Raw genomic sequence first — 143510 nt, 5'->3', positions numbered from 1 at the left:
ACCGCACAAACAAAAAAGAACCCAGTCACTGTAGTGTGATGATGTAGTGTGCATTCTCAATGCCAGAAAATCATTTCCTTTTCCTTTTGTGGATTCTGAAGAAATACATCAGGACATGTGAGCTGATATCCTAATGTTCTTTAATCCAATTACTCTCTCTCGCCCTCTCTCTCTCTCTCTCTATCTATCTATCTCACTCTCTCTCTCTATCTATCTATCTCTCTCACTCTCTCTCTATCTATCTCACTCTCTCTCTATCTATCTCTCTCTCTCTCTCTCTCCCTCACTCTCGCCCTCTCTCTCTCTCTCTCTATCTATCTATCTCACTCTCTCTCTCTCTATCTCACTCTCGTCTCTATCTATCTCACTCTCTCTCTCCCTCACTCTCGCCCTCTCTCTCTCTCTCTCTCTCTCTCTCTCTATCTCACTCTCTCTATCTATCTATCTATCTCTCTCACTCTTTCTCTATCTCTTTCTCTCTCTCTCTCTATCTCTCCCTCTCTCTCTCTATCTCTCTCTCTCTCCCTGTCTTTCTCTCTATCTATCTCTCTCTCTTTATCTCTCTTACTCTCTCTCTTTCTCTCTCTCTATCTCTCTCTCTTACTCTCTCTCTCTCTATCTATCTCTCTTACTCTCTCTCTATATATATCTCACTCTCTCTCTATCTCACTCTCTCTCTCACTCTCTCTCTCTATCTATCTATCTCTCTATCTCTCTCTCTCTCTATTTCTCTCTCTCCCTCACTCTATCTCTCTCTCTATCTATCTATCTCTCTCTCCCTCACTCTCTCTATCTCTCTCTCTATCGATCTATCTCACTCACTCTCTCTCTATCTATCTCTCACTCTCTATCTCTCACGCTCTCTCTCCCTCTATCTCTATCTCTCTGACAGTCTCTCTCTCCCTCTCTCTCTCTCCCTCTCTTTCTCTCTCTCACTGTCTCTCTCTCTCTCTCTCTCCCTCTCGATCTCACTCTCTCTCTATCTATCTCTCTCCCTCTATCTCTCTCCCTCTCTCTCCCCTCTCTATCTCTCTGGCTGGTAGTCACCATACGATCGGTGAGAACAAGCAAGGCTGGAGGAACAGGTACTGACTGTTTTGGGAGATTTATGCGTTATAAAAAGATGCTACATTGCGGTTATTTACTTACTTCGTGTAGAACGCCACAAATTTCAGCTCGTCCAAGTCTCCCTGGATGATGACATCATCAAAACCATCCCCGTATCCTTCACCAAGAAAACGACGAATGTGTAAGATCGTTTAAAACAAGAGGCAGCATGTTGGGAACGAGTATAATGAAGTGGAATCTTCACCTGCATAGCGTATGCTTTTTCCAAACATCGCCGTCCAGAAGTAAGGCACCGTTCGAATATCTGAGGCTTTTCCCATCATGCCCAGAGCAGCAACCCTCCCTGCACAGAACAAAGTGCTGCTGTTAGACTGAATTAATTATACACATCATTATAATCGAAATAAATAAATCTGTCCACTGAAGATATTTCATGGTAAAATCAGTACGCTGTACCGAACAATTGTTGCATGTTGCTTACCGTGGACATGAGCCATCTGCCAGTGAGGGATGTTCACCTTCTTATTGCCACGGAGAGCCAGCGGGAACGTCACTACATCCCCGCCAGCAAACACTCCATCCACGTTCGTCTGCATCATCTGAGAAAAATACAGAGATACTGAGATCACGTTTACTGTGGAATCCAGATGTGAAGGAACATTACAGCTGTAACACACAACATACATATGCTACTGTTCGAAAGCTCGCATTTCATCCATCACTCTTCCACTCTATCCATCATACTTACTACAGGGGTGTAACGCAGTGCCATTATCTGTATCTGTATCTATTTACTGCCTAAAGTATTTATATCGGTCTCTCTGTTTGGAATTGACCTGGAAGTGGGAATGGTCTGGACCAGATTATTTTGAATTAAAAGTCGGGGCCAGTTTGTACAGAGATACCTGTATGGTAGTAATATGGTTTGGTCTTGGAATGATTCCCATATTTTGGAGCAAACCACGGACGTAGACCTAAAAAAAGGACTTGTGTGCCTCTTATTCGTAAATGAATGCTGTTCTTGTCCCACAAGCCTCACACTCATGCCCTTACTCATGCACTCATGCCCTTATTCTCTTACGTGATTTATATACTGTATTTATACATATATTAGATTCCAGTCCTAATGCACTGTGGACCTTTATAAAAAACAACAAACCCCAAATACTGCAGCTACTACTCGTGTCTGCGTTCGTATTTGCTTGGAACGAAGTATCCCTTCAGTCCAAATAATGTATTCATATTCAGTTACATCCTTAATTTACTAAAAATCTAGATGGTGTGATTATATAAACCTGACAACGAACGTCATTTTGGACATTATAACCAGAATCCAAATACTTCCAAAAGAAAAGGGGGGGAAAAAAACAGCAATAAAGTATTACTTGCAAACCATTAATAACCATTTATACCACACTTACATCACGGCAACTGTCTATTAACTGAAGTTAATATATATATATATATATATATATATATATATATATATATATATATATATATATATATATATACACACACACACACACATATATGTATGTATGTATGTATGTGTGTATATATATATATATATATATATATATATATATATATATATATATGTATATTTAAACTTACAGCTTGTTGCTAAGAAACTGCAAAACAGTTACATCTGACCCTCTGACTGTTACAAAGTGCTAACACTGGAGACTCCTTCCAACAATGATAAATACAGTTCTCCTTACGAAAAAACTTCTCTTTATGAATGGTTACATGTCATATGATTGCTGCGGCCAAAAATGCATGATTTTGCTGCGGATTTTCGTTTAAAATTGCAACTTGCAGAGTTTTTCTCTTTTTTTTCCCGAAAAACGACTTCAGTCGCACGAAATTGTTCTGCGCGGTCTTTCGCGGTGATGTTTGTTGGTAAATCAGACCTTTTAGCTGTACTCGTGTTCGACGCACGTGAATCGAAGAGCGCTTTGGCTGAATGCGTGTTGTGATGACGTCACATGATGCGTCTCGGCCCAAATTGCGAGCTCCTCCGAATATTGTTGAGTCTGCTCGATTTTGCCTTCAAATCGCGAGCACCTGGAGGGACTCGTATGTTCTTCTTTGTCAAATAACGCCATATTTTTAATCTGTTCGTTATTAGAAGTCGTGAAGTAACCATTACGATAGACACGGTAACGTATCACGAGCGCATCAGTATAAACCTGTGACATGGCTTGCAGCTGGAATTACTGTCAGAGCTGCTGTTATAGAAAATAAATCAACACCTCCTGACCAATCGGAATTGAGAATTCAAGACCATTTTAGTGTATAATAATAAATAACGAATGGAAATTGTGCATGAATTTATTCGTGTTTTATTTATCGTTATCACATAACCTACTTATTAAATCATATTTTACACACTGTAGTCTAAAATAAAGTGCTCCTACCGACATATAAGTGATAGTTGTACCTTGTTCACAGTTATGAATCCCTTGGAGTCCATGTGCAAGCCACTTTGTTTGAGAAATGCAGTAGCAGGAGTTGCACCTGAGGATTCACATCACAGCAGTTCTTACTTTTTATTGATTTAAAGCAGATTTAGCATTAAATTAAAAAAAAAAAAAAAGAAACTCAGTGTAGTGTCAGTGTAGTAATGTGTACTGTATGCATGTCCGAGTGAGACTCACCTGTCCCGATAACACACACGTCCGCTCTTAAGACCTTGCCGCTTTTCAGCACTACTTCTTTTAACTGATGAAAAACAAGAGAGAGAGAGAGAGAGAGAGAGAGAGAGAGAGAGATCTTTTCTAGCCATTGCAAAAAAATTGACTATATAAAAGAAAAATCTATATAAGGTCGGATCAATCCATCCAATATTTAAAAAGAAAATAACGTATTAGCACGTTACATTGCTATTCTGTTTATACTGTGGTTTTGCTTCAGGATTATATCAGTCGCACTCTCCATCAGAGACAAGCGTTAGACAGTAATCACATTCCTACTGCTTATTTACACGAGTCCAGGCGAAAAGACAGACACAGGCAGAAAGAATGAAGGAACAAAAGCTGAAGAGACAATTAGAAAATGAGTAAGGTGCGGAAACAGAGAGAGGTTGAAATGAGAGTCCATCCTTCAGAGCCCTTCTCCAGCAGAGTTTCTCTCACTTTCTGGATACCTGTCCATGAAGGCCTCTCATCTCGGACACCTCGTTCAGCATGTAGAACTTCACCCTGTTCATCTCGAACAGCTACGAGAGGACGACGCATACAGGAAAGATTACTCAAGAGAAAAGCCCAAATAATACATGTCTAAACATAGTGGGGGAAACTTTAGGGCATGCTTAAGATGTTTTGTTAGCTAACGAGTAACGAACGCTCGTATACGGTACCACAGCGCTGTTGAATTCTCAAATCTGATTGGTTACGAGGTGTTTATTGAATTGCCTATGACAGTTTATACACAGCTTGCAGACTTTTCCGCAACATTAAATTGACACGTTGACTCGTTGTCGTTTATTTAATAACAAACTGCCATAGTACAAGACGAATAAGACGTCTTGGAACTTCAGGATAGTAACAGTAACTCCGCTTCACGTCTAGACGCATCATGGCGTCGTACGAACTTCATGTGTGAATCTGTTAATGTTTACAAGATTCAAAACACGAATTCATTCGTCCTGAAGACTTTCCTGTGTTGGGAAATGCCAAATTAGAACGTTACACTACCTCTGACTGACTGGTACAAAGCGCTGACACTGGAGACTCCTTCCAAAAAGAATCGTCTCCTTACAGAAAGCTTCGTTTCAACGATTACACGCGTTTTTTTGATTCAATTCAATTCCATTCCATTTTATTAGTACAGCGCTTTTAACAACGGACATTGTCACAAAGCAGCTTTACAGAAATATATCGATTCAGGATATACATTTTAAATTGATCAATATGTTACCCGGATGAGGACGGGTTCCCTTCTGAGTCAAGTTCCTCTCAAGGTTATAATATATGTATATATAAAATATCATCTTGTCCTTGTTCTGCTTGCTGTTCTGTCGAGAATGGTTCATCTTCTGTATGTGTGCTTTAAGTGGTAGTGAGAAAGCTCCGTTTTCTTAACGCTCAAAACATTCCATCTGGGATGGAATCTTAAAACAGATCTTATTACGTGTGTTTTCTGTAGCTGTCCTGCATATGGTAAGATCACTGTTTGTGTTAGTTCTCTAATTATGTACTGGAGCTACGAGGCTAACGTAGCTAACAAGTGATGGACGAACAGTTTCTTGACGTTAGTAAATAAAGGTAGTGACGGTGCTCTCACCTTCATCAGAGCTTTTCCTACTTTCTCCCCCAGAGCTTTACGGAAAGGCACCGCATCGATGCCGATCACAGAGACCGAGTGAGCTTTATCTGTAAGAGCAGCTGCGACCTCCATACCTGGACACAGGTATGCGCTTATTAGAGCGAAAACTCTGGACAAAATAAGATATTTTCCCATATCGTAGCCAATAAATACAAGACATGTTTGGTATCGGACGTTAGCTTGTTTAGTTTTGTACTGGAGCTGTAATATTGTTGTAGTCAATAATGAAAGCTTGCCGACCAAACAACTAAACATACACCCTAGTGTGAGAATATTCCACACATCTGTAGCTAGCCACCATGGTGCAGCGGTGGCTTAGTGGTTAAGGCTCTGGGTTACTGATCCGAAGGGCAAGGGTTCAAGCCCCAGCACTGCCAAGCTGCCACTGTTGGGCCCTTGAGCAAGGCCCTTAACCCTCTCTGCTTCAGGTGTGCTGTATCATGTCTGACCCTGCACTCTGACCCTAACATGCTGAGGTAGGTGAAGAAAAGAATTTCACTATGCTGTAATGTATATGTGACCAATAAAGACTCGTTATTATTATCTGAGCCATAAATAAAATGACCTACTTCAGCACTTTTGAGAATATTACATAATGAAGGAAACATTACACTCCAGCATGACCCGGTGAGATAATGTCTAATGGAAATACTGCAACGTTTGTCATGACTTCTCACCTATAAACGAGGTCCCGACGATGACGGCGTTCTTGCTGCTGGCCAGTCTGGCTATGCTGTTCGCGTCCTCAGGAGTTCTCAGATGAAACACGTTGCTCACGTCTTTACCTTTGAAGTTTATGGACTTGGGCCTCGAGTATGAGAGAGAGAGAGAGAGAGAGAGAGAGAGAAATGAGGTTATCAGTCACCGTCAGGTCACTTTTTTGGCTTCCTGACATGGTACCCAAAATACTGTCTGATATAATATATAGAACCATATTTATGTCATACTTCTCTTTCTATTTTATGGTCATACTTCTCTTTCTATTTTATGGTACCATCTGATAGTCTGTGGTTGTATTGGATAAGGAGTGAAACACTCGGGGGTGTGGCGTTATAGAAAAATAATCAGCGATTCAATAATCAGTGATCAGAAGGTAGTGGGTTGTAGACTGACACAATATTAGACATATTAGATGGTATATTGTGTAAGTATCACTGTTGTAGGAAAGTTACAGATGATTTCCTCTTGATTGATGGTTTTGGACCTCAATTCCACATGGACGTTCTCGCTGTGGTCGTTGGGACTACGGTTGCAGCGATGGCCTCGGGACTGCAATTCCCACATACAGTTTTACACTCAGGTCTCCTTTAGTGAACAGTGGACTAGTTCAACAAACAGATTTCATGTTCAAACCATAATGAACTTTCCTTTACTTTCACTCTATCCGAACATTGAAGTGTTGTGAATTTTCTAAGAATGGTGAGTTAGAGTACGGTCCTGCAATGGCTCTGGCTAGTGTTTCTGTTTACATTTGTTCTGGCCTGGAAATAAGCTCCGCCCCTAGATACAACAGACTTGCCCAGCCCTGTAACTCAAGGCATACCCTGTATGGAGGGAAAGAGGAAGGATTAGCAATGTTTCCAGGTCTAAAAATTACAAACTGCCCCTTTAAATGCAGCTGCATGCCTTTCATGGGCCACCTTTTTCCCCATGGTACATTTGCAATTACAATAACCTGAATAACTTCTGGCCCAGAATGATCTGCTTTTCTAATATTTTGATACTGTGCGTCGTACAGAAATAATTATACATGTTTCTGCTTGTACTCAAATAACGCCTGAATGACATAATGATCCTATTCTCAAGATGAAGCACATAAAAGTGCTGACATAAGACAGAATATTTCCTCATCCATGGGAATCGTGTAACAGGACACTGTTGCTAAATATGTACTGTTTTGAGGTGTTTTCCTATATGTACGAATAGCTAATAAATGCAGTAAAGACGGGAATAACGCAGCAATCCTCGCACAACCTTCACAGCCTGTTCAGCAGGGGAGAATGAGAGCTGACTGAGCAACGACTTCCTCATGAATCAGAGAATTTTCTGTTCATGTCAACACTTCAGAATGCCAAGATTCCCCTCTATAATCTCAGATCGTTCATTTATTCAGGACTCGGCCGAGCTCTGATTAGGACAGAATGATTAATGGCGACCCTGCACTAGTTATGAATCATAAGTGAAGAAATTGTAATAAATGAATGGCACATTTTCTCATACAATGTTTTGCTATAAAAAAAAAAAACATGCTTTTTTTTTATATTTTCTATAAACGAAAATATAGATGTTTCAATGTAATGTTGATGCTAGTTATATTTCTTATTATATTCATCCTTATTTTTCCTTCATCACATATATTATGGGCCAGTAACATGGATGATATTCGTCTGTTAGTTGTTTATTGATGTTTATATCACACCACTGCTGAATTCTTGATTCTGATTGATCAGAATTTGTCGATTAATTGTCTATAACAGCTTGTGTAATTGTTGACATGGTGACATTTTCTGTGAACTGATTTAACAATTTTTGGAAGGAGTCTCCAGTGTGGGCGCTTCGTAACAGTCAGAAGTAAAGCTGTAAATTTTTAATGTTTTTTTTTTTTTTTATAACATGATAAGCTTCAAGAGAGAGAGAAAAAGAGAGGCTGGTGAGGGAATGATGGCTCATGCAGCATGTTTCAAAAATGTTTGGACAGGGGCGATTTAGGACTAATAGCGATGTGAGAAGTTGGAATAAGAAGGTGATGTGAAACAGGTGAGGCAATTGTCTAATCATAGTATATTAAGGAGCCTCCAAAAAAGGCCTAGTCCTTCACACAAGGACGGGTGGAGGCTCGGCAATCTGCCAACAGATGAGTCAGCGAATAATCCAACACTTTGAGAACAACATTCCCCAAAGACAAATCGGTAGGATTTCGGGGAATTTCACCTTCTACAGTGCACAATATAATTAAAAGATTCAAGGAATCCAGTCAAATCTCTATGCGTAAAGGGCGAGGCCGAAAACCACTTCTGAATGCGCGTGATCTCCGATCCCTCAGACGTCACTGTCTTAAAACCCATCATGAGTCTGTAATGGATCTCCTGCCATGGGCTCGGGAATACTTTGGTAAACCGTTGTCAGTCAACACCATTCGCCGCTGCATCCACAGATGCAAGTTAAGGCCGACTTCTCTGCAATACATCAGGTCTTGCCCATTGCGTTACGAAGAGAAATTATTTTTTTACCTGCTTCCTGTTGCAATGAAGAGCTTCTTGTACTCCATCTTATAGCCATCCTGAAACATTACGGTCTTTGTTTTTACATCGACTGACACAACCTGAGGAGGGAAAATCATAGATAGTTGAGATCAGGAAGACCAGGAAAATAAAAATAGAGCTACTAGAAACTGCTTGAATACTGTACATTACAATTAGACTAATTTGAGGTCACTTTTCAGGATTTAAATCAAACAGTTTTTTCGTTTTCAAAACTTGATGTAAAACATGTTATAGTCCAGTACAAGAGATGGGCCACTGCTGGTTTTTTTGTTGTTGTTGTTTTCTCAAATAAAGCATATTTGTACTGTATTTAGTACAATATACATATATGTATATGTACTATATTTACATATATGTACTATATATACACATTATTTACATATTTACATATATGTACTATATACACATTATTTACATATTTATATATATGTACTATATATACATAGATGTACTATATATACACATTATTTACATATTTACATATATGTACTATATTTAGTTTTACTTTATCTATTTATTTAGTAGACCAACTGGGTGGATGGGTGTAATATAGTATATCTATATATATCTATATCTATCTATCTATCTATCTATCTATATATATATATATATATATATATATATATATATATATATATATATATATATATATATATATATAACTTCAGGATGGTAACACACGATGGCCTCATTGATTATTTTCCTATATTAGCATGACTCCAAGTGTTTATTCTTTTATTATACAGCAATTCTTCCATGGTCCACTAATTTGACTGGACAAGCGGCGTTCCAAGAGTGCTGATATTTCCTTTAACCAGACTGGGACGTTTCACTGTGTGTATCTCGCCACTCGTCTGTGTTCACTGCATAAACGTCCACTTTCCAGTTTGAAACAGTTACTACAGTAGTGCTAGTAGCGCTTGGAAAATTTAACATGAAACCACAAAAGCTTGTGAGATGAAAAGGAAGACGGGACACCAAATTTGACCAGGAGCAACTTTAACGGGAACGAACGATTTGCTATAAAGTGAGTGACGCTTCTTCGGGATCTTTTTCTGCTAACGGAGCAAAAATAAACAGAACGTTTGGCCATATTGTGTCTGACACGTCACTTAGTCAGTATTCGTTTCCTGTTTATAGAACTGTTGTATGAAAGCAATATGAAAAAGAAAGGGATCATGCTTAATCATTGAGCAACATACAAGATCAAGTGTACCTCTTTCTCCAGCAGCAGTTCGATGTCGTGGCTCTGGAAGAACTCGGTCGGGCGCAGTTGTAGCTGCTCAGCTGTGCTGTCTAATGACTATAAAGACAAAGAAGCACAAACACACTCTGTGGTTAACAACTAGGCTGGAGAAAATCTAATGTGGAATCAAATTAAACATATGAACTCTGCACGCTGCCCATGACATATTTGGTGTCTGAAGTGGATATTACTAGGGACCAGAAACCCAAACTTTGGCCATCAAACATGTCTTGTTTGATCAACTACAAATTGGGGAAAAAAGAGGAAATGGTACACATTAAATCCAAGTCCACTCAAGAAACTACCTTGGCTGGGAACTGTATGGTAGAGAAAACAGTCAGATCTAAAAGCAGGTTATAGAGTAAGGACTTGGAGTAAGAAGGTTTGAAACACACGCTTGGGTTGGTCAGGTTAATCAGACCCCGAGGGGAACACGGCTCTCCTGCACTGCGCGGTGTGTTGCAGTGACTCTGTACAAACCTTACTCAGTTTAGGCCTGTCATACGGAGGGTGTTTGTCCATGCTGCACATCACAATGCGGTCAGTGAAGCCTTCCTGTCTCAGCGTCTCTGCACACACCAACGCAGCAGGACCTGAGAGAAAATGTTCAATAGTAGTGAGTGTGGGAAATGTGAAATAACGAGTGAGTGTCACTGAGGTCCAGACAAGAACTAATACTGGCCAAGGGAGAAATCTAACAGGAAAAAAAATCAGGTTTTTTTGGATTCTCATATGTGAAATTATGTGTGATGATGTTGGACAGAAGCCTCCTGCTGGGCAAATCATTTAACTGGACAGAAGCATCCTCCTTGGTAAAGCTCCATGTTGGACTCCAATTTCCTGCTAGGCAAAGCCTTATTTTTGGCAGAAGCCCCTGGCTGGACAGAAGACCTCTGCTGGCAAATCATGCCACTATTTGGGCAGAAGTCCCTGGGTGGGCAGAGGTCTCCTGCTGGACCGCATGCTGGGGAGAAGCTTGCTGCTTTCTCTTGAGCAGAAGCTCCTGGTTAGGCAGATGCCTTATGCATCTTATGCAAAGCCTGTTTTTGGGCAGAAGCCCCTGTTTGGGTAGAAGCCCCCAGCTGGGTGAAGAAACATAGTTAGAGTCAGCAGAAGCGCCTGGTCAGGCCGAAATCTCCAGTGGGGCAAAACCTCATGTTGGGGAGAGGCCCTGACTGAATGGAAGCCCCTGTTTTGGCAGAAGCCTCCTGCTGGGCAAAGCCCCATGTTGGGCAGAAGCCCCTTGTCAGGCAGAAATCTCCAGTGGGGCAAAGCCTCATGTTAAGCAGAAGCCCCTGGTTAGGCAGAACTCTCCAGTGGGGCAAAGCCTCATGTTTGGGCAGAAGCCCCTGTTTAGGCAGAACTCTCCAGTGGGGCAAAGCCTCATGTTAAGCAGAAGCCCTGGTTAGGCAGAACTCTCCAGTGGGGCAAAGTCTCATGTTTGGGCAGAAGCCTCCTGCTGGGCAAAGCCCCATGTTGTACAGAAGCCTCTGGTTGGGCAGAAGCCTCCTGCTGGTCAAAGCCCCATGTAGGACAGAGGCCTTCTACAAATGCTTCCAGCTGGCCAAGGCCCCAGTGTTGGGCAGAAGTCTCCTCCTGGCTGATGTCCCATGTTGGGCAGAAGCCCCTAAGCGGGCAAAGCCAACACTGAGCAGACATCTATGATAAGCAGAGACATATTTTTCTTGTCTTTTAAACTTTTGAAGTTCAGTGTTAGGTAGAAAAGGTGTTTTTTCAACACTTTAAAACAGTGTTCTCTACTTGAACCATTTGATCCATTTTGACACGTTCGTCATACACAGACGTTATGCGCTCCAAATCAGTTTGATAGTTGACGTTGACGTGTCGCAGCTAAAGTATTGCTTTTGTTCGAGCAGGTGTGTAGGGTTCTAACCTGAGCCAATGATGAGAACGTGGCTAAAGCTTGTACTGGAGTTGATGACGGCTGAGCACTTGGCCATGGCCTTTGTCCTCCTCTGTGTCTGTAGAGCCTGTCACACCACACATTTATAACAATAACTGATGCTTGTTATACCTCGGCTTCACACACTTACTGTACACCTCACACATCAGACGAAAAGAGTGCTTCACCTGTTTGTTTGCCCGTATGATCACCTTCTCCTTTTCAACTCTGACCTGTGGCAAAAAGAGGTTAAATGTGAGTGACCTGTCTGTGCCTTACATTTCTCTCTTCTTTCAAATGAAACGTGCGGCCTCAGGTCTACACGCGAGTAACACTTGAGACTTATAGCTATAAATCTTCACACACTCGACACCAACAGCCAGCCAGTTAATGAGTTCTGGCTCATTTAGGGTAAAGGTAAAAATTGTGTACATTGATTTGTTGTTGTTGTTTTGTTTCTTTAGACAAAGTAAGTATCCCTTTAAGTGGAAATCAGTATTGCATGAGAATGGTATATGAGCAGAAGCCTGGGACTAAACTTGAAGTATCACCTGAAAAGTGGGAAGGCTGTCCAGACCCGGGAAGTCCTCGATGTCTCCGGTTGCAATGTTGAAACAGGCTCCGTGCCACGGACACCGAACATGTCCTTTAGATAAAACTCCTGCCGCAGGGTACAGTAAACGTTCAAACACGTATTAACACGTGTTAAAGACTTTTACTATAATCCAATGATTTCTAACCCAATTCGTAAATCAGCGATCTCTTTATAGTCAATTTCCTGTTTGGAGCTCGTTCTGCACCATTGCTAAGCAAAAAAAAAAGCCCATGGAAGACCTTCCTCACCTTTAACCAGTGGTGCCCCGTAGTGTGGGCATTTGTGTGCCATGGCAGAGAATTCCCCATGTTCTTTAATGAGCAGAGCTCTGCCTGGCCCCAAGTCCACCTCACGCATCCTGCAAGATCCATCACACACCATTAAAGAAACACCCCAACGCTTTCAACCTAGTCCATTACACTTGTGTGATTACCATGGACAAAGAATTTCAACTCATTTCCTTGTACCCCTGTATTTTTGTAACGCCCTCTTAACCCAGTGGCTTTTTTTCCACGGCAAGGACAGGATTTCGTTTTTCTTTTTGCTTTTATAACCGAACCCTGCGTCATACTTTTCCAGAACGTCGTCTTGGACGAACGGTTTTGACTCCATTCAACTAATTAAAAGACGAGAAAATGGCAAAACTGATTTAGAGGTTTCAAAGCAATAGGGGTGAATACATATGCAATCGATACTTTTATAGTTTTTGGATTTGTAAATAGTTTTGCAAACGTGTATTATTGTTGTTGATTTTTTTTTTCTGGTCATTTCATTGTTACGAGCTATTTTGTGTAGATTCGTGAAAGAATCCTACTTAAGACCATTTCGTGTAAAACTACAGTTGTGGATATGTTCGAAGGGGGTTAAAACTTATGCAAGACGCTGTAAGGAAAACGAAACGGAAATCTGCTTCCTCAAAATTCACTTCTAATCAAAGTCTAACTAAACTAACTAAAACTATATAGCATTTAAAATATGCAACAATAAAAGACAGATTAAACACTAATATTATTGTAATGCTATAACAATAAAACCAAACTTAGAACCCAAAGGTTTTTAACATCAAAACCACACATTTTACGTCTTGAAAAAAAATCATCTCATCTCTTAAATCACAAATTACGAGGTTAGTTAAAAATACCTTGAAATTCTGTAAAAAAAAAATACGTTTTGAATAAACATTTAGTGACAAAGTTGCGCAACAGTTTTCTGTTAAACATCCCTGAAGGCCTATTTCTTCAGCATGCGAATTTCCCAGAGGAGACATACCACTATCAATCATTTTCATTCACTGGTCCACGCTGATGTTTACATCAAGCACAAATTTCCGTCATGCTCATACACCCGCTCTGTTCACAGAACATGAAACATTCACTCAACACTGGAAGTGCACCGGGCGTAAATAAAAACGTGCGTCTTACTGTCCGTTCTCCAGGTCTTTGACATGGCACACTGTGGCCTCGATGTAGTCTCGCTGTTTGTGTGAGGGACGCAGGACGGACGAGTCGTCATCCGAGCAGTGACCCAGAGAACCGTTCGGATGACACTCCGAGAACGGACTAGCCTTACCGTTCGGAGACATCAGGTCCGCTTCCTTCTCCTTCTCCAGGAGAGTGAGCTCAACTTTGACCTCTACTGCCAAGGCATCACAAATACAAAAGCAAATCAGAGTTTGAACATTGAACATTTTCTAGATCCATTTAAACTCTACTGTATGTAATACGGGGCGCACGGTGGCTTAGTGCTTAGCACGTTCACCTCACACTTCACACCTCCAGGGTCGGGGGTTCGATTCCCACCGTGGCCCTGTGTGTGCGGAGTTTGCGTGTTCTCCCCGTGCTGCGGGGGTTTCCTCCGGGTACTCCGGTTTCCTCCCCCAGTCCAAAGACATGCATGGTAGGCTGATTGGCATGTCCAAAGTGTCCATAGTGTATGAATGGGTGTGTGAGTGTGTATGTGATTGTGCCCTGCGATGGATTGGCACCCTGTCCAGGGTGTCCCCGACGCTCCCTGGGATAGGCTCCAGGTTCCCCGTGACCCTGAAGGAAGGATAAGCGGTATAGAAGATGGATGGATGTCATACGGTACAGACACTGTGGCACAGATAGATTATTTTCCTTCTTGAAGAAATATAGTAACAACCTAGATAGAGGACTGTACGCCGGACGCTCCACAGACAGGTTTTTCCAAATTGCTCTCGTATAAGAGGAACGAATAAAGCGCTGAAGGACATCGATTATATTCAGATGACAGCATGCCTCATGATGTTTGATTCCTTCTGTGAATCATTCCTATAACGTGATACATGATTGTGTAACGCGGTTCCGCCGCAAGCCAGTGTGGAACCTGCTTTCTCTCTCACCGGCTGGAAAATCATTTTCTGAGAACCCAGGTCTTACGCCTTAATCTCAGAGAGAATTCTCTCCTGCTGAGCGAAGCTTAATTAAAGTCAATGGAAAATCATAAGAGACGACCGAGTCGGCGGTGGAGAAGAAAGAATGCTTTATAATTAGTGACACTGTGGCAGCTAAACAAGACCTAGCTCTTCAGTACAGGCTATACAGAGTATATTTTGTAGTTTGCTTGAAATGCATGGTGTAACATTGACTCGAGGACCAGAAATCCAAACGCCATTGAGTTACAGAGGAAGTGAACACGCAGCTATGGAATGATAAATGTATGTATAAAATGCAGTACAATATGGATACCACTTCTAAGTAATTATCAATGTTTTACTAAACCGTAAAGCTGCTAAAATATAATAAAAGCTGACTTTCTATTTGATTTATTCACATACCTCTCTCTCTCTCTCTCTGTCTCTCTCTCTCTCTCTCTCTTTCCATACCCTTTATTCTACCATCACACATTCATACACACGAGCAAACAGTCTTAAAACCAAGCAAATGATCTGAGTTAGTAACGTAAAATGAAAACACTACTGAATAACATCTTCCAGAGAGTTCTCAGATATCTTTCCAAGTAAGAATCTAAGACATGGTGGTAAAAAAATCAAAATGACACAATTTCCCCCTTGTTACCTAGAAACCGTTACCAAGAGAATTCAAGGTCCTTTGTCCTGAAGGTTTAACTGTAGTGGTCATGTTAACTGAACAGCTCTGACTGTTACAAAGCACTGACACTGTTTATTATGAGGCTTCGGTTATGAGGAACGTCCACCGTACAAGTCCCTGTGTAAGCTGTGACTATAGAAACGCTAACGTATGTGAACGAGTGCCTTCATTTAAACCCGTGTCTCGATCCCAGCAACACTGTCAGAGCTGCTGTTATAGGAAATGAATCGACACCTTCTGACCAATCGGATTCGAGAACTCGACAGCGATGTGGGATAATGAGGTAATGAGTGAAGTCAGTCTCTTTCAAGATCTTTTCTGTAAAAAGAAAATAAATGAGAAAATCTCTGCCTCAAACCACTTCCACTTCTTCAGTGATGTCACTCAGATTTGCCAATGGGGCTTTGGACAGTATGACTTATTGTCATCTCTCTCTCTCTCTCTCTCTCTCTCTCATATATATATATACATACCAAACACATCTCTCCGGATCAACTGCATTTGGCTCAAGTGGGAAATACGAGAACTGGAAGGCTTTTTGTACACTGAATAGCTTTTTGCTGAAATATCGAATTGTTTATCATTTTATTTATTTATTTATTTTCGGCATGATAAAAGGCATACAGCGTAGGTTCACTCTGTTTGATCTCGCTGCTTCCTAAAAATCCATGCGCCTACACTCTGACAGTTGCACAAAAAAAAAGCCAGCCTGTTGACAGATGAAACCATATTTCTGCCCTTCAGCTACTCAAGATGTAAAAAAGAAAGGGAAAAAAAAACCCAGAAGCAGAACAGCGATACATTGTGCAACATTCAAACACTTGCCACTCATATTTCTGTTTAATCCCCATGAAACACAGAGAGCAATTGAGAGCATTAAAATTCCTGCACCAGCACCGAAAGAACGCCACGCCACACGGGGGTCGGGGGGGCAGGTTAGACTGACCTATATATAGGCGGAGAAACAAGTGCCAATTATTACAGGATTTGAAGGTGTGGGTAGGTGGGGGTGTACAAGAGAGCGAGAGAGAGAGAGAGTGTGTGTGTGTGTGTGTGTGTGTGTGTGTCACCTGGTTTGGGTTTGGAGAGGCATCCTCCCATGGTGGGCCCGCAGTGAAGCCAGGAGACCTGGTGATTGGGAAGCCCAGGGAGGGCGTGGGCGGGTGTGGGGGGCAGGCAGGATCAGACGCTCACAGTAGGCCACAGGGAGCGGAGGTGGAGATGGACACAGCGCTGCAGCAGGGAATTCTGGGCCTGCTTGGCCCGTTCAGCCATATCACAGCTCAGCCACTGCACATAACCTGAGAAGGGAAGAGCAACATGGTTAAAAAGTTCATTTAAGCATACCATATTAAAACAAAAATAAAGGTCATGGCATGCTATAACCATTCACCCTAATATTATGCTTTATTACGGTCATACTACTAGGATATTTCTGATTTCTGATTGGTTAAGAGCATGGCTCAGTAAATTTGCTTTCATATTTCGAAATCAGCATGTTTGTACCCCAAACAGCATTTAAACAGAGCCTTTAAAAAGGATCTAGTCTGTTGTTCGTTCACCTTATGACCTCATGACCCGAACATATGCTCACGTCCACACGGATTTCATGCATTGTTGTATTATTCTCGAGTCAGAAAGTTACAGACTTGAACGTTCCAGTGTTTTGTCTTATAAACTTCAGAAGAGGGTTATAATATCGAGGCTGGTGGCAAAAAAAAAAGTCGACTGTTTTCACTGCTATGATGTGTGTAATAAATGAACAACATTCAATGCTACTATAAACGCTTAAAAAGCGCGACTTGTCGTTCGTTAATAAATGAAACGTCGTAATCGTTGGCAATTTGCTGTGGTATAAGCTGAATAAAACACATGCAGATATGAAAGTAATCTACCTCAGGATCGTATCACACCAGCATGGCCATGGATTCATTTCCTAGAACAACATGCCCTGTTGTATTTGTTTTTAAAAACCTTATATATTTTGAACACTTTTTGGTGTCAGTTTTCCTGTCACTGGGTAATACATTCAGTCTGTATAAAGTAGGCTACTAGTTTTTACAACAGAGTTTGTTGTCTCAACTATCTCTAATACCTCATGATGTTAATGCAATATTTTCCTACGAATGTTCTATGAATTTTGTGCGATCCGACAATCTGAGGTCTCGTTACATGTGTTTGGACACGCGTTATTAAAAAACGTAAGACAGAATGAAACGTGTGACGATCAAGCCCGTGCTAAACGAGTTGAGTCACACTGCTACAAATGAATGGCGCATGGTGTGATCTGATAGCAGGACAGTTTGGTCTCCTATACGGCTCCGTACACTCGAAAATGCACAATACACTGCAGCTACGGCAGAATTATTAATCACGCTCTCTCCCCCTGTGAAGGAGGTATCAGTGGCGCATGCAAATATAGCAAACCCGGGGCTGATATAGCTGTGTTGTTAATCAGACTGCAGATCATTTTAATTAGGGTACCACAAGAGAACAAGACGATCCTGGGATTCGGAATATAGAAGTAGTAGAAATGTGAAGAGAGAATATCTTGTGGAGTCAGAGCACAGGCAGACAACATTAAACAAGAGCAATCCATAATCAAAACACGAAAAAAAGGTTACAAAAGGGTGTCATAACGCAGTACAGAACAGAATATGAGGCGTAGACTCAGCAATACAGGAGCACGATAAGACTTGGTGAAGAGACGTAGAAAGAGCAGGGTAGGCATAGACAAACTGATCAGTGCGCTAACACGAAACAGGTGAACACAGTCAGATAACAGAACAGTGACCGTGAAGTGAACGCAGAACAAAAATGACATGAGAGCAAATTACTCTACCAGTTGCCCTGAAATACATTACAGTTACATTACAGCTGGAAACACAGTGTGCTAAAAGGTATTAAGAAACTTAAAATTGTTTTCATGAAAAATGGTATTATGTACTGAAATAGGAGTGAGCTTGATGAGTAGTGGGTGTAGTAGGACATGCTCATTTAAAGAAAAAGAAAAAAATACTTCAATAAAATGTGACAAGGAGCAGTAAAACCAAAATTGCCGACTTATAAACCAAACTGAAAGAAATGATGCACTTTGGCCAAACTATGCTATGTTGCAACTTAGTGAAAAATAATGAAAAGCGGGAAGTAATTTATATCGAGAGTAATTAATATTGATAAAATGTCACAATGTTGAACGTAATAAGCCAGTCTCCGGCGACTTAAATACTTTCTGTCTTTATCCACGGATTAATCAGCAGAAGGATCTAGAAAAAAATTCTGGAAAAGAAACAAAGGATACAGACATACAGGTGACAAAGTGAAAAACAGTGTCTCTGTTATGCTGGGGGGGGGGGCACTTACTTATTTTGCTGTCATGGTTTGAGTTCACTTGTCCCCTTAGAGGGAAGAGTCCCTACAAATCGATCCTGTTTCCGATCACCTTTATCCTGCGATGAAACATTTCTGTGATGGGCGTGGCCTCTTCCAGTATGACACTGCCCCCAGCACACAAGGGCTCACTGAATGGTCCAGTGTGGATGAAAATGACGTAAATAATATGTTTTAACCTTCAGACTCACCAGACTGCAACACAATGGAACATCTATGGGAGGTTTTGGAGTGATGTGTTAGACAGCGCTCTACATCACTATATGTTTTTTTTTACATGATGTAAAAGAAAACGTGATTTTACAGACCAGGCCGCCATCCAGTTCTGATGCTCACGTGCCCATTGTAGGTGGTGGACAGGGGTCAGCATGGGCACGCTGACCGTGTCTGCGGCTACGCAGCGAGCTGTGATGCGTTGAGTGGTCTGACTGCTTTCTATCATTGCCAGCGTTCACTTTTTCAGCAATTCTGTGGGAACGGACCAGACGGGCTAGCCTTCGCTCCCCACGCACATCAGTGAGCCTTGGGAGCCCATGACCCTGTCGCCGGTTCACCGGTTCCCCTTCCCTGGACCGCTTTTAGTAGGTATTAAGCACTACATATCGGGAACACCCCACAAGACCTGCTGTTTTTCAGACGCTCTGACCCAGTCGTCTAGCCGTCACAATTTGGCCCTTATCAAAGTCGCTCAGATCCTTACGCTTGCCCATTTTTCCTGCTTCCAACACATCAACTTCGAGACCTGACTGCCTAATACATCCCACCCCTTCGACAGGTCCCACTGTAACCAGCTAATCAATGTTATTCACGTCACCTGTCAGTGGTTTTAATGTTATGGCTGATCGGTGTATATTCTGCAGTGTTTCTTGTACGTCTGTGGTTCCTCGTTCCCTTTAGTAAAGAGAAATTTATAGATCTGCTTATAAGATTTCAATGACAGAGGTACGTACATATATTTTCTTTGACTCTAAATCAGAGTATGTTTGGTTTGTAGAGCCATTTTGTGATCTTTATGTACACTGAGCTACAATGTAAGTTGTCTTGATTATCGTCAACAAAAATTGATTTGAGGGTTAAGTCAACTTGACATCACAACTGACAAAAGCATTCCTTTATATCTGCTCCCGTAGGTTTATGTCAGTTGTCTATGTAGGCCTACGTATGTGCCATGAAGCCCTTCGGATGTGTACTACCAAAAAAAAAAAAAAGTCTTTTTGCGAGTGTGAAAGAGTAATGAGTCATGTAATAACCCAGATGATACACGATCATAGGACAACAGACTCGACTACACTTCATCTGCACTCCATAAAACACGCACAGGTCCAGCAATTATTGGAGCACAAGCATAGATTCTAAATGCTAAAACATGCTTTTAAGGGGCTCTGCCTTAGAGGACCACTTGATATTCACATCACACCCAAAGGTCCTGGAAATGGCGAGTGGAAAGAACAATAGTGCTCCTTAATGAGGCAGAGTGAAGCACACAGGAGCGGAAACAAGCCCACGGCAAAAGTTTGGAGGCATCTGAAAATTTAACGCTGCGTATAAATAAAAAAATTCCCATTTTGTGTACGTTTTTAAATGTGATACAAAGCATGTCAAAGCGCTTTGGAGAAATATGATCCATTTAGTAACTGGTTTTAAAGATCATCGTACATCCCTTCTTCTTTTTTTTTTCTTTTCTTTTGTTTTGTTTTGTGGTTCTTCGTCTTTATTGATGGTTATCTGTGGAAGAGATCATTTGCATAGTCGAACAAATCTTTGGCTTGGTTGCAAAACCGCTAGAAGAAATCCCAGAGCGTAGGTTTGTGGTTTTGAGAGAATGAGGCTTCCACTGTTAAGACTGCACGATTTATAACAATCACCATAGCAACTGTGAGTCTGTTTATGTGCATGCTTATCATCATCGCACCGCAGTACTTTCTCGGTCATACAGTATATCCTGTTGAATGATCAATCTTAGAAATAAAAAACTACCAATGGAAGTAAACATCTTCCTGTGGTATGGTTTTAATGCTTTTGGGCTGGGCAATATGTTCATATATCTTCCGGAAAAAAAAAAGTTGAATAATAATAATTACAAAAATACTGATTGCAAACAACTTATCTGATGTTAAAATTTTAGCACTATTGAAAACCTTTAAACTTTTTACAGATTTTATTCAGTGTAAAATTATTACTTTTGCTAGATGTTGAATTAAATAAAAAATGTTATTATTTAAAATGTCTCATTGGCAGTTTGTTAACAAAGCCACTATTTGTATCTGTTTAGTGTTCCAAATCTGTATCTGTATTTGGATTTAAACCTGAAGTGGGAGTGGCCTAAACCAGAAGGTTTTTGTTGTTGTTGTTGTTTTCTGTTTATGAATTTTTTATTTATTTATTTTTTTTAGATCTGACAGTTCCTCAACCTCAGCTACATCACTCAGGTCCATAATTGGCTGGAAGTTATTATATTTGTTTGCATCTGTCCGTAATATTTTCTAACAAATTTAGTTGGTTCTATTTCCCAAAATGTAAACAAACTTGTAGCCTAATTTAAACCACCGTGACCCTGACCAGACAGTTAGTAAGGAGTCTGTAAATGCATGGTGTAGCACGGCAGGTTCATATGAATAAACATGGTCGTTGTTTGTCCCACAAGCTTCATATCTACTCTAACCAATGGCTCGTGTCTACATTAAAATTATTGTTTTTAAAAACTCACACGTTCACGTGACTTTGTTGCTGCATCCTGTGGGATCCCATGTCTGATACACAAACCAGAGGCCTTCCTGGCAAACCTTCTGTTTGTATTTTAATAATAATATAATATACAGTATAATATTCATATTTGGTTGCATGCCTACAGATCATGTACCATAGGAATGTCTTCAAGTATTGTACTATATTTTTCACACAAATGGCCCAATCCATCTGCATGTATCATCTTATTTCATTTGTAGGTTAAGGAGATTTCCAGTGTTCAGAGCATGTGACGCAGATCTTGTTGGCTTGCTCACCAGGAGGCCCCGCCCACAAACAGGGCTAATAACATTTATCAGCAGCAGCACGTCACCCTTACAAACTGCACGTTGACATTATGTTGGAATGTACTTGGGTGATCAGTGCCAGCTCTGAACTCAGTCACCGGCATTATCAACGATTAACCTCTGCTTTACGTTTCAGAGCCTAAGGCTTCATTTCCAATCATTACATCAGAAAACAAAGCAAAGCAAATGATCCAGCTAATATTAATATTAAGTACACAGTTCCATGGAGTATAGCTCAAGAGATATGGGCTAAAGTTAGATTATAATTTCAGTATAAATCCAAGAACTAGGCTAAAGAGGATGGCTTGATGGCACAGAACTGAAGGGTCATAAGATTGATATAACAAGATGTTCAACCATCCGAGTCAGTTTAAAGTGTTTAGCAGTAATACAGTGTATCATCAGAATAAAACTGTGGTAGCATTAAACCTCTAAACACTAAACATGTTTAAACCATTCAAATCATCTACATTGAATAAAATTGCTTCGAATGTTTTGTAATGTCCAAGAATGTAAACTAATGGTCTAGGAACAACAAAGCTCTACAACTTTACATTCATTAAAAAGGCAAGGGTTTATGAATACATATGCTAACCTTGCTAAGTCTGGGGTTTTTTTTGTTGTTGTTGTTGTTGTTTGTTTTTTTTTTAAGTATCTCTACTTTTTTACCTCGTAGTTTTTTCTCTTTTTTTTTTTTTACTTCATTATTTGTAAAGTCAGGAGGTGATTTTTAGCAATTTCAAAATTCAATCTCAATTTCAAACCAATCAGTTTAACAGATATAACAGTGAGAACGAGACCTAATACTATTACTGTGACAGCTATTAGCATTCAGTTAGTTTGTGTTGTCAGAGTTATGATCATGCTAGCTAACATTTGAGAGATGAGGAATGAAGCTGTTGTTGGTTAGCCTTAGCCAGTTTTAGCTAGTTATTAGCCTTTGGTTTGTTGGTATCATTAGATTTATTACAATGCTAGCTAACATTTGAGAGATTAGGAATGTTGTTGGTTAGCCTTAGCCAGTTTTAGCTAGTTATTAGCCTTCAGTTTGTTTGTATCATCAGATTTATTACAATGCTAGCTAACATTTGAGAGATTAGGAATGTTGTTGGTTAGCCTTAGCCAGTTTTAGCTAGTTATTAGCCTTCGGTTTGTTTGTATCATCAGATTTATTACGATACTAGCTAACATTTGAGAGATTAAGAATGAAGCTATTGTTAGTTAGCTTTATGTTTTCCTGCGTGGTTCCTTGGTGAAAGAGCGACTAATTTACCAGCAGAAACTAAAAGCAGTGGGTGATTTGACGCAGATGTCTTATTCTTTTGTGAATCTTTATTCTACTTTTACTTTCATGATAACTGTGAACATGTTCCTGCATTAACACTCTTTACCACATGAAAGGTGGGACCACATTTCATCCTCTAAAAAGGAAATGTGTTGACAATATTGAGAACCTGTTGAGATATCAGCCCAGAAAGATCAGTTATCGATTGGTTTTTTTGACATTCTTTGTTGGTAGTGTACATCTGTGCTGTGTTTGGCTTCAGATAGCTTAAGCACACAGCTAGCCCAATGGTAAACAGCTAATAAATGCACTAGCATTGTCAACCTTGTCAAAATGGACTGGAACAGACACAGTTTTGCTCGTTAATAACATTACCGAATAAGCTAGTTAGCCAGGTTGTTTTTATAGTGTGGTTTTTATAGTTCTTCTCTAGTTACCACATCATTATACTGTGATAGGTTGCATATTCAACAGTATAGATTCAAGACGTTAAGTCTTTTAAGTCTAATTTTTTTTGAGTTTGCAAACTCAGACGTACTGCCCCTCCTGGAAGCGTTATTTCGACTAAATAACTTGTCATTTCTACTTAATAACTTGTTATTCCAAATTAATATCTCATTATTTCCATATTATCTTGTTATGTTCACTTAATATTAAACACACTGCAATTTATACGTTAAGATAAGTTGTAATTAATGACACATGATGAAATAATGAGTTTAGTCAAAATAATGAGACACTAAGTTGAAATAAGTAACTCGAAATAACGAGTTATGTTGAAATAATGAGAATATTAAGTTGATATAAAGAGTTTAAGTCGAAATAACAACATAGTACTTAAACTTAAACTTTTTTGTTTGTTTGTTTGTTTGTTTTTTTAAACTTGTGATTCAGGGCTTTAGTACAGTCTGTGTTTTAGATGGCAAAATGTGAATTTATCTCTATAGTAACAAATGTGATCAAAGCAGTCATCTATATAATTGGCTTCAGCAATCCAAGAGTTGTTTTAAACGTAAAAATAAAAATCCAACATGAGCTCTCACTTCCAAATTCGTGATAACTGTCACAACTCAATTCGTATAAAAGGTTATGAAGGTTAAGTTTAGGGTTAACAGCAGGGTTAATGTTTGTACCTTTTCTCAAGGCTACATTTATAGAAATTATATTTGACATTTTTATTAATGTCTTTTCTTTTTATTTATTTATTTATTTGCATTCAAGGCCTATGCTTTGTAAGGTTTTCATGGCATGAATTTGGAGTATAAGCTGTCCATGTTGCTTCACTATCCTTCAAGTGGCTTCATTAGTTCTAATGGTGAAGTGACTGAGATGCCAATCGACTTATTTTACTACGACTAGACTAAATCAGCTAGATAAGGAAATAACAAGGCTTCAGCAGTAAATGCAAGAGGACTGAGATCCAGATCAGATCATGCAGAGACTTATTTGAAAAACATTTTTAAGCACAGTTAGAGGAGGGCATCTGATTTCATGGACAGAGAGAAAGGACATCCGCATTGTTCTATCCAAACCAATTTAGATAAAAGCAAGGTGCTGAGCTCAGCACAGCCAGCAAACATATTTGATCATTTCTGTCTCTTTCTGGGCTCCAACCCATCCAAGCAGAGCTGGAACAACCTTTTCCTGCTTTTCATTTTCTTATAAACTCCTAGACAAGGAGTCTATGCGGGATCCTTAAAGGTAGAACCCTACACCAAGGGATGTATGGTTCTACCTTAATAATTTAAAGAACCCTTGAGGAGCCTATTTTTCTGAAGCTAATCCAGAGCACAAACGCCAAGAAATACAAGTGTTACCTATGTTAGTTTCTGATTCTTCAAGCTTCCACCTAAACTCCTTGTTCCTGAGGTGCCTTCAAGGAAATTGAGTTTTTCCCAGAGTACTCTTTTGGACTCACAAGACCTGACATGTTCACGTTCTGTGACACTTGTGTATACATAGTTTTAGCTAATTAGCTGGCGGTGATTGACCCAAGAGTTCAAAGGCTAGATGAAATCCCACCACAGATGTCCTCAGTACATACAGGAATTGGATCAGAGCTGCAGTAGGACATGGTGTCACCAAGTATCAGTACAAAAGAGCCTTTATCCAAACGTACATATGAAGCCAGCTGTCCCCAGTCGAAGTCTTGCTGGGTCGGGGGTGAGATATGCTGGAATGTTCCAGATCATTGTTGTGGAGGAGCTCACATTCCTGCATGGTTCCCCTATGCCTTGGCCGAAGTGTCAAAGTGACGTGTTGATCACTGGCACTTCACCCGCACCCTTCGGTTCAGGTACAAATGGTCAACGTTTAATCATTAGCTCTGTCTCAGAGATTTGGAGAAGACACTCATAACAAAAGCCTTTCTTAAGATTGCGTCTTCATTGCTTGCAAAACACGGAGCAGAGATAGGGGTCGAGCTACAGAAAGCCTGGAGTGTGTTTACCCCACAGAAACCCACAGAGCACTGACTTCGACGACCTTTCACACTGTCCATACGTGCACCATCTGCATGTCGAAGATGTTACGTAGAGTGTTGTAACCGGAACGTCTGCATACGAGGACCTAAAAGAGTGCTAATCTTTCAGGCACTAATGCCATCAATACTGATAGTGATGCTTTACTGCTGGCAGTTTATTAACGCTATATTGATCTTTGAAAGGCGGCTTCCTTTGACCAGCTCTGCGGGAGAACACTGAGTGACAGTATAATGACGCTGCTAAGTATTGTTATCTCAGCAAAGGAAAACATATTGGATTTAGACAATATATCTAATGTCTATCTGACCTACAGTTACTACAACTGATTAGATTCCACCTTTCTCTAGTCAAGTTCTAGAGAAATTGCATTGGCTTATTACACAACTTGGCCTCTTGTAATGATTACATGCTTGAAGGATATCAATGTTCTGCCAAAGCAGATAACTATACAAGTCTATAAATATATTAAACGATCGTGTAATCCTTTTATAATAGTCCCGTAATGAGAATTACATACACAGTACTGTTGAATGTTTAGTTTAGTGTGATGGTTCTTTGCTGAATAAACAAAATTTGTTCTACTTGATAAATTGCTGTGGTATAAAAGGAATAAAACACTTTTTTTTTCGCAGTGTATGTTCTTGGCAAAAAAAATGCTTCCATGTAAAAAAAAAAAAGGTTGCAGGTTCTTTACTTGTCTCTGTGAAGAACCCTTAAAAGTTCACAACTGACTCCAAGTAGAACTCTTCTAGGAAGCTAAGCACCCGTAACTGTCCAAAGAACCCTTGAAGGGTTTAAAGGGTTTTTCTATAAGACTGTAGCCGTTATCAAGAATACATCGAAATACATGTAAATCTACAACCATGAGTTTTTAAATTTGTCCCTCTTTAAAAGGAACCTTTAAAAGGTTCTATGTAGAACCCTACAGATAAGTGTTTTCCTACTAGAGAAAGCTCAGAGTAGAACTCTTTTAGGAAGCTAAGAAGTTTTAACTGTCCAAACATCGCTTCGAGTTTTTTTTTTTTTTTTCCCTAGGATTGTAGCTGGTGTTAAAATGATAACATTAATGGTTCTGTGTTGAGCTCTACATCTGAGTATGTGGGTTGAGATTCCAAGTAGAACTCGATTAGGATGCTAAGAATGCTTGATCATTTTTTTCCCCCCTAAGATACCAACTGTTATCACGAATACATCGAAGCTATCGACTTAAAAACAAGGAGAAACAAGAGGGTTTTTTTATTTGTCCATCTGGGGGAACGATTAAAGATAGAGCTGCAGTCAAGACCACCAGTGTCAAGTCCAAGTTCAGGACTAGCCAGGATGGATTCAAGACTGGGTCTAAAGGGGGTTGAGGCCAAGTCAAGTCAAGATTGAAACCAAAAGCAACCAAATCCTTTTTGAGACCAAGCCTTTACTTCAACACGTTCTCTCCATTCATTATTCTTGCACAAAGAAAAGTCCAAGTCAATACAGAAAACATCTCAAGACTATGTTCGAGTCCTACTGCCCTACTTAAAGGTTCTCTGGGAGCAGTAGTGGCTTAGCATTAAAGGCTCTGGGTTATTGATCAGAAGGTTGGGGGTTCAAGCGCTGGCGCTGCCAACCTGCCACCGTTGGACCCTTGAGCAAGGCCCTTAACCCTCTCTGCTTCAGGGGTGTGTATCATGGCTCTAACGCTGTGCTCTGACCCCAACTTCCTGGCATGCTGGGATATGTGAAGAAAAGAATTTCACTTTATGTGACCAATAAAGACTCATTATAATGTAGAATCTAACAGATGAGGGTTTCACAAAATGAAGGACCATTAACTATCCAAAGAACCCCTGAGAAATATTTTTCTTCCCCAAAATGTGTATTAAAACCAGGTCTAAAATGAATTCCTTGGTCTAACAGCAGGAAGCAGAGATGATCCGAGACTCAGTTTTGATCATTTTGACTAACTGTGACGTGTAACTTTTATTAAAGTTAATGTCGGTCGTAGTAAATATATTGCACTCTAATCACAATTACCCGCAACCCAAAGTGTGAGATGTCACACCAGCGTCTCCTGTAGCTGCCATAACTAGTGGAATACCAGTTCGAAGACACCTTGCGCTTTATTTCATGAAAAACTGAGCAATTTTCAATGACGTAATGAGAGTCAGAGCGGTGTGAGAGATTGCTGAAGGAGGTACAGTCACACGATAATTTGCTCTGGGAGAAGTTTGTCTCTAAAAGTTTCTTAACAGGACGTCGTGCAAGAGCTTGTCTGAGGAGCGCGTAGGAAAACCGACACATAGCACACAACAAGTCTGATTGACAATCGGTCTTCCAAAAGTTGCGTGAGATGAAATTGAGACGTAGGAAAGTGTGTCGGTGCAAAATGAACCTTAATCGACCATGAAAAGGTGCTTTACACTCGTTCTCATTCACCCATTCACACACACTCACACACAAATGGTAGCAGAGCTGCCACGCGAGGTGCTAACTTGCCATCGGGAGCAACTTGAGGTTCAGCGTCTTGCCCAAGGACACTTCGGTATGTGGAGTCACATGGGCCGGGAATCGAACCGCCAACCCTACAATTAGTGGACAACCCGCTCTACCACCTGAGCTACAGCCGCCAAACAAAAGCAAAACACACTAACTATAGTTTTCAGTGAATACTTTGATAAACTGTGAAATTTATAGTCAATCATTTTCCATGTTTGAAATTCAGGAACATTACCGTGTGAAAATCCACCTGTATTATTTTAGTTTTTAAGAGAAAGGAAGGAAAACAAAAGCCATTTTTAACAGTCTGATTGTTCGTTTCAATCTAGCACCGTTTAGGATTTGTCCGTCTGGGGAACCCTGGAAGCTCGTGTAGGACCCTGCAACAGAGGGTCTGCTTTTAGACGTGTACACGTATGTGTTCCTGCATGTCGGTGTTGTTGAATAAAGGGCACTGGAGTTCAGAGTTGATCTTGTTGTGGAATTCGGAGTTTAAGCTGTAGTACACTGCAGGGTTATAGCACACTAACAAGCACACACACACACACACGCACACACACATCACGTCCCTTTAGGCTGCAATAAAACACACATTTTCTCTGTGTCCTGCTGTTTCTGACAGTATGGAAAATCCCACTACTGCTATTACAGGAGACGAAATAATAAAACAATATAATAATAATAATAATAATAATAATAATAATAATAATAATAATAACATTTGCAGTGTTGGATCTAACCAACTACAAAATATTAGTGTGTGTGTGAGAGGGAGAGAGACATAGAGCGAGACAGAGAGAGAGAGAGAGAGAGAGAGAGAGAGAGAGAGAGAGAGTCTGTGTTAAAAGAACAAAAATAAGGTAAATATGTTTAATGTTATATACCATGAGAGAGAGAAACAATAGTGACACAGAAGAAGCGAAATGAGAAAAGGACGAGAGACATAAGGTAATAAGAGAGAGATGGAGAGAGAGAGAGAGAGAGAGTGAGAGAGAATCTGAATCATTCAAACTGCATCAGGTTGTGATGTTCTTCAACTAAAAGGAAAAAAAAAACACTCAACAATATTGTCTGGTATTGAACAGCACCTGAAAGAGCCACCAAGTTTCCAGAGTGACAACACACTCCTCACACACTCCTCACACACCTATGCAGGACATCCACTCCTCAAACTTCACCCACTCCACATCAATCCTGTCTAACCACATCATCCACCCCTGAGATGAAGCAATCCCGCCCCAGATTCCCCAGACAGGCATGAAAGAGCGAGCAGGACTCACCTAAAGCCCAGAGGAAGCAGGTGCAGTCAGATCAGCATCCACACACTCACTGCACGAACAGTTCTGAGGAGCAGGAGGACATTCTAGCACCCAGACCAAGCGCTTCTTCAGGCTCCTTCCGCTCTTCAAGCTCCTGAGAACTCTTCTGGAGTGCTGCGTTGTGTCCTGCACCACTTTTACTGCAGTAACCCAGGATCCACACACAGTCCCACAGTGAGCCAATCTCTCACTCTCTCGCTCTCTCTCGCTCTCTCTCTCTCTCTCTGTCTCTCTCACACACACACACTCACACTCACAAAGCAGAAGGAAGAAAGCAGAGTAAGAAGTGCTCGCTTTCTCTGTCCTATTCTTTCTTCCTTTCTCCTGGTGCTTATTCCTTCAAAGCTTCAAACACAGAACACACCTTCTCACTCCTTTCCTCCTCTCTCTCTCTCTCTCAGTCTCTCTCTCTCACTCTCTCTCTCTTTCTCTCTCTCTCTCTCGCTGCAGTTGCAGGTCTCTTGCCAGCAGTTCAGCTGTATGCGGTATTGATGGAGTTGCTCTGGGGATGCTAACACAGCATGAATTCTCCCAGAGCTCCACTTTTTCCCCTCCCCTTCCCTCCAGTCCACTCCGCTCTCTTTCCCTGCCCTCGCCACCTCCCTCTCTCCCTCTCTCCCTCTCGCACTCACTCACTCACTCGGCTCACTGTTTTATCTTAGTCAAATTATGCTCGCTCTCTCTCTCTCTCTCTCTCGCTCATTGTCTCTGTCTATACATACCTATGTTCACATTTATTACTTAAGTGCATTGCTGTAAACTACAGTTATGTATACTTACATACATATATATATATATATATATATATATATATATATATATATATATATGTGTGTGTGTGTATGTATGTATGGATAGATAATTCTGTATTTGACTTTAAATAGACAGATCGATTGACAGATCGATTTTTTTTTTTTTACAGGCGGCCAATAATTATAAAAGTGGGTAGATAGACAGACTGATAGATAGATAGATAGACATTTTTGGTAAAGGGTGCCAATAATTATGGATTGGATGATAGATAGATGGGGGCACGGTGGCTCACGTTTGCCTCGCACCTCCAGGGTTGGGGGTTCGATTCCTGTCTCCGCCCTGCGTGTGTGGATGTTCTCCCCATGCTTCTTGGGTTTCCTCCGGGTACTCCGGTTTCCTCCCCCAGTCTAAAGACTTGCATTGTAAACTGATTGGCATTTCCAAATTGTCCAAATTGTGCGTGAGTGTGTGTGATTGTGCCCTGTGATGGGTTGGCATCCCGTCCAGGGTGTCCCCCGCCTTGTGCCACGAGTCCCCTGGGATAGGCTCCAGGCTCTTCGCGACGCTGTGCAGGATAAGCAGTACAGAAAATGGATGGATGGATGATCGATAGATAGATAGATAGATAGATAGAGTTGACTAGACAGTCAGATAGACAGAGAAAGGGTGCCAATAGTTTTGTAGTTGACTGTAGCAGACAGTTTACTGTCACATGGCCTTCTGCTGATGTCATCAAAATGACGGTGTACAGCTGAAATCTTCCTGAGGGGCCTGATGGGAAAATGTCCTGTTTGGGTCTGAGAAAGAGCACAAGGTCTTCTTGAAGAGACCTCCCACAGTCCACTAACAGCGTTAGCTGATGATTTACAGTGTGTGTGTGTGTGTGTGAGAGAAAAGGGTGTGTGTGTTTGTGTGTGCATATTTGTGAGTGTTTGTTTGCGGTCGCTGCTCTTTTAGATCTTTTGGCACTGATAACGCAGTTGTCCTTCCCCATGATGTCGTAAAAGTCGTTAGACCAGGTGTGGCAGGGTCAGGACACATGATCCATCTGCACTGGTGGCCATGCCGGTTCGGACAAATGACCCTCGCTTGGGTCAAGAACGCCGTACAGCTGGTTTTCTTCTTAGTGATGGTAACACACACCTGGCACACTGACTGAAATCAAGGTTGCCAGGTTGGATAAAATACATCCAGGCCAAATCATTCCCCAAACTAATTACATTAAACACATTAATTTATATCTACTAGCCAGGATATCTTTCTATGAAGAGACATTTATTTAACATTTATTAAATGAGTCTTGCGTGTCAGTGCTTTGTAATGAACGGCAAGACGGTTTCTGTGTAACACAACAAGCTGCGATTTTTGTCTGAATAACTTTAGAGGAAAATCAGTAAATATAAATGGATGACAGTATGACTGAGTGCAGTGCAAACTGTGGCTATATACCCATAAGTGCTCATTAACATGAATGGGATTCAGGTGGTCATGTGACCATGATGCAGAGTGGTGCAGTGGCTGCTGGGAACTGTAGTCCAGAGTTCCTTCTCTGATATACATGACAATGACATGATATTCAGAAATAAATTTTAAATTATTGTGGTATAAGACAAAAACATTTGGGGGAATCTGAGTGAAATTTCTAAGCTTGTTAATTCATTGAACATTTCTCAGTATTTCTCAGGGAAATCACAGTTTACTATGTGCGCCCACAGAACCTGCATGCTAATCTAGCTAGCTAGCTCTCTGTCCTACTATGATGAACAAAATTGAGATTCTTAGGATATATTTTGAGTTGGGCTACTGTCAACAAAACCAAACAAGACTTGGATACTGAAATCCCACTTGTGTGAACCTGTGAGAAATGAAAGCTAGCTTGCTAGCCGTTAGCTGTTTGGGCTGTTTTTACCTTGCATATTACAGTTCTTATAAGAGTTTATTAAACAATATAGATCATTTTAAAGGTTTAAACATACTCAGAGGTTATTTAGGACTAGATTTCATTCCTATTGATTACAACTTTTATATAAATGAAATTAAAACTGGCATATTTTTATTTATTTATAATAGCCATAAATGTCCTGCTAATTTCATGTCATTTAATGCCTATAAGTGTGTTATGAAGCTTTGTAATGACAATTCAAGGCTTTTTACTTTAATACTGACTAAAGCTATTTGTATAATCTCATTTGCTTATCCATGTGTTATGATGTGTTATAAATTCCTTTAATATTATATACAGTCTTAAGATTTTCTTTAAGCCGAACTACATCTTGTGAGACCATACATTTACAAGCAAGCTACACACACACACACACACACACACACACACACACACACACACACACACACACACACACAGAGTTCCTCAGAGAGTTCTTTGCCATGAGGTGCCATGTTGAACTTCCAGTGGCCAGTATGCGGGAGCATGAGAGCAATGACACCAAATTTAACACACCTGCTCCCCATTCACACCTGAGACCTTGTAACACTAACAAGTCACATGACACCGGGGAGGGAAAATGGCTAATTGGGCCCAATTTGGACATTTTCACTTAGGGGTGTACTCACTTTGTTGCCAGCGGTTTAGACATTAATGGCTGTGTGTTGAGTTATTTTGAGGGGACAGCAAATTTACACTGTTACACAAGCTGTACACTCACTACTTTACATTGTAGCAAAGTGTCATTTCTTCAGTGTTGTCACATGAAAAGATATAATCAAATATTTACAAAAATGTGAGGGGTGTACTCACTTTTGTGAGATACTGTATGTATATATATATATATATATATATGTGTGTGTGTGTGTGTGTGTGTGTGTGTGTGTATATATATATATATACACACACACACACACACACACACACACACATATATATATATATATATATATATATATATATATATATATATATATATATATATATATATTCTAATCTAAAATTGTCCCTCTGGTGATCACAATGAGAACTGCACAGTGCTGCCTTAATGTGATCCAGCACATGATGATGATGACTGATTTAAACGCCAAGGACAAAAGGACAAATGCATTTCATCCTGATGGAAATCATTTAGTTCAATTCAATCACGCGATGGCCCATAGCGCTACATTAGGATCGAGCCGCCGTGGCAAGCCATAAGGGTCGTAAACAAATAGTAAAAGAGAGAAGCGCGTTGTTGAATAATGCATCGGCTTCAGCAGCCAGGCTGAATGTTAATGTTGGTGCCCTGCGATGGAGCGCTTTCTCCAACTGATTGCACCTGTGAAGCCAAGTCAATAAGTGAAAATAATTCATAGCTATCGACACGGAGCACGTATGTTGATTGTTGGCTGCTGCGTTGGTTAATAAAAGTTCAGAAGAACAGATTAACACCTGTTGTACTACAGAAGGTGTTGATTTGTATTGTGACTTTGTATTACAGCAGCTCTGTGGTCGCATGAAAAATCAGCAGTTTATTATACCGTCCCCTCTGAAAGTATTGGAGCAGCAATTCCCAAGCTATTGTTTCGCTATACATTGAAGACATTTGGGTTGGAGAACAAAAGATGAATATGAGACGATAGAGCAGAATTTCAGCTTTCGTTTCCTGATATTTATTTATTTAATCGAGATGTGTTCCTATACTTTTGCTCACGTAAAAAAAAGTGGGTGGTCTGACACCACAGGTGCCACGTTTGAAGTTGTTGCACACATCCAGATGTAAATATCAGGAAATGAATGCTGATCTCAAACCCAAATGTCTTGAATGTATAGCGAATTAGCAGTGCTGTTCCAATACTTTCGGAGGGGACTGTATTTTAATGAGTTTATTATAATATATAAGTGTTTCTATAGTAACAGCTCGTTCACGTAGTTCACGTGGAAGATCTGCCACATAAACGCATAAAAAAAGGTGTGTAATTGTGTGCGAAGATGTTCATTTTGCAGTTTTTGGAAGGAGTCTCCAGTTTTAGTGCTTTGTAACAGTCAGAGGTAAAGTTTTTCATTGATGGTTTCTCTGTAACATAACAAGCTGGTTTTTTTTGTTTTTTTTTGCCTTAATAACTTAATAATACAGAATAAAGTGAGAATGGTGAGGAAACGACTGTTCAGAGCAGATGTAACATCAGGAACATCAGGAACTAGCTTGTTTCATAGATGTTCCACGACGTTAAACGTAACTATAAAAGGACGTCGATTATGATTACGGTCTTTCATAAATAAAAATGGCTAGGTCTGGCAAAGGAATGCTACGGTGTAAAAGGAATAAAACACTTTGGGGACATGCTGTTATAGGAAAAGAATCAACGTTTTGTCGAGCCACGTCACATCACACTGTTACTGATTGATTATCCACTAACAAAACAAGTGTTTTATTCCTTACTCGTCTTGCTCAATACATTTAAGGTATATATATATATATATACTGAAGTGACACTGGATTATTCTGTTCGTTTTTAAAGGATTTTGCCAATCAAAAGCATCAAAGCAAAGTGAACAGTGAAAGTCTATGACCTAGCACTCAAATCTTCACCTGGACTGAATAGTTAGACGGGTGCCGTGTGGTTTCTTTTTCCATTAATGGACTTAAAACACTTAGAACCAGCTACAGTTACACACACCTGTACAGCTGTACTGTGCTTTCAGCCTATTTTTTTTGAGTGTCCTACTTTTCGAGCAGTGCCGGGATTACGGTCTAATTGTAAAGCAAATGCACACCTGTGCTTCGCTTGTCCTCAGTCACCCCTGAACACTAGACGTCCCGAAACTCAGTCACCCGTCTTTCAGTCACATCCACGGTTTAAAAGCTTTTTCGATTCAATTATCACAAGGAACAAAAAATAAATAAACGCTGTCAGTTCAATATTCTGTAATAACTTCTAGGCCCACCCTTTGCCCACTCTTTGCCCACCCAACCTTTTTTTGTATCCCATGAACAGTGTTTTTTTGTTGTTGTTGTTGGGTGGTTTTTTTTGGATCCTCTCACCTATTCCCATTTCCGCTTGCAAACTGATCTCATGAGAAATTCAAATGAAGTCTTAATGACCGTTGATGCCAAATCTAACCCTAACTTTCATCTTACACAGGTGCAAGTTGTGCGAGCAGAACTCTGAGACCATGTTGGCTCTCACTGAACTTGTCAAGTTGATGAATATGTTTCTGAGTGAAGGAAAAGAAAATAGAGTCTTGAGAGAAGCTCATATGGTTTAATAAGTAAATGAGTAAATATACAGATAACACTGTCAAACTGAAGTGTCTTCCAAATGAACCAACCTCTGCAAACAGTGATTGTTTTCTCAGATTTAATGAGCACCATCACAAAAATACTAAAAACATACATACTAACAAACCAGGTAATGTGTGTGTGTGTGTGGTTTTTTTAATCATTCAATAATTAATTCATCATTCTACCATACTGTGTGGTGGAAAATGTAAAAATAAATCTATAAGACCTCTGTCTTTAGGTAATGCTGAGTCCTTGGTTGAAGTTCATGAGTAGGTGAGAAGATTTCCCTTTGCTGCTTCTCTTCGTGGTCCCTCATGCACACTGCGACGAAAATAAACGATCCCCCGATGACCAGCAGAAGTCCCGAGAACCAGGCGGAGAACATGGCCTCGCCGTACTCCCAGCGCGGCATCACGTCAGGAAGACCCCCATCCCAGAACTCCACCACCATCACGTACGCGATCAGCGAAACCGGCGCCAGAGTCGTGAGTCCCGACACCCAGATCAGCACACCACCGAGGATGAGGAGTCCCCTCTTTAACCTGTCACGGCCGGCCCCGATCTCAACGCCGTCGAGTCCGAAAAACGCCGCCAACACACCGAGGAACCCAGTCGCGATGGATACACACATGAGAATCCTGGAGGCAAGCGTGACTGGAGGCAGAGCGAGGAGAGACTCGAAGGCTTTGCAGTGGAGACCCACTTCCTCCGTGAAGATGCACATATGCCACAGACCCTCGTACCAGTTCTCCATCTCGTTCAGCTCCGAGTTCATCGTCTTCCACAGCGGTAAAAATGTAGTGATGAACGTCGTGACAAGGCCACCGAAAGCCACAAAGAGTGACGCTCTCTGTACGATCTTAGTGGTTAGGAGCACCATCGTCAGTTCTGGTTCCTTCCTCTCTCTGTACATCTCAGAAAGTCTCTATCCAACTGATGCTGCTTTAATCTGTCCCTCCCCAGGACCCACAGAGCCACAGGTACAGCCCAGCCCGACTCCTCATCATCAGGTGTTTTAATAAGCGAAGCACGCGGTAATCCTTAAGCAGGGCCTTCCACAAGAGCCGTTCTGTTCGGCTGAAGTGATGAATATCATCGTAGAGGACAATAAGGGCTTTTTAAAAGCTGAAATAAGATAGGTCTAGATTTGAATCCGGCTGAAGCGCAAGGAGCCTCCGCAGGGCGAAACATGAGCAGGTCAAGGATGAAGGCACAAACAGAACAAAGAGACGCAAGAATGAATCCAAATCTAATCTATATAGGAGCAAATTTGGACAGTGATACTACCTAATTAAAGACACTACAGACGAAATGCGATTATGAAATGCGGTTAATGTAGATTACGCAGAGGTACGCAGATTCCTCACTCAAGTAAATATGCAAACAATCATCTAAAAAAAATTCTCTCCCAGTAAAGAACGTTAAGAGAACGTAATCAGAACGAAGTTAGGCTATAACGTTCCTGCAACTGTAACATCTCCTGCTCTGATGTTCCTAGTGATGTGATGCTAACACAATGTTCCCAGTTAGACAAAGTCTACCATTAAAGAAATGCAACGTTTAGCATTTTTAACATTAGGGTAAAAAAATAATTAAAATAAAACAAACAAAAACACAACACTAAACAAACCAGAAACATTCTCAATACCAAAACCATCCTAGTTCCTAGCATTCAGAAAACATGCTGAGCTGCTAACCTAATAGCTAGGTTTAAAAAAAAAAAACAAAAACAACAACAACAACAACAAAAAAACACTTCAAAAATACAAAAGCACAAACTTTTAAATTTAGCTCCTTAATAAAAGTGCAAGAAAGAATCTTAACCAGGAAAGAAGCCTGCATCCTTAAATCCTATTCGGTTTGATTACTGACAGTGAAAACCGCCAAGAAATCATCTAGCTAGTTAGCTTTATGGAGAATATGAATGAAAGCTAACTAACACCAGCTACTCTGCAGCTAATCCCTGAATCTCTGACTTTAGCTAGCATGATGACTCTACGAACTAGAAACTAGCTTGAATGTTAAGCTAGCATTTAAGCGTAGAAGCAGCTAATCACACAAGACCTGGAGACGTTTACAGATAAATATATCGTGGGATAAGGAAATTCCCAGTTCTTGTCGTCACAGCCATTAGAGGTTAGGTTTGTTAGGGATTTGCTTTACTTTTTACTTACACCACAGATCACCTCATGGCTTTATCTTTGGGCAAACCCTTAAAGGTCCTTTATGTTCTTATTTGTGTATTTATCGATATTTGATATATCAGTGCTCTTATTTGGACAAAAAGGACTGTGTTTATCTTTTGTTTGTTTCCAAACACTCTTAGGAAAGTTCCTTGCTGTTTTAAAGATTTCCATCCACGACGTCCTCGAGAAACCGACGACAGCCGAAACTCGAGCAGGTCGATGATAAAGGTGCGAATCGCACAAAGAGCAAGCGGAAGTGCAGAATTGCTTTGTCAAGCTGCAATTAGTTTAGAAAAAAATATATATATATTTTGTGGAAAATAACGCCCCCCCCCCCCCCCCCCCCCCCCAAAAAAAGAAGAAATAAGACAATTCAATTCATCCCTACTAATGCTTTTATAGTTTGGACAGTTTTACTATCTATCTATCTATCTTTCTATCTGTCTATCGATCTATCTATCCATCTTTCTATCTGTCTATCGATCTATCTATCTATCTATTGATCTATCTATCAATCTCTCTATCTGTCTGTCTATCTGTCTATCGATCTATCTATCTATCTATCTATCCATCTGTCTTTCTATCTGTCTATTGAGCTATCTATCTATCTATCTGTCTGTCTGTCTATCTATCGATCTATTTATCTCTCTGTCTATCTATCTATTAATCTCTCTATCTGTCTGTCTATCTGTCTATCGATCTATCTGTCTTTCTATCTTATGTCTGTCTATCTATCTATCGATCGATCTATCTACCTGTCTATCTCTCTGTCTATCTATCTGTCTGTCTATCTATTGATCTATCTATCTGAGATTTTAGATTTAGTTCTATGAGTAGTCTGATGCATTTTGAAAAGTATTTAAATGGAGTTTTTGTGTATTTAAGTATCAGCTTGGTTTATGGGAACAGTTTTCAGGACTAGCCCTATATTTTATTTTTGATTGTTTAACATTATTAAATCAAGATTTTATGTTTTTCTACACAGTTGTAGCCTCCGAGTTGAGCTGAATTTGTAACATGGACGAGTTTGGTTTAGTTTTTCCCTCCGTAGAAACAAAAAGTGAGATCAAGTCAAAATGTCCACACACTGCACTTAATTTCTTCTGGCCAGCCATTTTTAAAAAAATTTAGATTAAAAAATAAATTGTTTTGTTTCATTTGAGAGGCTTTAAAAAATAAGTTTTGTATAATTTCAAATGTAATTTATTTACTTTATTTATTCATTTAATAACAACCCTGATCGCTGTTCATCCTAAACACACACACACACACTAGTATGTGAAACAGTACTGGAGTAGCTGATACAGCATACATGTTTACAAAACCTGAAATTTGCCCGATTTATACATTTTTAATAAATGAAAACATAACAAAAGCATGTTCCATTTTGTGTACCCTCTTGTACTGTAATAATTCTGTCTTGATATCATTTCATGTGAATATGTAAAGACATAAAACGTCACGTGTAGGGTCTGAATGTGAGGTGCTGTTTGTGTAGGGATGCACACTGAGCGTTAACAACGCTAAAAAGAAGTAACAGTAGTGAATCATAGGATAGTAGTGAATCATTCCTGTCATCATGAAAAAGAAAAACGACTCGTGTTACAAATATGACTCAGTTGTTTCGTTTCACCGTATAAAGACTGTAAGCTTTTCCAGCATTCGGTGAACAGAAGATTCACGTCACTAAACTCCACACGGAGGTTAGGCTGCGTTTCAAATCTGACCGTCGCGTTTAAAAACACAATCCTAAGAGAAATTTATAACGCGAGGTTCTGCACACGGTTTCCCTCGCCGTTAAAGCAGCAGTAGTGATTTCTTTTCGTGCCAGTGTTGAAGCCCTGAGGCTTTGGGTGGCCTGAATGCCCGTCAGGTCCAGTTGCACTTGTTGGCAGTGGTGTTTAAGAGCGCAGACTCACACCATCAATGAGCCTCTTTGTGCTTCCGTCCAAAACCTCTCTTTCATTCCGTCTTTTGTTTCGTCCTCTCCATCCAAGAATCAGCCGAGAGTCAGAGGTAGAAAGATGGTCATCGTTTAGACAAAGAAACAACTAAAACACTGTTGCGACTGCAGAAACCAATTGAATTCCAAGTCTGGTAGGTTTACAGTCTGTTTACAAGTCTGTTATCAGATTTACAGTGCCTCGCAAAAGTTTTCACCCCCCCCCAACCCCTCCAATGGTATAACCTTGAACTCAAACAGACTTAAATTGGAATTTATAGTCATGGACCTACACAAAATAGGACATCAAATCAACATAAAAGTGATAGGGATTACGTAAATATTCACCCCCACTGATGTGAAACCTTACGAACGACCGCCTCACGATTTAATGAATGGATGACCGAATCGATCGTTTGAAATTTTATTAAGGAAGATGTCCAACTTAAGGACTCTCTGCATAATCATACAGTACCAGAATTGTGAAGCTGTACATATTTATTTAGGTTACAGTCATTTAACTGCAAGGAGAAACATTTAGAACGGACAATAAAGAGGTGGGGAAAATAAACCGAATAGTTTAGGAGCAAAAATAAATCTCAGTAGATAATATTTACAGTGCAGTGTAGAAAACATTCAGAGATTCAAAGCGCTTCATAGGATTGATTAATAATGGCACCAGTATAAAGAGAAGTTTGTGATACTGAACGGTGGGTTAGAATTGTTCATATAATTGCCATTATGGTAATATACATGTTTTGTTTAACATTTGTGAAGAATCGTTTTAAAGTACCTCTGAACTTAAAAACATAACTGATTTGTTTAATGGGTTCTTTTCTGACCAAAACAGAGAGAGAGAGAGAAAGAGAGAGAGAGAAAAAATAAAGATTCCCTTAGATGGTGATGTCAGAAAATAGGCTCCAGTGCTTTGGACCAATCAGGTCCGATATGCAAATCAGTAGATGACAGAAATTGACTAGTGTATTGAAATAGACAGTCATATACAAATAAATTAGAAGCTATACTATATAGCCAAAAGTATGTGAACACCCATATGTGCTTGTTGAATGTCCCATTCCAGATTTAGTCCCCCTTTGCCGTTATAATAACCTCCATTCTTCCGTTCCAGTTCATCCCAAAAGATGTTGAGGTCAGGGATCTGTACAGGACGATCGAGCTCTTCCAGTCCAACCTGAACACGCCATGGAACACATCAAGCTGGAACAGGTTTGGACCCTTCAGTTCCAGGAAAGGGAAACTGTAATGCTATAGCATATAAAGACTTTCTATCTATTTCTATTGTGTGCATCCACATAGTTTACGCTAACAGTCTGGGGAAGAACCACATATAGGTGTGATGGTCGGGTGTGCACATACTTTTGACCATATAGCGCATGTTGTAGCGTGCTGTTCTAGGAAAATAATCAGCGCTCATCCCAATGTGGATTATTTTCCAATAACGACACACCCCGAAGTGTTTTATTAAACTTATACCGCAGTTATTTGCCAACGATTACGGCTGGTCAATTGGGACGGCAGCAGGTCGTGCACGCCTTTCTCATTTGCATGTTCATAAATATTCATAAGCGCAGGAATTCCTCTCATTTAACAGAGTCATTTATAGTAAAATAAAATATATTTAATGGATTAAAGCGACATGTCCAGAGGTACTTTAAACCAGTCAGCGTATTACCTACCGAACGAATGTGTTAGTACATCTTGTCAGGAAGTTAACCATGCACAGAGTTCTCCACAGATTCAGTCGTTAGAGGAAAGAGAAGCAGGATGTAGGTAGAACAAGCACGGAGAAAAAGGGGAGGGGAGAAACGGCAGAGACGCTGCATGAGATGAATAAATAAACAGGTGAGAAGAGACGAGACCAGACCAGACCAGGAGACATGCCTATATATCGGAGCTCATCTCGGCACACTGTTTATCTGATATGTGTGATGCCAGAGACTCTATGATGTCCAACAGCAGCGGCTGGCTGAGCGATCGCAGGTTGGGGAGCTTGGACACCTTTAGGGGAAGGAGAGCAGAGCAAAAAACGAATAAAACGACAGTAAACAAAAGTACACAGGCCAAAAAAACAAAAACAAAACGAGCAACTAAAACGTAGCAGAGACAAAACAAAAACGAATAAAATACTGCGCTAGTGTTTTGGCACTTTCATGCTCCATGCAAACACTCTGTAACGTATTTGATCACATCGGCTGCTAACGACCACGGTAATGTGATTCGGATGCGGATCGGAACTTTCAGAAGTGATTAGAAGCGACGGCAGCGCGGCGAAGAAGGCGGCGGCTTTAGCCGTGGTCAGGTAACCAGCACAGCCGCAGTGCGTCGCTCAGCAGTACACCCACCTTGATAAACTGGTGCACTATAATATGCAGACAGTGCTTCTTCATGTCCAGAGCCTGAGTCTTATCCGCTGCCTCGAGGATCTGAAAAGAAAACGAAGAAAAATGTACAAGGTGAAATGCTCGATTGAATTCATTAAAAGCTCACCTCGTCGTACTTTTCAATCCGTTTACAGTTATGGTTAATCTACAATGTCCAGAGAAACAATTAGCTTCCTGTCACGAAGCTAAAAACAGTTCTTCTTTCACCAGCCTCTCTTCCCCCCCCTCGTGAAATTAACAAGCTGAAAGAACGCAGCTTGTCGCAGCCTTAATATACAAGACGTTCTGACATGTACACAACCGGTCAAAAGCTTGTGGACACTTGACTGTATTGTTTCTCATGATATTAGAAAGCTTTTGATCTGATGGTGTGTGATTAAATGTTTGAAATCGGTGTCGTAGACAAAAATATAATCATGCCCACGTGTATATATATATATATATATATATATATATATATATATATATATATATATATATTTTTTAAAACGGACGACTCGGAGCAAAATATTCCATAAAGCAGCCGATAAGAGTCCAGCGTCGGTGTGAACTCCTTTAATACTGTTTAAAAAGCATCTCAGGGAAATTCCTCAAGAACTCGGTCGAGAAAACGCCAAGAATGCATTTCTGGAAATTTCTAGACGAAAACATCGTCTACTTTGAAGATGCTAAAATATACAATTATTTTAATTTATATTGGATTTTTTTTTAATCACGACATAATTCCCGTAGTTCCGTTTGTGTTACTCCAGAGTTTTGATGACTTTATGTGGGGGGAAAATAACAAATTAAAATAAAGAATGAGTGTTTAAACTTTTTACCGGAAGTGTCCATCAAGGACTGGATGTGAGACTTTACACCAAGGTAACAAAAGGTTAACAACAGCGCTGTGCAAAATGACGATTTAATATCTGAAATAGTGATTTTTAAAATGATTTTTAAATAACATTTTCAAATAATAATCGCAAATCCTGAAAGAATGCAGCTTGTCATGTTCATAATCCCAGCCTTCATGTACAAGACGGGAATTTGGGGAATCAGAATATTAATCTGGATCGGGCCATCGTCAGACTGTGGCGTTTACGTAACTCGGTACTAATTAGAATATTGCCAAATTCAGATTAATATCAGAATACATGTAAACGCAGTCATATTCGCTTAGTTTGTTGCTTCAAGGAGGTAAATATACATCGCTCATCGCAAAGCCAGTTTCGTTTTCACGCGACTATCCGTCTGTTTGCGGTAAAGGTGTGCTTTACTGTGATCGCCGTACGTCCACGCACGCAGCCGTCTGTACAGAAATGCAGCAGGTTCCCCGTCTCTCCCTGAGCTCCTGTTATTTATAGCAGGTTGTTTATCATTTGCAGCTGGCGAACGATCCGCAGAGGTTTTTACCTGCAAGACGTTTTCTACGGTGACGTTCATCTCCAGGTTCTGCTTGCAGTAAGCCTGCAGCCTGTTGTTCGAGAAGCCGTAATAATACGGAGCTGCAAACAAGTACCTGTACTCGGGTTTAGGAGGAAAGACGGCCGAGATTTCTGGTACCTCGAGCGACAGAACATAATACAACAATAACGCGGTGTGTAATCTTGAAATGAAAAATAAATCAATCGATCGATCGTGTATTTGCTGGACGCCGGGTTAAATCGTTTAACACGGAAGGAATAAAACACTCGAGGGTGTGTTGTTATAGGAAAATAATCAACAACAACAACAACCACCACGGTGGTGCGACGCAACACGACGCAACACGACGCAAAGCCGAGTTGCTAACGAGTTAACGCCTCAAAGCTGATTATTTTCTCTAGAACACGACTCAAAGTGTTTTATAGCACACAAACTCGCCAAATTTTTATCCATTTATGGTTACATTTAACGTTAGAAAACGTCCGTGAAACAGTTTAGCTAGCGAGTTATCACTTATTAGCTATAAACTGCAGTTCTTGACGTTAATAAGAGAAATAAGTCAGCTCGTTACAGACAAAGCTCTAAGTAACTCTGTTCTTATAATTTACACAATATTTACTTTCCAAATACATGAAATTCTCTTTATCAATACATATCTGACTGCGTTTAACAAACTATTTTATGTTTCTGTACATCTTTAATACTACCTCCCACCCTGTTAGTACAGTATGTAGCACCTCTGCTTTAAGAAACCCTACTACGGTGTCACTTTTGCGAAGTCCCAACGCTCCTCTTATTAACTGATCTTGTTGACGGGTTACGATGATATTCTGCTCGATCCACCCTGGTATGCGAAATTAGCCAGGAAATTAATTCGATCCCTTCGTACAGCTACTATTTCAAAACATGTGCTGGATCAACCATATTTCTACCAGATTAACTACCACGATTTTCGCTCCCTGTTAGAGCTGTGCATCCTAAGATGGTGGAATAAATGCTCTCTTTCTTACGTTGGTTTTCACGTGTGTGTATACGGCGTCGTTTAAAAGGATACAGCGAGTCCTCTGGAGGCATGTTGACGTCTCCGTAATAAATGTAGCGCAGCATGGACTCGAAGGCCTGTTTGCTCGGGACCATTTCTCCTATGGAGATGTTCACCTGTCCGTCCTCGGGCATGAACGAGCGGAACATCGCCTCAAAATAGCTGTTAGGAAAAACGACAACTGATCGATAAATACATAGATAGATAGATAAACAAACAAACATTCTGACTGGTTAATGTGACAAAATGAAGAACAAACCTTTCGGATGCAGTGCGATTACTAACGATAAAAGACCACCAGAGAACAATAACTCAACACTTTCTGACCTATCAGGGTTGAGAATTCAGCAAGGCTGTGGTGTAACATAACCTTATAATGCACAGGTTTCTCCAGATTCGAGACTTTGTGGCCTGAGTGACAAACGTTTACCTGGAGCGGGCTGCCAGAATGGCTTTATGCGCTGGCCGAGGATGACCGTCCAACAGCAGGATGATGTCACAGAATTCCAGCCCCGCCCCTTCCAGGTAAGCCTTCATGTCCTGCACCAGAGACGTACCTGTGTGACAAACCACCAAAAAAATTTTTTTTTAAAAATCCAAAAAACTCAATCACAGTCTAGGAAAAGAACAAATTATCAAAGTGCTTTACTAAAGATACTACAAGACTTCAAGCGAGTCAAAAGTTTAGACACTCATTCTTTCTTTTTATTATTATTTCCCACATTTTAGAATAATAATAATAAAGAATAACAAAAGGAACTATGGGAATTATATTGGCACCCTGTCCAGGGTGTATCCCACCTTGTGCCCCATGCTCCCTGGGATAGGCTCCAGGTTCCCCGTGACCCAGAAGAAAAGGATAAGCGGTATAGAAGATGGATGGATGGATGGACGGACGGACTATGGGAATTATGTTGTGATAAAAAAAAATCCAAAATAAATCAAAATAATGTAATATTTTAGCATCTTCAAAGTAGACCTCCTTTTCGCCTAGAAATTTCCAGAAATGTACTATTCTTGGCGTTTTCACATCCGATTTCTTGAGGAATTCCCCTGAGATGCTTTTTAAAGAGGATTAAAGGAGTTCACATCTACACTGGACTCTTATCACACGCTTGAGAGACATTTCAGTCGAGTGTCCACAAACTTTTGACCGGTAGTCTAATTTAAAGCCTTTGAGCCAATCACATGATTGAGTCAGTATGTAAATGGTTAATAAGTGACCACATGGCACCTGGAAACTTTTAGCCACAGAACAATGGTTATGATCTAGCTAGCTAGCTTACGTAACGATATTGATCGTTACAAATCATAGTTATTGTAGTATATGCACGTTGAATATCTGAGGATATGAAGATGCAAATCGAGGCTCAGATACTGCAATCCCGCTCATAAATACCAACTAGTTTGGGATTCAAGGAGGACATTATCTGTGCATATTCACAAATCCTGCAGTTTCTAATGAAGTCAAAGGTGCAGAGACATTCCCGACTGTTTTAGAAGATTACATAGGGTGGCGTTTATCTATATAACCAAATGTATGTGGACACCTGACTATCCCCCCCCCTTCCCTTTTTGATGTTATAATGCCCTCTACTCTTCTGGGAAGGCTTTCCACTAGATTTTGGAGCGTGGCTGTGGGGATTTGTGCTCATTCAGTTACAACAGCGTTAGTGAGGTCGGGCGTACCTATATCGACCGGCTGGTCAGAGTAGACTCTGGGAGGTGGCTGCTGTTTGCGTCTCACGATCTCCACGATGAGAGGAGTGGAAAGATGCTCAAACTCCTTGGTCATAATCACCTGATTAAAGTGAGTCTCCTTCACCACAAAGTTAAGGCAATGCTCCTGAGCAAACACAAACACACACACACACATATATATGAGATGAAAGCGAGAGAGAGATTTGTCTCGTATTGTTTGTATTATTTCTTCTGTTATAATCTCTTAAAATTTTGTACGAAAAGCCTGGCCACTTCCTCGCCACAGTAACCTCAGCCTTGTCCATTAAGGATGTAGATTTCTGTAAAGCTGCTTTGTGAGACACTGTTGGATACCGTAATGACGCTTTAACTGTAGTCACAGTTGGTCAAAAACGAACTCCAACCCAACAGTTCCTGTTTGGGCCAGATCTGATCAAGTCAGTGCGGTGTTGTAGCCCTTCGTCTCATTTCTAACTCTTTTAAATCTTGTGCTTTCGCCCTTCGGTCACCTTGAGCTGGTCGAGCTGCAGTTTGTTTGCGTTCTCGCACACGCTGAGGACGTTCTGCAGGTCAACCGAGGCCTCGATGTACTGCACGCACAGCTGCTCCAGCCGAGAAAGCTTGAAACTCAGGGCAAGTTTATATACGTCCATGATCAACAGGACATCCTGAACGTGGCCTGGGGGAGAATTGGAGAAAAGGGAAGCGGATTCGTTTAGAGGGTGTGACGTAATAGGTTTATTTTTTTTGACAGATTATGTTTGTTATTATATGAAAGTGAAACAGAATGGTTAGCGGTAATAGTTAGTGGATGCAGCTTGCACACATCAGGCTCATTTTCACTTCTGGGAACCTCCCCCCCCCGTGTTTTTTCAGAAATTCATGAACTGTATCTGTGTCTCCATCTATTTTAAATGAAACCTTTTTAGTTCCACCAGAGTAAGTACTATGTGTAACTGGAACCTTTGAGGGAAATGCCTCTGAAAAACCAGAATGACAAACCTTTAAATTCCTCAAAAAGTTCAGGAACTCAACTGTATTCAATCAAAACCTCTGACAGACAGAGTGAGATAATCTGACAAAATACAGGCCATGGCACTGCCTTCATCGATAATTAGATTCATTTAACTCCTTGATAAGGAGTGTGTGGCGAGTACGGACCTCGGCGTGGGTACTGGATCTTGTCCGTGTACAGGAACTGCATCAGCACCTCAAACGGCTGAGCCTCGGCCTCTCTGATGGACACCTCCAACATAGGAGGACCTCCTGATGGCCTTGCAGTGCTGGAGCCGTCCTTCTGTTTGCCTGCTCCGGACTCCTCGCTCTCCTCACTGGCTTCGTGTTTACTCCTCTACAGAGAGAGGGAAGCACCACAAAATAATAATAATAATAAAAAGCTTGAGCATGTGGTCTAAGTCCACAATTTACATCTCACCAATAAGCAACATTCCACTAAATGCGCCATTTAAATAGAAACATCAATTAAGCGTATCTATTAGCATAAATGCAATATAAGTGGGTCTAGTGCATGGTGTCTGCTGAAAATCTCATTTTATTTAATACTTTGAAAGACCTGACTTGCCCCAAATATAAGAACCCTCTTCAAAATAACATACGCATAAGAAAATATCTATTTACACTGATTCTACAGCATTTTTATAATCAAGAAATATATCTACGGCATCGTATGCAGTCAGTTAAAGCAAATATTACCCACTTTCTGTGTCATGATGTTAAATATTTAATGACACCACATAAAGTATTGATGTAAGCCTAAAATCTAAGGCTCTGGGAATACAAATTGAAGCCAATTTAATACTTGAGGCCAGTAAATTAGTACAAGGGGAAAAAAAAAACGTAGGGAATTTTTAAGAGCGCGTTCACACTGATGAGTCAGCGATGAATTTGATACTTCTGTCTTGTTTGGTTTTATACTGCGTGTAATTATATGAACCAAAAAGTGGCTTGTATGGCTGCGAATGTGCTCATAAAAAACGCTTTCAGAAATATGGTGATGGAAAACGCTAAGCGAACCTTCGCCAAGTGTGCACAGAAATCGAAAAAGCACAGAGCCCACGGAGCCAGTGCTCAATAAATGATTCCTTATTTATATCAATAAAATGTAAATAAACTCTAGAAATAAAATTGGTTAAAACATTTTTTTGTGTACTAAATAAAACATTTATTTACTTTTTGTTCATCGGTCCAAATATCCAGAACGCATTTCACTTCGGGCAAGGCTACAGCTAGCTTCAGAGTCGTTACAGAGTCGATACAGAGCCGATTCCGAGTCGATTCCGAGTCGAATCACTTTTTCAATGCAATGAAATGCTAGAGATCACCTGACTCGGTTGGACTCGGACCGGTTCTTTCGTTCCGCACCCGAGTGCGACTGTTGTGTGTTCGCCTGCCTTAAGAGGAGGCAAGACTAAACACACCAGACTAAACACAGCATACGTAAAAGCAACATAAAGCTTTTCCAAGACCAACACATATCCTGATCTAGTGCCGTTTCATAAAAGCACCACTTTTACAAGTAATGGCAACGTAATCTCAGGCTGACTTGTTTCTGTCGATCTCTGGCCTGAAGAATCTTCTTCCGAAGCCACTGACATCGTGCCGTTACTATGGCGATATGGCCCAGAACCCTCTCCTCCCTCTAGAGACAGCGAGTCAGAAAGAAAGACAAAGCATTTACATTCTGAACGCGTGTAAACAGCGGCAAGATTATGATACTCGTAAAAAAACAAGACAATCTGAAACAATTTCTCAGCAGTAAAGCGTTAATACACGATTACGGGATGCAGACGGACCTCTCCTAGGATAAACTCCACGTCGCAGAACTGTCTGTTTTCCCACAGCTTTCCGTAGTCTTCGTGAAGGGTGCATTTCGGATAACAAGAGAACTAATAGAATAAAAGGAGGAACAATAATCAGGCCTTCTTGTAGCATGAGCAAGATGGATAAGTCTGCATAAATAAATAAATAAATTTAATAAATACACGGATGTACATTTTAAAAGTTGCAAATGCATCGAGGCGATGAAGGAAGGCCATTAACTGAATTTATTCCACAGTGCTGTTGAAAAGGTGTTCATTCATTTTCTTTACCTGTAGCTGCAATTCACAGGTTTATATTAAAGTGTTCATTGGAATACATTATTGTTTCTATAGTAACAGCCAATTCACAGGGACTTAAATATCGGTTGCTATACATAAGCTAATCCTAATAATAACAACAATAATAATAATAATAATAATAAATGGATTGAAAAACGTTGGATATTTAGCAAACACCGACGTATAAATATAGTAATATTTGTGGAAGGAGTCTTCAGCGTCAGTGCTTTGTAACGGTCATAGTTTTCCGCCCCAGGAAAGTCTTCAGGATAGAGTAACATAGTAACATGACAATCTGTGCTAACTTGTGTTGCATACAACATTAAACATAACTATAAAAGGATAAAAAAATAAATGTAGCTGTAAACAGATAAAGTCTATAATCAGATAAAGTCTATATAAAAGTTCTATAATCAATGAAAAATTGCAGTCCTTGAGACATTGTTGTGGTATAAGAGGAATAAAACGCATCGGGACACGCTGTCAGAAGAAAATAGTTATCTCACCGTCCCGTCTCCTTAATTATTGTCCTTATAACCCTGTCGTGTTTTATTCCTTACCTCAAAGGAATAGTGGATCTTTAATATGTAAAGAAAGGCTAGTGTGGATAAGCTGCTCACCTGAAATCTGTACATCTCTCCACTGCGGACGTTGTTGTCGACCGTTCCTCCGAAAATGTACATGGCGTCGTGGATCACTGCTGCTGCGTGGAACAGTCTCCCGCTGGGCATCTGAGAGAAAACGTCCCGCGTTAGAGCGAAAGAAACAATCGTTTCCTAAATTAACGATTTTATAAAGAGTTGATTATCCATCAAACAAACTCTTGGTAGTCTTGGTAAATGTGTGAGACACCAGCAAATCCAACATGGCTGACATGTGAATAAGAGGACGTTCGTGATTGACAGTCTTTTACCTCACTGTCAGTGCTGGGCTGAATCACCTCCCAGGTCTGAGAGTCCACATCGTAGCAGTGCAGCTCGTTGGGCAGCGTGTTATCCGCCGCTCCACCAAACACGTAGAGGTGGCGGTCGAAGGCTACCATGGTGTGGCCGTAACGCCTCTGCGGTGGCGGCGGGGAACCTCTGAGTAAATGCTCGGTGGGGATACGGGTCCATCTGTGTAAAAGTTTTAGGAAGTGCATCTGATTAATGTAGCATATCTGATTCAGGAAGCGCATCTGATTTATAAAGTGCATCTGATTGAGGAAGTGTATCTGATTCAAAAAGCGCATCAGATTCATAATGTGTATCTGATTCAAAAAGAGCATCAGATTCATAATGTATATCTGATGCAAAAAGCGCATCAGATTCATGTGTATTTGATTCAAAAAGCGCATCTGATTCATAATATGTATTTGATTCAGAATGCGCATCAGATTCATAATGTATATCTGATTCAAAAAGCGAATCAGATTCATGTGTATTTGATTCAGAATGCGCGTCTGATTCATAATGTGTATTTGATTCAGAATGCGCATCAGATTCATAATGTGTATTTGATTCAGAATGCACATCTGATTCAGGAAGCATATCTGATTCGTGAAAAAACATCTGATTCGGGAAGTACATCTGATTCAGGAAGTGCATCTGTTTCATGGAGCATATCTGATCCGTGAAGTGCATCTGATTAACGAAGCGCATCAGATTCATAGTGTGTATCTGATTCAAAAAGCGCATCAGATTCATAGTATGTATTTGATTCAGAATGCGCATCTGATTCATAATGTGTATTTGATTCAGAATGCGCATCTGATTCAGGAAGCATATCTGATTCATGAAAAAACATCTGATTCGGGAAGTGCATCTGTTTCATGGAGCATATCTGATCCGTGAAGCGCATCTGATTAACGAAGCGCATATTATTCAAGAAGCGCATCAGATTCATAGTGTGTATCGGATTCACGAGGTGTCCCTGATCAGCATTTTATGTAACAGATAAATCCATCTTTAGCGAACTCACATGTGACCTTTAAATTCGAATTGGAAGAGATTGTTGGTGATTTTGGCTCCACTCTGGCCAGAGAAGACGAACATCTTGTCCCGGCACACAGCCACCGGGAAGTTACAGCAGGACGGGGGAATCTCGCCGCTCTGCTCAATCTGCACAGTTCAGCATTATTTTCAAAAATCGTTACTAGTTTTTTTATAGTACCATTTTAGATTGAAGAGCAAATCAAACGTAGTAAAAGCTTACACTCCATTTTACTCAGTGTCATTAGATTAAGCACTAAATCCACAGCCTCAAAAGCCGTACACACCTCCTCCCAGCATGCCTGCTCTCGATCCTGAAGACCGATAGTCCACATGTCATTCAGCCTGAGGGGGAAGAAAAAAAATCATCAGATTTACACTGTAATAACCTGCATAACAACAGCACAAACATTTCAGCAACGAGGGCTTCTAATCTGCTCTGTGACACACAGAGAGAGATATTAAAGAATATCAAAAATTCTGCCTATCTTTAACGTTAGGGGTCATAAACGTACCTTGCATTTCCGTCATAACCAGCGAAGATCCACAGCTTATCGTTATACACCGTGGCCCCGTGGGCAGAGCGCGCTACTAACCTGAAACGTCCAGAACGGGTTAAGAAGCTGCGCAAAACTCTACAACTCAAAAAAAAATCTTTACAGGCAGAAAGCTTTACCTTCCTTCCACCTTCCACTCCGTCCACTGGCCCGTGGCAAACTTGTACTCGAACAGATCGTTTTTGTTTTTCAGGTTGGAGTTTGAATAGATATCTCCGGTATAGCCACCTAGAACACACACACAAACAAGGGTAATAAATTGTAATAAAAGCAACAAAATTCAATTCAATTTTATTTCTGTAGCACTTTTTAACAATGGACAATGGTACAAAGCAGCTTTACAGAAAAAAATACAAATACAGGATATAAATGAGAACATTTTTTATGTATCCCTGAGTTAGTCTTAACTATATAATAAAATACATTTATAACCGTGAGTTAACCTTTAAAACGCTCTATACTGTCTATAGTCACCTATAGTGCAGTGTACAAGGAGGAAGAAACCATTTTGGGATTCTCTACGTAAACGAACGAGGAATTTAAAACAAATCCATCATCAGGATGAAAAAAAAAAAGTATTCAAAAAATTAAATAAATAAAAATGAAAACATAAACTAGCGCCACCTGCTGGGAAAAAAAAGAGACAACTGTGCAGTTTTCATAACAGTAGATGTGTCTCAAATTATGTACTTTAACTTAATAATATATGTTTTAAAGGTATATACACTATGCAGCGATCTAGAACAGGGGTTCTCGAAGGTTTTGCATCCAGGAACCCTTTTAAAATATATATAAATAAAGATTTTTTTTTTAATAATCCAAATCTGAATATCAGGCTCATTATTTAAAATGTACAATACATTTTTGCCTATCTAGTCATCTATCTATCTATCTATCTATCTATCTATAGGAGCCATAGAGCTTTATATTCCTGAACGTTCCAATCACAGAACCCATTTTTAAACTAGACTATTAGATTAGATTTGAGCCGACATTGTTTATAGGCTACTTGTTTTTGAGTTGTTGAGGTTTGGTCGAAACCCATTCGATTCAAGTGACGAATAACTGTAAGAACTCAATAATAACTGTAATAACTCTGATAATGTTGAGTTGTGCTTCCTGGATCATGGATCTTGAATATTAGCACATTAAAACCTACTTTCACGTTTTGGAGGTTTATCTTGGAAATGAAATGAGGCTAAAGATTGTCACTTCATAAACAGCTGCAGCGTTCAGGTTAGCTCCTCCCCTTCGTTCCATGGTGCATGATGAGACGGGTTAGTGCTTCACGCTTGTTCACACGAGTGTAGTCCATCATCGTCTGAGTGTTTTCACCGATTATTGATTAGTATCGCTGTACGAACACTAGGATAGGATGTACGCTGATCGTGTATGTTTTGAGCAGGAAGTAAGGTGTGAAATGAGAACAACAATACCTACCAAACACAAACATGCTGCTTCCATACACTACAGCGGAGTGGTGATATCGGGGGGCGGGTGGAGTCCCGGTGGTAAACGCCCTGTTTCATTACAAACATCAGTCTTAGTACCCAAAGGCATATAATACAAGGTTAAATAATAATAATAATAATAATAATAATAATAATAATAATAATATAGACAGTTTGAAATAAAACATAAAAAATAAAAAAGGCAGAAAAATATAAAAACAAAACCGTATTGTATTAAAAGAAAAAAAAAAGTTCAATGATGTATTCAATAAGTCCCAAAATAAAATTGGCTTATTTTTTATATTTAAACAAACAAACAAACAAACAAACATGTAAGTATATTTAAACAATTAAAATATATTAAGAATATATTTAAAATGTAAACATGTATTACATTTTTAAAAAAAAAAACACTGAAAAAAGAGGAAAATTCAAATGCACAAATAATTACAGTTTTTAACATCAAATCGGTTGCTACCAGTTAGTTTGTAAATAAATTTTTAAGATGTTTAAAAACCCTAAATATCCACAAAAATATTAGTATGAGAAGCATACTGGGACATAATTTATCACAGTATCAGTGTGATGTTATCATATCACCCAAACCTGTTACAAATCTATAGGGGAACAAGAGATGCCTGTTCTCACCGACACCACGAGCAGTCCTTGACGTCGAAGCGCAGCAGGTCATTAAGCATGTTCTTCCTGTAAGAATGACCGAGAGAGAGAGGACACGTCGTCATTTCCCAAATTACTCTGGTTTGGTAATCGTCCCAAAGTCTAATACAGAACGGTCATTTGTCCTGACAGCCATTTCATTCACATCTTCCCTTATCTATCCATCCATCCATCTGCCCATATCCATCCATCCATCCATCCATCTGCCCATATCCATCCATCCATCCATCCATCTGCCCATATCCATCCATCCATCCATTCATCTGCCTATATCCATCCATCCATCCGCCCATATCCATCCATCCATCCATCTGCCCATATCCATCCATCTGCCCATATCCATCCATCCATCCATCTGCCCATATCCATCCATCCATACATCTGCCCATATCCATCCATACATCTGCCCATATCCATCCATCCATCTGCCCATATCCACCCATCCATCCGCCCATATCCACCATATCCATATCCATATCCATATCCATGATATGGGCAAATGGGCATCCATCCATCTGCCCATATCCATCCATCCACCCATTTGCCCATATCCATCCACCCATTTGCCCATATCCATCCATCCATACATAGACCCATATCCATCTATCCATCCATCTGCCCATATCCACCCATCCATCCATTTGCCCATATCCACCCATCCATCCATCTGCCCATATCCACCCATCCATCCATTTGCCCATATCCATCCATCCATCCATACATCTACCCATATCCATCTATCCATCCATCCATCTGCCCATATCCATTCATCCATCTATTTTCCATACCGCTTATCCTACACAGAGTCGCGGGGGAGCCTGGAGATTGTCCCAGGGAACTCAGGGCACGAGCCAGGCGACACCCTGGGTGTCAGGGTGCTTTTCTTTTACTCTTTAGTGCAGTAGGTAAATGTGGTAGATAGATATATAGAGTAGTATAATAAATGAATGTGATGAAATGGTGATTAGTATAGTAAATAAATGTTGGAAGTAGATCGTATAGAATATAAATGTAATAATACTGTTATATAACACGATGGTAGTACAGTAAATACATATGATATGTAATATGTGATTGATAGATACTATAGAATATAAATGTAATAAAACGTGATATAAATGTAAATAAATAAGGTAAATATAAATGTGACATGATGAGTATATATAAACAATGGGGGAGAATTATTTATATTTATATTTTATATATATATATATAAATAAAACCCCTATATAGAGAGAATTTTTAAAGCATAACCCCTCCTTTCACCTTCCCCAGAGCTCCAGGTGGGACACTCCACTCCAGACTTTCTCTCTAATTTCGCTTTCTGTATGATCATACATCAACACAACAGCATGCACTGTACTGATATTCTAATAAAAGTGGACAGGGTCTCACACGTCCGTTCACACACTACGGACGGTTTGGAAACGCCAATCAGTCCACAGCGCACATCTTTGGACTTTGGGAGGAAACCGGAGTACCCGGAGGAGGAAACCCATGAAATACGGGGAGAACATGCAGACTCCGTGCACACGGGGTCAGAGGTGGGATTGGAACCCGCAACCCTGGAGGTGACGACTGAGTACTTTTGGTAGTATCCTGTATCTCTATTACTAGCAGTGTGTCATTTCTTCTCACCCATTATCCCCTCCAAACACGTAGATGGCATCCCTATAGGCTACAACTGTGTGCTTGCTGCGCCTAGAAGAGAAGAGAATAATAATAATAATAATAATAATAATAATAATAATAATAACATGCAGAAACCAGCAATGCATCACTAATACAACAGGTTTCTTCTGTTCTTCTTTACCTTGCACCAACAAACTCATCACAGGGCGGAAGTCTCCTCCAGCGATGGACTGTCTCAAAAGGCCCGAAGTTAAGGGTGAGATATTCCACACTGTCCGAGCAGCTGTGGTCAAAATCCACACTGGGAGCTACTTTAGATTTACAGGACATGGCTCCAGGAATAAACCATGACATCCAGTCTGAACACAAACACTAATCCCCAACAAAGCTGCCAACTCAAAGCCTGACTATCTCTCTGAACTAACCCCAACCGCTTCCAGCCTGGAGCTTCAAAACTCCCTGATCTCAGACAGATTAGAAAGCTGAAGTTGTCATTTTCACTGTGTCATGGCGATTATCAGCTGTCATCATGCCATCCTGCTGACTAGCTAACCATTCAACCATTCCTTTGCAGGTAGCTAGCTAGCTAGCTTACACGCTTAGCTAACATAAACACATCCCTAATTCGCGTCCTGTAATATCTGACACGTCTAAAATACTAACAAAAGCGACAGATATGTTAAATCTTAAACGCGGCACTGTTATTTAATTCTATTCTTTAAAAATAATAAAAATAAATTAAGAAAACTTCAAGTCTGATATCTAGTAGCTAGCTAGCTACTTCCATTACTAAGGGCGGAGTTATCATTTCCCACCTGTATTCAGACAGGTTCCGCCTACAAAGCCAATTTTGGTTCGTGAGTGTGGAATACGGAATACGGGTGGAAGCAAGCGCAGGCAGGAACTTCGACGTTTGTGATTGGTCCGCGGCGTCGTGTATTTATTTATTTAGCTGTTTTTGCTTGTTACTCTTTTTTATGTTAAAATACAACAATTAGACAATTTTTAAACGATAAACATTTCGCATTTATGTTTTTTTACGCAAAATGTAAATACCTAAAACGCACACTCAAGCTTCCGATTGGTCAGATATCATCGAGAGGCGGGAGCTCAGTGTGCGTTATGATTTTGGATTGGTTGTTGTGTGTAGTGGGCGGGGTTATACACTCGGAAGTTGAGGAAGTGCTTGCAGAACGCGCCAAATTCTGACTGCATGTTTAATGGCAGGGATGATTAAAAACAGAAACCTAGCCGTATATTGATTTAGATAATAGAGTAAACAGCTTGTCCGAGCTACGTATATGGACTAAGTTGGTTAAATTAGAATACGGAGGCTCATTGTTTCTTGTTTGACTGAGAAAATAACAAGTAAACGTAGCTGAGCTAGGATTAACGGCGATTAGCTGGAAATCTGTAGCTATTACCGGACAAAAAAACCCCCATCATAACATAAAATAAATAATGGTTTTACAGAACAGCGGGAGATATAAATCAGACCGGAGTGGAGGAGCAGATCAGGACAAGCAGCAGTGAGTTACACAGCTTACTCATTTACTCAATGACAAAAACAACCTGTTCAGTGTGTATATACTCTTAAATACATTATTACTTTTACTTCATTTATTCATCAAACACTTTGTCACCTTTTTATCGAGTTTTTAAACTCTTTATGTAAAGACAACTACAGAAGAATGCAATTTTACTCTTGGTGCTTATGTACAGTCAAGAGGAATTGATGTAACTAGAAACGGATAAAAAGTACCCCGTGTTCTTCTTTAATCAGTATGTGATGGTTGACGATTTGATTTGTCTTGTAAGAGGAATTAAACACGTCAGGACCTCCTGTTATAGGAAAATGATCAACATCGGGGTGGACTGTAACTCGGGATCGAGTTGGTCCGCTTCACAATAATAATAATGATAACGATAATAATTGTGACGAGCCTACTTAAATAAAAGCAAAACATTTAGTGTTATTACCAGTTCATAATGTTAAGTATTACTTCTATCTATCTAGCTGTCTATCTTATTATTATTATTAGCCCCGATTCCAAAAAAGTTGGGACGCTAGGTAAAATGTAAATAAAAACAGAATGCAGTGATTTGCAAATTTCCTAAACCCATATGTTGTTCATAATAGAACACAGAAAACATATGAAATGTTTAAACTGAGGAAATGTACCATTTTATGGAAAAAAAAGAAGGTCATTTTGAATTTGATGGCCGCAACACGTCTCAAAAAAGTTGGGACGGGGGGCAACAAAAACGTAACGGCTGGCTGGAAACTAAAAAGAAACAGCTGGAGGTTAATTGAGCGTTAATTATAACGCTTGTGTAATTGATCATCATTTGGAGGAATAACGCTTGTGTAATTGGTCGTCATTTGGAGGAATAACGCTTGTGTAATTGGTCATCATTTGGAGGAATAACGCGTGTGTAATTGGTCGTCATTTGGAGGAATAACGCTTGTGTAATTGATCATCATTTGGAGGAATAACGCTTGTGTAATTGATCATCATTTGGAGGAATAACGCTTGTGTAATTGATCATCATTTGGAGGAATAACGCTTGTGTAATTGGTCATCATTTGGAGGAATAACGCGTGTGTAATTGGTCATCATTTGGAGGAATAACGCTTGTGTAATTGGTCATCATTTGGAGGAATAACGCGTGTGTAATTGGTCATCATTTGGAGGAATAACGCTTGTGTAATTGGTCATCATTTGGAGGAATAACGCGTGTGTAATTGGTCATCATTTGGAGGAATAACGCTTGTGTAATTGATCATCATTTGGAGGAATAACGCTTGTGTAATTGATCATCATTTGGAGGAATAACGCGTGTGTAATTGGTCGTCATTTGGAGGAATAACGCGTGTGTAATTGGTCATCATTTGGAGGAATAACGCTTGTGTAATTGATCATCATTTGGAGGAATAACGCTTGTGTAATTGGTCATCATTTGGAGGAATAACGCGTGTGTAATTGGTCATCATTTGGAGGAATAACGCGTGTGTAATTGGTCGTCATTTGGAGGAATAACGCTTGTGTAATTGGTCATCATTTGGAGGAATAACGCGTGTGTAATTGGTCATCATTTGGAGGAATAACGCTTGTGTAATTGATCATCATTTGGAGGAATAACGCGTGTGTAATTGGTCATCATTTGGAGGAATAACGCTTGTGTAATTGATCATCATTTGGAGGAATAACGCTTGTGTAATTGATCATCATTTGGAGGAATAACGCGTGTGTAATTGGTCGTCATTTGGAGGAATAACGCTTGTGTAATTGGTCATCATTTGGAGGAATAACGCGTGTGTAATTGGTCGTCATTTGGAGGAATAACGCGTGTGTAATTGGTCGTCATTTGGAGGAATAACGCTTGTGTAATTGGTCATCATTTGGAGGAATAACGCGTGTGTAATTGGTCATCATTTGGAGGAATAACGCTTGTGTAATTGATCATCATTTGGAGGAATAACGCGTGTGTAATTGGTCATCATTTGGAGGAATAACGCTTGTGTAATTGATCATCATTTGGAGGAATAACGCTTGTGTAATTGGTCGTCATTTGGAGGAATAACGCTTGTGTAATTGGTCATCATTTGGAGGAATAACGCGTGTGTAATTGGTCATCATTTGGAGGAATAACGCGTGTGTAATTGGTCGTCATTTGGAGGAATAACGCGTGTGTAATTGGTCATCATTTGGAGGAATAACGCGTGTGTAATTGGTCATCATTTGGAGGAATAACGCGTGTGTAATTGGTCGTCATTTGGAGGAATAACGCTTGTGTAATTGGTCGTCATTTGGAGGAATAACGCGTGTGTAATTGGTCATCATTTGGAGGAATAACGCGTGTGTAATTGGTCATCATTTGGAGGAATAACGCGTGTGTAATTGGTCGTCATTTTGAGGAATAACGCTTGTATAATTGGTCGTCATTTGGAGGAATAACGCGTGTGTAATTGGTCGTCATTTTGAGGAATAACGCGTGTGTAATTGGTCGTCATTTGGAGGAATAACGCGTGTGTAATTGGTCGTCATTTTGAGGAATAACGCTTGTATAATTGGTCGTCATTTGGAGGAATAACGCTTGTATAATTGGTCGTCATTTGGAGGAATAACTCTTGTATAATTGGTCGTCATTTGGAGGAATAACTCTTGTGTAATTGGTCGTCATTTGGAGGAATAACGCGTGTGTAATTGGTCGTCATTTGGAGGAATAACTCTTGTGTAATTGGTCATCATTTGGAGGAATAACTCTTGTAAAATTGGTCATCATTAAAAATGTTGTGGGTTTTTTTCTCGTGCAGGGATGACGTGTCTAATTTGTCTGCCGTTAAGAGACTCGAGCGCAGTCAATTCACGGATGAAATGGACGCCCGCTACGGCTTCGAACGCATGAAGGAGCCGGGAGAAAAAACCGGCTGGTTGATCAACATGCATCCGGTGAGGACACGTGTCGTGTTTACTTGTGTTTTACACGTCCGCAGAGTACCGACGTGACTCCTCCCACACTGAGCGTGTTTCATACACCACACCACGTCATCACTGAGCACTGGGAACCTCGCCATGTTCTCCAGATCGGCTCTTACCTGGCATCTCCTTCACTTCTATCTTTCTTTCTTTCTTTCTTTCTTTCTTTCATTCTTTCACATGTTCTTCTTTCATTCATTTAATTTCTTTCTTCTGTTTGTCTTTTCACTCTTTTACTTGTTTGTTCTTTTGGTTGTTTGTCCTTTTATTTATTCATTCATTTCATTACATTTTTTTGTGTCTTCTTTTCTTTCTTTTTTGGTCATTCTTTTGTTTTTGTTCGTTCGATTCAGTTAATCAGTTTTTTTTTATTTCTTTGTGTTTCTTTATTTACGTTTTTCTTTCTTTCTCATTCTTTCTTTTGTCTATTCGTTATTTTGTTGTCCATTTCACTGAATCTTTTTTTGTGTTCATTTCTTCTCTGCATGTTCTTTCATCTCTCTGTCTTTCTTTCTTAACATATTCATTCTTTCATTTGTTTGTTCTATCTTTCGTTTCTTTCACGAATCTTTTTTTCCCTTCCTTCTTAAGTGTTCGTTCTTTATTTCTGTCTTTCTTTTGTTTGTTCAGTCTTTCATGCTATCCTTCAATCTTTTTTTTCCCCAGTATCTCAGAATATTCGAATAAAGACTTAATAATAGCGAAATGTCACAGACTCATGAGAGCTGTGTCGTTCCTTCCAGACGGAGATTCTGGATGATGATAAGCGGATGATCAGCGCAGTGGATTATTATTTCATTCAGGAGGACGGCAACAGGTTTAAGGTAAGAACACGCCACCGCTGAGGGGTTTAATCTCCCGCCTACCTCCGGTGACCCTGTGTGTGTTTCCCTCCGACAGGTCGCACTGCCGTACAAACCGTACTTCTACATCGCCACTAAACAGGTACAGCTGTGACTCCCATAACTTACCATAAACATACAGTGTGATACCGACAGAGAGAGAGGGATGATGAACAGAGTGTGATAGAGAGAGAGATGATGATGAACAGAGTGTGATAGAGAGAGAGATGATGATGAACAGAGTGTGATAGAGAGAGAGATGATGATGAACAGAGTGTGATAGAGAGAGAGATGATGATGAACAGAGTGTGATAGAGAGAGAGATGATGATGAACAGAGTGTGATAGAGAGAGAGATGATGATGAACAGAGTGTGATAGAGAGAGAGATGATGATGAACAGAGTGTGATAGAGAGAGAGATGATGATGAACAGAGTGTGATAGAGAGAGAGATGATGATGAACAGAGTGTGATAGAGAGAGAGATGATGATGAACAGAGTGTGATAGAGAGAGAGATGATGAACAGAGTGTGATAGAGAGAGATGATGATGAACAGAGTGTGATAGAGAGAGAGAGATGATGATGAACAGAGTGTGATAGAGAGAGAGAGATGATGATGAACAGAGTGTGATAGAGAGAGAGAGATGATGATGAACAGAGTGTGATAGAGAGAGATGATGATGAACAGAGTGTGATAGAGAGAGAGAGATGATGATGAACAGAGTGTGATAGAGAGAGAGAGAGATGATGATGAACAGAGTGTGATAGAGAGAGATGATGATGAACAGAGTGTGATAGAGAGAGATGATGATGAACAGAGTGTGATAGAGAGAGAGAGATGATGATGAACAGAGTGTGATAGAGAGAGAGAGATGATGATGAACAGAGTGTGATAGAGAGAGAGATGATGATGATGAACAGAGTGTGATAGAGAGAGAGATGATGATGAACAGAGTGTGATAGAGAGAGATGATGATGAACAGAGTGTGATAGAGAGAGAGAGATGATGATGAACAGAGTGTGATAGAGAGAGAGAGAGATGATGATGAACAGAGTGTGATAGAGAGAGATGATGATGAACAGAGTGTGATAGAGAGAGAGAGAGATGATGATGAACAGAGTGTGATAGAGAGAGAGAGATGATGATGAACAGAGTGTGATAGAGAGAGAGAGAGATGATGATGAACAGAGTGTGATAGAGAGAGAGAGAGATGATGATGAACAGAGTGTGATAGAGAGAGAGAGATGATGATGAACAGAGTGTGATAGAGAGAGAGAGAGATGATGATGAACAGAGTGTGATAGAGAGAGAGATGATGATGAACAGAGTGTGATAGAGAGAGAGAGATGATGATGAACAGAGTGTGATAGAGAGAGAGATGATGATGAACAGAGTGTGATAGAGAGAGATGATGATGAACAGAGTGTGATAGAGAGAGATGATGATGAACAGAGTGTGATAGAGAGAGATGATGATGAACAGAGTGTGATAGAGAGAGATGATGATGAACAGAGTGTGATAGAGAGAGAGATGATGATGAACAGAGTGTGATAGAGAGAGATGATGATGAACAGAGTGTGATAGAGAGAGAGAGATGATGATGAACAGAGTGTGATAGAGAGAGAGAGAGATGATGATGAACAGAGTGTGATAGAGAGAGATGATGATGAACAGAGTGTGATAGAGAGAGATGATGATGAACAGAGTGTGATAGAGAGAGAGAGATGATGATGAACAGAGTGTGATAGAGAGAGAGAGAGAGATGATGAACAGAGTGTGATAGAGAGAGATGATGATGAACAGAGTGTGATAGAGAGAGAGAGAGAGATGATGAACAGAGTGTGATAGAGAGAGATGATGATGAACAGAGTGTGATAGAGAGAGAGAGAGAGATGATGAACAGAGTGTGATAGAGAGAGATGATGATGAACAGAGTGTGATAGAGAGAGAGATGATGAACAGAGTGTGATAGAGAGAGAGAGATGATGATGAACAGAGTGTGATAGAGAGAGAGATGATGATGATGATGAACAGAATCTGATAGAGAGAGAGAGATGATGAACAGAGTGTGATAGAGAGAGAGATGATGAACAGAGTGTGATAGAGAGAGAGAGATGATGATGAACAGAGTGTGATAGAGAGAGAGAGATGATGATGAACAGAGTGTGATAGAGAGAGAGATGATGATGAACAGAGTGTGATAGAGAGAGAGAGATGATGATGAACAGAGTGTGATAGAGAGAGAGATGATGATGAACAGAGTGTGATAGAGAGAGAGAGATGATGAACAGAGTGTGATAGAGAGAGAGAGAGATGATGAACAGAGTGTGATAGAGAGAGAGATGATGAACAGTGTGATAGAGAGAGAGATGATGATGAACAGAGTGTGATAGAGAGAGAGAGATGATGAACAGAGTGTGATAGAGAGAGAGATGATGATGAACAGAGTGTGATAGAGAGAGAGAGAGATGATGAACAGAGTGTGATAGAGAGAGAGATGATGAACAGTGTGATAGAGAGAGAGAGATGATGAACAGAGTGTGATAGAGAGAGAGAGAGATGATGAACAGAGTGTGATAGAGAGAGAGATGATGATGAACAGAGTGTGATAGAGAGAGAGATGATGATGAACAGAGTGTGATAGAGAGAGAGAGATGATGATGAACAGAGTGTGATAGAGAGAGAGATGATGATGAACAGAGTGTGATAGAGAGAGAGAGAGAGATGATGATGAACAGAGTGTGATAGAGAGAGAGAGAGAGATGATGATGAACAGAGTGTGATAGAGAGAGAGAGATGATGAACAGAGTGTGATAGAGAGAGATGATGATGAACAGAGTGTGATAGAGAGAGAGAGATGATGATGAACAGAGTGTGATAGAGAGAGAGATGATGATGAACAGAGTGTGATAGAGAGAGAGAGATGATGAACAGAGTGTGATAGAGAGAGAGATGATGATGAACAGAGTGTGATAGAGAGAGAGAGATGATGAACAGAGTGTGATAGAGAGAGATGATGATGAACAGAGTGTGATAGAGAGAGAGAGATGATGAACAGTGTGATAGAGAGAGAGAGATGATGAACAGAGTGTGATAGAGAGAGAGAGAGATGATGAACAGAGTGTGATAGAGAGAGAGATGATGATGAACAGAGTGTGATAGAGAGAGAGATGATGATGAAACAGAGTGTGATAGAGAGAGAGAGATGATGAACAGTGTGATAGAGAGAGAGAGATGATGAACAGAGTGTGATAGAGAGAGAGAGAGATGATGAACAGAGTGTGATAGAGAGAGAGATGATGATGAACAGAGTGTGATAGAGAGAGAGATGATGATGAACAGAGTGTGATAGAGAGAGATGATGATGAACAGAGTGTGATAGAGAGAGAGAGATGATGAACAGTGTGATAGAGAGAGAGAGATGATGAACAGAGTGTGATAGAGAGAGAGAGAGATGATGAACAGAGTGTGATAGAGAGAGAGATGATGATGAACAGAGTGTGATAGAGAGAGAGATGATGATGAACAGAGTGTGATAGAGAGAGAGAGATGATGAACAGTGTGATAGAGAGAGAGAGATGATGAACAGAGTGTGATAGAGAGAGAGAGAGATGATGAACAGAGTGTGATAGAGAGAGAGATGATGATGAACAGAGTGTGATAGAGAGAGAGATGATGATGAACAGAGTGTGATAGAGAGAGATGATGATGAACAGAGTGTGATAGAGAGAGAGATGATGATGAACAGAGTGTGATAGAGAGAGATGATGATGAACAGAGTGTGATAGAGAGAGAGAGAGATGATGATGAACAGAGTGTGATAGAGAGAGAGATGATGATGAACAGAGTGTGATAGAGAGAGAGATGATGATGAACAGAGTGTGATAGAGAGAGAGAGATGATGAACAGAGTGTGATAGAGAGAGAGATGATGATGAACAGAGTGTGATAGAGAGAGATGATGATGAACAGAGTGTGATAGAGAGAGATGATGATGAACAGAGTGTGATAGAGAGAGATGATGATGAACAGAGTGTGATAGAGAGAGAGAGATGATGATGAACAGAGTGTGATAGAGAGAGAGAGAGATGATGATGAACAGAGTGTGATAGAGAGAGAGAGAGATGATGATGAACAGAGTGTGATAGAGAGAGAGATGATGAACAGAGTGTGATGGAGAGAGAGATGATGAACAGAGTGTGATAGAGAGAGAGATGATGATGAACAGAGTGTGATAGAGAGAGAGATGATGAACAGAGTGTGATAGAGAGAGAGATGATGAACAGAGTGTGATAGAGAGAGAGAGATGATGAACAGAGTGTGATAGAGAGAGAGATGATGAACAGAGTGTGATAGAGAGAGATGATGAACAGAGTGTGATAGAGAGAGAGATGATGATGAACAGAGTGTGATAGAGAGAGATGATGAACAGAGTGTGATAGAGAGAGAGAGAGATGATGATGAACAGAGTGTGATAGAGAGAGAGAGATGATGATGAACAGAGTGTGATAGAGAGAGAGAGAGAGATGATGATGAACAGAGTGTGATAGAGAGAGAGATGATGATGAACAGAGTGTGATAGAGAGAGAGATGATGATGAACAGAGTGTGATAGAGAGAGAGATGATGATGAACAGAGTGTGATAGAGAGAGAGAGATGATGAACAGAGTGTGATAGAGAGAGAGATGATGAACAGAGTGTGATAGAGAGAGAGATGATGATGAACAGAGTGTGATAGAGAGAGATGATGAACAGAGTGTGATAGAGAGAGAGAGAGATGATGATGAACAGAGTGTGATAGAGAGAGAGAGATGATGATGAACAGAGTGTGATAGAGAGAGAGAGAGAGATGATGATGAACAGAGTGTGATAGAGAGAGAGATGATGATGAACAGAGTGTGATAGAGAGAGAGATGATGATGAACAGAGTGTGATAGAGAGAGAGATGATGATGAACAGAGTGTGATAGAGAGAGAGAGATGATGAACAGAGTGTGATAGAGAGAGAGATGATGAACAGAGTGTGATAGAGAGAGAGATGATGAACAGAGTGTGATAGAGAGAGAGATGATGATGAGCAGAGTGTGATAGAGAGAGAGATGATGAACAGAGTGTGATAGAGAGAGAGATGATGATGAACAGAGTGTGATAGAGAGAGAGAGATGATGATGAACAGAGTGTGATAGAGAGAGAGATGATGATGAACAGAGTGTGATAGAGAGAGAGATGATGATGAACAGAGTGTGATAGAGAGAGAGAGATGATGATGAACAGAGTGTGATAGAGAGAGAGAGAGATGATGATGAACAGAGTGTGATAGAGAGAGAGAGAGAGATGATGATGAACAGAGTGTGATAGAGAGAGAGATGATGATGAACAGAGTGTGATAGAGAGAGATGATGATGAACAGAGTGTGATGGAGAGAGAGATGATGAACAGAGTGTGATAGAGAGAGAGATGATGAACAGAGTGTGATAGAGAGATGAAGGTCTGATGTTCCTTTCAGAACTGTGAGAGAGAAGTCGTCTCGTTTTTATCGAAGAAGTACCAGGGAAAGATCGCGAAGCTCGAGACCGTTCCCAAGGAGGATCTGGACCTGGTGAGGAGACGTCTTCATTCCTTCCTTCATTCGCCTGTTCTTTCTTTTCTTTCTTTCTGTTCTTTCTTTCCTTCTTTCTTTGTTGATTTTTCCTCCTTTCTTTTATTTGTTCTTTCTTTCTTCCTTTCATTTGTTCCTTTGCTCGTTCATTCATTTCTTCCTTCTTTCATTCATACTTCAGTTCTTTCTTTCTTTTGTTCTTTTTTCTTTTCTTTCATGTGCTGCTCATTGGATCATTGTTTTCTGTTTGTTCTTTTGCTGGTTCTTTCTTTCATTCATGTAATTGAATCCTTTTACATGTTTTCTTTCTTTCTTTTATATAATTTATCTCTTTTATGTATTTTCTTTTCTTTCTTTTCACTATTTTCTGTGCCCCCCCCCTGTTTATTTATTTATTTATTTATTAGGGAACCAAGCACTGAAGGTGCATAGGCACACTGTTCTTCTTCTTCTTCTTCCTCTTCTTCTTCCTCTTCATCTTCTTCTTCTTCATCTTCCTCTTCATCTTCTTCATCTTCCTCTTCATCCTCTTCTTCTTCCTCTTCATCTTCTCCTTTGTCTTCCTCTTCATCTTCTTGTTCCTCTTGTTCTTCATCTTCCTCTTCATCTTCTTCCTCTTCATCTTCCTCTTCATCTTCTTCTTCTTCCTCTTCATCTTCTCCTTCATCTTCCTCTTCATCTTCATCTTCTCCTTTGTCTTCCTCTTCATCTTCATCTTCTCCTTTGTCTTCCTCTTCATCTTCTTCTTCCTCTTGTTCTTCATCTTCCTCTTCATCTTCTTCTTCATCTTCCTCTTCATCTTCTCCTTTGTCTTCCTCTTCATCTTCTTCCTCTTGTTCTTCATCTTCCTCTTCATCTTCTTCATCTTCCTCTTCATCTTTTTCATCTTCCTCTTCTTCATCTTCCTCTTCCTCTTCTCCTTTGTCTTCCTCTTCATCTTCGTCTTCCTCTTGTTCTTCATCTTCTTCTTCCTCTTCATCTTCTCCTTTGTCTTCCTCTTCATCTTCTTCTTCCTCTTGTTCTTCATCTTCCTCTTCATCTTCCTCTTCTTCTTCCCCTTCATCTTCCTCTTCTTCTTCTTCTTCTTCTTCTTTGCTAGGCTGTCTATGGCAGCCCATAGACCCGTCTGGTAAAACCTTGTGAAATTTGGCACACTGATTTGGGAGGGTCTAAGGAACATTCTGAACCCATTTGGGCCAAGTGCTGCCAAAGCTCTAGCGCCACCATCGGGTCTAATTTGGAAGTGCGTTAACGGTCATAACTTTTGAACCGTGTGTCCAAAATTTAAAAGCCAGTTGTAGTTTTTTTGCTACTTCTACAAATCCACTCATCATATTTGGCACACATCATCTTCAGCGTAACGTCATCTCCTCCTCCATAATGGACACGCCTGCTTTCGGATCTGGGTGCTTGGCCCCCCGGAAATTCTGCTTGCAGCTTGAATTTATTGATGAATTTATGGTGGAAAATTGAAAGAGCGTTTATTGACGTGTATTTGCATCATGTCTATGAATTTTTAATGTATTTTTTCAGCATAACCACCTAGTGGGACTGAAGAGGAACTACATTAAACTGTCCTTTAACACGGTGGACGATCTTATCAAAGTGAAGCGGGAGATCTCACCTGCTGTGAGGAAGAACAGAGAGCGGGAGAAATCCAACGACGCCTACACGAGCATGCTGTCCAGGTGCTGCGGAGCCGAACATGCCATCCTTTTTAGGATTCCTTCATTTAAAATAATTCGGAAGATCCTCAGTCCTCACTATTTAATAAGTTTAACATGTATAGTAATTATAAGGTAACTGCTCGGTTCTTGTGTTTCGTGTGTGTGTGTAGCGCACTTGTAGGCGGAAGCGTGATGACGGCCGACGAAGATGGCACGTCTAAGAAAATGTCCGACCAGCTGGACAACATCGTGGACATGAGGGAGTACGACGTGCCTTACCACATTCGACTGTCCATCGACCTCAAGATCCACGTGGTAGGTCCATGTTCTCTGACCGAGTACTTTTATTACCGCGATCTCCGCCGCAGAGGCTCATTCATTTACTACAGAAGCGATTAAACCGACTGGAACTTCCTGTGCATTCGACGGGTTTAAACGCACGCCTTCCGGCCAATCAGAATCGAGTATTCGGACAGACCGTGGTATAAAGAAAAAATTCACCAACACATCGCTGACCAATCAGATTCGAGAATTCACTCGTTTAGCAAACACGTTTTGTAACAAACATTTGCCTTTAGCATGTTTAGCTGTACCGATGTTAATCCTAACCCCCGCTTGATTCCAGGCGCACTGGTATAACGTGCGGTACAGAGGAAGCGCGTATCCTCCGGAGATTGTGCGTCGGGATGACCTTGTGGAAAGACCAGTAAGTATCAGGTAACTTTTTTTTTTTTTTCTACAGAAATTCACGTAGCTATTTCACTGTGTTTGTGCCGTGTGTGTGTGTGTGTGTGTGTGTGTGTGTGTGTGTGTGTGTGTGTGTGTTTTACAGGATCCCGTCGTCTTGGCGTTTGATATCGAGACCACCAAACTCCCGCTGAAGTTTCCAGACGCAGAAACCGACCAGATCATGATGATCTCCTACATGATCGATGGGCAGGTCCGTCATGTCACTGACGTTTTCATATTGTAGTATGACATAAGCTTGATTACTGCGTCTCACTCTCTCTCTCACTCTCTCACACTCTCTCTCTCACACTCTCTCTCTCTCTCTCTCTCTCTCTCTCTCTCTCTCTCTCTCTCTCTCTGTCTCTCTCTCTGTCACTCTCTCTGTCTCTCTCTCTGTCACTCTCTGTCTCTGTCTCTCTCTCTCTGTCTCTCTCTCTGTCACTCTCTCTGTCTCTCTCTCTGTCACTCTCTGTCTCTGTCTCTCTCTCTGTCACTCTCTCTGTCTCTCTCTCTCTCTGTCACTCTCTGTCTCTGTCTCTCTCTCTCTCTCTCTCTGTCTCTCTCTCTGTCTCTCTCTCTGTCACTCTCTCTGTCACTCTCTCTGTCACTCTCTGTCTCTCTCTCTCTCTGTCACTCTCTCTGTCACTCTCTCACTCTGTCACTCTCTCACTCTCTGTCACTCTCTCTCTCTGTCTCTCACTCTCTCTCTCTCTCACTCTCTCTCTCTCTCTCTGTCACTCTCTCTCTCTCTGTCTCTCTCTCTGTCTCTCTCTCTGTCACTCTCTCTGTCACTCTCTCACTCTATCACTCTCTCTCTCTCTGTCACTCTCTCTCTCTGTCTCTCACTCTGTCACTCTCTCTCACTCTCTCTCTCTCTCTGTCACTCTCTCTCTCTGTCACTCTCTCTCTCTCTGTCACTCTCTCTCTCTCTCTCTCTGTCTGTCTGTCCATGCTCAGGGTTTCCTCATCACCAACAGAGAGATCGTCTCCGAGGACATCGAGGATTTCGAGTTCACCCCGAAGCCGGAGTACGAGGGCCCTTTTACTGTGTTTAACGAACCTGACGAGGTGAGTGAGACAGCCCGGGGTTGTGTTACAGCTGCATTACTTACTAATTCTCTGGATGTTATTCGGACCCGAAGAGACTTCTTTTCTTATTATTAACAAGACTTGACTTGTCTGCTCGCAGGCTGCTCTCATTCAGAGATGGTTCGAACACATCCATGAGACTAAACCCAACATTTTCGTCACCTATAACGGAGACTTCTTCGACTGGTGAGAGCAGAAATCACGCTGTTTGTTGTAAATAAATCCCAGGAAATCGTGAGGACATCGTGGTATTAACGATTTTTATTTATTATTTATTTATCTCTGTTGAACCGTTTTCCCTCATTCCTACTCCGATCAGTACTTGTCTGATTCCAAAATGTCCTCCTTTCTGACCGGTCTTGATGTAAAACGTGTCATTTCCCATCAGGCCGTTCATAGAGGTGCGCGCCTCTCACCACAACCTCAACATGTATCAAGAGATCGGGTTTCAGAAGGACAGCCAGGGCGAGTACAAGGCCAGCCAGTCTATTCACATGGACTGCCTCAGGTAGGAGCCAAAGAGACGAGTACCGCTGAATAAACACGAACTACGCGTTATCACACCACCCCGGTGTGGCTTCTTTCCTCTAAGCGCATGCACGTTGGCCTGTATTATCTCTTACTTCATGAGATTTGTCGTGTTCTGGAGAAATCGACTTCATCTTTGCCTTCACTGTTGTCTCTTCACACTGTAATTGACCTCTTGCTGTCTCTGATTTGTCTCAGGTGGGTAAAGAGAGACAGCTACCTGCCTGTCGGAAGCCACAACCTGAAAGCAGCAGCGAAGGCCAAGCTGAGTTACGACCCTGTGGAGTTGGACCCGGAGGAGATGTGCCGCATGGCCACCGAGGAGCCGCAGGTACCGTAGAACCGTCCTATAATCACGCTTTCGTTTATTACTTCCTTATAGTCACGTACGTAGGAGTGTAGTCGTGGGAACGGATCAAAAATGAAGGATAACGGATTTTGACAGCAATAATGACGAAAGCGTTTGTTTTTTTTTTTGGTTTCCTCTGGGTTCTCTGGTTTCCTCCGGCTCGCCAAAAACGTCTCAGGTGGATCGAGTGCTCTAAAGGTGCAGGGTGTCCTGCAATCCCGGCTGACCTCCAATCCAGTATGAATACTACCGATCGAAAGTTTAGACGCGCTCATTCTTTATTTTTATTTTTTATTCCCCACATTTTAGAATAATAACATAGTCATCAAAACTCTGGAGGAACACAAATGGAACGATGGGAATTATGTCGTGATAAAAAATAATCCGAAATAATTTAATCTTCAAAGTAGACACGCTTTTCGTCTAGAAATTTCCAGGAATGTATTCTCGCCGTTTTCTCACCGGGTTTCTCGAGGAATTTCCCTGAGATGCTTTTCAAACAGTATTAAAGGAGTTCACACCGACGCCGGACTCTTATCGGCTGCTTTCCGGAACATTTCGCTCCGAGTCGTCCGTTTTAGAGCTGCAACAACTAATGGATAATAATCGATTATGAAAATCGTTGTCAACGAATCTCATCATGGATTAGTTGGTCTGCGTGCGAGAGATTTACTCACTAACTTACGCCTGTACTGAAAACACGCTTCGGAGAGTAAATACTAAAATTGTGTCCCAAATGACGTCCCGTACACTTACACTATGCGCTATGTACTCTACCGTCTAGTTTGTGGATTTTAGAACGGTGATATCGTCTCAAATATATCACTAGCGGGTTTTTTTTTTTTACTAACCGGAAGTATAAGCCACTTCTAGGCGACGGCGCATGACGTCATAGGCACGCTAGCATTAGCAGACACCCAGATTCACGGACAATGACTTCCTTCAGTTTACTTTCTGTCAGCGTTACCTTTTATTCCCAACACGACCTCAGTCTCCATCAGACGGAGGCGAAATCGTCACGTGACTGAGGAAAAACGTCCTCTAAGGCAGGGACCATTTTATATTAAACACCGCAGAGATCAAACACCGCTGCACGAGCACAAACTTATGTTTATATCCAAAATGCTCCACTGTGTGTAAGGGGCAGGGGAAACTGGTGCGAGCTGCTTAAAAGGTTTAGTTTAATTTAAGTTTGTTGTCATTATATACTGTATTCGCGCACTTGCAGTGTAAATTCCGTTGTTTATTATAACGGAAGTGACGAGGCCGTGTTGCTCCTCACGCGCGATACAGAGTGTAGCGCGAATAAGATCTGTAACGTCTAATTAAAACATTACGATCAAAAGGAAACACGAGTAAAATAACATGTCTAAAGGCAGCGAGTAGCAGAAACCACGAGGTGCAGTGAAAGTGAGTTTTTATTATTGATTTCATTTATTTCAGTTTATATTGTATATAAGTATTTAGGCGTTATTTTTTATGGATGCGCAAAAAGCATTGAATTAAACTACAGTCCTAAATTAATAATAAATATTCTGGGGGGTGTGTGTGTGTCTGTGTGTATTGGGTTCTTTTCTGTTTCGGACAAACAGTTGTGTAAAGTTTGAGTCCGAAGTTTATATTTGTAACACTCAGTTAGTGGATATTATTTTAAATAAGCCAATGAAAAAAAAGTGTACGGAAGGTTTGCCCCGCCCCCATCCGGTTAATCCAAAAATAAATAAATAAATAAAATAATCGGCCAACCGATCGATTGTGAAAATAATCGTTAGTTGCAGCCCTAGTCCCGTTATTATAATAATAATAAAAAAATAATTTTAACACGTTATTTGGTAAATAAAATGTTAGTTTTCTTATGAAAGAAACGAATACGTCGGCATGATTATATTTTCGTCTACGAGACCGGTTTCAAACAGTTAATCACGCCCCTTCAGATCAAAAGCTTTTTTATCATCACGAGAAACATTTCAGTAATGTATTCTTGCCTGATTTGTGGCTGGGACGGACTCAAGGGATAAGGCCGTTATTGAAGAAGAGCGAATAATGAATCCATACTCTGGTTTGCGAGGATGATGAGGATGATGATGAGGATGATGATGCTAGGCTAGTCATATTTTTACTCAGACTTATTTTGCTTCTTTCAGACTTTGGCCACCTACTCGGTGTCAGATGCTGTGGCTACCTACTATCTCTACATGAAATATGTTCACCCCTTCATCTTCGCCCTGTGCACCATCATTCCCATGGAGCCTGACGAGGTCTGTAGTTCTGTTCCGGTTTCTACGCGGCGAGCGCTCGTTATACAGTACCCGCTACTCAGAATGATCATACAGTGTATAGAGAGATGATGTGTAATCAGCACGTTCGGTCCGTGTGTCTCAGGTGTTGCGTAAAGGTTCAGGGACTCTGTGCGAGGCGTTGTTGATGGTCCAGGCTTTCCACGCCAACATCGTTTTCCCGAACAAGCAGGAGCAGGTGTTCAATAAGCTCACGGACGACGGCCACGTCCTGGACTCGGAGACCTACGTGGGCGGCCACGTCGAGGCTCTGGAGTCCGGAGTGTTCCGCAGTGACATCCCGTGCCGCTTCAAAATGGTACCGAGGAGCTGCTTTAGTACCTCCAACACCAAATTCCTAATTCGAAACAGGTCTTTGTAGTGGTGGTGCTGTTTTAAAGTTCAGTCTAACACCTCTCGAACTGTTTGTGTCCAGAATCCGGCGGCGTTCGACTTCCTGCTTCAGAGGGTGGAGCGGACTCTGCGTCATGCCGTCGAAGAAGAGGAGAAGATCCCACTGGAGCAAGTCACAAACTTTACCGAGGTCAGAAGGGTTGAAGGTGTCGGTGTATGAGACGTGCCTGAGTCTATTACGAATCGTGAATTACAGAATTGAAACGTTTACAGCATTGACGTTAGACAAACTCTCCTTTTTTTTTTTTTTAAATTCCCTTTCCTCCTAGGTTTGTGATGACATCAAGAAGAAGCTGATCTCATTGAAGGAAGTGCCAAACAGGATCGAGTGTCCTCTTATTTACCATCTCGACGTAGGCGCCATGTATCCCAACATCATCCTCACCAACAGGTTGCAGGTCAGACACGCTCGACGGAAAATACAGAACATTTCAAATCCAATGTTCGCTCACGCCCGATCACTCCCCGGCTAATCTGCGGACTTTTTATAAAAAAAAGAAATTAGACAATCGTTGGATTTCTGTTTAGAATCTGCATTTTTGTGCTTTTCTCCATTTAGCCGTCTGCCATGGTCGATGAGGCGACCTGTGCTGCGTGTGATTTTAATAAACCTGGCGCTACCTGCCAGAGAAGGATGGCCTGGCAGTGGAGAGGAGAGATCAGTGAGTGACTTTTTGTAGTCAGCTTCTGAGAAAAACACAGAGAGTCCCAAAAGTCTCCATACTGTAGGGAACTATGTATACCGGCAGGACGTCGGTGGACGTTCGTGGACTTCCACGTCTCGGTCGCTCCGCGACACTTCCAGTCTTTTTGAATTCGTTAATAAGTTCGGCAGCAGTGTCGTGTGTGATGTGCTCACCATGTTTCCTGGTAAACTCCATCACAACCTCACGACAGCTTCCCGATCCAGCCATGAGACTGATTTCAACACGTTCCTCTTTTGTCAAAGACGTTCTTAAAGGCTATCTGAACAAATATATATAACGTATGTTTGTGTGTATATCTATGTGTATTTGTGTGTGTGTGTGTGTGTGTGTATATATATATATATATATATATATATATATATATATATATATATATATATATATATATATATATGTATATATATATATATGTGTGTGTGTATGTGTGTGTGTGTATCTATGTATAAACTAAGAATGAAAAATTTTAGAAGACATTTTGCTAAAACTTTTGGGACACCCTGTAGATTTCTTTCAATTATACTGAACTTAAAAAATTTATATAAAAAATCGAAGGTACATTTACAGTCGGAATAACCCGACCGATAGATCAATCATAAATCATATAATATGATCATATAATATGCAGTCGGGTCTGAAAGTCTGAGACGACACTGACAATCTGTTTTTGTTGTTGTTGTTGTTGTTGTTTTAAAAATAAAAAATAGGAAATATCCAGTTTTAGAATTTTGAAATCTTTAAAACAACGGAAGTAAATGTTCAATAGCTTGAATTTGGAATTTTATTCTGAAATCCATATAAATATTTCTATCTCGGGTTACTGCTGATGATGTAATTCAGGCGAATGAAATGATCAAACTGTTAAATAAACGTAAACGAATGTAAAATACAGTAGAAGCAATTCACTAGTGCTCTCTAGACTTTTGGATCTGATCAGATATATCTACACCTGAACCAGGTGAAGCTGATCTGGATGAACGAGGCAGATGCTCTGCTCCAGTTAAACAGAAGAAGACTCGTCGTCTAAACTCTTCCATCCTTTTATTTTTTCCACAATAGGTTTTTTTTTCCCCACAATAGCTCTTTGCATCTTCTCTGTATTGCGTCACAGAACGCTCTCCTAGGAGCCTAGCTGGTGTGTGGATGTTCTAAATGATTGATTTTGATCGTTCTACGTACGAGACCTCTAACCCCTCTCCGTCCTCCTGTCAGTGCCGGCCAGCCGCAGCGAGTTCCACCGTATTCAGCAGCAGCTGGAGTCTGAGAAGTTCCCTCCTCTGTTTCCTAACGGAAAACCGCGCGCCTTCCACGAGCTCAACCGAGAGGAGCAGGCTCGGCACGAGAAGAAACGTCTGGGAGGTGAGTGGCACACGAGTGCGACCTCTCATAACCTAGACCGGTCGACTTAATTCTGTAGCAGTTAAAGCAGCACGCTGGAATAATTGTAATCATCGATACCGCTTTGGAACCGTGCCTTGCGTAAGTATTCACCCCCCCCCCCGGAGGGTTTCCATATTTTTGTCGGGTTATAACCTGGAACTGGAATGGACGTCGGGTTATCACCGTTTGATTTATGCGATACGTTAAAGGCTCAGGAAAGCTTCGCAGGCGTTTTCAGTTAATTAGATTAGATTAGATTAGATTAGAGCTCTTCTCAGGTCGAAATTTTTTGTATTATAAATTCTTTATTAGAATATTTTGAGATACTGGATTTTTTTATTTCCATGAGCCGTAGTCCTCGAGATTAAAACAAAAAAAAAAAAAAAGGCTCGAGATATTTCACTTTATGTGTCCTGAATCTAGAATATATGAAAGTTCGACTTTTTAAATTAAATCACGGAAAAAATGAACTTAATGAATTTATCGGCTGCAGAAGAATTCATCCCTGGTTCAAATACTTGGCTGCAGTTACAGATGTGGGATTTGGGGGTGAATACTTTTGCACAGGGCGGGGGGATATGACGGTATTGATATCGTAATAAATGATGTCACAGCACGCTGTTTGTTTAGTGAGATGGTGTTTGGTTTGTACTCTTCCCCAGACTACTGCCGAAAGGCCTATAAGAAGGTGCACTTGACAAGGCTGGAAGAGAGAGTCACTACGATATGTCAGAGAGAGAATTCCTTCTACGTGGACACGGTCCGAGCGTTCCGAGATCGCCGCTACGAGTTTAAAGGACTGCATAAGGTGCTGGGTTCAATCCTGAACAATACAAATGGCCGTCGTTGATTCTGACTTCTGGACGTTGCAAGTTTTTACTGCTTAATCACCACTTTTCATTTAGTAAAATAAAATACAACTTTAGCTTTAATTTGCTGTCAACAAGACAGTGCTGTGAAAAAGTATTTGCCCCATCCTGATTCCTTCTGTTTTTGTGTGTATCTCGTCCTAAATTGTTTCAGAAATGAAACCAAAATCTAAGATAAAACAAAGGCAGCATGAGTAAACACACAACGCAGTTTTTAAATGATTATTTATTGAAGCAGAAAAGTTATCCAATGCCAACTGGGCCTATGAAACTGCATTCATAACGGAGTTCAGCTGGACTAGACGCAACCAGGCCTGATTACTGCAAACCCTGTTCAATCACATCTACACTTAAATAGAACTTTTTCAACAGAATGAAGTTGGTTAAAAGGTTACGAAGCGATTTCGAAGGCTCTGGGACGCCAAATAACCGCAACGAGAGCCATTATCTATGAATGGAAAAACTCGGCACAGTCGTGAACCTTCCCAGAAGTGACCGACCTTCCAAAATTCGTCCAAGAGAACAACGACTCATCCAGGAAGTCGCAAAAGAGAAAAGGACAACATCAAAGGACCTACAGGACTCTCTTACAGGTCACTGTCCAGGACAAATGGCATCCGTGGAAGAGTGGTGAGGTGAAAACCCTGCTAACCCAGAAAACATTAAGGCTCGTCTGAATTTTGCCAAAACACACCTTGATCATCATCAAACCTTTTTGGAGAATGTTCTGTGGATTGATGAGTCGAAAGTGGAACTGTTTGGAAGACGGGTCCCGTTACATCTGGCGTAAACCAAACACAGAATCCCACAAAAAGAACATCATACCTACGGACCAGCATGGTGGTGGCAGTGTGATGGTGTGGGGATGCTTTGCTGCTTCAGGGCCTGGGCTACTTGCAATAACTGATGGAAACATGAATTCTGCTCTCTACCAGAAAATCCTAAAGGAGAATGCCCGCTCTTCAGTCCGTAAGCTGAAACTCCAGCGCAACTGGATTATGCAGCAAAACAATGATCCAAAGCATAAAACTAAGTCCTAGTCCTAGAAGTAAAAGTGAAAGACTGATCTCCAGTTATCGGAAGTGTTCGGTTGCAGTTATTGCTGCTAAAGGTGGCACAACTAGACTTTTTTACGTTTAAGGGGGCAATTAGTTTGTTGGATAATTTTTTTGCTTTGATTAAAAAAAAAAACTGTATAGTGTGTTTACTCAGGTTGCCTTTGTTTTATGATGTATTTCATTTGACGATTTACTATATGAGATGCACAAAAAAACAGAAAAAAGCAGGGGCAAATACATTTTCACAGCACTGTAAATAATTTTTTATAAATGAATTTCTTTGGGGAAAAAAAAAAAAAGAGGAGCTGGAAATTCCCGCCTCCACCCTGTGTGCGCAGACTTTGCACGTCACCCTGTGCTTCAGGGGTTTTCTCCTGGTATTCCGGTTTCCTCCTCCAGTCCCCAGACATGCGTCGTAGGCTGATTGGCATTTCCAAATTCCCGCGTCCCCTGGGATAAACTCCAGGCTCCCTGCGACCCTGCGTAGGATAAGCGGTACAGAAAATGGATGGCTGGCTGACTGGATTTCCTTCCCTAAACAAATGTCTCTCTTCCGTTAGGTGTGGAAGAAGAAGCTGTCTACGGCTCAAGAGAACTGCGACGCAGCTGAAGTGAAGCGCTGTAAAAATATGGAGATCCTTTACGAGTCTCTGCAGCTCGCACATAAATGCATCCTCAATTCCTTCTACGGTTACGTCATGAGAAAAGGGTGCGCAGATCTTCCTCGACGCGATTGCTCCTCGCGCTCACTTCCTCACGATAGTTTTCTCAGAAATATCGCGCAGATCTCACGTCTCGAACTGGTCTTCATCCGAGCCTTAAACCATATTAAACCGTGAAATCTAGTACAGGGATGATGTTTGATGGTGAGTATTAATTGATTGATTTTGTTGCTCAAAACTACATATGCTGTGCTGTACGTCTGTAGAGCGAGATGGTATTCCATGGAAATGGCCGGCATTGTGTGTCACACGGGAGCCAACATCATCACCCAGGCCAGAGAGCTGATCGAACAGATCGGGTGAGCGTTCCGTTTTCACAGTTAAAGCTTTACTCTAGCGCTGTGCAGTGAATCATATGTTAATCGAGCTCTTCAGATTCCTTGGGAAGCACGGATAAAGTCCCCCTTGTGTCACCAAAACTGCTCTGACCCGTCTCCACAAGACCTCTGAAGGTGTTCTGTGGTATCTGGCACCAAGACGTTAGCAGCAGATCCTTTAAGCCCTGTAAGTTGTAAGGTGGGACCTCCGTGGATCGGACTTGTTTGTCCAGAACGTCCAACAGACGCTCGATCGGATTGAGATCTGGGGAACCTGGAGACCGAGTGAACACCTTGAACTCTTTGCCATGTTCCTCAAACCGTTTTTGCACTGTCTCAGGGCGCATTATCCTGCTTTAAGAGATCACTGTGATTAGGGATTAGCGTTGCCGTGAAGTGGTGTACTCGCTTCTGCAGCAATGTTTAGGTAAGGGGTACGTGTTAATTCCCATCCACATGAATGCCAGGACTCAAGCTTTCCCAGCAGAACATTGCCCAGAGCGTCATGGCCGCCATCGACACCGTCCTTCCTTGGACCGCTTTTAGTAGGCACTAACCACTACATACCGGGAACACCCCACATGACCTGCCGTTTTTGAAGACCCAGACATCTATCCATCACAATTTGGCCCTCGTCCAAGTCGCTCAAATCCTTACGCTTGCCCATTTTTCCTAATTCCGACACGTCAATTTCGAGAACTGACTGTTCATTCGCTGCCTAATAAATATATCCCACCCCTTAACAGCTGCCACTGTAACGAGATAATCGATGCTATTCACGTCACCTGTCCGTGGATTTAATCTCATGGCTGATTAGTGTATGTATTAACTGTGTGATTAGTCACGGGGTGAGTATGTTGAGGCGGATTCATTTGTCTTTTACAGGCAAAGCGAATGAGCATCACGAGATGACGCGGATTAGATTAGAACAACCCTGATTGGTCATATTTAAGATTTTTTAAAAAAAAGGTTCGCTCAGTTTACATGACCTACAAGTCTCGGTTGAATTCAAGTATTGATACTGAGTAATAAACTGTTTGCTACAGAATGACTTGTGCTCCTTTATTGGTGGAATAATTGTGCTTTCAGTACTGAGTGATTTTGATATTGGCTTAAAATCCTAATCACGAATTTCTGTTATATAAAAAACGCTCTACTGTCTACAAACTAAACATTCATTTGCGTGTGTGTATATGCGTGTGGGTTGGTATAGGAGGCCTTTAGAGCTGGACACTGATGGTATCTGGTGTGTCCTGCCTAACTCCTTCCCTGAGAACTTTGTCATCAAGTCCAGCAACGAGAAGAAGCCCAAAGTGACGATAAGTTACCCCGGGGCCATGCTGAACATCATGGTCAAGGCAGGTTGACGAATAACAGTTCTAGAGTATATATCGTTTTAAAATTTTGAAGTATGTCCTATAGCTTAGTGTTAATTGATTGCTTTACGTATGTGTCGTATACAGGAAGGCTTTACCAACGATCAGTACCAGGAGCTGTTGGACCCGGCCTCGCTGACGTACGAGACGAGGTCCGAGAACAGCATCTTCTTCGAGGTGGATGGACCGTACCTGGCCATGATCCTGCCTGCATCCAAAGAGGAGGGCAAGAAGTTGAAGAAGAGGTGAGAAGAGGAATGTCGCGCGGCAGCGTTTGTCTCGGTTCACAGTTAGTCATTTTATTAATCTGATGAAAAGAGCGGTAAATGACGTTCTTTGCTAGAGCAGTGGATATCAGCTGTGTGCTTTTTCACCTAAACGCCCGTTAGATTCTAATCATGGTCCGAGGTTCATCTCGATCGGCCCAGACATGCCAGTGTTTTTCCATAAAGACGTGACGTGCAAATCTTCGTGTACGTGCTTTTAAGCTATTGTAAATAAGGAATGAAACACTTCGGAGTGCGGCGTTATAGGAAGATAATCAGTGATGGGACGGTGTGATTAGACGTCGATCGGACGTTAATCAACCGTTCGATCCCGAATGAAAATGCAACACTCAAAGTAAAATATTGCTGAGCTTTTATTCCAAAAAGAAACAGATCTAAGTGTACCATGAAAGTGTCCTGTACTTAAAAAAAAATATTCGTTTAATTATCAGCTGCACAGTTTTACGATTTATTGTGCAATTCTGCCTTACGTTGAGATGCCTTGTGTGTGTGTGTGTGTGTGTGTGTGTGTGTGTGTTTGCCATCAGATACGCCGTGTTTAACGAGGACGGCTCCCTGGCTGAGCTGAAGGGTTTCGAGGTAAAGAGGAGAGGAGAGCTCCAGCTCATTAAGATCTTCCAGTCGTCGGTCTTCGAGGCTTTCCTCAAAGGCACCACCCTGGAGGAAGTCTACGCATCGGTCGCCAAAGTGGCGGACTACTGGCTGGACGTGCTGTACAGCAAGGTAGCGTGGGATACGACGACGCCACTGTAGCGTACTGCGTTAGCATGTTACGTATGTTATCAATAACACGTATACCACTAAACTCTTCAGGATGAGCTGGGGATTGATTGATTGATTGATTGATTTGCGCATTTCTGTTTAAATCTGTTTTCCTTCGCGTATATTTTCGGACCTGGACTGACCTGTGCGTCTCGCTCTCCAGGCAGCGAACATGCCGGACGCCGAGCTCTTCGAGCTGATTTCGGAAAATCGCTCCATGTCCCGGAAGCTGGAAGACTACGGCGAGCAGAAGTCCACTTCCATCAGCACCGCCAAACGTCTGGCGGAGTTCCTCGGAGACCAGATGGTGAAGGACGCGGGTCTGAGCTGTCGCTACGTCATCTCTCGCAAACCCGAGGGCTCTCCTGTTACCGAGAGGTGAGGAAGAGCGGGGTCGAGATGCTTTCCTTCCGTCCTGAGCTTTCACACACAAGTGTTTACATATTACATGCATTTAAAAAAAAAAAAAAAAGATGAAATGAATGCTTTCCTCTTCTCTATATAGGGCAATTCCTCTGGCTATATTCCAGGCTGAAGTTAGCGTTAAGAAGCACTTCCTGCGCAAATGGCTGAAGATGCCCAGCCTCCATGACATGGACATCAGATCAGTACGTCTCGATATTGTCTACATACTGTACGTTTAACTGCGATACACTGATTGCTCTTTCCTAAATTTGCTTCAGGAATGAAAGGTCTGGGTTTGTGTTTCAGATCCTGGACTGGGGTTACTACATCGAAAGATTAGGCAGTGCCATACAGAAGATCATCACCATTCCAGCAGCACTACAGCAGGTGAGATTACTCCTCGCAGGAGATTCAAGATGCTGCCGTCGCTACCCACGATTCCTTGCAGACTGAGCACGCGCGTATATCTCCTTTCAGTGGATTTTCTGAATATGATGTTTACATGCAACCAGTTTCCGATTAAAAACGGGTATATCCCAGCGGTGGGAATTTGGGGAATATAGCGGATTATTTGTTGTAATCTGAATCGGGCGCTTAATGGAATTCCGGTGAATGTCACGCTTTGATCAAGTATTTGGATTGCCACGTTACGTCTCATCCAGTCACGTGTATTTCTTTAAGGCATTCTATCGGACCAGAGACTACAGGGCTAGAGACATCAGCTCAGAAAAGGGAGGGTTTTATTTATCTCTCTTTATGTCTCGTCTGTTCGAAGTCTGCGCCGCTGTTCAAAAGTGGTACCGTGAAGCACCGCTATGAAACAAAACTGTCTTCAAATAGTCTTATTTATAGCCATGAACTAATCACGAATGTTTACGCCTTTCATGCTGACACACGTATATATGATTTATTTACGTCGGGGTTTTTTGTTTTTGTTTTCGTTTGTTTTTTTTGCTCAGGTGAAAAACCCAGTGCCGCGAGTGCGCCATCCAGACTGGCTGCATAAGAAGCTTCTGGAAAAGAACGACATCTACAAACAGAAGAAAATCAGCGAGATGTTCACCAGTGAAGGAAAGAGACAGGTGTGCAGCGTTATTCTCACACACACACACACACACACACACATTCACATTTACAGCTAGATTTTTACTTGCATAGCATGCATAATCTTTCTCTCCCGCTCTCTCTCTCAGGTGGCCAATCAGACGGAGCCGGGCGAGACTCCCGATATGGAGGATTTTAGGGTTCCACAGCGCCCCCTACAGCCTGCCATCCTCATCAGTACTAAGAGGAAGCGAGCGTCTCAGGGTGAGGACAGCCAGACTGAGTCTCAGGAGCTGGAGCTCACACAGTCCTGGAGAGAGATACTGGGTCCTCCGCCACCTATGGGTACAACACAGGTATTGCGCACAGCACGGGATCATAAAGAAAGCGCTAAGGACAAAGTTACGACGTGGCATTTGAACAAAAATACACATCACAAGTACTTTTAATAATAGAATTATATTTATAATGTTATTATTGTTGTTATTGTTATTAGTAGTAGTAGTAGTAGTATTTGATGCTTCTTAAGCGGAATCGTCTAACCTGATCGTGCTGTGTAGACTCTCAAGATTTATATTTATAATTCCACTCATCTGTATTTAGGAGGAGAGGCTGGTGTGGCTGCGCTACCATAAGAAGAAGTGGGAGCTGCAGATCCGGCAGAGGAAAGAGCGCAGGAAGAGACGGCGCATGCTTGACGGAGAAGCTCAGCCGACCGGAGGCGGCGTGATCAGGGACGGACCGACAACAGGGCTAGGGAACTTCCTCCGCAGGACGGCCCGGAGCATTCTAGACATGCCCTGGCAAATAGTACAGGTACGACCGCGTGCAAACAATCCACATCAGCGAATACTGTACTGCTCCAGAATTCACATTGCAGACGGTTGCTATAGTAACGTGAACGGAGAACGGTTGTTATGAACATACAGAATGTGTTTTTGAAGGTCAGCGTTCGGTTTGAACATATTCTGAGCGTTTGAAGTGCGTTTATACACTATATGGCCAAATGTTTGTGGACACCTGACTATCGCGTTGAACTCTCGTCCCGTTCCCGGTCTAGTTCCCGTTTTCTTTTAGAATACGCTCCACTCGTCAGGGAAGGTTTTCCGCTAGATTTTCCAGCGTGGCTGTGGGGATTTGTGTTCGTCCGGCTAGAAGAGCATTGGTGAGATCAGACAGTGATGTTTTTAACTCTATCCGCTAGATTGCAGAAACCAGTCACCCAGGCCTGTATAAGCTGTGGGCGGTGATCGGCACTGACCTGCACTGCATGAAGCTTAATATCCCACGAGTGTTTTATGTCAACCAGAGAGTGCCCAAGCAGGAAGACGGGGCCACGTACAAAAAGGTTCGTCTCCACCGAGATACACCTGCCGTTTATTTAAGAGCTCCTTAATGTGGTCGAGAATAAAATCTGATTTTAATGAACTTTTTTTTTTTGGAATATCCAGGTGAACCGGATTTTGCCGCGTTCCAACGTGGTGTATTACCTGTACCAGTACTCAGTGCCTGAGGACATGTATCAGGAACACATCAATGAGATCAACGCAGACCTTTCTGCCCCAGACATAGAGGGCGTCTACGAGACACAGGTAACGGAACGGCCAGACGGTTCGGATAACTGCGATTAAAAAGCATCACGTTACCTCTAGTTCGCTGTAAACGGAGTGCCACGAAGTGTTTGTGTAGTAGGAGACGAAATCACATTTCCTCTTTTATATCTAGTCAAATAAGTCTGGCCAAATAATTTTTTTTTATAGATCTTAAGCATTGACCACGTCCTGCAAAGGTTTTCATGGGATACGTGTCTGTGTGTCGGTCCTGAAGGTGCCGCTGCTATTCCGGGCGCTGGTGCAGCTCGGCTGCGTGTGCATGGTCAATAAGCAGGTGGTGAGGGCGCTGGCTGGCCGAGAGGCCGACACCTTCGAGCTGGATCACCTGGAGATGAGGTCGCTCGCTCAGTTCGGCTACCTGGAGCCAGGTAACACCCTCGGCTACACAGATATCCCAAGGCATCACGATTTCATCTTGAGGATAAATGCATAATGGAGCATGTTCTTTTCCGCACTCGGGTTTTACTCGTATGTTTTGCGTTGCAGGCAGCGTGAGACACATCTACCTGTACCATCACAGTCAGGGCCACAAGGCTCTGTTCGGCCTCTTCATCCCCTCTCAGCGCAAAGCCAGCGTCTTCGTCCTCGACACGGTGACAGCCGCACTTCCCACCTTGTTCTTCGTCACATGACCCATGCGTTTACAGATGAATTGATATTCAGCACTTCTAGTAGTAGTAGTAGTACGTTTGAAGTCTTTCTGATTGATGCCGTGTGACGCCGCTGCAGGTTCGGAGTAACCAGATGCCGAACCTGAGCACGCTGTACGGAACGGAGCGCGCCGCGCTGTTAGAGAAGACCTCAGAGGAGCTGCTGCCTCCAGAGAAGCACCTGTTCGAAGTGCGCGCTGAGAACGACGTGAAGGCTATTTACCGCGCAGTGCAGCGCATTCTGCTCAGCTATAAGGTACGCGCTCGCCATGACGGCTCTTATTCGTTACGCGTATTCTGTATGTCGAGGCTCGTACATATTAGCGATGGTTTTAACTCTCCATTAAGTTTTTGTGTAAAAGCGTCTGTCAAATGAATAAACGTAAATGTGTGTAGGAGGAGCGTCGCGGTCCCACTCTCATCGCTGTGCAGTCTAACTGGGAGCTGCGGCGTCTGGCGGCCGGCATGGCCGTGCTGGAGGAGTTCCCCGTGGTTCCCGTGCACGTGACCGACGACATCAGCTACAGCGTGCTGGACTGGCAACGGCACGGCGCACGCCGCATGATCAAACACTACTTAAACCTGGACAGCTGTCTTTCACAGGCCTTCGACATGGCGAGGTGCAGCACACGAGCATTTCCCAAAAAAAAACCCCCAAACAAACAGGGCTTTTAATCGTTTACCCGTTGCAGCGTCCATTAAGAAGACTGAATCGGTCCTAATACGTGGTTGTGGAGATAACTCGGCGTCTTGGCAGGTTTTTAGACTTGTATTAGATGCCTGTCCTGCTGCGTTCCTTGTGATACTGCAGTGTTTTTATACAAACTCAGCCGAATGTAAGATCTAATGTAGGGTAGCATTAACAAAAGAGTTAAATATCACTCTTTAGGGGTGTCTAAAATCTTTTATTTCCCTCGCAGGTATTACCACTTGCCTGTAGGGAACCTGCCCGAGGACATCTCCATATTTGGCTCGGACCTCTTTCTGGCTCGTCACTTGCGGAAGCACAACCACCTGCTGTGGCTTTCACCCACAGCGAGACCCGACCTCGGGGGCAAGGAGGCCGACGACAGCCGCCTGGTGATGGAGAGCGACGAGCGGGGCTCGGTGGAGATCAACGCCCCGGGCTGCTTCTCTACAGGTACTCGCTGGATAAACGAACCATCGAAATGAACTCCATGTAGTGTTCGGATTGCTTGCATTAACTGTTATGGGTTATTTACTTTAGTGTGTGTGGAGTTGGACATTCAGAGCTTGGCGGTGAACACCATCCTCCAGTCGCAACACGTAAACGACATGGAGGGCGGAGCCAGCATCGGCGTGAGTTTTGATGTCATTCAGCACGCATCGTTGGAGGACATGATGTCAGGAAACCAGGGCGCGACCGCTGTGGCTAGTTATGATGAGACTGCACTCTGCTCCAATACCTTCAGGTGTGTCTGTGTGTGTCTTTGAGTGTCTGTGTGTGTCTCTATAAGTCTCTATAATGTGTGTGCATGTGTGTGTGTGTGTGTGTGTGTAGGATCCTGAAGAGTATGGTAGTTGGCTGGGTGCGTGAGATCACCCAGTACCATAACGTGTACGCAGATAATCAGGTGATGCACTTCTACCGCTGGCTGCGCTCCCCCAGCTCGCTCCTGTACGACCCGGCGCTGCACCGCACCCTGCTCAACATGATGAAGAAGATTTTCCTCCAGTGAGTCACACCACACACACACAGAGGACGTCTGTTTACTGACCCGAGAATACCAAGACATATATTTTCACCTGGGACTATTATTATTATTATTATTATTATTATTAAGATTCATAGTGTAACGATTCCATAGACTCTAAAGTAAGGAGAACCTTCCTTTGATATCTTTCTCACACACACACACACACACACACACACGTATACAGGCTGGTCGCTGAGTTTAAGCGGCTCGGTTCCTCCGTGGTCTACGGGAACTTCAACCGCATCATCCTCAGTACCAAGAAAAGGCGCATCGACGACGCCATCGCCTACGTGGAGTACATCACCAACAGGTCCGCGCTTATTCTCTCCTCACATGAAGTCATTTCTGCAGAGGTGCCAATATTTACGGTTTAACCGAAGGATTATGAATCTGTTGCTTGGCTGCTTCCTTTTCTCTAAGACAGTCCATTAAAGGTTTGATAATTACCCAGTTGGGACTGCTATTATACTGTATAGCCAACGGATGATTTAATTATTGGCACCCTTCGAGCAAAATGATTCTTTGAGAAACGATTCAAATTTTCTGCTTACTTTTTGATTCTTTGATACTTTCCCCACCCCACCCCCTCTAGCATCCATTCACGAGAGATCTTCCACTCTCTGTCCATCACCTTCTCCCGATGCTGGGAGTTCCTGCTGTGGATGGATCCGGCGAACTACGGAGGAGTCAAAGGGAACGTGCCCTCCAGCATCATGTACGGAGAGGTATGTTGACGTTACCGACTGCAAGTAATTACACAGTGACTCTATAAGGTTGGATTTGAAGCAAGACAAAGCGTAGACTGTCGCCTTTAATATGAGGGTACTTCCAGACATGTTGGCTGAAACAGGAAGTCAACGCTTGTGATGTGATTATAATATAATCATTCTATAATCAATTATAATATACGGCATAATTGAGCACCGAGCTTCCATTCTTACTGCTTGTTTTTACAGACCGGTACGGACAAGACAAAGAAAGGAATGAAGGAAGGAGACGATGAGGGCAGTGAGGATGAGGAGGATGAAGATGATGAAGCAGAGGAAGAGCGAGATGGAGAGGAGGATGCGGTGGAGGACCTGATTGAGAGCAGCTGGAACATCATGCAGTACCTGCCTCAGGCTGCTTCCTGTCAGAAATACTTCCTTATGATCATCTCAGGTGCATCATCATGATTTTTATTTTATTTAGTTTTTCCCCACTTTTTTGTACTTAATCACAGCTAAAAGCGCACTTTCTTTTAGTATCACTTTCAACTTCTTTAATGTTCTTTTCTTCCGTTTTACACTGTTACTGTTTTGTCTCGACAGCGTACATTGCCGCCGTGTATCACAGCATGAGGGAGGAGCTCAGGCGAAATGCTCCTGGAGCCACGCCCATAAAGAGGCGGGGCGGAAGCCAAGCGTCCCAACAGCCTGCCGGTGACGTCGGTGCACTTCCTGGTAAGAAGTTATTTCTTTCGAACCGCAGCGTCGTCGATTGCTCGATTCCGATTGGTCGAAAGGTGTGAATTCATTTTCCGTTTCTCTGTAACACTGACACTGTTTATGGGAAAATAATGACTGCGTGACTATATTTGCAGGCATGATCACGTTCTCTCAGGAGTACGTGTCGAGCGAGCTCACGCAGAACATCTTCACCATCACACAGAAGATCCAGAAAAAGGTGTGCGGGACCCGCAGCGTGGCTCAACCGTCTGAAATGTTCCCCGTGCTGCCAGGATCCCATCTGCCCCTCAACAACCCCGCTCTGGAGTTCATCAAATACGTCTGTCAGGTGAGGTCGCACACTCTCTCTCTCGCACACACTCACACACACACTCACGTGTTTCTGATTTCCACGTTAGTTCTGTCACAAGGATCTTCAAGGATCTGCCTTCCAGTGTCTTTATTACACTTTTATACCACAACGTGAATTCTTGTTTCTGATTGGTCAGAAGGTGTTTCTCGAACCGTCGTTAATTCAAATCACCGCTTTCTATTCTACGCTCTCATTCTACCGTGTTACCATCTCTATAGTAACAACATACACAGGATGGATTAAAAAAAAAAAACCACGTGTAAGTGTAGATATGCGAAGTTCTCCGTGAGGAGACGTTTATTTAGGATTTATGGAAGGAGTCTCCAGCGTCAGGTAAGTCTTCAGGGCGGAGGTTTCTTTGGAACGATTTCGCTTTGATTAACTTCAAGCCAGGCTTGTGAAGGAACAACTGTTTCTAGGTCGTTCCACGACGTTAAATGTAACTATAAACGGATAAAAATATCCGTATGTATTTTTTAAAGAATGAGATTTTGTTGTTTAATAAATAAAAATCGTTGGCATTGGCGCACTGCCGTGGTGTAAGAGAGAAGGTCGTTTTGTGGCGTGCTGTCGAAGGAAACCCAGCGTTGTTTATTTTCCTGAAACGGCATGCCACCGAGTGTTTCCTTCAACGCTTAAATGAAGTTCATTTTCCGAGAGCTTTAGCTTTAACTACCGTCTCTTTTATAAGTTGATTCGATATTCAAACCTTTTGTGAGTTTGTCCTTTTCCAATGAATATTCATGGGTTATTTTTTAGAATACCAATCTTTTTTGATCGCCTTAGCTGTGTTTTTTTTTTTTGTTGGTAAATAATAATAACCCTGGTACGTGTACAACATCCCTCACAAGGTTCTCTCGCTGGACGCTAACATCGTGCACCAGGTGAACAAGCTGAAGCGGGATCTCCTGCGCTTGGTGGACGTCGGGGAGTTCTCCGAGGAGGCTCAGTTCCGCGACCCCTGCAACTCCTACGTCCTGCCAGAGGTCATCTGCCACCAGTGCAACTTCTGCCGTGATCTCGACCTCTGCAAGGACCCTTCCGTAGCCCAGGTCAGTACTCAAACGAACCGACGGCGACCTTATATGTCAAACCGTTGGAGGAAGCGTTACCGATTTGGATATTTGTGGTCTGTAGGACGGTTCGGTCCTGCCGCAGTGGTTCTGCTCCAACTGCCAGGCGCAGTACGACACCGACTCCATCGAGATGGCTCTAGTGGAGGCTCTGAGGAAGAAGCTGATGAGTTACACTCTGCAGGACCTGGTGAGAGACAGCCATGTGTCTGAGACCGAGAGGGATCGTATTAGCAGAAACGTGATTAGACGGGCATCATTGTGCCGAGGCTATAGCTCAGCTTTCTTAGGTCTGAGACGCTTGATGCGTATTTCTTCTGTATCGAACCATCCAGAGAGACGGGAGTGTTTCCTTCCTGTGCATTAGGAGCATATGGAAAGTATTTTGTGTATGAGGTGTATTAGGGCAGGAACATTTTCTCAATACACTGTTCTACACGTAGTCTGCGCATTTTGAAAGGACTTTTAACGGTTCGCATCGTGGTGGTGAAGTGACGTGTTTGTAATCCGTGTACAGGAGTGTGTGAAATGCAGAGGAGTGAAGGAAGCCAACATGCCTCTGTACTGCAGCTGCGCAGGAGACTTCAGTCTCACCTTCAGCACAAAGGTTCACGCTTCAAATATTTACTATTTAATGCATTTGCATCTGTAATTACTGATTCACATCTGGGACATTAAAGATTGTTTGTTTGTTATTTTTTCGCCCCTAAAAGGAACCTAATTTTCTTTTATTTGTTATTCATTTATTATTTTCTTAAACCAGAAGCTGTTTTAAACACCTTGTTTGCATCTTTTTTTTTTTTTTTTTTTTAAATGTTTGAACGCAACGTACACACGTCCTTTCATTTCTACCGATTTCTTATTTAGATCATTATTTTTTTTTTTTTTAATTCTAGAGTGTGTAACTTCAACACATTTCACGATCTTTAACCAAAGAAACGTTAACACAAGGTTTCTCAAATCCACTGGACTGGCTGTGTCATTTTACTTTTAACGTGTGTTATTACTTTCAGGACGCTACTAAAGCGCTTTTTTATTCATTTTTTTTTCCCCATTGAAACGCTGACAGGAGTTTTATTTGTTTTGTTGCGTTGTGTTTTCAGAGCTTCACCGAGCAGGTCGACGTGTTCCGAAGCATCGCTGCTCATTACAACATGAACTTCCTGCTGGAGACCATCGACTGGATCCTGAGGATGAGCAGTTAGTGTGCGTGTGAAAAAGTGTATTTAGAGATTTTGTAGCACTTGAAAATGTGTGGGGTTTTTTTTTGTCTTGTGTTTTTTTTTTTTTTTTTTTTTTTTTTAAGATTTTTGTACAAATTTTGATCTAACATGACTTTTTTTTTTATTGTTTTTTTTTTAAACATGTTTTTTTTTTTTATTATTAAAAAAATGATGTATTTAGGTACAGTGTTGACCTAAACAATGATAACGTATATGGTGTGTTGTTGGGATGAGATATTTTTGTACTTGAATATAAAATAAAGTGTATTGCTGTATCGTTCATTTGCGTTCACTTGTACGAGTTACGGGAAAAGGGCTGAGAATGCGGCGTGAGTTTTGTTGTCTCTCGCTCTTCTCATACTAGTTCACTGCATTTATTCGAATCATTATAGTAATTATTAGATTATATTATTATATAGACAGGAAAATAAAATAGAGTACGGTACAATTAAATAAAGCAATCTGTAAATTAAGAGCAATTTCAAATGAAGGGAAATAAAATGCTACGTGAAATGACACATATTTGAAATAAAATCGCAATAAATAATAATAAAAGAAGTCAAATATACTGTAGAACCGATTTATAAACCCTTGCGCTTGCTCAAATGAGTTAGAAGCGACTTAAAATGACTCGGTTGTAAAGGGGAATTTTCTTGTTGGAGTTTTTATTAGTTCTGTACATCATTGCATCGTTATTTTTGCTTGAATAAACGTTACTGTATTACTTCGACATCCTGTAATGTCCAGACAAACGCCGATTGTTCTTCAGAGTAGTGCCACTCTGCCTTGATCACATTACAGCTTAATTCCTAAAGCATCTCACGAGGTCTAGTTTCAGACCCTGCTTAAATACGTCGAGCGGGAAGCTGCAGTAGATGGGAGATATCACGGGATATAAATAGCAACCTATCAAGCATAAGGTCTGCAGTGACCAATTTTCCAACAATACAGAGAGGGGTTTTTTTTTTTTTTTTCCTCCCAAAATCTGAAGACGTAAGAGCTCAGACGTTTGACGTTTTTGTTGCTTTCCAGTTGTAGCAGATGTTCAGTGTCCTGGGTCACCTGTTATATGGACAACTCAAGGTCATACAGTTGTTGTTGTTGTTGTTTTTTACTGTTGCTTGGTGCACTTGGGGGGGCGGGGGGTATAAATGTTGTTGTTTTGGGGGGGTATGTATTGTGGTACATCTCGAACGCTATTGGCGTTATTGGTTGGACAAATAAATCAACCTCCTCGAGACTTTCTATCTGACGTCTTTCTATCCTGGGGGACATTTTTCCCCTGGTGAGTTCAGTACATTTGCTGCCGTGTCAGAACTGTCTTCGAGCCCTGGAGCAGTCTAGAGGATCAATCCTGGTTTCTCTTGAAAGCCAGGTCCAAACCCTGGTGTGGTCTGCATCAAGCGTGGAAGCTATCTGCTCTCGGCGTTGCATGCCGAATAACGTGATCGGTTCAACCTGTCACGTTACTTCCTGTTTCAAGTTTCGTGACGACGGGTTGTTCTGGGCGGTGGAGGAAATGGAGCACCTTATTGATGTATAGATCATTCAAATGCAAAAGGACACAAAAACTCACCCATATGTGTTTCTTCTCCAACTGTCCACAAAGCTGGAAGCACTCAATTGTGTAGAATGTCTTTGTATGCTGTAGAATTACAATTTCCTTCACTGGAACTAAGAGGCCCAAAGCGGTTCCAGCATGACAATGCTCCTGTACACAAGCGAGCTCCATGAAGACATGGTTTGAAAAGGTTGGAGTGGTAGAACTCGGGCGTCCAGAAGAGAACCCTGACCTCAACAACACTGAATCCCCATCTTTGGGATGAACTGGAACACTGAACTCTTCAGTCAGCGTCAGTGTCTCTACCTCACTAATGCTCGTGTAGCTGAATGAACACGAATCCCCACAGCCACGCTCCAAAGTCTAGTGGAAAGCCTTCCCAGAAGAGTGGAGCTTATTATAACAGGAAAGAGGGAATAAATCTGGAATGGGAGTCGAGCAAATCTGGCTGTGTTCTCAGGATTGGAGGGATGGCGTTACTCTCTCTCTCTCTCTCTCTCTCTCTCTCTCTCTCTCTCTCTTTCGCGCCTGTCAATCACAGCGATGCTAGCCAATCGTGGATGTCCGTGAGCTCGTCTATGAAGAAGAGCGCTTTCCTCAGAGCGTTGCGCTGCCCTGTGATGCAGCAGTTTGAAAAGATGTGGCGGTTGACTTCACGTGTATCTCGTACGAAGTACATTTTAGCCGTTATCCTCCCTGGATGTGGGGGGGCAATGGAGAGAGCTGACTAGTGGGTGGGAATTGGCAAGTCCAAATTTGGGAGAATATTAATGGGGATCCAAAAATGTTTTTAAAAAATAAACGGATAAACATAATGCCTACCTATTTGGTGTACCAATGGTGTATGGCGTCAGACCTGAACGTTGAGGTCATTGGAGCTTACACAGAAGGAAACGGCCCCTTTTTGTAACGACCCGATCGTCGTCCTGTTCTGACCAGTGGACGGCGATGAGAGGAAGCGGCAGAAACCGAACCTCTTAAGCGCAAACCTGTAGAAAAGCTCTCTGTCTGGATGTGGGATCTGGTTTCCGTCTGCTGCCCTGGCTACAGAGGTGTGGTTTTAAGCCAGTCTCTTCGGAGGCCGATCCATAAACCTCAAAAGTGTGAGCCCGGGGAAAATCGATGAGCTGCTATTAATCACACTTTGGTACGGGTTGGGTGATGTAGCAGCGCTTTCTCTTCAATCTCATTATGAAAGCTCATCTCACAGGAAGAGCTGCCCGTTATCGGATTATGGCGAATAGAGTGGCTCTCCGACAAGAAGAATTTCATCCTCGTCCTTCCTTTCATGGCAGCACTTCTTGGAAAAAGAAGGATTATTGGTCGAGGTTGTCGCTGTCGACGTCTGTGGCTTTAAATCCGACAGGAGCATGTGTAAAGAAGAATAATGTACCCTTTGTTCTAAATATCACTTCGAGCTGTATAGGAGGTTTATATGATTTTATTCTTATTTGAAACTTTATTTATTCAATTATTTATTTATTTTCTCCCAACAACCTTAAATATGGGTTTTATTTACAGTATGTGCCTAATAGTCTGTCAGCTTATGTCCAGTACAGTATGTCAGATTAACATGACGACTGTTGAGTCATCCACAGAACAGCCATATTATTAGTCAGTATGTGAGTTTTTATTGTAGTTTTAGTTCAGATTAGCTCATATGTAGGTTTTCAATACTGTAGGTTGAAGCAGAAGCTTTCTTTGCGGTTCTCCAGACTGTCTCACATCACCTTTTGCTTTATTCCCTCTTCACAAGTCCTTTCCATTTAAAAAGTTCCTGTCCGCTCATCTCGTCGCACTCGGGATGTTTTTTTGCATTGCATCGGCGGTCCAGGATAAAAGGGGGCGGAGTCTCACAATGGCACCCCGTCTGAGAGGTCAGAGTGGGTGGAGCCGTAGCTGGTGAGAGTGAGCTCTGTGACGACTGGCGGGCGGGGGTTCTTAGTAACCTGAACAGCAAAGAGAGAGCGTTAGCTTAAAGAGTAACACAACATCCTAATAACTTCCTTTAGAGATGCTGAGCTATGTACGTAAGCACTCAGATCCTATCTGTGACGCTATCTGTATCTTAACCGTTTTTAATAAATAATAATAAACAATTGCATCATTTCCAGCTTTGTTACAATCCCACCATTAAACATTTGTAACTCTACGACTGTATAAATTCCAACCGATTAGCTATCAGGAGCATCGCTGCGGCGTTCCACAACTTTGATTTTGATCCTGTCAGGGTCTGAAGGTTCTACTTACGTCGTCAAACTTCTTTCCGCTGTAGACCTCGTTCTTATCGATAAACGTCAGCATGATCCAATCACAGATGATCGAGCACTAACGGAGAGAGGCGGGAAATGAAAGATCGGGGGTTCTCGCCACAAAAGCCTGCATATCAGTTCATAATACGTTTGTCCAAGACAAAGTCGATACTTACTATTCCCACTGAGGTCATGGCTGTGACCGCATTGATGATGGTTGGGATGAGGCTAAATTTTCCTGCCTGGAAAAAAAAAAAAAAAACGTTTTTTCAAACCTAACTAATAGAGACTAATGCAAAAAAAAAACAAAAACAGATGTAAGTAAATCTCTCCTACTGTAGCCTTATATGACTTTCCATTATCATAAAGCACTTAGGGGTGTGCTTTTATCGAAAAAATAATCAATGACGGGGTTGCGTGTTGTTGCCCGATGTGAAATGTGATTATTATTATCACCTCGAAGTCCTTCAGCAGCACATCTGTTAGTGTTCTTGTACCTCAGCAATTTGCCGACACTATTAAAGAATGACACGTTGTATGTTTTATCCCATTATAGTTACATTTACGATTGTGGACCGTCCCTGCCCGAAACTTCTCGGGTTCCTGTCATCACTTTCGCTATACATAGTGCTGACACTGGAGACTCCTTTCATGAATGTTAAATAAACCGAAAACGTCGCCATATCAACAATTACATGGCAATTTATGCGGCGCTCCCACACAAGTCTACGTGAATTTGTGTGCTGTTACTACGGAAACAATCAAGCGTTTAAACGACCACATTAATATTACCCTGTAATTTGGCTTGTAACTGGAACTACCGTCGGCGCTGCTGTTTAAGGAAATGGATCAATACCTTCTGACCAATCAGATTTGAGAATTTAGCAGCGCTGTGGTATAATAGTATAACTTTTGTTTATATGGCATATAATGCAGCTTTAAAAGGTTTAAAGGACAAAAAATATTCCAATAAATCATGAAAACAACCACCACCAACTCAAAGTATCTTAACTCAAGCTTTGCGTGTAATTTATGATTATAGAAATGACTAGTTCGCTCTCGATGTGTGTATTATGAATAAACATCGAACAAAGTGTTTTCAGTCATCCGATCTTACATGTCCGTGTACGATGACGTCCAAACGAATCCCAAACGCTTTTATAAGTGATCTGTACTCCACGCCGTCCTTGTGGTAGTACTTGGCAAACCTGAAGAAAAAGAAAAAAAAAGAAAAAAAAACTCAGAAATGTTCATAAGAATTCCTAAATAATGTTAAGGGACAAAATGTATCTCACTGAGCACGAATAGTGAAGTAGTAAGAGAATCAAATGGTTCATGAATTTTAAGAGACTAGCTGATTAGTCTCGGACCTGTAGTGGTAACCCGAGCTGGTCAGGGTTTTCCTGAGGTCCAACCTCCGAAACGAGTAAGTAGGTACGCATTCTGATGAATCGACGTCGAAGTTGCAGTTCCAGTTAATAAACGCTCCGATCACTCCGCCCTGAAGAAGAGGCAAACCGTTTTAGACGATACAGACGCGCTGAATTTCACAAAACGACTGATTGATTATGGCTGCTACAATGGCACGGGTAACAGGAACTAACTTGTGTAGCGGACGTTGTTTTACGATATTGAGTGGAATGTGGTATAAGAGGAATAAAACACTTCAGCGTGTGCTGTTATTGGAAACGAATCAACTTTGTAGGGATCATTTCAAGTCACGTAATACTAAACGGTCATTGGATTATTTTCCTTTAACAGCACACAACCCCCCCCCCCCCCCCCAAGTTAGTTTCTCGTATCGCTTACGTTACAGTAGCTATAAACAGTCGCTCCATGTAAAGTAAAGGCATTTATTTGGTTTGTTCAATTGTGCGCCGTCCAACTGAGTTCTTGTTGGTGCCTGAATTTATTTACAAAGCAAATGTGTTGTCTGTAGCTCTTTCCAGTCTTGTACAGTCAGGTCCATAAGTATTCGGACAGTGACACAATTTTCCTAATTTTGCCTCTGTACACCACCACAATGGATTTGAAATGAAGCAATCAAGGTATGATTGAAGTGACAACTTTCATCTTTAATTGAAGGGGTTTAACAATAATATTAAATAGTATTAACCGTTTAGGAACTACAGCCGTGGTCTTCCAGGCCTTTTGGTGTTGCTGAGCTCGCCAGTGCGTTCCTTTTTTGTAAATTTTTTTTTTTTAAAAGAATGTACCAAGTGCCCTGCGATGGATTGGCACCCTGTCCAGGGTGTACCCCGCCTCGTGCCTGATGCTCCCTGGGAGAGGCTCCAGGTTCCCCGTGACCCTGAAAAAAGGATAAGCGGTATAGAAGATGGACGGATGGATGGAAGAATGTACCAAATTGTTATTTCTCCGATGGGTCCGTTTTGTTTTTTCAGTGTAATGATGGCCTCCTTCACTTCGCATCGACACCTCATTGGACTGCATATTGAGAGTTCCCATGTAAAGTCAACACTTGGAATCAACTCCCGACCTCTTATCTCCTTAATCTGTCATGAAAGAACGAGGAAACAGGCCACACCCGGCCATGAAAATGCTTATTAATCAATTGTCCAATTACTTTTGAGCTTGTGAAAATGTAAAAAAAAAAAAAAAAAAAAAATTGAAAGCTGAAAGTCTACCTTTCAGATCCGTTGTGGAGGTGTACAGAGGCAAAACGTTGAAAATTGCGTCGCTGTCCAAATACTTATGGACCTGACTGTGGATGTTCAGATCATTTCTGACTCACAGTTTTGCAGAGTTCGCTGAACTTCTCTCGGGCCTGATCAGCGATGTAGCCGAGTCTGAACACAGGGCAGTACGGGTTGGTCTCGGGGTGGTAATGACACCGCATGAGCTTCTTCGGCTTCCTCGGTTTGATGTTCACCCTTAATTGATAAAGAGAAAGTTTCGGGGGTTTTTTTGCCCTTAAAAACTGTTTTAACGGAAGATGCTAGGACGGTATAGGACACACATACAGATACACACATACATACAGTATAAGGAAGGATGTTGAGTGCATTTACAATTCAGCAGTGGTTCTGGGGAATGCTTGGACCCCTCATCGCCCTTTAATAAGGAATCTACTCTACGTTAACCATATCACTTTTTGCTATTACTAAACTCAATTATGCATATATCTATATCAAAACGTTAGAAAAAAGTATGTTTTTCTGTGATGTAACAGTTTGAAAAGACGTGATTGGCTGCTATCACGTGTCCCGGACATGTCACATGTTAGCCTTCACTTTCGTCGGTTCTCCAAAATCGTATGCTATTGGAGAACTGGCCAAGACCAGATCAGGGAGGACTCACCTGAGCACTTTGAACTTTGGGAAATGGATGGCGTTCTTGATGAAGACTGTGAAGTTGACGGCTTCTTCCAGTGGTGGCTCTCTGTGGGTTAAAAAGGAAGCACAGACTTATTAAATTAGTTTTTTTTTTTTTTCAGGTGCTTGTTCCTAACAAATGGACGGTGGTATTTAAAACTGTAATTACATCTCTGCAGCAGCCTCCTCGATCGGGCACCAGGATTTGATCTCGCAGGTTTTAAAGGTGTAATTGTAGTAAGGTACACAGTGTCCTGTTCTCTGACCTGCGATGAAAGGAGATGGTTAATGCAACATTACACTTGAAGAAACATTGGTTCCTTGGAAGGTCTTTAGAGAGCTGAAGGTTCTTAGTTTCCGTGGATGACTAAGCATTATTTCCTGATGTTGAATCGATTACTACTGGCTTTACAGAGCCACGGTTCTCACACTGGGTTCCTGGTATCCTTCAGGGATCCGTCAAGCATAGAAAGGAAGTCCATGATGTTTTTATTTTGTCATGGTGGAAATCATAGTAAAATTATGATCAGAGGTATTCTATTGAATAAAATGGAATAAAACTATGACTCCAAGAAGTAGGCGACATATTGTATACAGTCGAATTAAACATCTGAGTAATATTTCTGAACGTAAATCAGTGCTAATGCAGATACAGGTCAAGAGCTTCAGTTAATGTTCACAGCAAACATCAGAATGAAGGAAAAAGTGTGATCTCTGTGTTGAACTGTGGCGTGGATGTTGGTACCAGAAGGGCTGGTTAGAGTATTTCAGAAACTGCTGGTCTCCTGGGATTTTCTTACTATAATTGGACAGATGAAGACTGGAAGAAGACCAGCTCGTAATCTTCAACTGTCCAGTTGGGGTGAGCCTGTTCCCGTGATAGCGTCAGATTCCTGTTCTTGGCTGACAGGAGTGGAACCCAATGTGATGATCTGTTATTGTAGTTCATCCACCTCACGGTTTGATGTTTTGTCCATGCTGAAATGCTTTTCTGCTCACCACAGTTGTAAAGAGTGATCATTCGGGTGACTGTATCCTTCCTGGCAGCTCGAACCAATCTGGCCATTTTCCTCATCTACAAGGCGTCTCCACCCACAGATCCGCCGCTCGCTCGATGGTACCAACAATCCTTGAGGTCATATTTTTCCCCATTCTGATCTTTCATGTCATCATTACCCAAAGCTATTGACCTGGTTGTGCATGATTTTATGCACTGTGCTTCTGCCACATGATTGGCTGATTGGATAACTCTCATGTTCTGAATGTGCAGGTGTACAGGTGTTCCTAATAAAGTGGACGGTGAGTGTGTATGGGAGATTTGATTTGATTTTTTTTGATTGCTAATTATTCAGTCCTCGTCTGGTCCTCAAATCCTCACCGTGGCTGTCGAAGTCCAGCTCGCCCGGGACGCAGTCAGCATCTGAGGTGCAGTTTGCATTTGGGATGCTGAAATGCTGAATCAACAAACACACACAAAGCAGCAAGTAGCGTCAGAACGCACGAGTTGTATGTGTCCAGGGATTAAAATCACACGAAGCAGTAGTGACATGTACATCATTATGTACAGGACAAGGTGTCGTCTGCAGAACATCTGATTTGCACCTTGTTGCAAAATAACAGTGACATAATGACAACATTAATGTACTGGCTTCATAGCTGCCCTGAAATTTACACAAGCTACAGGAACTTGAGAACTGAGTTGAAAATGTATTTCACGTGTGTGCGTGTGCGTGTGTTTACCTCGGCACACGTGCCCTGTCTTTGATTGTGTGTCACCTCCCTCCTCAGTATCGTACTAACGACATCACCACCCTGGGAAGTAAATACAGAGGCATCAGAAAGGACCCGTGTGTCCCATTTTGCTAGGTAAGTACCAAAGCATGGTGGTGGCAGTGTGATGGTGTGGGGATGCGTTGCTGCTTCAGGGCCTGGGCTACTTGCAATAACTGAGGGAAACATGAATTCTGCTCTCTACCAGAAAATCCTAAAGGAGAATGTCCGCTCTTCAGTCCGTAAGCTGAAACTCAAGTGCAACTGGATTATGCAGCAAGACAATGATCCAAAGCATAGAAATAAATCCTAGTCCTCGAAGTAAGTGAAAGACTGATCTCCAGTTATTGGAAGCATTGGGTTGCAGTTATTGCTGATAAAGCTGGCACAACTAGATTTTTTACGTTTAAGGGAGCAATTAGTTTTTCACATGGGTGATAGATGTTGGATATCTTTTTTTGTTTATTTTTGTTGCTTAAAAAAAAAAATTGCCTTGTGTGTTTACTCAGCTTGCCTTTGTTTCATGTTGTATTTCGTTTGACGATCTAAAACTATTTCGTACGAGATATACACAAAAACAGAAGCAAATCCTTTTTCATGGCACTGTATGTTTATTTCAGCATTATTTTTCATTGCATTAGCAACTTTGAGGAAAGTGTAAGCTCCGCCCACTTGACTTAACCATATGTCATACTGTATATCCCCAAAAAGCTTGTTTACTGTACAATTGAGCTAGCACATCAATGTAAGTCCATTCTCTTATGATGACATTATACAGTAGCACAGCGCGGTTGAATGCTCAAATCTGATTGGTCAGAAGGTGTGCATTATTTGCGTTTAACAGCACAGGTAGTTCCGGCTACAACGTGTTGTTATACGTTACTGTTTCGATAGTAACAGCTAATACACACTGACTTGTACATAATCTCAGACTAATAATAAACGGATTTAAAAAACCGGTTATTGCTTACCAAAGTAATATTTATGAAGGTTGATGTGGTGACATTTATTTAATATTTATGGAAGGAGTCTCATTTTTCTCACTAAAATGACAGGCTTTAATGTCAGAGAGAACTTCCACAACATTAACGCTAACCAGAAACTGTTTTTTTTAATGGTTTTTCATTCAAAAAATCTCTTTTCTCTATCTGTATGTAGAGCTTGGAGTGTCAGTTCCTAGACCTAGGCATTTGTGACATTTGTTCATTGTTCATTCATATTCGTATTCCTGTTTAGAACATTTCAGACTAGACATTATGCAGTTCTTCGGGTACATGTTAGATTTACGTTAGATAAATGTTAGATTTGAACATAACATAACGCATACAGTGCGTAATATTTTCTTGATATTTTCTTTCCAAAGACTAGATTTGTCTTTAAGTATCCAAATGTATGCATATTTAATTAGACAAAGGCTTAGATAAATAAATAAATGTTTTGGGGTTGTTGTTTTTTTTTGGATGAATGAATGTATTATTCTGGTTAACAAAATAGAAAACAAACACTTAGGAATATGAGTCATGAACTAGAAAAGATCCATTCTGATATCTCTTGTTTAATACTGTAAAGTAGATGTGTCATGTCACTTTATCAGAGAAATTGAGCCGAGCACATAAAGGGTCACGTTAAAGGTCACATCATTTGTGTTAATAAGCACTACAAGTGAAAGGTTTTGATGACACCTTTTGTTTCCTTTTGCACTTGGCAGTGTGTATTGTGTCGTGTCTTCTCTCTTCTCTCACCTCAGATGGCGAGGCGTACTCGGTCGTGTCCCGTACACTCTCTCCCAGTATGGCCACCCCTCTCATCTCAGTGTAGACGGAGCTCTCTGGACGGTCCTCTGTTTCCTGATATGCCTTCTGACTGATAAACACATACCTGCAGCGAAGCGTAGACAATACTGTAAGTAAGGAAGTGTTTTATTCCTTATATACCACAGCAAATTGCAACCGATTTGATTTTTTTTTTTTTTTTATTAATTATTGAATGACATGTCAGGGCTTTGATTCATTTATAGTTTCAGAAAATCCTAGAGACAAGTCATCACTAACAGTATCGCAGCTATAAACACACTTTTTTTGCTCTCTCTTTCTTGAAGTTAACAAGATACACCAGATAATGTAAACTCCTCGGTCCTGAAGACGTTCCTGTGGTGGAAAACTTACTGAATAAACACTGACACTGGAGACTCCTTCCTTAAATGTTTTAAATAAACATCTCATTATAGAAAGCTTCACCTTTAAACATCAACACGTTTTGTTTTGTTTTCTATTTTCATTAGCCTTCGATTATGTGGCTAGTCCGCCATACCCGTCCCGGTGTAAACTGTTACTATAGAAACCATAACACATTAGCCAGAGTGCATTAATATAAACCTGTGATTTGAATAACGGCTGTCCCAACAAAGAAAACATGTGCGCCTCACTCCAATAAACACCTCAGCATTAAACAAAAAAACAACTATATTTACACAGTCCTCAACTGTGTACATTTTGTAACTGTGAAGAGTATTGGTATATTGTGTTTAAAACAAAGTGAATTTTTCTATTATTTTGGTCAACGTTAAATATTTTAGATCTGGATGATAAAATGTTTTTTTTCTCTGCAAATGCGTCTGTATTATTTTAGAAAAAAAGTCTAAATTCAGATGAAATTTGCATAATGAAAATCAGTGGTCCAGAAAAAACATGTTGAAAACAAATAATATTTTTTTTAAAAACTTTATTTGTAAAATTACAATTAGAATTGTTTAGTTACTTTAAGTTCTTTCCTAAATGAATTCATGTAAATATGAACCCATATTTAACCCATATTTACAGTAAAAAGTGTTTATTTTACTTCCTTTAGATTTAGTATTATTTTGCAAGTGCTTACAAAGCTAGAATAAAAAGAAGTAACGTTTACTTTCTTTTAGTTTTGAGATTTTTGAGCTCCCTTGCATGAAATAAATTTGAGCTCTCTTGCCTGAAATAAATAAAGTCCAATTTTGCGTGTTTTATTTGTGCAATAGTTAACAATTCAACTCATGTTTAAGTAAAAACAACAACAACAACAACAACAAAAAAAAAACTGGCTAGTTAAATTTACTTCCATATGAGAATTGTACTTTACACTGACATATTTTACGGGAATAATCCATGGTGCTGTATAAACCTCACTTAAACTGCGCTGAGTTAAATTTACTAAGACTTTATGTGTGGAAATTGTTACCATGCTTTCTTGCATAAATCTCACTGCACATTTTTACGTGTAATAAAACAATAATAATAAAAAAAAACATATAAAGAATGCCAGAAAGAGTTAATATAAATGTAACAGTATATTGGTGTTAATTTGAACAGATCATCCAGTTTCCTTGGTTTGTTTTGTTTGAGCTTTTGTCTTGTCTTACTTCTGAGTTAAAGACACGAGCAAAGAGCAGCACTTACTGTTAGTCTAATGGCAGTCACAATTGAATTTTGTTCATTAAACTGCTCTCTCACTACGCTGTTATTTCATCTCTCAGAACAACGACTGGACTCTAGCTCAGGAATAAAGCTTGTGGTCTATACTATTATTTAAAGCATTGCCTGCCTTTTATATTTATTAGCACACATCTGTCTAGAGATGACTCAATCAATAAAGCTGTCCTTAGGTGGTTTAAAAGGCACTAATGCTACTATTTGTGTGGGGGGGAATAATGCTTTAATTATTCAAAGCAGGAAAACAAATAGAAATGTAAAAAAAAAAAAAAAACACAGTCTTTTAGACACACAAATAAAATATCAAGACCAAATATTAAACATGAAAGCAAGCATGTAAAAGGAATATTTTATTATTCAGATGTACTGTGAATTTATTAAGATGTATGATGATTAATGTTAAAGTAGAATTTGCTTTTTTGGGAGGTAGCATGAAGATATTCACGTTTTAAAGTGTATAAAAAAATGTTATTACAATTTTTGCATATTCACTGATGTGGTGGATTTTCTCCACTGGACAGAAGTATTCTCAGGTACATCTTAGCAAGCTACTTCATGGAAGACATGCGAATATTTACCAAATGAAGTATGTGATGACCAGAAGCTGTACAGATCTGTAAATGACGCCCAGACTCCTGTTCTTCACTACCATGATCTTCGGGGTCTCATAATCCCAGAACCCCAGGAAGAATTCTTTAAAGAACGCCAAAACTCCCATGTTGGGTAAATTGCTGTCCGTCGTGTCGACCAGAGAAACTATGACTCTGAATACTGTGGATAGAATGAGCCTCTTTCTGACTCTCTCTCTCTGTCTCTCTCTCTCTCTCTCTCTCTCTCTCTCTCTCTCGGTTCTCCCAGCAGTCCTTTATCTAATTATGGGGTTTTTCAGGATGTCAATGTTGGTTATTAAAGTGATACTCAGGAAATAATTGAGAGAAAATCAACATGGAAAAATAAAAGATCAATAAACAGTGCCATGAAAATAAAGCCACATATCTCTCTTTCCATCTCTGGATTTTCATTGATTTTTTAAAAATATCAGTGAAAGTGTCAGAAAGTGAAAGTGTCAGAATTGTATGTGTGTGTAATTATATATATATATATATATATATATATATATATATATATATATATATAGAGAGAGAGAGAGAGAGAGAGAGAGAGAGAGAGAGAGAGATTCTCTGTATAAAGGTGGAATATATTCACTTTATTAGTCTTTTTCACAGAGATTAATGGTATAAGAAAGAAGATAAGAAAGTCATGAAGAAAGAAAGAAAGAATGCTAATAAGGGTGCAAAAATAATTTACAGAAAGCCAAAGAATGCTAACAACAATGAAGAACACTGACAGAAAGAAAGAAAGAAACTGAGTGATATAAAGTGAAAGAAAGATGGAAAGCTAATAAGTGCAAAAAAAAAAAAAAAACGTTGAACGAAAGAAAGAATGCTAAGAAGAAAAAAGAAAGAATGAAAGGTGTGAGAAAATGCTAACAAGAATGAAAAAAGACTTAAAAAAAAGGAAGGAAGAAAAAAGAAAGACGGACTGATAGAAAGAGCGAGACAGAGTGCTAACAATAATGAAAAAATAATTGACGAAGAAAGAAAGAAAGTTAACAAGAATAAAAATAAATACCTGACAGAAATAAAGAGAAAGAAAGAAAGTTAACAAGAATAACAAAAACTACCTGACAGAAATAAAGAGAAAGAAAGAAAGTTAACAAGAATAAAATTAAATACCTGACAAAAAGAAATAAAGTTAACAAGAATAAAAAAAATACCTGACAGAAATAAAGAGAAAGAAAGTTAACAAGAATTTTAAAAAAAATACCTGACAGAAATAAAGAGAAAGAAAGTTAACAAGAATAAAAAAATACCTGACAAAAAGAAAGAATGTTAACAAGAATAAAAAAAAATACCTGACAGAAATAAAGAGAAAGAAAGAAAGTTAACAAGAATAAAAATAAAATACCTGACAAAAAGAAAGAAAGTAAAAGAATGAAAATAGCTGGGAATAAAGAAAGAAACAAAGACAGAAATAAAATAAATGAAATACAGGCAGAAGGGGGGGAAAGGCATTTTAATAAAACGTTAAGTTTGTTTTGTTTTTTATTCAGGCGGTCTCGCGGGCTCTCTGACACACACAGCGGTCCTTCTGTCGCGGGTTATTGACGTCACTCAGCGCACGTGTAGACGGAACTCTACACTGATGTTGGCTGCGGGCTTCAGTGTTTAGTTTTGTCGTAGTTTGTCGTGTTTATAAATATAGCAGTGAGTTCTCTGTGTGTAGTGTAGTGAGTGTGTGTAAAATTCTCCGCGATGGGGGGTTTACAGAAGAAGAAGGTGAGTACAGCGCGCGCTTTAATGCGAGATAAGAGTTGTCCGTGTCGCTTTGGGCCGATGTGAGCGTCACACTGTGGGACTGGAGCAGGATTTCTACACGTTGCTTTAATCATTGTCGAATACGTAATCTCTTTCCTGCATGCTGGATGTTAAGTTATGTTAAGTAATATAATATAATATAATATAATATAATATAATATAATATAATATAATGTTCGCAGTTGTATGAGTTTTTAGCGTATTAAGCTCTCCTGATCCGCACGTCACGAGCTCATTTACACTTGACTCCAGTGTCCATGAGGAGCTTCTCCTGTCCTGCATGTGGTGCAGAGTGTGGGATAAAGTTAGAGTTTATAAGATCACCTCTTCCATACCAGAGTTCAAACAATAAACCACGTTAGAGGGGAAATGTAGGCAGAAATCACTTTCAGAAGAAAAAAAAACAACAAATCATAGAAAAGCATCTTTTAGTTTGTGGGTTATTATGTGGAATATTATTATAGAAATGTGATTAAAACATTTTTCATGTTTATCTATTTACATTTTTTTTTACTACCTGTAATTATAATTCCCTTTTGTCAATTTATGCAACATAATGTCACAATACACGAGTCCTAGTAATAATAATAATAATAATCTTCTTCCTCTTATTATTATTATTATTATTATGCTACATACAACCACACTAATTATTATTATTATTATTATTATTATTATTATTATGCCACATACAACCACACATTATTATTATTATTATTATTATTACTACTACTACTACTACTATTATGCCACATACAACCACACTAATTATTATTATTATTATTATTATTACTACTACTACTACTATTATGCCACATACAACCACACTTAATATTATTATTATTATTATTATTATTATTATTATTATTATTATTATTTCTACTACTATGCCACATACACAAACACACATTTATTATTATTATTATTGTTATTATTATTATTATTGTTTGTGTGGTTGTATGTGACACCAGTAAAAGTAAATAAATGTCTGTGGTTGTACGTGGCATAATAATAATAGCTATTTACGTTGCACATTTGATTGAATAAAATAATGATACATGGAAAACATGAAGAATAATAATAATAAGAAGAAGAAGAATGAAAAACAAAGGGAAAAGATGAATAGAATAAAGAAGTAGTTGAATTCAAATCAAATGAAAGGGTGTTGTAATTGAATTATGACGACGCTTTTAAAAAATGTTTTTATGTGAATGTTCCACCAAATCCTTGAACACGTTTGCCTCGGCTCCAGGACAGCGTTCGGCAATTTGAACATGGAAGAACTTGTCCGCTATAACTCCGCATGAGACGGTATAACCGCCCTGGGCCCCATTTATCAAACTGGATATGAACGGATTTATGTGTAAATCGTTTGCACGAGTGTTTTTACGAGACCTGTTCTGGGATTCGGGAAAATCCTGTGAATTCGGAAAAGCGTCTGTATCCTCCTCGTGCTCCTGAGGGTGTGTAAATTTATGCATCAGAAGACCGAGAAACGTAAACCTCGACTCGATCGGCTTCAGATCGTATAATTTGCACGGATTACCGCACTTATATACAGAATATCCTGGTTTAATTGCTTATTTTTCTATTACCTCTACAGCGTTTAGCGTAAACCAAATATTGGCGAATGTTAGCGTGTACTTGTTAAGTGTTAAACCTAGCGTCGAGTAGGTTGTAGTTTGAATTCCAACGTGTTAACGTGTCCGTTCCATGAAAACCTGCCTTTGCCTCCGAGAGATGTCCCTCTTTCTCGAACGCTGCCTTCACTTTTCAGAAGTTTCTTTCTCAGGGTGTGATGTGTCATGACGTGTCTCGTTTCTCCTCAGTACGAGAGCGGCTCAGCCACCAACTACATCAGCAGGAACAAAGCGCGCAAGAAGCTGAGCCTGAGTCTGGCTGATTTCAGGTCAGTGCTGCACCAGACACGGAGAAGATCACATTCGTCTAAATAAGTGGTGGGGGAAAAAAACAATTACTCGACCTTTCGATAAGATTTTCTCTCCTGACTTGAAGCTTTTTACCTGAAGTGACTTATCCTGATGTGTTTCGGTATCTTGGTGTCTCGATATCGGAGTTGGGATGCGTGTGATTACTTTCTTAATGGAAAGCTGGGAAATATTTGCTCTTATAATGCCTGTTTAAGTTGAGATCAAATGCGTCGTGTAGTGAAGTTAGTGCTGTGTTGTTTATTCTGTGCTCATTGACATGATGATGATCTATCTGTGTAGACGATTGTGCATCTTGAAGGGAATTTACCCACATGAACCCAAACACAAGAAGAAGGTCAACAAGGGCTCCACGGCCCAGAGGACCTTCTACCTGCTCAAAGACATCCGCTTCCTCTTGCACGAGCCCATCGTCCGCAAGTTCAGAGAGTACAAGGTGAGCGAGACCGCTGCGACCCCGAGCCACTGTGGGTTAGGACACGAGAAGAAAGGATTTAAACATCTCAAGACGTGCTTTTATTGTTGTTGATTTCCCAAACACATCCAAATACAACCACTTACCAACGACTGCAGTTTTGTTCTGCGGTATAAGAGGAGTAAAACACTTTTAAGACGTGCTGTTATTAGAAAATAATCATCAGATAAACGTTTCTCATCGTGCTCCTCCTGAGAATGTAATTTCTCCCCCGTTCAGATATTCGTGCGTAAACTGCGGAAGGCGTACGGGAAGGCCGAGTGGGGCTCCGTCGAGAGGCTGAAAGACAACAAACCCGCCTACAAAGTGGACCACATCGTAAAGGAAAGGTGAGGCAGGACGCGGTACCGCTTCTCAACACCAGAGGGCGATATTTACACATCGGCACGCTCCCGTTCGTTTATTTTCGACACGATGCACAAATGACCGCCGTGATGATTCTGACAGGTATCCGACGTTCATCGACGCTCTGCGGGACGTAGACGACGCTCTGTCCATGTGTTTCCTCTTCTCTACGTTCGCTCGCACCGGGAAGTGCCACGTGCAGGTGATCCAGCTGTGCCGCAGACTCAGTGTGGAGTGGATGAACTACATCATCACTTCGCGCTCGCTCAAAAAGGTAGATGATCGCATTCGCTGCTAAGAGGAGGAGGAGGATGGAATTACCAATTACCGTTATATACATTATATCAGTTTATATTATGTTTACCCCGCCCCTGTACCTTTTACCCCGCCTCTGTACCTTTTACCCCGCCTCTGAACCCTTTACACCTATACCCTTCACCTTGACTATGTCCCTTTCATGCCGCCTCTCTTGCCTTTACGCTGCCGTACCCTTCCCACCGCCTCTGTTCTTTTCACGCCGCCTCAGTACCCTTTACGCTGCCTCTGTACCATTTATCCTTGTACCTTTTACCCTGCCTCTGTCTTCTTTGTGCCACCTCTTTACTCGTCATCCCTGTGCTCTTTGCACTGCCTCTGTACCCTTTACAGAGGAAGTGAACTTGTATTTTTGGGTAGACGCATTTCTCCAGAGCGACTTACATTACTTACTTAGCTTCCGATCAGTCGTCCAACCACCGAGCTACCAGTGCCCCAGCTCTACATATTAACATATGTTGCATATTGCCAGCTGATATTATGGCCTACTGTTAAAAACTGCTTCACTAATGTCCTTCCATTTTTATTTATTTTTTTGACAGGTGTTTCTATCCATCAAGGGCATCTATTACCAGGCAGAAGTTCTGGGACAGACCATCACCTGGCTTGTACCATATCAGTTTGCTCATGATGTAAGTACAGGGGAGACTTGTGGACTCCTGCTTTAACAAAGATCCTCTCATCACATGCTTTAAATGTGGCAACAGCTTATTTGTGTACGTTTGTTGTTCTGACTGTATACATCGTTCAGTGTATTGCCATTAAACTGCAGTTTATTATACTAGAACTTTAAACTGTAACTTATGCCTTGATCTATAACTCGCTTTATTTCGGTGTAAATTGCGGTAAGTGGTCAGCGTGTTTCTTGGTAAAACTTTAAACTCGCGCCAGCGCAAAGTACACAGCGCGTCTTTATCAGACGTCGACACGACGTCCATCTGTCCTCTCTCCCAGCCTGGAAATCAAATGCATTTTTAATCGCTGGTTTAAACTCGGCTGAGTCAACATGAGCCCGAGGCTGAGAGCGAGAGACCAGAGGTGACGGGAGGGTAAAACCGAGAGGGAGCGGAGAGACTCGTGCTCTCTGGAGGGCGCGTGATGGAAATCTGGCCAGTTATAAACCAACTACAGTTAAGCAAACAGTGACGTCCATGTTTTTAGGGTAGGTAGAAGAGATTACTGCCATTAAAGCTGTAAATGCCTGTGGATCTCCTCCTCACACTCTGTCGCTTCAGGTGGAGGAGTTTATTGCTGTCGGATTGTTGTGAAGCTGCTTCTGAATCTCAAACATGAGCTACATTATGAATAACTCTGTTCGTATAGTTTGTGCCGGGACTGTCTGTTTTCTGTAGTTAATCTGTGTTCATATTTGTTGAGGCACAGGGATCAAATAACAGTATAACTAATTTTCATCACACTGATCAAATATAAATTTGATCTCTTTTTTTTAAATGTATAATATGTTGGATAAATACTTTGTTTTTAACCGTGTCTGGTTAACCGGCTTCATTGAGGTAAGTTGGCCACACCTTGTTTACCGTGACTGACATGCATAGTCCACGCCTCCTTTACTTGGACTGGTGTGTGTGGACGCCACACCTCTTTTACTGGGATTGCTGACAGGCCACACCTCCTTTACTTGGACTGATGTGTGTGGACGCCACATCTCTTTTACTGGGTTTGCTGATAGGCCACACCTCTTTTACTAGGACTGATGTGTGTGGAGGCCACGCCTCTTTTACTGGGACTACTGACAGGCCACGACCTCCTTTACTAGGGTTGACCAGCACTGAGGCCACGCCTCCTTTCATTCGGACTGACCTGTGCATAGGACTCTTGGGGTTGACTTTCACAGAGGCCACGCCCCCTTTCTCTGGGACTTACCTGTTCATAGGCCATGCCTTCTTTACAGGGCCTAATGTGCACAGAGGCTACGCTTCCTCTACTAGGCCATGCCTTGCTGCAGTCTAACCCAACGCACACTGTTTTGAATCAGTGCATCCATGTTGTGGATATGTGTAATTGAATGTGTGTGTGTGTGTGTGTGTTCACGTTTAGCATCCTACAGATGTGGATTACAGAGTCATGTCCACTTTCACAGAGTTCTACACCACACTGCTTGGCTTCGTCAACTTCCGCCTCTACCAAACCCTCAACCTCGTTTACCCACCTAAGGTAACACACACATGCGCACGCACGCACGCACGTACATGCAGACAGTATACACTTGTGGAGACACACACTTCTTACAGTTGTACAAAATAATCTCGTGCATTGCTCTATAGTTATTCAGATGAGTGACAAATGAAAGGAAACACTCTTCCAGAACGGTGTACCGAATGACAGTTAAGCCGTTGACATGGCGCCATTGTACCTGTGTGACGTCCAGCAAGACAATGGTACAAGTCTGAATGCTTGACTCTCACAGTGAGCGGGTTTGGTGTCTCTCTCCCGCCGTGGGGGGTGTTTATTTATTCCACCGCCCTGGTTTGACTCCCAACTGCATTGCAGTTCAATCAGAAGTTCTTCATGACTCCTTAATCACCTTTATCTTGCGCTGAAACGTGTCAACCTAGATGGGTGTGGTCTCTTCCAGAATGACTCCGCCCACATCCACAGGACCCGAGGGCTCACCGAATGGCTTGCTGAGGATGAAAATGATTTAAATCATATGCTCTGACCTTCACACTCGCCAGATCTCAGCATAATTGAACATTTTATAGGAGATTTACAACCGATGTGTTCGATAGCGCTCTCCAACACCATCAGAACACCAACGGAGAGAAAAAATATGTGCCGAGGATTAAATTGTTCAGTTCTTGTGGCCCGACACCTTAATAAGACGCTTTATGTTGGGTTTTCTTTTCATTTGTCACTCGTCTCTACGTATTAGAGACTTGTATAACTGATGTCATTATATAAGGGGGCAGTATGAAGTACTTGTCCTTAAAAAAAAAACAAAAAAAAAAACACCGCCATCTTCAATATAAGTGTCATGACAAGACGTTTCATGTGTATAAGAACTCGGACGGTGCGATGAGGTTCTAAACAAAGATTGTGGTTAATCTTTAAAAGTTAAAAATGCCTTTAATTCTATTGCATCTTTAAAATGGGATGGGGGGGGCATTTACTTTTGAATAGTACATTCTGTGTGTCTGCATCTCTAATGTATTATTTCCCCCTCTGTTTTAGCTTGATGGAAAAGGAGAGGCGGAGCTCAAACCTGAATTTGAGGAGGACTACGCCATGGATTCGGAGAGCTACCTGGAGGTTTTGAAATCTTCTTGTTTATCATGATGATCTCCACCTCTCATTCCATCCTCCTCAACCTGATTTAACTAAAACCCACGTGTGTGTGTGTGTGTGTGTCCGGTGCAGAAACTGTCAGCGCTGAGCGCCAGTCTGGCTCGTGTCGTCTCCACGGTTGAAGAAGAGGAAGCGGAGATGGACCATTTCCCCGCCGAAGGGGTGAGAGAGACGAGTCCTCTCCAGTTAAAGCTGGGTCTGTTCAGGGTTGTGCGAATGTGACCGTGGTAGGGATTTGCGTTTAAAGCTGCTGGCCTCGACGGAGCAATTACAGATTTCGCACCTTTACCTGCAGGTGTTGCACCGGGGAGCCGGTCACTCTGGTTGCACAGCTCTGTTATTAACAAACCCGTTTAAAGTGTGTGAGAAAGCAGCTCTGAGAACATTCATAGCCTTAACATCGAGGCGTTTTAAACAATATAGTCCGCGAAGGTTTTAAATATACGTTTCTAATTTCATGACTGAAAGCTGCCTCTGAAATCAACATTTTTGTACCAGTTGCTTAACGTTATAAACACCAATACTGTCGGATTTCTAGAAAATAGATCCGATATAGATATAGTCTTGTGTTTCCACCGAACATGACCCGCCCCCAGGGGTGTGTCTTGCGCAGCAACGACCGCGAACATGCTTTGTTGTCAGAAATGTGGCTAAGTGAAGTTCACTAGTCTGTGCTTTTCGGCGTCCTCAGGAGGACATGGAGAAGATGGAGGTGAGGGAAAAGGCGCAGCATGAAGAGGACAAGCACAAGAAGCTCTTCGAGGGCCTCAAGTTCTTCCTGAACAGAGAAGTGCCGAGAGAATCTCTGGCTTTCGTGCTAAGGTGATCGGGAATACTGGATTTAACATGAATGTGTAGATATTTCGAACAGTAGTGGTAAATATTACTACTAGGGAGGGAAGGAGGGAGGGGAAAGATGGCTTTAATGCAAATTCATGCAAGTATGTAAATTTCATGCAAGTATGTAAATTTCTCACTCTCTCATTTCCTCTCTATCTCTCGGTCTGGGTCTATAGGTGTTTCGGTGCACAGGTCTCCTGGGACAAATCTCTGTGTATCGGCAGCACGTATGACATCACCGACGAGACAATCACGCACCATGTGGTGGACAGACCCAGCCTGGACAAACAGCACATCAACAGGTCAGATACACACCGAGCTGCGCGTAGGTCGGCGACGCAGCACGAACCGCTCAGGCGTCAGTTTGCATACGTTCACATACATCGCCATTTATGTATTCGCCACCGAGCTACCACTGCTCCTCGTGAAAGTGACATTTCACGCAAATGTAGGTCCCCCGAACATACGCCCCGCCCCCTTTTCCGGCTCTTACTGTAGTCCCTCAGCTGTCCTCGGTGTGAAAAGATGGCTCTCAGAATCATATAGTCGCTGTTGGTAAGGGGAGAATGCAGAAGACGCTAGAAAAGTAAAGAATGTGTAGGACCTGGAGGATTTTTCTGAAGAACAGTGGGCAGTTTAACTCCTCAGGACAAACGAGGGACTCGTGAAGAACTCTCACAGAACGTAAACACAGTCGTGGATCATCCAGGTAACGACACACGGGGTTAAGAATCGAGCGTGTGGAAACTTTTGCACTGGTTCATTTGTGTAAATTCAGTTAGTCTTGTGTGCTACATGTAAACATCGGTCATGTGGAATAGTTTATTCAGAGCAGGACTAAATAAACAACACGACGTCATTTTAATGAGCCCTCTTATTTTCCAATTATTAACATTTCTGCAAGGCGTAAGTAAACTTGTGTAGTGTGTGTGTTCGATGCATAAATATCGAAGAGAATCTTGCGTCTTATCCTCCCGTATACGAGCTCTCATTAAAAATGTATTGAGTCGTGAGGAAGAAAGATGGAGCTCAGAAGGAAGTAGCAGAGATCGGTATTGCCTTTGGCGAGTGTACATGGCTAGTACAGTTAGCTTGCTTTGCTAATCTTTAGGTTGCGTGTAAATCAACGTTAGATGGATTGTAAACAAGCCGTGTGGATAAATCCTGTATTTAGCTGTAGGCTGTACGTTTTGGCGAGCAGCACTGAACCGCGACTTCTGCTACTGAACAGTTCGGTTTATTTAGGACAGAAGACGGACAGATCCTTCCGTGTGAATCGCCAAACGGACATGCCGAACAAACTGCACCTCGAGCACCGAGTACGAGCTCGATTCTTATCTCAAAAGTGCAGCATTTCATCCACGTTTCCTTTCCAGTGTGTGCGGTTTGAAGATGGGTGCTGACCCACAATGCAGTTCTTTCAGCCTCGGCTGTTTTACTCGCCCTTCAATGGCCCTCTTTAATCCACTTCCTGTGTGTGTGTGTGTGTGTGTCTGGTTGTGTACGAGAGAAGCAGTCTTGTGAGTCTCGAGCTTTGGGCTGACGATCTATTTTTGAATTCCTTTCACATGATCTGCCAGATGGTTATGGTACATATATGACCTTCCTACGCTTATTCATGATTTTGCACAATACACACACACACACACACTCGCATACAGAACGTTCTGTACAATCTCTTTGTTACAGTGGCTCTTCCTGTTCAGTATAAGTTTAGGCTGTATGTAATTTTGTATGTATATACTGTATGTGCATAAAGTCCGATCTAAAAGTCTGAGTTTACTATCAAGTCTGAGTTTATTAGCTGTTTGAGAAATTTCAATTGAAATGTATCCGAATATCCAAATAGCCAAATTTTGCCTGTATGTGTCATACGACGAATCCGATACGTTAAACACGACAACCCGACTTTAAGAATAAAAGAAGTCTTGACAACACGGTGACAGGCTGGAGCCAGCAGCCAATCAGGAGGGAGAGAGAGAGAGTGTAAACAAAGCAAGCAGAAGTCTGAGCGTCTGAGATTTATACTGTAACGAGAGGTTTTCTTGTTAAAACCCGGAAGACATTTATTTGTTCTCTACTCATCATGATGGCGTGATTCTGCAGGTACTACATTCAGCCTCAGTGGGTGTACGACTGCGTGAACGCTAAGATGCTCCTTCCGGTGGAGGACTACTTCCTGGGCGTCACACTCCCTCCCCACCTGTCACCCTTCGTGGAGGAGAAGGACGGCGACTACGTTCCTCCAGAGAGGCAGAAACTCCTTTCTCTCCAGAGAGGAGAGAAACCTGGTGAGCACCCGCGTGAATATTTGTGGATTTGTCTGTGCGAGCGTTGTTTGTTTGTTTGTTTGTTTGTTCTCGGATTCTCTGACCGACCGGCGTCTTGTTGTCTCCAGTCGCAGAGCAGGATGAGGAGGAAGAGGAGGAGGAAGAAGAGGAGGACGAAGAGGAAGATGATGAGGAGGAGGAGGAGGAGGAGGAGGAAGAGGAGGCTAAACTGAAAGATATGGAACAGAAGAGAACACAGGGGAAGGTAAGAGCGAGACGTCGACTCGATGATGTTATTACGTCATAAAATAGACGCACCAATCGTATTCTTGTGTTGAAATAGAGGGCAAACATGCACAAACATGAAGGACAAGGTGCTGGTGAAAAATTTGCCCCGTTAGTGAGCAGATATTTGTACATTTCTGGGGGAAAAAATATTTCATTGCCAGTATTCCCCTGTTGCACTGTTTGTAATATTGGCGCAGAAAGGTGACGTGTGTAAGCAGTCTAATAGACTAGTTATGAGTGAGGATTATCCAGCTAATAAAGCTTTGCCTCAGCCTTTATCCACCTGCACTAGTCTCCGTCAGTGTTTACAGGTAAATAAAAACTATAAACGGAGGCATAATCCTGGGAGTTATCTCGAGTACCAACGTTCTCTGGTTTTATCAGTTTGTAGTTTGATCCGCGGGGCAGGTGCAGATTATTATAATTATTAAGGAGTCAGAGTAATAAAAATACTTGCAAACTAGCATCACGTATTTTACAGCGGCAGGCGGTTTGAGATGCGTGATAAAATGACAGATGATACTGATAAAAAATTACGAAACGAATAACCTACTCGGTGTTAATCGATCGGAGATGTCACGGAGGATGTAATACGTGAGCGGAGTTTTTTTTTTTGAACCGGCCGTTGTAAGCTCCGTACCGAGCCTGACTGAGGAGCGTCACTCGAGCCACGGCTGTACGCCCGAAGGTGAAGACACGAGGCAGATTTGCAGCTTGCTGCTGTTTGTCCTGTTCTTAATCCTGCTCTCAGGGTGACTCCGGAGACGTTAATCCATCACAGGTGGCCGGTTCGTGCATCCACAGCTCAGTGAATGTGCAAATGATCTGTATACATATTAAACCTCTGAGGTTAACCATTAGCCCTTTTGCTGAGTGTTGGTGTAAAAGTGAGTTCATTAGCTCACGGTCCAGGTGAACGAGCATGGCTGATTCATGGCAGGAGCTTCATTATACAGCAAGGAAGAACTTAAACGCTAAAATGCTTTAAAAAAAAAAAAGAAGAAAAGTTTTATTTGCATGAGTCTCCGTTGTAACGCGTACTATTAAAGTCGAGCAGTACTAATTTCTGTTGAAAGGATGTTCCGTAGCTACGAGTATAACGTGAGGCCTAGGATGAGCACGGGACAGTCTTTACGATTGCAGCAGCAGTTCTCGTGCACAAATGTGTACAGTATCCAGGTGAGATTATCCACTGAAGCAAGATTAAGATTAATGGTGTCCACGTGGGACCGTCCACAGCTGCAGAAAGTGCAGAAGCTCCAAGTTTATCAGGTCGTGTCCTGTTGTAATGGTCTTTCTTTGTTCAGACCGAAATTCTGAAATGATCCAACCGGGATAGATGAGCACTTCACAGTGTGAAAACCTTGTTGTTTCTTCATTTCGCAAATCCATAATCGTTCTGCGTGTTGGAATCGGAGGGTTGTGTGATTTTTTATTTTTTTTATATTTGCACAGCGTGAAGAACGAGGAAACTGGCAGACGTGTTGGGCGTGGTGTCTGATTGCGCCTATTTGTTTCGCAGGCCTTATCGGTGAAGGTGACCCCTGGAAAGGCGACAACAGACAACAGGCAGCGATTGGAGGAGGAAGAGAAGGCTGAGGAGAAGAGGCTCGCCATCATGATGATGAAGAAGAAGGACAAGTATCTCTACGATAAGATCATGTTCGGGAAGAAGAGGAAGGTCCGAGAGGTAAGACGTTACTCCGCGTTTACGTCCGCCGTAGTGAATTCGGCTCAAGAGACCAACTCTGAGCTCGAGGTGGCGCTAATCATTACACAGTCTATCTATTTGTAAACCGTTCGACGCTTTGAAGTTAACGGTCGGAGAATTCAAGCATGTGAAATATTAAGTGGTCTGCTCTTAACTCATGATTGAGGTTCCATGGTGCACCGCTATTCATTAACCTTGATTCTCCCTCTCCTTCAGGCTAACAAAATGGCAGCCAAGAGAAAAGCGTTCGAGGAGTCCAGCAAATCGGACAGAAAGAAGAAGGCGAAGAAACAGTAGAGGAGAAACGCGAATGGACGTTATTTTTATTATTAAAAATAATTCTATCCGTTTATCGGAAACCGTGTCATGGCCTGTTGTATGCAAAAAAAAAAAAAAACCCGAAACAACCCAAATAACAACAGAATGTCTTTTCAATGTTATTTAGGCTTCATGATGACGTTGTATTAAATCAATCCATTTTATTCATGTATTTTAAATGCTTCAACTCATCGTCCCATTGTATTAAAATAATCCACTTTAGTCCGCAGTGTAAAAACACGTGCTTTTTTTTTTATTTTCATCAAAATGCAATGAACTATTTTTTATGTTCAATACCATAATATCTCAGATAGACAGATCTCTGAATTTTAGATATTCTCGTGAGAGGTTCATATCACCGAATTTGATTTAAAAAAAAAAAAAAAAAACCCCACCAAATCAGATCCAATAGCAAGCCAGTATTGGTTTAATTCTCAGTTCTGAAATTGAGAATAATTAAAGGGCTATCGTCATTAGATGTGACGTCTGGTAGGCCTCGAAGGTCAGTGCTTAGAGGGCGATCTGAAAAGCACTCGCCCTGTCGTCTGATGATCAGGGGGTTCAAATCCGATGATAAGTCCATCCGGCTAGCAAAACCGCCCATGCTTTCTGAGAAGGAGCGCTTGCGTACCGTCTCTCTAAAATCGATCGATCGTGGGCGTCTGTGCACTCGGATGCCGGTAGATTGTGCGTTCGTCCGAGTGTCTCACTCGGCCTTGTGATCGAGCTGTAGCAGCAGTTCGAGAAGATGTGGTTGGCTGGCTTGACATTTCCCAGTTGTTGGCTTCTTATAGGTGGGAACTGGTGACCAAGTTGGGGAGAAAAATTTGAGGGGAAAAAAAAAATGAATCAGTGCTTGGCCCCCTTGTTTACGACCTCACTGCAAAAGCATTCATTGTCATGGTTTCCATGACGACACAGCCTGGCCACATTATTTCCCCTCCAATATTCTTGGTTCAGATCCTGCAGACGAGAACATGCTTCGTTGAGAGGCAGGTTTTCGACTCGTTAAGTTTCGCTCTTCATTAGCATTAGGCACAAAGATACTTTGGTCATTCTGCCTCGGTTTCAAGTTTGTAATAAACTCCCCATTGCCTCATTAGTCATGGATCCAGAGTCCAAATGAGCCGGTTTCATTAAATTATTAATCTGTAAAGCTGCCCAGTGTCTATTTCAGGCCTTAATAAATAAGGAGATTCATTATTGGTTGCCAGTTTATCAGGTTCACCTGCCATATAGCTGCACTTTAAAGGTATACAGTTACTCTCTCTCTGCTGCTCCAAATCCTTTAACCCCCCCGTACCCGGTGTATCGATGGAGAAGGACCACCACGGGAACAGCTTAGTATACATTGCCAAGTTCCCAAAGCTCGCACTGTTCAGTATCTTATAGATGGCTATAATGAGGTTAAAAAATCTTAGTCCGAGCTGTGTGAGTGGTAGCGTTCGTATCGCGTCCGTAGTGGGCTGTTATAACGTCATTGTTCCCTTCTCGGCCCACGGTATTAAAGTCATGTCTTTCCTAATGTATAGTATCATTCTATCTCTTTTTGCCTGTCTCTCTTGAAATACAGATGTATGCCCCTTCTGCATTCCAGAAGCTCGCTCGCTCTTGCCCTGCCTGGCACTGTGAACTTTGTGTGTGTGTGTAGGGGGTTGCTCCAACAATGAGCTTAGTGTTTCAGTCCACCAAATGGACATAGTGCTCAGCATAACCTCTGCATATCTCCGTGTTATAGAGAGAGAGAATCTGTTATAACCGGAAATGGGGGGAAAACACCGAAGTAATTCCTCAACAGGAATCATTTTGCTTGTATTTTTGTATCAGAGAGGTAACTAGTGAGAATGACAAAGCTGCCGTTTGACCTTTAGAATAACAATAGAGCACGATACAGATCTTAGTACTGTACCAAAAAAGGAGAAAATGCCAGCCTTCTAACATTTCTGCAGGACATTGGTCAGAAACGGGTCAGTGGGACTCCTACACTGACAAACAGATGTTCTTCTGTCATGTCGACTATAGCTGACTTCAACAAGTTGCTTTGGTATGACCTTCTGTTTTCAAAACTTCTCAAAAAGCTACAGTGTAAGATGAGTATGAGGCGTTTTGCCTGCATAGAGTTTGTTTTGTTTTTTTTTTATATAAAAAAAGCAAATCTCCCAAGGAGATAATTCACATCTGGTGTGCCTCAAGGGTCAGTGCTTGGCCCCCTACCCATTGCGCACCAGTCATCCAATCTCACGTATCCTTTAAACGCTTAAAGAATATGCTGATACTCAGCTCTCCCTGTCTTTCTCAACTGAGGACATCTTGGTCAGATTTAGGATCACCTCTAAGTTAACCTTTCAAAGACTGCTTCTCATTGTGGCCTGTCCCTCAAAGCAACCTCATCAAGCTTGAATTATCAGTGCTGCTACCATCAAGATCATGTAGAAACCGTGAACTGAGAAGGATATTAATTCCTATAGGTTGCCACATCAGGTGATGACCGGTGTCCCTAACAGACCTGTGCTTCTCCATCCTGTTTTATCTCAGTGCACCACCATGTAGGAAGCAGTTGTCCAGTCTCATAGCATTCCCTTGTCCATTCTTCAGGGTTACCTTTGCTCCGAAAGACCTTCGCGCGTGAGCATGCTTGTTAAATTTCCTTATAGACACCTCAGCCTGGAAGAAGGAAAGACTTCTAGAGGTATGTGGACACCTGACCATCACATCACATACATGCTCCTTCCACAATCCGTTGGACGCACACAATTGTACAGAATGCCTTTTATATGCTGGAGATTTACAATTTCCGTTCACTGGAACGAAGAGGCCCAAACCTGTTCCAGCATGACGGTGCTCCTGTACGCAAAGTGAGCCCCATGAAGTTTCGACTGGAAGATTGTGAGTGTCCTGCACAGAGCCCTGACCTCAACCCCACCGAACACCTCTGGGATCAACTGGAACGCCGACTGCACCCCAGACCTCCTCACCTGACCTCAGTACCTGATCTCTCTAACGCTCTTGTTTCTGACTATGCAAAAACAGATTTTCTAAAAGCGGTGTAACGTGCGGCCGTGGCTCAGGTGGTAGAGCGCGTTGTCCACTAATCGTAGTGTTGGCGGTTCGATTCCCGGCCCATGTGACTCTACATACCGAAGTGTCCTTGTTGAAGACGCTGAACCCCAAATTGCTCCCGATGACAAGTTAGCGCCTTGCATGGCAGCTCTGCTACCGTGAGTGTGTGTGAATGGGTGAATGAGAACCAGTGTAAAGTTCAGACCATTTACCAATAGTCGATGTGCGAGGAGGTATTTTTTGGAAGGAGTCTCCAGTGTCGGTGCTTTGTAACAGTCAGACATAAATCTGTAACTTTAAGTTCACCACAGGAAAGACTTCACGATGGGGTGTCTTACTGTAACATGAATAGCTGTACTGTTGTTTTAATCTTTGTCAAGAGGTAAGAAGAAAATAAATAACAGGTTGGTGAGGAAACAACTTTATATCAGGAACCGATATGGCTGATGTTCCATAACATCATAAACGCAAGCATAAATTGCTAAGTAGAACGTAACCTTTTTACAATCCTCTGGACCTTTTGTCTTACTAGAGAAATGATCAATGATGTGGCATGACACCATCCTGTCCTTGATTATGTCTCCTCAAGTGTTCCCTTCCTTACTTAAGAAAAACCTCAAGACATTAGTGTTAAAAGCACCATTTTCCCATGAGCGTGTATCTTGATCTGTCTTTATATCCCGCTTTGGATCATCTCATCCAGTGTGACCACCATTTACCACAAACCCATTTTCTTGCAGTTACTCATGTTACCTTATTATTGTATCCTGAATATATCATTTGTAGCTCCTTATGCTTCCTACAATTGTAATGCACTTGTTTGTGGTCGGGAGTGTGTGTTCTGCTTGTGGCTTGTAAGTTGCTTCATATTTAAAAAGAAAAAAAAAAAAAAGAGAAGAGTTTTTCAAATGTAATGCAATTGGTACAATGAACGGCTTTGTTCGTGGTTGCGCTTAGGCTTTCTGTAAATCTCAGTGGATTCAAGGTGGCTTACAAGCCTATCTATCAGTTTTCAGCGCAGACTTGGACTCCATGCTCTGCTCTCAATGGTGCTCTGTGTGTTTACCGAATAGACACCAGGCCCTCCTCCCTCTTTTCTTTTCTTCCCTTCACGCTCTCGCTCTCGCTCTTGTTGTCTGTCTCACTTGCTCTTGTGCTCTGTTTGCCTTTTTACCACACCCCCCACCTTTACACACACACACACACACACACAGTGACAAGAGCAGTTCCCAGCGGTGCAGCAGATCTGACGCTACAGGGAATAGTTGAGGGTTTTTTTTGTTTTTTTTTTGGAGTTCACAGGCACTGGAGGTGAAACTGGAAGAGAGCGGGACAGACAGATTGTTTGAGAGTGATAGACAGAGTGAGAGTGAGGAGGTGTGGTTTAAGAACACGTCAGGTGCTGTGAGAGACAGGTTTGAGAGTGAAAGGATCCCACACAACAGGAAAGCAGAGAGCATGAGCGCTCGGTGTTAGGAGGTTGAAAGCGACGCCAGTTAAGGGGCAGGACAGGAGGGTTGGAGGGAGATGTGGACCTACTCCCATGCTCGTGCTCCCGTCCTCGTGTTTCCGCCTGTCCGGCTGGGATGAGCAGATCCACTCTCTGAGGTACGTCCACCAGGTGCACACTTCTCTCCAGCATGAATGCATTCCGATTGTTGACACGTTTGTTTGTTTTTTTTTTTCTTTTCTTCAAATCACGTTTCGATGACATCTGTTGGCTATTGTTGAAGGTATGAGTCAGACGTTCAAGATGGTTTAGATGAACTCTTACTTGATTCTAGATTGACATGGATGAATGAAAACCCGACAAAAATAATTGGAAGTATGTTTCGCTTCCTTGAACTGATTACAATGCACGTGATCGTGAGGAAACGTTATCCTATACTCATTTCTTATATATTTATTTATTCACTGTCCCAATCCTTCTTTCCCAATGTTGTGCTGTGCTCATGGAGACATGATTTCATTCTTTTGCTTAAATCGCCACTGACGATACAAAAAAAATAAATCACAAATTCTACAGAGTGGGTGAGGTTTTGAAGTGGCCAAACCTCTTGCATGTTCATGTCTCTTGTTCCAGAAGAATGGTTTCCTCTGGCTTGCTTTGCATGAAAATTTGCCTGGAGAGAGAACACTGTCAGTTTCAAATGAGCGGTAGTGGAGGAAGGAAAATGGATCACGTCATTGCTGTACTCAGTCACGTTATGCAAACCCCCCAAAACTGCCATGTCTAGACTTAAATGAATTAGCCTTACAGTTACACAGAATTAGTTTCACTGTAGAATTACTGAATAACATGCTTAATAAACAGGTGAAGGAAGGTAAGGGAGTATTTGTGGAGTAATAAAACACATCAGGAGGAAACATCGACTCCCAAAATAAATTTAGATGAAAGTAGTCAGCGCTCTTTAGCAGGGAAAAAGCATCCTAAAACTACTTCCTAAAAAAAAAAATGAGTTCCTCAAGTGTTCTTTTTCCCACAAATCCACTCTGGGGCACATTAATGGGTCAACAGAAGTGTCGCAGATTATTAAAAGCGAACGGAAAAACACCAGACACGTCAGCGTTTAAAATTTTGTCTGCACATTTACCCGGAAAACTTTGAATTGTAAATTAAAAATAATTTACAAATGTTCGATTTAATGCTCTCTTTGCTCCACCCCACCCCCGACCCTCACCACTTTTTCCCCTCGGTGTTTACTGTCTATAAACGTTAATACTTGTATATTTCATATCTATATATATATATATATAATATATAATATATATATTATATATATATATATAATATATATAATATATATATATATATATATAATATATATATAATATATATATAATATATATATAATATATATATAATATATATATATATATATATATATATATATAATATATATATAATATATATATATATATAATATATATATAATATATATATATATAATATATAATATATATAATATATATATAATATATATATAATATATATTATATATAATATATATTATATATAAAATATATATATATAAAATATATATATATAAAATATATATATAATATATATATATATATATATATATATATATATATATATATATATATATATATAATTATATAAGTGATATTTAACTAATATATATATCTGTATATTTAAGTCTATCCCAGGAATACTGGGTGTGATGTGGGACATTGGTCCATCTTAGAGCACCCCTCACACGCACATTATTATTATTATTATTATTATTATTATTATTAGGGATGTATCGAATGTTTGGCAACCGAAATTAGAATAAGTGAAAAGGCCGAATAAATATGACCGGACAATGACGTGTTTGATGACGTGACCAAATAGCCTAGCAACCAGAGTGAGACGCGCGAATTTCACGACCTCGGCTTCCTTCAGCGCGCTCGGAGAAATGAGAGGGCGCGCGCATGCACGAGCTACGTGTACGAGCGCATGCTCTTCGGATGTTGACAACTGTGACATTGTTTACTGTGGACACGTGCGTTTGTTTTGTTTCTGTTCCGGAGTATTCTGTCACGTCGCGAGACGTAAGGGAGTAGAATACGGAAGCAGGTAAAGACGTATTTATTTAAAGGAACATAACATTAACAACGTATCTAACTCTACTATATCTAGTCTAATACTCCGAGAGGTGTGCAGGGACGCGAGCGGTATATATCCCCAGTATAATCAGCCGCATAGGACCCAATAGAACCATTTCCTGCGCTCTTGTCAATGTACTTTTTAATGCACTTTTTAGTTGGAGGCTTCAGAGTGTTCCATTCTTTCAGCAGTCAGTTATAGTCCTAACATAGACTGTTCAAGGGGCTCAAAGATGACCACAACAAAATATTTTTTACTTTACTCATTTATTTACGTTAAGTTATATTGTGCCTTGTTGGTAGCCGATGCCTGCTGGAATGAAAAAAAAAAGTGTTCAGTGTTAAATATATATTTTGAAATTGTAGTTTTTGTAATTGATTTTTTTTTTCTTTGAAAAGTAAGACAAAATAATAAAAAGCACATTTTGACTATTTAATTTATGCAATGGTGGAAAAAAAAAAAAAGGCAAAATAAATGGAAAAAAAAAAAACGTGTTCGGTATTCGGCCAAGTTTTTCATTATATTCGGCTTCGGCCAGGGATTTTCATTTCAGTGCATCCGTTATTATTATTATTATTATTATTATTATTATTATAATCTAGGGTACTTTATCATAGCATGTTTTAGCACCTGCTTGTTTTTGGGAGGTGTGACGAAACCCACATATACACAGAGAGAACATGCCCAGGAAATTCCACACAGACACAGCCCAGGATTGAACCGTGAACCCTGACGCTCCAGCATGTCGCCCATGACTTCAATTTAAAGCTGAGAATTGAACTTTGTGCTCTCACGGACATTTACAAAGCTGTCATTGTCAACACATGACGACTCGTGGAGGAGGATGAGGAGGATGAGGAGGGGGGGGGGGATGGGGTGAAATGCACATGTAGGTTTCAGCCGAGTAGAACAATGAGCTCCGTTGGACTTTGGGCGCGTTTTGTCTCTGCCACTCTGTTCTACTTTAATCTTCCACTTTGACGCGAATTCCGAATTTTGCTGTCTTCAGAGGGCCTTTCTTGTTGTTAAATGCGTTCACCAGCAGACTCATTGTGCTTAGAGTGCACTTTTACAGCCCTGATGGATACATGATGAAGCGGGCAGTGGAGATCTGATTTCAGGCTGTGTAGGGGGTGAAACACAGGGTCTGGATCACTTTCTACCCGGATGTATTATTCATTGGGCGAATAACTGATACATGTGTGCATGAGGCCCTGCTGAGTGTCTCAGAACACCACATACTGTACTCATCATGAAAAGGGTTCTGCCGTCCCAACCCGGCTTTGCGAATAATACAGCTTTTCTGCTCGCACTGTTGTGTGCTTGATAGGTCCACATGACCGATAGAGTTTTGGCAAGCCAGAATGGGGAACTTGTTTTCTTTATCCCATTGTCTATTTCCTTTCACCTTATCGTCTGGTTTTTCTCAAAACGTTTCCTACAAAAGCATGGAAATTGGGCTTGCTTTTTGGTCCGGTCACATTTCGACACACTTCATCTTTGACCTGAATGTCAAAAATATTGTACATCCAGAGTTGGTTTCCTAAATTGGTTTTAATAATGATTAACGTTGGAGTTGTACATCATAACCTGTGTATGAGGATGCACATCCGGCGTGAGTCTCCTGGGAGGATAATAGTTAAATGAGCAGCAGGAGATGTTTGGTAATAATTGGACACGGGAGGGAAATGACGCGAGTGATGACGAACATCTCATAATGAATTAGAGAATGAGGAACAACGTTGAATGACAGGCAGCACAGTGGTACCTAAACAAACCTAAACTAGAGCCTTAATGGAGGAAATGCAGCCACCAGCATATATATATATATATATATATACACACATACATATACATTCACTATTTGACCCAAAAAGCAAGATTAGAAATCATGGGCACAATGTTATTTGTATTGTTTTCAAATTGTTGTTTGTATTGTCCCCCCCCCCCCCAATTACCTTTTATATGTATGTATCTATCTATCTATCTATCTGTCTGTCTGTCTATCTATCTATCTATCTACCTATCTACCTACCGACCTACCTTCCTGAAACCCTGGCACACATTCCAAAACAAGTCATGCATGGAGGTTAGTTTGTGATTTGTTCTAATCAAATAAGGCCAGGCGTTTAACTTTGGATTGACTTCCTCACCAGTGCCACCTTTATTTCCCAAAATGCTGGCAGAGAGTATGTGTGTGTGAGAGAGAGAGTGTGTGTGTGTGTTTGTGTATGAGAGAGTGTGTGTGTGTGTGTGTGTGTGTGTGTGCGCGTATGAGAGAGAGAAAGAGAGTGTGTGTGTGTGTGAGAGAGAGAGAGAGAGAGAGAGAGAGAGTGTGTGTGTGTGTGTGTGTGTGCGCGTATGAGAGAGAGAAAGAGAGTGTGTGTGTGTGTGAGAGAGAGAGAGTGTGTGTGTGTGTGTGTGTGCGTGCACGTGAGAGTGTGTGTGTGTGTTTGAGAGAGAGAGAGAGTGTGTGTGTGTGTGCGCGTATGAGAGAGAGAGAGAGAGTGTGTGTGTGTGTGTGTGTGTGCGTAACGTGAGAGTGTGTGTGCGTGTTTGAGAGAGAGAGTGAGAGTGTGTGTGTGTGTGTTTGAGAGAGTGTGTGCGTATGTCTGTGCTTGAGAGAGAGACAGAGAGAGCGAGAGTGTGTGTGTGCGTATGTGTGTGTGTGTTTGAGAGAGTGTGTGTGCGTGTGCGTGTGCATTGACCTGTGGTAAATTTGTCCAGGGTGAGGACAATAAAAACAGGACATGAGATAAAATGGGACTTCCCCTGATGACTTCAGAAGAAGAGTGTGCCTACATGAACGTGGGAAACGAACACAAAAACAAACAAACAAACAAACAAACAAAACAAAACAAAAACACCTTTACACTTATTTAATACACAAATTAATTTAATACTATATTTTACCGTGTGTGTGTGTATAATGTAATGTAATGAGGACAATAAAAATTGACATTATATAAAATGGGACATAATACAGTCTTTAAGCTTTGTTTATCATCTTCCTGTGATGACTCAGAAGTGTGTAACACCTCCTGCACTGTACAGTCAGTCACACTTGATGAACAAGGTGAGCGGAGAAGCGTGCTGTAAGTGTTAAAAAACAGCAAGGTGTAAAAACAGGACACTTCCTGCTTTACCTGAGTTTCCAAGCGGATTTTAAATCTCTTGCTCTGGAACATATCTACTAGCTAATAAGATGGCTTAGTGTTTAGCATGTTTTCCTCACACCTCCAGGGTGGGGGATTCGAATCAAACTCTACGCTGGAGTTTGCATGTTCTCCCCGTGCTTCGGGGGTTTCCTCCGGGTTCTCCGGGTTCCTCCGGGTTCTCCGGGTTTTCTCCGCCACATCCAGAGATATGCTTTGTAAGTGGATTGGTATTTCCGATTTGTCCATAGTTTGTGAATGTGTGTGCGATGTCCCCCGCCTCGTTCCCTGAATTTTATACATAAAACATTTGCCTGGTATTTAAATGGAATGGAAATGATATTAGAGCTCAATAATTACCCGTACAAGAACCCAACCCATTTACGTTGGGTTTTATTGATGTTATCTCCACTGGTTCATCTAACAAACTTCACTCTGGCTAATGCAGGAATTGAGCGGCCCTCTGCAAGATGGAGACGGTGATTCCCCCACGGGCAATTGGCTAGGGCATGTTAAAAAGATTACCGAAGCAAAGAAAAGGCTTCGTATGTAGAGGCCGTAAAATATTTCCTTCCGAACGGTAAGAAAGCGTGAGCCGAGAATGCTGTCTTCATTCAAAATGAAGTGAAATAAATGGAATAAAACACGTATGTTTGTTAAATATTATAAACAGCCTCCTAAAGAATGTCTCACTTTTGCTGATGTCCTGAGAACTTCCTGTAACGGCAGTTTATCTCTGAAACCGATCCGGTCTCAGTGTGGCGTAACCGACCTGAAATGTAACGTGTCTAATAAAGGCTGCGTTATTGTGATCGTCGAGCTGGAGGTTAAGGAAAGCGAAAGGCCAAATGTTTTTACAAGGCCATTCTGTCATCTCCTGTTAAGTCTTTGATGAATAAGGTGGAAAAAAAATGAAGAGTGAACACAGCATTTTCCATACTGATAATATATCCGTGTGGCGGTTTGGGAAAACCAGTTGGATGTTGTCGTGTCTGAATTCTGCCAACCAAGCAAACATGATGAAAAAATCACATCGTTTTGGCTCCATTTTGTTCCTTTAACATGTTTTGACACCTCAGTGAGTGAGGGAGTGGTATCATCACTGACACCTACTGAAACACAAGAAATCTTTAAAATATACAACATATTCTGAGACAGAAGTAACATTTAACATGAAGTTAGAGAGTCAGAAATAAACAGTGGACTTAAAACTATAGAACAAACGGTCATAGAGTCGGGGGGGGGCAAAAACTTAAAGGCAGACACTCCCTCAGTAGATAAGGAGAATGAATAAACATGTGTATAACGATATACATCATTTTCATGGGCTTACATTATTTATTAATTTTATACCGTAGCAAGATTTAATTTCTAAAACAGCGGCTCTGATGAGGGTTTTTTTTGTTGTTTTTTTGCACTTGCCTGAAAGATTGTTTCTATAGTAACAGCTCGTTCACAAGGACTTGTACACCGAACGCTCCGTATTATCTAAGCCTAATAATAAACGGTTGTTTAACAAATGCTATCATTTAACAAAAAAAACAAAACTGTCAAGATTGATATAGTGATGCTTTCTGTTACAGTTTTGGAAGGAGTCTCCAGTGTCGGGGCTTTGTAACTGTCGAGACGTTTTCCATTAAGGACCTAATTTGTTTTGCAGAAGTTCCGGAACAATAAATGTAACTATAAATAATTTAAAAAAGTCACGCAGTTGTTATTAATCAGCGGCAAACCACTGTGGAATCATAAGTAACTGCACTTGATATTATTTTGTTATTTATTATTATTTTCCTATAACAGCAGCTCCCAAGTGTTTTATTCCCTGACTATTGTTCCGTACTAAATCTCCTTATGCAATCTGGCGTGCATTCGGCGTTCCAGTTCATCCCGATGGTGTTCAGTAGGGTTGAGGTCAGGGCTCTGTGCGGGTCATTCGATTTCTCCACTCCAACCCTGGCACACTATGTCTTCATGAAGCTTGCATTGTGTACAGAGTCATTGGCATGCTGGAACAGGTTCGTTCACCAGTCATCACCTCATGTGATACCTATAAGAAAATTTCGATCCTTATCAACGCTGATAATTCAAGCTTGATGGGTTTGGGCGTCCGACTGTATGGCAGCATTTTGAGGACGAACCGCATATGAATGTGATGTAAGCTGTACACATACTTCCCGCCATATAGCGTATTTAATTTAGATTCGACACGTTGTTTTGATTCAAAGTTTTGTGCTTATCAATATTTCAAATATTTTAATCCCTCCTTCAACGCTGTTCATTTCATAAGGTTCCAGAAATACTGGCATTTACTGCATAATTGTAAATGTTTTCTTAACATGGTTGCCTGCAGTACATTATAATCCACTTGTCCGCAAAACAAACTCTGAAATAGCACTAATTGTGATTCGGGATTGATTATAACGTCATGTCTAAGAACAAGCTTACCTGTGAGAACGTCACAGTAGCGCGCACTCTCTCACGGCTTATCGGCTTATGAAACCAATGTACAGCAGATGTTTTAGCTATAAATGCTCAACTGCAGGTTGAGATACATGCAAAAGAAAGGCCGGAAAAGGTCAAAATGAATGCTTTTTTTCCCAAGCTGCCGTACATGCTCCTTGAATACTTCTCATTTTGCCTGATGGAACTTCACATATTCAGTAGTCTGGATGACTGCAGCAGATTTGATCTAATCTTTACATCTGAAATGCAAAAGCGCCGGAATTTCCCATATCTCACGTTGCATGTGCTATTTAACTGCTCATTGTGGTGCGGGAGAGTGAACAGTGTTTCGGCTCTTTCCCTCGCAGGTATGATGGTTGTGAAGCAGAGGAAGCAGGGGAAGCAGTGGAGGTCGGTGTGTAAAGGTCTGGTTCTGGGAGCTCTCCTCACCAGCTGCATGATTCTGCTGTACTGCCTTTCGGCTCCTGAGGTGCAGTTCCGTCTGCCAGAGTAAGTCCGTCTCACAACGTCTCCAGCTCTCAGAAAAACGTATGGCCTTGTTTACATGCAGGAATGTAGTGGTTTAACCCTTTTAAGCATAGTATCCATGGCTGTTTTGAGGGAAATATAGGATGTAAATCCCTTCCAAATGACTTTAATTTAACACAAACTGTAACGTGACATAAACTTTTAAACTGATTTCTGTTTTAGATAAACTTTCTAAACAAAACCCTACCTAAGGTTAAATAAATAAATAAATAAATAAATTGATAAATTGTTCCCGACAGACTTTTTGTACATATCAATAAATTTTGTCTTAAATATCATATCAAGAATATTGCTATATTTTGTCGTTTTGATTACCACACAGGTATAAAGTTTTACGTCTTTTCACCGATTTCTGTGCTCATGTCATTCCAAGTTCATTTAAAACATTCACATGGCGTGATATTTTATGTAATTTGAAAAAAAAAATCTAAAGCATCTGGATTTGATTTTCAGTCATTTATGCATGAAAAGTTGTGCAAAGGTTTACTTCAAGCTGGGGTCCAGATGGTCGACTGCAGACGTAAACAGATGAACACCTATGTAAAATCTTTTTAAGCACATGTACAGTATGATGTTATTTCATGTGAGCCGCACTCCATATTGGTTTCCTGTATAGAATATTCTGTAGGATCGTGTAACGACATCAGAAATTTCCGGACGGTCAATATTTAAACTTTAACACATTTCTATCAGTAGACATTTTAAAGACCCATTTGTGCTATTTGTCCTACTTGGACTTGGATTTAAGCTTTCAGCAAATATAAAGCGTGCTTTATATTGAAATTGTACTGGATGTTAATTTGTTTGAATGTCAAAGTCAAAATGACTATGTATTGCCTAATTTTAATTTGTATGTAAGGCGTTAAAACTGAATTCAACATGAAATTCTAACATCAAAAAAGTCCAGATGTATAACATTAAAATTTTGTATGTAAGGCGTTAAAACTGAATTCAACATGAAATTCTAACATCAAAAAAGTCCAGATGTATAACATTAAAATTTTGTATGTAAGGCGTTAAAACTGAATTCAACATGAAATTCTAACATCAAAAAAGTCCAGATGTATAACATTAAAATTTTGTATGTAAGGCGTTAAAACTAATTCAACATGAAATTCTAACATCAAAAAAGTCCAGATGTATAACATTAAAATTTTGTATGTAAGGCTTTAAAACTGAATTCAACATGAAATTCTAACATCTAAAAAGTCCAGATGTATAACATTAAAATTTTGTATGTAAGGCTTTAAAACTGAAATCAACATAAAATTCTAACATGTCAGTCAGATATATAACATTAAAATTTTGTATGTAAGGCTTTAAAACTGAAATCAACATAAAATTCTAACATCAAAAAAGTCCAGATATATAACATTAAAATTTTGTATGTAAGGCTTTAAAACTGAAATCAACATAAAATTCTAACATAAGTAAATCAGATATACAACATTAAAAATTTTCATGTAAGGCTTTAAAATTCTCTATATTCTCAGTTATCTTTCCAATAATCATGAATTTTATGCTGCATGAATATCAGCTGATTATTTGTTTGGATTTTGGCTTGAAATGTTTGATTTCGCTTCATTTAGCCCGTTCTGTTTATTGTACGTTCACTTTGCAAATAATTTTAATAGTTACTACTTCTTTCTTTGACCCGGATTGCTGAGGTTGTACTAAAATGCATTTCTTTTAAGTGCAGTTTAATATATCATACATTTTGCTCCTTGTTAAGAACAGGTTTGTTAGCATTTCATAGTTGCTGCCATCTACTTTGACTTTTTAACATTAAATTTGACTTATTTTGTGACGTGTGCTTGTGAGCTCTGCTCATATCATCTGTTCATTCACTCTAAACCGACGGTCTTGTCTTGTTTTTAAGGACAGATTTAGCTCACTAACAAAAAGCGTATTTTATCTGTTCAGTTCTGATGCGCATCCAGTATATTTCCTCTAAACAAATTTGTCCGAAAGTCATTTACACATGATGGCTCCAGACAGCGTGCTAAATCTGAGTGGAGTTTAACTTCATGCAAATTAGAGTCAAAGCATTTAACAACAATCTCAACAAAAAAAAAGGGAACAAACACTATTTCATATGTAAAAAGGTATGAAAATGACTTTTAAATGTGTTTCTCCTCCACTACATTCCATTTTATATAGGAGTAGACATATCAGTCTGGCAGTAAAGTCGGGAGTATCAGTGGTGTCAGTGAATAAGTGTTATGTGTCCTTACACACTCAGAAATAAGTGTGTATATTGTGAAATAAGGGTGGTACAGTGTACCATTCCATGTTGCCGGGGTGGTACTTTCAAGCGTACACCTTGTGTACCTTTAGTATGTATCTTTTACCTAGATATGTGCAAACCTATATTCATGTTTCCAGGTGAAAAATACAAACTAAATGTATAAAAGATAAGGGTACCACCTTTAATACCCTTTTTCTACAGTGTAGAGCCTTGTTAATGGCCATTTTAAAACATCTTATTGATACAAAGATGTATAATATGATGCTCCATGTGTGTCGTTACCACATTCAAATATTGCAATGCATCATTTTGATTGAGCCTCTTTGGTTTCTGATTTTCCTACCACAGTAAAAGTACGGTTTAGCGCCCTTTATGATGGGAGTGTGCAGTCCCAATCACAGAGCATTAAATAGTCTTCTACAAAATCCCGACTTGTGCCAACGCTGTGACGTGACCTCATTCATAGAAACTTCCGAAACCTTAACCACTGAGGTACTACTATTTTCAGCAGCAACACCTAGTAATTCATATTTCTTGTTTCCTTCCCAGAATTCCTGTGCCTTATTCATGTGCCCACCATCCATCACTTGGCCAGTCCCCAGCTGCCTCCAGCAGCATCCATCGAGGCTTGAGACGTGAGCGTCCCTGTACACCAAAGGTGGACATCATGTTCATGAAAACCCACAAAACGGCAAGCAGCACTATCCTGAACATCCTGTTCCGCTTTGGCGAAAAGCACCACCTCAAGTTCGCCTTCCCGAGCAGTCGCAACGACTTCTTCTACCCCTCACTCTTCTACCGCACGCAGGTGAAGGACTACGGGTCTGGGATGTGCTTCAACATCATGTGCAATCACATGCGCTTCAATGAAGCCGAAGTAGCGAAGGTGCTTCCAGCGGACACCACCTACATCACCATCCTGAGGGATCCAGCAGAGCTCTTTGAGTCCTCCTTCCATTACTTTGGCCGCTTAGTACCTTTTACCTGGAAAATTTCTGGGGGTGATAAGATGGAAGAGTTCCTCAGTCAGCCTGAGCTTTATTATGACCCAGAGGGGTTCAATTCCTTCTACCTCAAGAACTTGCTTTTCTTTGACTTTGGGCAGGATAATAATTTACCGTTGGCTGACCCGAGAGTGGAAGAAGGCATCCGTGCAATTTCAAGACGCTTTCACTTGGTCATGCTGGTGGAGCACTTTGAGGAATCACTCATCCTGTTGAAGGATGCCCTCTGCTGGGACATGGATGACCTGCTGTTCTTCAAGCTCAACGTTCGAAAGGGGTCCACTGTCTCCAAGTTGACCCCCGAGCTCAGAACCAAAGCCTTGCAGTGGAACGCTATTGACTGGAAGCTCTACCAGCACTTTAACACCACCTTCTGGAAGAAAGTGGAGGCGTACGGTCGAGAGCGCATGGCAAACGACGTGGCCGAGCTGCGGCGCCGGAACTCACAAATGGCCGCCATCTGCATCGAAGGCGGCCATGCGGTGGACGCCGGGAGCATCCATGAGACTTCCATGCAGCCATGGCAACCTATCGGGGAGAAATCTATTATGGGATACAATCTGAAAAAAAATGTAGACAAAGCACATCAAAAACTGTGTAGGAAGATGCTGACGCCAGAGCTGCAGTACCTGACAGACTTAGGAGTCAATTTGTGGATCACTAAACTGTGGGGTCATGTGAGGGACATCCTTGACTGGTAGAAATGAAGAATAGCGAGTCGACCTCTGACCTCTACCTATACATGTAAACAACAAAGATGTTCACCTCTGACCTCAAACTGAAACCTCGTTCTGCATTAGAGCGGGACGGTGCGTGGATACAAATGTGAAAGTCATATAACAGACTTGGTATTCATGGTCCTGCAGATTTTAATGTCAATTTCATTGCTCAACTTTCTTTTCATTGAAGTCACGTCACTGCAGTGGATAAAATTTTTAAGTGGTGCTTGCGTCAATCATGGAAAAAACCAAACAAATCAGTGACACCCTGTGTGGAGAGGTTTCTCTTTGCATGCTGCCAATGCCGTATCATTAAAGTCCTCTTAGTAAAGCTGACTGAAATATGAGGAGGCACGGGGATAGTACATGTTCCTGTTTTACTTGCCTTTTAAGCTAATATGACAAATCCTGCTGACCAAAGAGCAAAGCTGCACTCTTTGTCCAGAAGGATTCAAGAGCATAACAAATGTGAGATTAAAATTCTATGAATAAAATAAAAACCTAACATAAATTTATATGGTTTGGTGACTTGTCTTCATCATGGTGTTGTTCTTACTTCCATCAATGTCCCTTATTATTAATCATTACTACTGTTAAACATTGAAGGCAGACTATCCTGTCCATCATCACACGCCTTAGCGTTAGTGGCACAGCATGCGATGGAGGGGATCCATATCTGCTCCGAACACTGATTACACTTCTAAAATAATCCCTCTTTTTTGTCACCAACACTTCTGAATTAACAGTAGGTCTACCACAGGTTCGGGCACATTTCGATCAGAGGAGACTAAATCGTATCGTATCGTAGCAGATTCAGTGGAATCATCAGACAGTGAATTGTTGCCTTAAGAATTTCGATTGTATCGTATTTTATGGGAGCCTGAGGTTTACGCCCCTCACTTCAAGATACAACCCCGATTCCAAAAAAGCTGGGACGCTGTGTAAAATGTCAATAAAAACCGAATGCAATGATTTGCAAATCTCATAAAACCATATGTTGTTCACAATAGAACATAGAAAACATGTCGAATGTTTAAACCGAGTAAACGTACCACTTTAAGAACAAAAAAAAAAATACGGTCATTTTGAATTCGATGGCCGCAACGCATCTCAAAACATCTGGGACGGGGGCAACAAAAGGCTGGAAATGTAAGTGTTCGTAAAAAGAAACGGCTGGGGGTTAATCGGGAACGGGTCAGTGAGATGATTGGGTATAAAAAGAGCATCTTAGAGAGGTGGAGTCTTTCAGAAGGAAAGATGGGCAGAAGTTCACCAATCTGCGAAAAACCGCGTCTACGATTTTTGTGGAACGATTTCAGAATAATGTTCCTCGGTGTAAAATTGTGAAGATTATGAATATCTCATCATCTACAGTATATAATATCATCAAAAGATTCCAAGAATAGAACATATAAAACATATTACATCGAAAACTGAAACCATTAAATCTTCCTTTTTGTTTGTTTTTTTTTAACGGAAAGAATATGACATAATTACTACACTGACTTGTGACCGTCCAGTAAACGTCAGTGAATGGGAAAGGAGGGCATATTAGCGAGAGAAGCATCATTAGTGACTCCATTTCAGTTCCGGATTGTAAAACTACGAAACGTGGACAAGTTCAAGGGAGTTGAAGTGTCCTCATTTAGGGCCAAGAACATTTGTAATGTTCCTGGGACAATGTTTTGCTAAGTTCATAGGAGAGAAAACAGAGTTTTGCATAATCAGGCTTTCCATCTGAATGACTAAAATTGCATCATATTTGATTCAAGGATTTCTGAAGCTATATTTCATTGGTACACCTTGTGGTCATTATGCACATTTTCCCCCCACAGCTGACTTGTTCTTCAAAACATCATCTGATTCCAGTGTTAAGAAATTCTCTATGTAACATCCACTTTGCTCTGCAGAAGGAGCCATGATTAAAAAGATTGTAATATAAAGGCTTAGAAATAATTTGTTTCATTTCTATAAATTAAATCGGTTCATCTTCAAAAAACAAACAAACACACAAAAAAAACATCCACACAAACCTCACCAGTTTTATCTACGTGACAAGCTTCACGACTTATTTTTGAACTCCCGCAGGCCAGTTTCAGGAGATTGCAGGTGAGTTTCCTGGTGTGATTGATTTATTGTTATCGTCTTGCCAGCTCTTTTTAGAGGAAAGTACCTATAGATGGTCAAAAAGTCTTGTACACAAACTGAAATAATCAGTAAGGTCTATGCAAATGCCCCAAAAAAAACATGACCATCGGAGACCATCAGGGCTGTGTACCATACGTCTGGATCCTATTAGAAAATAATCAAACACGTGTAGAATCAGTCTGAGGACACCTGATAACCATTAGGATGATTTACATTGTGGAATCAGTTTATTCGTTCATCATCAGTGAGCGCTTTATCCTGGTCAGTCTTTCCTGGGAATACTAAGCGTGAGGCGCAAATACCCCCTAGATGGTTTGCCAGTCCATCGCAGGGCGACACGAACAGACCCATTCACACATAGGGGCAATTTAGCATCTCTGGAGAGTAGGAGGAAACCGGTGAACCTGGAGGAAACCTACACGGACTCGCGGAGGACGTGCTAAACTCCCCACGTCGAACCGGGGACCCCGGAGCTGTGAGGCAATACCCTCTGCTCCAGCTTGCAAAAAAAAAAAAAAAAAAAAGAAATATTGTTTAATTTCTTAAAGGAATTTGACACGATGGTTTTCAGTACATTCAGTATCTAATGGTTAATGATTTCTAAGAGTCCACTTGTTCTCTGATCAGTTACGTATCCAAGATAAATTCAGAGCGTCGTTAATCGAGCGGTCATATTTTAATAAAATGAATAGCAATTGTATCTAGATAACCACGTGGGCTTTATAGCACTGCTTTTTTTTTATTCCCTTACAGACAGCATGGCGTCTGCAATCATTTCCAATTGTAATAAAAAAATCATTATGCCCAGTGAGTCACCACAGCCTACAATCAAAGGCCACAATTAGAGTCCAATAAACTCCTATAGGTACTGTCACTGGTCACCTGTTAAATCATTAGGACCCTTTCAATTTTTGTATTAGCTATATCGACAACACGAAATACCACAACGGAATTGCTGTAAATAATTCTTAGAGCCCCGAGTAAACAAATAATGAAGGACAACGATTTGCACTAGCGTCCCTGCCGTTACAAACATCGTTTCCTGCATGAACATGAACTTTATTCGTCTGGTGACTATAGTTTTGTCTTTGTTTGATTTACAATCATTTTGGTCCCTGTTCTCGTACTCTCGAACGCCTTTATCGTTGAGCTAAACACTATAAATAAATACCTAAACGAAAGAAGGAAAGGAGGACGTCTCCGGTGAACGGTCTACAAGGTGCGGTAGACAAACATCCTACCCACAGAGTTTTGGAGGACTGTTGGGAATATAAATGTAATGGAGGCAATAGCTTTGGATGGAAAATGTGGACAGTGTGGACAGACAAAGATATACGAATATGTCATTTTGTCCAGTGGTGTCTTTAGGTAGTAACCCACTCTGGAGGAGCCCTGAAACAGTAGTTGGTATAAGCCTATTGGAAGAACAAAGGAATTTAAAAGAGATATGTAATTATGGAAATATAGTGAGTTCACTATAGAGTGAGAAATTTCATTCATTCACACAAATTTATACAGATGGTTCCAAAGAGCCAGTCAAACAAAATGTTGCTGTAGGAGTGTTTATTCCTAAATTTAAAAAAAGAGGAAAGATCAGTCAAAAGTTAAATAAGGGTTTGTCTATATCTATCTATCTATCTATCTATCTATCTATCTATCTATATATATTAGATTTTTGATATTTGTTAAAATAAACTATTAAACCACATTTAAATTTGCCATGTATTTCATTACTGAATAGGCCCATACACAAAATATACCATAATTTAAAGCTCAATAACATTTGAAGGGAATGACTTACAGTCATGAAGCCAACTGTAAAGCGTTCATCTAGGTGTCAGGTATAACGCACACCTCTTAGATTTTTGATATTTATTCAAATAAGCTATTAAATCATATATAAAATTTGCCATGTATTTCATTACTGAATGGGCCCATACACAAAATATACCATTATTTAAAGCTCAATAGCATTTGAAGGGAATGATGTACAGTCATATAACCAACTGTAAAGTCTCCCTCTAGGTGTCAGGATTGACGCACACCTTTTAGATTTTTGATATTTAACCCTACAATGCACGGACCAAAAAAACCTTCACGAATACATAAAGGGGCTCGAAATGACCCGTACTGGATTGAATGGTTTTCTTCAAAAAAAAAAAAAAAAAAGATTAGATGTCCTATTAATGAAATAATGAGAAGAACGGATGATCCACGAATGTTTTAATATTTCAAACATTTTTTATTTGTTTTCTTTTAATTTATTTATGTACATGTTTAGATTGTGGATGGGAGCCAAAGGAATTCAAAACTATTTACATAGGCAGCACTTCCATTCAACCTTTTGAGCCCTCATCTTCCCTGTCACAAGAATAATCCTGGTCCTTCCTTTCTTCTCTACCATTCTGCTTATCGTGCCCTGAACTTTCATCTTCATCCTCAAGCCAACTTTATTCCAGTGATCTGGTAAAGGACGGAGGAGCTGAACACGCAGCGCCATCTGATGATGAACTCCTACCATGGTTCTATAATCTTGGCAGATCATCATTAATGTAGGAAATAGTTCACAACGCACAGTAGGTGGCGCTAATGCTCCTATTAGTGAACGGCCATTAAGAAGAAGAAGAAGCAACGAGAACGAAAAACAACAGAACGCTGTTCCACACGGACACATTTAACCGACGGACACCTTGTAAATTATCGTTCCGGAAGTGGACGGTGTTTTGACTATTTTCTTTTCGCGAAGAAGTTTTGAATTTCTGTGTTAGTGTTTGCGTCTAATTGTCCTCAAAATGGGGAAACGACAGCATCAAAAAGATAAGATGTAAGTTCAGATTAACCATCTTGTCCTGCTAGTTTATTACGCGCTTTTAAATGGTGAGCTAAATGCTATTGCGCTAGCTGTGCATTTAAATCCGAGTTGGTCAGCAGTGCAGTAAAACGTAAAACTCTCGTTTTTAACTTAAAGCTAGAGTAAAAAGACTTAATATGGAGCCGCGTTTTAAGCCACAAACAGTTTTTTACATTCACTATAATTGTATAATATAGCTTTGAATATGGATGTTATTTGCTTAAGTTACTGCTTTTGGGTTTTTTATTCTCAGGTACATCACCTGTGCAGAGTACACTAATTTCTATGGAGGGAAGAAGGCAGGTATGTACATGGAAATGAATAATAATAATAATAATAATAATAATAATAATAATCGGATATTGTTGCTTGAAGCTATAATTTTCATGGGTTGATTTTACAGAAATTCCCCAGTCCAATTTCAGGCGATTGCCCTTTGATCATTGCAGGTGAGTTTGGTGGTGTGATGGGATAGCTGTTATTGTATTATACAAAATAACGTTCACACCTATCATCAAATTTCGTTATTATACACACTACCGCTCAGAAGTTTGGGGACACTCGACAAAAATGTTTCTCATGATGTTAAAAAGCTTTTTGATCTGAAGGTGTGTGACCAAACGTGTGAAATCAGAAAAAATATAATCGTGCCGACGTATTCGTTTCTTTCATTAGAAAACTAGCATTTTATTTGCAAAAAAACCAAAAAAACCGTATATTTTTAAAAGGACGACTCGGAGGGAAATATTCCCAAAAGCGGCCGATAAGAGTCCCCTTGAATGCTGTTTAAAAAGCATCTCAGGGAAATTCCTCAAGAAATCAAGTGAGGAAACGTCAAGAACAAGGAGTTCCCATTTCAGTCGAGTGTCCACAAACTTTTGACCGGGAGTGTACGTCAGAACCCGTAGATAAACGTTAATGTGAATCATGCTGGTGTTTATGTCCCTGTAGTTTGTCTCTTCAGCCGTTTGAGTATCCAATGTGCACTGATGAAGGTGTTGTATTTGACCTCATGTGAGTATATCAGGTTCTTTTATTTTTTTCCCCGCCGCCACACACTGTAGCACTCTAGCACCTCGTCAAAATGACGTTATTGATCAGTTACCATTTTAAATGTGAATTTGTCAAGCTCATCATTTCGATGATATTCTATTTACTACTTGAGACACGTTTGGCCTCCAAGGTTTCTTCTTTTGTTCTGGAGCTATGAGTAGTAAAGGAAGTAATGGAAGCCTATCGCCACCAGTTTAGCATTGTGTAAGCTTCACCATCATCATCATCATCATCACACACACTTGTCACCTCGAACCATGTTGAATTTTTCAGCGGATCAGGGGTTTATTTTCTGTTTTGATATCGTTGTCTATAAAAATGAGCAAAGGAATATCAGAGTTAAAATGTATTTATTCTGCTCACAATTAACAACTCATTGTTAATATGTATTTATTCTGCTCAAACCTCCTGATGGTAAATCGTGTGCTTTCCCTGTGCAGGAGCATAGTTCCCTGGATTAAAAAGTTTGGAACGAACCCCATCTCAGGAGAGGTATGTTCACAAAAAGTCCATTTCATAATCTCTGATGTGGTTAAATGTGGTGAAATGCAGAAGGGGGAACGGGGTGAAATGAAGTCTTCGAGCCAGGAGGGGGCGGCAAAGCTCCACCGAGTGAGCGGCTGGGGAAGCTGGAGAGGAAGTGAGGTTACGTAACAGGAAGAAGAGCGGTGTGTGTGTGTGTGTGTGTGTTTTGAAGCACGGAAGCTTCAGGTGTGCCAGCTGTTGTGCTATGAGCTGTTTTTATTTTCTGAACCTGAATTAGGATCTCGTTAACTCGGTCGTCTCAGCACATGCTGTTTTCTCCAGAGGAGAGGTACAGTCGCTCAGACTAGTCATGAAAGTGACTTTTTGGGGTTTTTCTGAGGATTTTCACTTTAAATACCCCCACCCACCCCCCATTCCTTTACAACATGACTAATGCACACACAAACAAAGTGAAATGAAGATACTATAAGCCAATGAGACAGATTGGCATTAAGTGAAAGGAAGGATAGTACTAATAATAATCATCGTAATAATAATAATAATAATAAGTAGAAAAGACACATTCCTGTAGTATTTACATCAGGTCCAGTAGATATCAGTGTATTTATTTATTCTGATTAGATTCCCTAAGGCCAATTTGCAAATTTCTTAATATGCAAATTTCTTCACACCTCCGAGGTTGGGGGTTTGAATCCTGACTCCGCCCTGTGTGCGAATAATTTGCATGTTCTCCCTGTGCTTCAGGGGTTTCCTCCGGGTACTCCGGTTTCCTCCCCAGTCCAAAGACATGCGCTGTAGGCTGATTGGCATCTCCGAATTGTCCGTAGTGTGTGTGTGTGTGTGTGTGTGCGATTGTGTCCTGCAGTGAGTTCTAACCCCGTCCAGGGTGTACCCCGCCTTGTGCCCCGAGTTCCCTGGGATAGACTCCAGACTCTCCACAACGCTGTGTAGGATAAGTGGTACTGAGCAGTACTGTTAAAAGCAGTCTGCTATTTTATTCATCATAGTTACAAAGTGTTATTTCAGGACATTTGTTGTACGCTGAGCCGCTGACTCGGTGTGGAAAACGCATTCCTAACCTCATCAGAGCCCAGTTTGAGAAACGTATTTTGAGGTTTTGGCGTTTTTTAAGAAAAGAATCAGTCATGCTGTGGTGTGATGCGGCTCTATGAGAACCGGTGTCACTGTTCCTACCATGATGTGGATTATTTTACAGCAACGTCACATTCCAAAGTATTCCCTTGCTCTCTTGGTCTTATTAGACAGAAATCGAACAAAAATGAACGCATTAAAAAAATGATACATCACACTTTTAACCGTTTCCGGTTACGTTAAAGTAGCTATATACAGTCATTCCTTTAAAAATAAATAAGAAGAAAACCCCGTAACTTGTCATGTTACTGAGAAACCAGACAGTCCTCCTGTTACAAAGCGCGGACACCGGAGACTCCTTCCATGAATGTTAAATAAACGTCTCCTTATCGAAAACGTCACCGTGACAACAATTATACGACTTGGTTAAAAAAAACAAAACAACGGGCTTTCAAAAAAAATGTACTATTAGGTTTAGATGACATGAATGAGTTGAACATATTCGAAGGAGCGCATTAATATGAACTTACGATTTGAGTGAAACTGTTACACACTATGGGATTGTGTGTGTGTGTGTGTGTGTGTGTATTTATCACAGTCTTCTTGTAGACAGTATGTTTGGGTTCGCCACGTGTTGCACATTTGTTTGTGTTGGTCTGGATGTTGCTCAACATGTCTTGGCATGTCGCTGTGTGTGTGTGTGTGTGTGTGCGTGCGAGAGAGAGAGAGAGTGTGTGTGTGTATTGGAGAGAGTGTGTGCACACACAGCTGGGTTGTCCTGTCAGAAACATTCCTGATTGATCGGTTTAGTGTGTGAGAGAGATTTGAAGAAACATTCTGGTCTTGTGGACAGGGACATGTCTGGACTTGTCTCTAACACACTGTGTGTTCGCATGAGTAGCAGCCTTGGGAAAACTGTACAGAGATGTGTGTGTGTGTGTGTGTGTGTGTGTGTGTGTGTGTGTGTGTGTAGGAGTGGAGAGAGACCCTTCCTCACCATCACATTCCAATTTACTCACACCACACTGAAAAGACGTCCTCTAAAAAATCTTAAAGGACCAGTCCACCCAAAAGACATTGAATATGTTTACAGTTGCAATCAAAATGATTCAACCCTAACCCTGCAAATCAGGTTTATTGTCAATGTACAGGCTTTCAGCTGTTTGCGATGAACAAATCAAATGAAAGCAATGGAAATAGTTCAACACGACGAACGCTTCAAGTGGTTTCCACAGATTCATCTGAAAATGCAACTTACTATGACTTCTCCAGTCTCAAAATTATTCAACCCCTTCATGGCGAACATCTTTAGTACTTAGTAGAGCATGCTTTTGCTGTTCTGACCTGCTGCAAATGAGATGCAGAGCTTCTGGCACCGTTCCTGAGGAATCTTATCCCGTTCCTCATGAGCGACGGCCTCCAGATCAGTAATATTCTCGGGTTTGCGTGCTGCAACCGCATTCTTCAAATCCCACCAGAGACCTTCGATGGGGTTCAAGTCAGGTGACTGTGATGGCCCTGTAGAATCTTCCAGGACTTCTTCTGCAACCAAGCCTTGGTGGAATTTGAGGTATGCTTGGGATCATTGTCCTGTTGGAAGGTCCAATGACGCCCAAGCTTCCGCTTTCTCACAGACGGCGTGACGTTTTCTCCTAGGATTTCCTGATACTTCAATTAATCCATCTTGCCTTCCACACGCTGCAGGTTTCCAGTGCCTGAGGATGCAAAGCAGCCCCAGAGCATCACCGAGCCTCCGCCATGCTCGACTGTCGACAGAGTGTTCTTTCTTCATTCCTCTTCCTCCAGATATACCGCTGATCTATTGTGCTGAAAAGTTCCAGTTTTGCTTCATCGCTCCACAGAACAGAATCCCAAAACTTCTGTGGCTTATTTATATGATTTTGAGCCGACTTTTCTTGTGCATTTGGGTCAGTAGTGGTGAACGTCTTGGAGTTCTGGCATGGAAACCTTCTGCGTTTAGTATTTAGTTTAGCTGCATTTCCATAATTCCAGTGAGAAGTTAGCTGTTGCGTGCC

The 143510-nt window shown here is 41.1% G+C and overlaps 8 protein-coding genes across 12 annotated transcripts in view; 4 read left to right on the top strand and 4 right to left on the bottom strand.

The window, feature by feature from the left end:
• LOC128598991 (apoptosis-inducing factor 3) overlaps nucleotides 1-16592 on the bottom strand; it is a 19979-nt gene extending 3387 nt beyond the window's left edge. The window contains exons 1-17 of the mRNA XM_053610264.1: nucleotides 16549-16592; nucleotides 13829-14042; nucleotides 12656-12765; nucleotides 12364-12473; nucleotides 12001-12045; nucleotides 11804-11900; nucleotides 10390-10502; nucleotides 9880-9966; nucleotides 8631-8722; nucleotides 6078-6208; nucleotides 5359-5474; nucleotides 4220-4291; nucleotides 3732-3795; nucleotides 3515-3591; nucleotides 1550-1667; nucleotides 1313-1411; nucleotides 1150-1225 (exon numbers count right to left, since the gene is read on the bottom strand). Coding sequence (XP_053466239.1) covers nucleotides 1150-1225; nucleotides 1313-1411; nucleotides 1550-1667; nucleotides 3515-3591; nucleotides 3732-3795; nucleotides 4220-4291; nucleotides 5359-5474; nucleotides 6078-6208; nucleotides 8631-8722; nucleotides 9880-9966; nucleotides 10390-10502; nucleotides 11804-11900; nucleotides 12001-12045; nucleotides 12364-12473; nucleotides 12656-12765; nucleotides 13829-14042; nucleotides 16549-16579 — 1652 coding nt within the window. The 5' untranslated portion in view covers nucleotides 16580-16592. The remainder of the gene's footprint in view (nucleotides 1-1149; nucleotides 1226-1312; nucleotides 1412-1549; nucleotides 1668-3514; nucleotides 3592-3731; nucleotides 3796-4219; nucleotides 4292-5358; nucleotides 5475-6077; nucleotides 6209-8630; nucleotides 8723-9879; nucleotides 9967-10389; nucleotides 10503-11803; nucleotides 11901-12000; nucleotides 12046-12363; nucleotides 12474-12655; nucleotides 12766-13828; nucleotides 14043-16548) is intronic.
• An 18664-nt stretch (nucleotides 16593-35256) lies between these two features.
• cldn26 (claudin 26) lies at nucleotides 35257-37586 on the bottom strand. The gene has a single exon (XM_053610360.1). The coding sequence runs from the start codon at nucleotides 36333-36335 to the stop codon at nucleotides 35640-35642; it is 696 nt and encodes a 231-aa protein (XP_053466335.1). The 5' UTR covers nucleotides 36336-37586; the 3' UTR covers nucleotides 35257-35639.
• Nucleotides 37587-39960: 2374 nt separating this feature from the next.
• On the bottom strand, nucleotides 39961-56506 carry lztr1 (leucine-zipper-like transcription regulator 1). The gene is made up of 20 exons (XM_053654050.1): nucleotides 55691-56506; nucleotides 55516-55578; nucleotides 53848-53904; nucleotides 53189-53268; nucleotides 51868-51976; nucleotides 51707-51787; nucleotides 51479-51536; nucleotides 51181-51320; nucleotides 50135-50336; nucleotides 49842-49952; nucleotides 48916-49008; nucleotides 48666-48761; nucleotides 47264-47453; nucleotides 46612-46781; nucleotides 46091-46247; nucleotides 44832-44958; nucleotides 44414-44563; nucleotides 43348-43453; nucleotides 41914-41994; nucleotides 39961-41569 (listed from the first exon to the last, which is right to left on the bottom strand). The coding sequence occupies exons 1-20, from the start codon at nucleotides 55861-55863 to the stop codon at nucleotides 41453-41455; spliced, it is 2361 nt and encodes a 786-aa protein (XP_053510025.1). The 5' UTR covers nucleotides 55864-56506; the 3' UTR covers nucleotides 39961-41452.
• A 64-nt stretch (nucleotides 56507-56570) lies between these two features.
• pole (polymerase (DNA directed), epsilon) lies at nucleotides 56571-91615 on the top strand. The gene is made up of 49 exons (XM_053654049.1): nucleotides 56571-57038; nucleotides 59828-59963; nucleotides 60734-60814; nucleotides 60891-60935; nucleotides 66338-66430; nucleotides 67964-68118; nucleotides 68268-68412; nucleotides 68723-68803; nucleotides 68930-69037; nucleotides 69784-69894; nucleotides 70016-70101; nucleotides 70304-70423; nucleotides 70642-70774; nucleotides 72937-73050; nucleotides 73175-73387; nucleotides 73505-73612; nucleotides 73752-73880; nucleotides 74042-74144; nucleotides 75399-75545; nucleotides 76229-76374; nucleotides 78054-78202; nucleotides 78422-78514; nucleotides 79746-79894; nucleotides 80000-80153; nucleotides 80723-80918; nucleotides 81121-81335; nucleotides 81463-81565; nucleotides 81669-81749; nucleotides 82322-82444; nucleotides 82556-82762; nucleotides 83010-83222; nucleotides 83611-83754; nucleotides 83858-83998; nucleotides 84234-84387; nucleotides 84506-84612; nucleotides 84749-84925; nucleotides 85066-85289; nucleotides 85590-85810; nucleotides 85898-86102; nucleotides 86192-86365; nucleotides 86572-86697; nucleotides 86980-87112; nucleotides 87344-87548; nucleotides 87698-87829; nucleotides 87970-88163; nucleotides 89039-89239; nucleotides 89325-89450; nucleotides 89778-89867; nucleotides 90364-91615. The coding sequence occupies exons 1-49, from the start codon at nucleotides 56971-56973 to the stop codon at nucleotides 90463-90465; spliced, it is 6861 nt and encodes a 2286-aa protein (XP_053510024.1). The 5' UTR covers nucleotides 56571-56970; the 3' UTR covers nucleotides 90466-91615.
• Nucleotides 91616-92514: 899 nt separating this feature from the next.
• On the bottom strand, nucleotides 92515-103820 carry p2rx2 (purinergic receptor P2X, ligand-gated ion channel, 2). The gene is made up of 12 exons (XM_053654052.1): nucleotides 103438-103820; nucleotides 101141-101276; nucleotides 99369-99440; nucleotides 99007-99082; nucleotides 97798-97894; nucleotides 97615-97695; nucleotides 97049-97187; nucleotides 95667-95797; nucleotides 95414-95504; nucleotides 94473-94538; nucleotides 94295-94372; nucleotides 92515-93993 (listed from the first exon to the last, which is right to left on the bottom strand). The coding sequence occupies exons 1-12, from the start codon at nucleotides 103575-103577 to the stop codon at nucleotides 93898-93900; spliced, it is 1203 nt and encodes a 400-aa protein (XP_053510027.1). The 5' UTR covers nucleotides 103578-103820; the 3' UTR covers nucleotides 92515-93897.
• Nucleotides 103821-104878: 1058 nt separating this feature from the next.
• Nucleotides 104879-118255, top strand: pes (pescadillo). Its single transcript, XM_053653659.1, has 15 exons — nucleotides 104879-105198; nucleotides 107067-107146; nucleotides 107469-107622; nucleotides 107881-107990; nucleotides 108109-108280; nucleotides 108864-108953; nucleotides 110380-110496; nucleotides 111514-111591; nucleotides 111700-111789; nucleotides 112319-112449; nucleotides 112644-112769; nucleotides 114574-114758; nucleotides 114866-115002; nucleotides 116548-116715; nucleotides 116953-118255. The coding sequence occupies exons 1-15, from the start codon at nucleotides 105175-105177 to the stop codon at nucleotides 117031-117033; spliced, it is 1743 nt and encodes a 580-aa protein (XP_053509634.1). The 5' UTR covers nucleotides 104879-105174; the 3' UTR covers nucleotides 117034-118255.
• A 3162-nt stretch (nucleotides 118256-121417) lies between these two features.
• Nucleotides 121418-134355, top strand: gal3st1a (galactose-3-O-sulfotransferase 1a). 5 transcript variants are annotated; one of them, XM_053653662.1, is made up of 4 exons: nucleotides 123471-123697; nucleotides 125805-125816; nucleotides 129693-129834; nucleotides 132671-134355. In XM_053653662.1, exons 2-4 carry the CDS (start codon nucleotides 125807-125809, stop codon nucleotides 133824-133826), a joined length of 1308 nt encoding a protein of 435 aa, XP_053509637.1. In that variant the 5' UTR covers nucleotides 123471-123697; nucleotides 125805-125806; the 3' UTR covers nucleotides 133827-134355. The 5 variants fall into 5 exon arrangements, with proteins under 5 accessions (XP_053509639.1, XP_053509637.1, XP_053509638.1 ...); XM_053653661.1 differs by lacking the exon at nucleotides 125805-125816 and adding an exon at nucleotides 128876-128897 and having other exon boundaries at nucleotides 123522-123623; XM_053653664.1 differs by lacking the exons at nucleotides 123471-123697; nucleotides 125805-125816 and adding an exon at nucleotides 121418-121722.
• Nucleotides 134356-138571: 4216 nt separating this feature from the next.
• The window catches only part of ppil2 (peptidylprolyl isomerase (cyclophilin)-like 2), a 37392-nt gene continuing 32453 nt past the window's right edge, over nucleotides 138572-143510 (top strand). The window contains exons 1-5 of the mRNA XM_053653660.1: nucleotides 138572-138816; nucleotides 139097-139146; nucleotides 139247-139292; nucleotides 139795-139857; nucleotides 140337-140388. Coding sequence (XP_053509635.1) covers nucleotides 138785-138816; nucleotides 139097-139146; nucleotides 139247-139292; nucleotides 139795-139857; nucleotides 140337-140388 — 243 coding nt within the window. The 5' untranslated portion in view covers nucleotides 138572-138784. The remainder of the gene's footprint in view (nucleotides 138817-139096; nucleotides 139147-139246; nucleotides 139293-139794; nucleotides 139858-140336; nucleotides 140389-143510) is intronic.

Source organism: Ictalurus furcatus, chromosome 22 (assembly GCF_023375685.1).
Source record: "Ictalurus furcatus strain D&B chromosome 22, Billie_1.0, whole genome shotgun sequence".
In the NCBI taxonomy this organism is placed as follows: domain Eukaryota; kingdom Metazoa; phylum Chordata; class Actinopteri; order Siluriformes; family Ictaluridae; genus Ictalurus; species Ictalurus furcatus.
The sequence above is the reverse complement of the archived record's forward strand: the minus strand, read 5'-3'. Positions and strand labels throughout refer to the sequence as shown.

Bases quoted from the DNA above. Each gene is read 5' to 3' on its own strand.
- cldn26 (XM_053610360.1), bottom strand. From the start codon at position 36,335: ATGTACAGAGAGAGGAAGGAACCAGAACTGACGATGGTGCTCCTAACC.
- lztr1 (XM_053654050.1), bottom strand. From the start codon at position 55,863: ATGTCATGGTTTATTCCTGGAGCCATGTCCTGTAAATCTAAAGTAGCT. The intron at 53,905-55,515 runs GTGAGAAGAAAT...TCATTCTTACAG, and splicing joins GTGTTTGGAGGGGATAATGG to GAAGAACATGCTTAATGACC. The intron at 51,788-51,867 runs GTAAAGCTTTCT...TGGACGTTTCAG, and splicing joins GAGTGGAAGGTGGAAGGAAG to GTTAGTAGCGCGCTCTGCCC.
- gal3st1a (XM_053653661.1), top strand. From the start codon at position 123,537: ATGAGAGGGCGCGCGCATGCACGAGCTACGTGTACGAGCGCATGCTCT. The intron at 123,624-128,875 runs GTGCGTTTGTTT...CATTGTGTACAG, and splicing joins ACATTGTTTACTGTGGACAC to AGTCATTGGCATGCTGGAAC. The intron at 129,835-132,670 runs GTAAGTCCGTCT...TTTCCTTCCCAG, and splicing joins GTGCAGTTCCGTCTGCCAGA to AATTCCTGTGCCTTATTCAT.
- pole (XM_053654049.1), top strand. From the start codon at position 56,971: ATGGTTTTACAGAACAGCGGGAGATATAAATCAGACCGGAGTGGAGGA. The intron at 70,102-70,303 runs GTGAGAGCAGAA...ATTTCCCATCAG, and splicing joins AACGGAGACTTCTTCGACTG to GCCGTTCATAGAGGTGCGCG. The intron at 86,698-86,979 runs GTCCGCGCTTAT...CACCCCCTCTAG, and splicing joins GTGGAGTACATCACCAACAG to CATCCATTCACGAGAGATCT.
- p2rx2 (XM_053654052.1), bottom strand. From the start codon at position 103,577: ATGGGAGTTTTGGCGTTCTTTAAAGAATTCTTCCTGGGGTTCTGGGAT. The intron at 101,277-103,437 runs GTAAATATTCGC...GCTTCGCTGCAG, and splicing joins GTCATCACATACTTCATTTG to GTATGTGTTTATCAGTCAGA. The intron at 95,505-95,666 runs GTCCGAGACTAA...CTTTTTCTTCAG, and splicing joins AGCTCGGGTTACCACTACAG to GTTTGCCAAGTACTACCACA.
- pes (XM_053653659.1), top strand. From the start codon at position 105,175: ATGGGGGGTTTACAGAAGAAGAAG. The intron at 107,147-107,468 runs GTCAGTGCTGCA...CTATCTGTGTAG, and splicing joins CTGAGTCTGGCTGATTTCAG to ACGATTGTGCATCTTGAAGG. The intron at 112,450-112,643 runs GTGATCGGGAAT...CTGGGTCTATAG, and splicing joins TCTCTGGCTTTCGTGCTAAG to GTGTTTCGGTGCACAGGTCT.